Here is a 117,454-nt window from a genome sequence, read left to right as displayed (position 1 = left end):
CCTATGCCATTTGGAGCCAGATCATTCTTTGTCACGGGTGGGCTGTCCTGTGCACGTGGGATGCGCAGCCCCATCCCCTGGCCCCCACCCACTGGATACCAGTAGCACCCCTGCCTCCCCTCAAATGTCCCCTGTAGGGGGGATATTGCCTCTTGTTGAGTACTGCTGATCGAGATGGTGCTCAAAGAAAACACTGAAAAGAATTTTTTTGACATTTATTTATTTTTGAGAGACAGAGGATGAGCGGGGGAGGGGGGGGGAGAGAGAGAGAGAGAGAGAGAGAGAGAGACAGAATATGAAGCAGGCTCCAGGTTCTGAGCTGTCAGCACAGAGCCTGACATGGGGCTCAAACTCATGAACTGCAAGATCATGACCTGAGCTGAAATCATGAGTCGGAGGCTTAACCGGCTGAACCACCAGGCGCCTCTATTTTATTTTGTTTTTAAAAGTAATCTCTATGCCCAATGTGGGGCTTGAACTCATGACCTGGAGATTAAGCATCTCATGCTTTACTGACTGAGCCAGGCAAGTGCCCCTACATACATATTTCAAAAGGAGGCTTGAGCTTATTTCCGCATTTTGAAAATGATGTACAACAACAACAACGATAATAATAATAACAGCAGCTAACATCTATCGAGTGCTTAGAATCTTCTGGAAACTGCTCTAAGCCCTCTGTGTATGTAACCTCATTTAATTCTTGCAATAGAATTGTGTGTTTGGTGGGTGGTGGAGGTTGATATTATTATCCTCATATTACAAATAAGGAAACTGAGGCACACAACAGAAAGGTGTTTTAAAATTCATTTTTCAACGTTTATTTATTTTTGGGACAGAGAGAGACAGAGCATGAACGGGGGAGGGGCAGAGAGAGAGGGAGACACAGAATCGGAAACAGGCTCCAGGTTCTGAGCCATCAGCCCAGAGCCTGACGCGGGGCTCGAACTCCCAGACCGCGAGATCGTGACCTGGCTGAAGTCGGACGCTTAACCGACTGCGCCACCCAGGCGCCCCTAAAATTCATTTTTAAATTAATTTTAATTTTTAGGTAACTTAGCTAATGTAGCTGTTAAGGTGTGCAGGTGGGATTTTAATTCAGGCAGGCTGACCCTGACAGGGAAGGAGTGATGGAAAATACAAGAGAGGGTATGTTCTACGATGGAGAGGACCCCCAGGAGCAAGGAAGACAGGGATCTGTCCAACAGAACTTTCTGGAATGATGGGAATGTCCTGTTATCTGCATTATACAATATGGTAGCCATGTGTGGCTGCTGAGCTCTTGAAATGTGGCTAGTGGAACCGAAGAACTGAAATTTAAAATTTACTTAATTTTACTTAATGAAAAAAAATTTAATGTCTATTTTTGAGAGGGGGGAGGGGCAGAGAGAGAGGGAGACGCAGAATTTGAAAGCAGGCTCCAGGCTCTGAGCAGCACATGAGGAAATGGAGGCCAGGGGAGTCAGAGGCCATAAGGGTGCAGTGGCCAATGCACGAGCTATGGGGGTTTCTCCACCAGCTCAGAGATGTGAACAGGGGAGATTGAGGTGCAGGGTAGCCCAAGGTCGGGTTTTGCCACCAGAAGGGATTTCCAGCACCCAAAAGGACTTTGAAACACCCCCATCTAGGTTCAGAGGGAGAGGAGAGAGGCCCAGAGAGGAAAGACAGAGAGAGAATGAGAGAGAGAGAGAGACAGAGACAGAGAGACAGAAGCACACATAAAGAGAAAGAGAGAAATCTATATCAGAGAGAAGAGGCCCCAGAAAGATGGAGACAGAGAGGGAGGCAGAAGAGAGGGGGTGAGGACCATGCCAGCAGAGGGAGCCCCAGGAGAAACCATGGCACCAGGAGTGGTCTGCAACCAGTCTGCCTGCTTCCCAGGACAGCCTTGTTCTGTCTCTGGAGTGCCCTGTCATGAGTCTCAGCTCCTTCCTCCTTCCCACTGAGCCATCTCCCAGTGCCTGTATCTCCCATGCAACTAAGACCATGTACAATTCCTTACTCCTCTGTCCCACCCAGGGAAAGGTCCTGGGATTCCACTGCAGGAGCAACTCTTCTGGTACCAGTGGAACGTCTGAGGCAGGAGGGAAGGGCCAAACTCCTGGCCAAGTACTCTGAGCCTCTGGAGTGGTAGAGGGGATTCCTCAGATCTTTCCTGCCTTGGTGCTAAATGTGAGCAGGTGGGATTGTGGTAAAAGCCCATTCACTGGCATCATACAGGCTTGGCTTCGGGCCCCATTTCCACCAACTCTTGCCCCAGTGACCCCATGCTGGTCACTTTCAGCTCTTGGCCTCAGTGTCTTTACCTGTATCAGTTGTCAGTGGTTCTAACAGTAATCTATCAAAGAGCATCCGTCATTCTTGAACACAGGCAGTTTATCAGGCTGTGTCTAGGCACATAATGACTAGGGTGATGATGATGATGATGATGATAACAACTCTCATTCCTGCATGAGAGCTAACTCTATGTCAGGCACCTTACTCCACACACCACATATAAAACTGTTTAGTTTCTTACCAAAACCCTGTGAAATAGATCCTAGCATTATCCTCATTGTATACATGACAACACAGAGGCATGGGGGTGACTCTCCCTAAGTCATGTAGTTAATGAGACAGACCTACGGTCAAATCCCAGGCTACCCGGCTCCAGATCTTTCCCACTTAGCTGAACTTCTTGTCTCCTGTGAAAGGCAAAGTATAACAATCTCTGACCATCAATCAATCTTCTGAACATTCCTGCGAAGCAGGCACCCATCTTACAGAAAATCAGAGGGAGCCTCAGAGAGGTGAAATGATATTCCCAAGGACACAGCTAGCAAGAGGCAGCTCTACGTTTTGAAACCAGTTTGCTGTACCCCCAAGTCTGTTATCCTTTGGCCATGCTCAAAAGTCGGTACCCTGAACTTGGTCTGGTAAGGGGTCTTCTGCGGTAATGAGCTTGAGGTAACATTAATGCTGAGTGTGGGGCTAACATTCTGAGCTTCTGAATTCTGTCTCTGTTCAGGATGCACGGATTGCCAAGGGGGTCTGAGTTAATGTCAAATACTGACATCCCCCTGTATTTTTGCAACTTACTCTTAAGTTCTGACTGAATATTTTTATTTGACTCCTGCGTGGAGACTATATAGGAGGACCAAAGATAGGGGCTCAGTAAGCCAAGCTTGCCAACCGAGGTATCAGAATATGGCAAATTTGTGCCCCCCCCCCCCGACTCTAGCCATGGTGCTGAAACGTACCGAATAGGGAAGTCCCGGTCAGCACCATGGACAGCAAAGACAGAACCCACCCACTGGAGGTTGGGTCCTGATGGGTGAAATAGGGAGGGTGCTTATACACAGGTCCAGGGTGCTGGGGACACCCAAAGAAGGAGACAAAATTTTGCAGGAGAGAGGGAAGCTCAACATGTAGATGCGGATCACATTGACCACAGAATGCTGTCGTCTGGGGACATAATTTCTACTCTACACTGGGGCAGGCAGAGACACAGCAATAAAGAAAGTACTCTGGACTTTGGTCGTAATGTTGTATTTTCTGGATACGTGTACAATCTGAGTACACGCACCCATAAAGTGTCAAGGCTGTTCTGCCTGCTTTAAAAACAAACATTAATTACATCATAGCTGTTTCTTCCTGTTGCAAGAAAGTTCATATAGCATAGAATTGACCATTAACCATTTAAAAGTGTACAATTCGGTGGCATTTGGTACATTCACAATCTTGTGCAGCTGTCACCTCTAATTAGTTTCAGGGTGTTTTCATCATCTCAAAAGGAAGCCCTGTTCCCACTGTTATCAGTCAGAGTTTGTCCCAGAAACAGAACCAAATAAGATGGGTGTATATATATAAACAGCTTTATTATAAGGAATTGGCTTATGCCATTATGGAGGCTAGTAAGTCCACAATGTGAAGGGTGGGCTGGCAGGCTGGAGACTCAGGAAGGCTGATGTTCAGGTCCAAAGGCTGTCCGCTGGCAAAATTCCTTCTTGCTCAGAGGAGATCAGTTTTTGTTGTATTAACTGATTGGATGAGACCCACTCACATTATGGAGAGCAACCTGCTTTACTCAAAGTTCATCAAATAAATTTTTTTTAATTTCAAGTTTTTATTTAAATTTTAGTTAGATAACATATATGGTAAAATTGGTTTCAGGAGTGGAATTCAGTGACTCATCACTTCCATACAACACCCAGAGCTCATCAAAAGTACCCTCCTTAATCCCCATCACTCATCCAGCCCATCTCCCACACACCTCCATCTATTAACCCTCACTTTCTTCTCTACTGTTAAGAGTCTCTTATGGTCTGCTTCCCTCTCTCATTGCCCCCCTGCCCCTATGTTCATCTGTTTTGTTTCTTAAATTCCACATATGAGTGAAATCATATGGTATTTGTCTCTCTCTCACTGACATATTTTACTTAGCATAATGCTTTCTAGCTCCACCCATGTTGTTGCAAATGGCAAGATTTCATTCTTTTTGATGGCCGAGTAATATTCCATTGGATATATACAGCACATTTTCTTTATCCATTCATCATTCGATGGAAACTTACCAAATAAATGTTAAAGCATCCAAAAACACCCTCACAGAAACATCCAGAATAATGTTTTACTACACATCGACCATGGGCCCAGCTAAGTTGACACACAAAATTAACTATCACAAAGTCCTTTGTCAACTTGCCACCCATATGCATCTCAAACTATAATTAATCTCCAGCTAAACATGATGATGAGGTCATACTTCCACCCGATATGATGCAACCACCCTTCATACAACTGGAAACACACCAACCCTTTCCTCAGAATAGGATCAAAGTCCTTGGGTGATATTCACTCTTTTCCTTGTATCTCATAACTCATTACTATGGCGTAAAGTTGATAGTACTTAAATAAATACAATGATATAAACTAATACATTTTATGTTAGATGTTAAGAGACAGGAGAGGGAAGAAAACAGAAAACAAAGATACGTATAAAGATATAATATAATATAATAATATAATTTAAAATAAAATTAGGAGGAAATGCTAATGACAATTGCAGGCTTCACTTCTGTAACTGGTCACGTGGTCATAGCTGGTATCTATAACTACCTTTTCCACCACCCATTCCATATTTTCTTTGTCCTGGGTAAACACCTCAACTGGTTGTGGTTCTTTGCCTGGTATGATGATTCAAATCTACCCTGCTGAAGGGACTGGGCTGTTTAGTAGTCCTGTCTGGATTAGATTGTTGTGATTTCTCATTGATCTTATTCACAGGGCAGGTGGTACTAAGAGACACCCTAAGGGATCTGCTGTGTTCCAGACATACTCTTTCTCACCTCTGTCACAACAGAGCAGCAATCCAGTCTCCCGTTGGTAATCAATAATTCCTTTCTGTGCCTGTGGATTCAGAGGCAGGAGGAGCCCAAAGTGGCCTGGAGGCATTCTTCGCTTCCAGGTCAATAGAATCATGGTTGCATCTCCTAGTGGACGCATTTGGAATAAGAGCTCTAGGCCAGCAAAGCGTAAGGTCACAGGAAGGAAAGCATAAGGCAGGAAGGAACAGTTTAGCTAGTGTGTCACTAGGAATAATAGCGTCATTCCCATTTGTAGCCCTCGATTGCTGGAGTCTTGAATCCTGGCTACTGGAGAAACAGAACCATACATTAGACACTGATTCAGAGCATGTACAGCGTCCTGGAAAACAATGTCTCAGCCCTGTGATGTATTGCCATTTAGCTGATGCCGTAGCTGAATCTTCAAAGGCCTTTCCAGCGTTCTATCAAGCCAGGTGCTTCAGGATGGTGGGGAACATGGTAAGACCAGTGAATTCCTTTTTTTCCTCTTTATTGCACAGATTTTTACTATTGCTGGGGTTAATAGTCTTTTTTTTTTTTTTTTTTTTAGTAATTTATTGTCATGTTAGCTAACATACAGTGTACACAATGTAGTCTTGGCTTTGGGAGTAGATTCCCGTGATTCATCACATACATACAACACCCACTGCTCATCCCAACAAGCGCCCTCCTCAATGCCTATCTCCCATTTTCTCCACCCCAAGCCCCCACCCTCATAAACCCTCAGTTTGTTCTCTGTACTTAAGAGTCTCTTATGGTTTCCCTCCCTCTCTGTTTTTATCTTATTTTTCCTTCCCTTCTCCTATGGTCCTCGAGCATGAGGCCATTGCCACACCTCTTTGACTGTGAAGTGAGTTCCTTGGTCAGATGCAAGGATAGCATGATAGCAGTCAAGACATTCTGTAAGTCCACCAATGGTAGTTTCAACAGAAGCATGGTGTGCATGGAAGGTAAATTTGAATCCAGAGTAAGGGTCTACTGAAGTAAGGACAAAATACAGCCCCTTCCATGATGGGAGAGTCTCGGTGCAATCATCCTGCCACCAGGTGGCTGGCTGATCACCCTGAGGAATGATTCCCTATCAGTGTTGGTCTCTGCTGCTGGCAGATTGGGCACTCAGCAATGACCAAAACCAGGTCAGCTTTATTGAGTGTCAGTCCCTGTTCCTGAGCCCATGCACAACCCTCATTCCTGCCACTGTGGCCACTTTGTTCATGCACCCAATGACAGGGGTGGCTGGGGAAAGAGGCTGACTGGTATCCACAGAACGGGGCATCCCATCCACGTGATTATCAAAATTCTCCTCCACTGAGGTCACTCTTTTGTGAGCATTCAGATGGGACACAATTATCTTCATGGTCTTTTTTCTTTGCCCCTACTTCTTTCCTAGGCTTCTTTGTCACCAATTTCCTAATTGTGTTGCTTCCAAGTGCCCGACCATCCAGCCAAACCATTGGCCACAGCCCACGAATTGGTATATAATCCTATTTCTGGTCATTTCCCTTTCCAAGCACAGTGGACAACCACATGCACTGTTCAAAATTCTGTCCACTGGGAGGATTTCCTTCACCATGTCCTTCAGGGGTGTCCCAGGGAGGGGTTACAGTGGTGCAGCATCCACTTTCAGGTGCTGCACGCATATTGTGCAAGACCATCGTTAAACATGTCCAAGCTTTCCCGTCCTCTGTAAGCTGATCATACGGAGCACCCCACGAGCATAAGTGCAGGCTGTGAGACAGATAGTGTAGCAGGAGTGGAGACCGTGTGCATCTGGGCCACTTCTTCATGTAACTTGCTCTGCCTGTGGGGCCGCTGGACCTCTCTCTCTCTTCATCTTTCTCTCAATTGATCCATCACTGCCAATAGCTATGAATAGCCTTCAGTAATCTGAACATCCCACACATGTTTTTCTGAGATCATGTCGAACCCCCATGCAGACACTGTCTCTGTATTTACAGTTGAAATGATAATCACTTCCCAGCAAGGAGGTGACCTTGCTAAGTGTCCCAAGCTTAAAAAAAATTTCTTTTCAATGTTTATTTATTTTTGAAAGAGAGAGAGAGAGACAGAGTGTGACTGGGAGAGGGGCAGAGAGAGAGACATACACAGAATCCAAATTGGGCTCCAGGCTCTCAGCTGTCAACACAGACCCCAATGCGGGGCTCAAACTTGTGAACTGTGAGATCATGACCTGAGCCAAAGTTGGATGCTTAACCAACTGAGCCACCCAAGCACCCCTCTCGTTGTGGTTTGATTTGTATTTCCCGGATGATGAGTGGTGTTGAGCACTTTTTCATATGTTGGTTGGTCATCTGGATGTCTTCTTTGGAGAAGTGTCTATTCATGTCTTTTGCCCATTTCTTCAGTGGACTATTTGTTTTTTGGGTGTTGAGTTTGGTAAGTTCTCTATAGATTTTGGATACTAACCCTTTATCTGATATGTCATTTGCAAATATCTTCTCCCATTCTGTCGGTTGCCTTTCAGTTTTGCTGATTGTTTCCTTCGCTCTGCAGAAGCTTTTTATTTTGACGAGGTCCCAGTAGTTCCTTTTTGCTTTTGTTTCCCTTGCCTCCGGAGACGTGTTGAGTAAGAAGTTGCTGCGGCCAAGGTCAAAGTCCATTTGAGTTTATTTTTGTGTATGGTGTAAGAAAGTGGTCCAGGTTCATTCTTCTGCATGTCGCTGTCCAGTTTTCCCAGCACCACTTGCTGAAGAGACTGTCTTTTTCCATTGGATATTCTTTCCTGCTTTGTCAAAATTAGTTGGCCATATACTTGTGGGTCCATTTCTGGGCTCTCCATTCCATTCCATTGATCTATGTGTCTGTTTTTTGTGCCAGTACCATACTGTCTTTGATGATTACAGCTTTGTAATACATCTTGAAGTCCAGAATTGTGATGCCCCCAGGTTTGGTTTTCTTTTTCAACATTCCTTTGGCCACTCAGAGTCTTTTCTAGTTCCATACAAATTTTAGGATTGTTTGTTCTAGCTCCGTGAAGAATGATGGTGTTATTTTGATAGGGATTGCATTGAATATGTAGATTGCTTGGGATAGTATTGGCATTTTAACAATATTTGTTCTTCTTATCCAGGAGCATGGAATCTTTTTCCATTTTTTTGTGTCTTCTTCAATTTCTTTCATTAGCTTTCTATAGTTTTCAGTGTATAGATTTTTCACTCTTTGGTTGGATTTATTCCTAGGTATTTTATGGTTTTTGGTGCAATTGTAAATGGTATCGATGCCTTGATTTCTCTTTCTGTTGCTTCATTACTGGTGTATAGGAATGCAACCAATTTCTGTGCATTGATTTTATATCCTGCAACATTGCTGAATTCATGGATCCGTTCTAGCAGGGTCTGTGTGTGTGTGTGTGTGTGTGTGTGTGGAATCTTTTGGCTTTTCCATAAAGAGTATCATGTCATCTGCAAAGAGTGAAAGTTTGACTTCCTCCTGCCTGATTTGGATGCCTTTTATTTCTTTCTGTTGTCTGATTGCAGAGGCTAAGACTTCCAATACTATGCTGAATAACAGTGGTGAGAGCGGACATCCCTGTCTTGTTCCTGATCCCAGGGGGAAAGCTCTCAGTTTTTCCCCATTGAGGAGGATATTAGCAGTGGGTCTTTCCTATATGGCTTTTATGATCTTGAGGTATGATCCTTCTTTCTTGAGGGTTTTTTTTTTTTATCAAGAAAGGATGCTGTATTTTGTCAAATGTTTTCTCTGCATCTATTGAGAGGATCATATGGTTCTTGTCCTTTCTTTTATTGATGTGATGAATCACATTGATTGTTTTGCGGATATTGAACCAGTCCTGCATCTGACGTATAAATCCCACTTGGTTGTGGTGAATAATTTTTTAAATGTATTATTGGATCCAGTTGGCTAATATCTTTTTGAGGATTTTTGCATCCATGTTTATCAGGGAAATTGGTCTATAGTTCTCCTTTTTAGTGGGGTCTCTGTCTGGTTTTGGAATCAAGGTAATTCTGGCTTCATAGAAAGACTTTGGAAGTTTCCCTTCCATTTCTATTTTTTTTGAACAGCTTCTAGAGAATAGGTGTTAACTCTTCCTTAAATGTTTGGTAGAATTACCCTGGAAAGCCATCTGGCTCTGGACTCTTGTTTTTGGGGAGATTTTTGATTACTAATTCGATTTCTTTCCTGGTTATGGGTCTGTTCAAATTTTATGTTTCTTCCTGTTTCAGTTTTGGTAGTTTATATGTTTCTAGGAATTTGTCCATTTTTTCCAGATTGCCCATTTTATTGGCGTATAATTGCTCACAATATTCTCTCATTACTGTTTTTATTTATGCTGTGTTGGTTGTGATCTCTCCTCTTTCATTCTTGATTTTATTTATTTGGGTCCTTCCTTTTTTCTTTTTTATCAAACTAGCTAGGGATTTATCAATTTTCTTAATTCTTTCAAAGAACTAGCTTCTGGTTTCATTGATCTGTTCTACTGTTGTTGTTGGTTTTTTTAGTAGCATTGATTTCTGCTCTGATCTTTATTATTTCCTGTCTTCTGCCTGTTTTGGGCTTTATTTTCTGTTCTTTCTCCAGCTGTTTAAGGTGTAACGTTAGGTTGTGTATCTGAGACCTTTCTTCCTTCTTTAGGAAGGCCTGGATTGCTATATATTTCACTCATGACTGCCTTTGCTGCATCTCAGAGGTTTTGGGCTGTAGTGTTATCATTTTCATTGGCTTCTATGTGCTTTTTAATTTCCTCTTTAACTTCTTGGTTATCCCATTCATTCTTTAGTAAGATGGTCATTAGTCTCCAAATATTTGTTATCTTTCCACATTTTTTCTTGTGGTTAATTTTGAGTTTCATAGCGTTGTGGTCTGAAAATATGCATGGTATAATCTCGATCTTTTTGTACTTGTTGAGGGCTTATTTGTATGTGATCAATTTGGAGACTGTTCCATATGCACTGGAGAAGAATGTGTATTCCGTTGCTTTAGGATGAAATGTTCTGAATATATCTGTTAAGTCCATCCAGTCCAGTGTGTCTTTCAAAGCCATTGTTTCCTTGTTGATTTTCTGTTTAAATGATCTGTCCATTTCTGTAAGTGGGATGTTGAAGCCCCCTACCATTATGGTATTATTATCAATGAGTTTCTTTATGTTTGTGATCAATTGATTTATATATTTGGGTGCTGTCACATTTGGAGCATAAATGTTTAAAATTGATAGATCTTCTTGGTGGACAGACCCCTGCATTATAATCAAAAAATATAATTTTTTGTCAAATTGGTTTCCAGTGCTTACCCAACAGGTGCTCTCCTCAATGCCCATCACCCACTTTCCCCTCTCCCTCACCCCGCATCAACCCTCAGTTTGTTCTCAGTATTTTTTTAATGTTTATTTTTGAGAGAGAGAGAGAGAGAGAGAGAGAGAGAGAGAGAGACCATGAGCAGGGGAGGAACAGAGAGAGAGGGAGACACAGAATCTGAAGCAGGCTCCAGGCTCTGAGCTGTTAGCACAGAGCCTTATGCGGGGCTCAAACTCACAGACTGCGAGATCATGACCTGAGCTTAAGTTGGATGCTTAACCGACTGAGCCACCCAGGTGCCTCTGTTCCCAGTATTTAAGAGTCTCTTATGGTTTGCGTCCCTCCCTCTCTGTAACTTTTTTCCCCTACCCCTTCCCCTTCCCCATGGTCTTCTGTTAAGTTTCTCAGGATCCACATATGAGTGAAAACATATGGTATCTGTCTTTCTCTGCCTGACTTATTGCACTTAGCGTCATACCCCCCAGTTCCATCCACGTTGCTGCAAATGGCCAGATTTCATTCTTTCTCATTGCGAAGTAGTATTCCACTGTATATATAAACCACATCTTCTTTATCCATTTGTCAGTTGATGGGCATTTAGGTTCTTTCCATAATTTGGCTGTTGTTGAAAGTGCTGCTATAAACATTGGGGTACAGTGGAGGTTCTTCAAAACAAATTTTTTCTTGGCAACGAGAAAGAATGAAATCTGGCCATTTGCAGCAACGTGGATGGAACTGGGGGGTATTATGCTAAGTGAAATAAGTCAGGCAGAGGAAGGCAGATACCATATGTTTTCACTCATATGTGGATCCTGAGAAACTTAACGGAAGACCATGGTGGAGGGGAAGAGGAAAAAAAAGTTACAGGGAGGGAGGGAGGCATAAGAGACTCTTAAGTACTGAGGACAAACTGAGGGTTGATGGGGAGTGAGGGAGAGGGGAAAGTGGGTGATGGGCACTGAGGAGGGCACCTATTGGGATGAGCACTGGGTGTTGTATGGAAACCAATTTGACAATAAATTATATTTAATACTAAAAAAAGAAAAAAAGGAAAATGTTTGAAATTTTTAAAAAATGAATACAATGAAAGAGAATAAAATGAAATGATGGAAGTAAAAAAATAGAATTTGAAAAATTTACAAAAAAGTAAAAAACATAGTAGAAAAAAATTAAAGAAAAATATTTTTAGTAGAAGTGGAAAATAGAAATAAATTTTTTCTCTTTCTGTATTGAAGAATAAGAAAAGAAAAAAAATTGAATAGATGGACCAGCAAACAGACTGAAGTACGATTGAAATTACATCAGTTTCCCCTAGAAGTTGAACTATGAAGCACTTTGTAGTCCATAAACAAAGCAGGTGGAGAGGCTCGTGTTGTTCCTGAAGAGCGCGGTTGGCAGTTGGGTGGGGCTTCGTGTAACGGCTCGGTTCTCCACTAGATGGTGCTGCTTAGCTTACTGGGGTAGATGTTGCGGCGCACCTAGGCGTGTGTGCACATGCGCGGAGGGGCAAAAATGGCGTCACCCAGGTAGCGGGTCCCTTGTATCGGAACTCTGTTCTCTCGGCCAGCAGTCGCGCATTCATCCTCTGTGTCTGGCTTCCGTCCACTCCCCGCTTCCACACTGTCCGTTAGCAAGCTGTCAGGTTGCCAGGCAGCTCCTCCTTCCTGAATTTTATCTCAGACGCAGCTGTTTCCCGCCGGTCACTTCTGAGGGACTGCAGCTTTGTTCCGCTCAGACCTTCCGCGGGAGGGTCTCACCGAGCAATGGCTGGTGCCAGCCGCCGCCATGAACGTTCTCGAGACCGTGCTGCTGCCGAGGCCCCGAGACCGCAGCCGGGTGCCAGCCCGCCCCAGAAAAAGTTCACGCGGGCGTGTAGCAGCAGCGTTTCAGGGATTCTGGAAAATCACAACTCACATCTGGCGCCAGGCTTCACCCCCCAACGGCCTTGTTCCAGCACCAGCGAATGTGGTTGTTCTCCAGGATCCGCTGGGACCTTTGCCCCTGGGGATTCCTCCCAGAAGGGGAACGGCCTCCCATGTGGCCCGAGGACCTCGCTCTCTGCTCCTGGGGATTCGCCCCTCCCATCAGAGCTCCACCAGGTATGCAGCTGCGGAGCTTTGGACTCTGCGCTCCCCCTGTTTACAGAGTTTAATGGAATTTAAACCCTCTCCTTCTCCTTTCTCCCTTTTTTGTTCAGTCCCTTGCGTACACTTTCTTTTCTCTCCAGCCGCTTTCGGGCGTTGGGGGTGGGGGGATGCTTCCTGTACTCTCCCCCGACTCCGTCCTCTCTCCGCAAGCACAAACAGCTCCCTTCCCTCTGTGACTTTCTCCCCCAGTTCAGCTCTCCACGCCGCCGCGTACCTGTTGAATTCTGTGGTTCAGGCTGTGCAGATTGTTGTGTTAATCCTCAGATCAGTTTTCTAGGTGTGCAGGATGGTTCAGTGTTGATCTGGCTGTATTTCAGGGCTGCACAAAAACCTTCCATGCTGTTCCGCCATCTTGCCGCCCCCCCCCCCCCCCCTTCACAAGAGACACTTCAGGATAGAGAACAGAGTTGATGGAGGGAAGTGGGTGGGGGATGGGCTAGGTGGGTAATGGGTACTGAGGAGGGCACTTGTGATGAGCTTTCTTCTTCCTCTTAACGTCACTTAATTCCTATAATATCAATTCATGCTTGGCATTTAGCTGTAACTTAAATAATTTTCCCTCATCACCTTCAATCTGGAATCCATAAAACAGGTTATCTCTTTACCTTATGTTGTCCTGTTGCTTTAAAACTTTCCACCATGGGACTAATCCTGGTTCCTACATTAGACTTATTTGTGTAATTGTTTTATTAATTGGGCTTTCTCAGTGACACCAGATCTTCCATGAGGGCAGAGAATATATCCACTTTGCTCAACATTATCTCTTCATTTGGTGGCTGTGGGTTGACATGTTTTGCTATTTCTGAAATGAACAGGAGTAAGACTTACTGAATGGTGAATGGGTGAATAAATCAGTAAGAAGACGTGTTGGGCTAGTTATGGTGAGGAATCTTGAGCAATTAGAGAAGCAGTCATGTCACTGGGGGGAGAAACCTCATGGAATTTTCTAGTTTTTGAATTAGTGTTAGTGATTCTAAAAGCAGCGCCTAAGGCAAATATGTTAGTGCAGGTAGTTTCTTTGGCATCAAGGATGATGGGGCACCTGAATGGCTTAGTCAGTTAAACGTACAACTTCAGCTCAGGTCATGATCTCATGGTTTGTGGGTTCAAGCCCCATGTCAGGCCCTGTGCTGATAGCTCAGAGCCTGGAACCTGCTTCAGGTTCTGTGTCTCCCTCTCACACACACTCTCTTTCTCTCTCTCAAAAAAAATAAACAAACATTTAAAAATAATAAAAATAAGTAAATAAGAAAGAAAGAAAGAAAGAAAGAAAGAAAGAAAGAGATGGGGAGAGGGGTTCCTGAATTAGGGATTCTTTCCTAAGGTTGCTACAGTAGGTCATGTGGACCAGACTTTATCAGCATCTCCAAGAGAGAACAGAATACCATCCAGAGTTTTCCTTCCAAATGATGAGACACTTGGGAATATATTTATGGGCTCCCAGCCCCTGTTGCTTTAAGGTTCTCCCCAGCTAGGGATTGGGGTTGACATTGCTTCAGAGGAAGTCTCCACACCAAATGTGAGGATTCATGAGTGTCCTTGGGATGGGGTACCCATGGACATGCTTCTAAAACCTGCAGATCTAATATGAAGTCAGCAGTCAAGCAGAGGGAAATGAAATAGGGCTGCTTTAACATGTAAATTCAGGGGATTTCATGCAGTGTCTGCTCATTGGACTCCTGGACCTTCTGCAAATTTCCTCTTTTTATTCATACATTTGTATCTTATTATTATTATATAAACAGTTCATTCATCACAGAACACTCAGGAATCACAGAAAAGTAGGAAGAAGATATAAAAACCTGATAATCCTACAATTCAAACCAACCTGTGTTAATCCTGGTATTTGTTGCTAGTCTTTTCTCTCCATGGGAGTAATGCAAAATTGAGATGACCCATAAATACACATCCCTCTCTGTTCCCTCACTTCTTTGCTCAGTATGGTGTGTTTCTTCCCAGATGCTTAAATGTCCTTAATTCTGGTTTTAACTGGCTGGAGGTTGTCTCTAACCAGAGCTGTCTTGACCATATCTTCACTGAAAGATGAGTATTGAGGGCATTTCCACTTTTTGGGGTTCATAAACAGTCACCTCAGGCTGCACTGAGCTCACTGGTCAATTGTTCCCTTTACTTTGAATGTCTTCAGAGACCCAGTCATTTCACCAAAGACGTTGGAATTTGCTCCCATAATCCTAGAAAGCTAAACCTTCGATTTCCACAGCCTTCTGAACCCAAAGATAGAATTTATTTCATTTCTGTTTTGAGCTCTGCTTCCTCTTTCCCCTCCAACTTCTGTTTCGGTTCTGAAATGGGAAATTCCCATCATTCTTTAGGGAGAATAGAACTGAACGGTAGCCTGGAACAGACCACAACACCACATCATTTGAGGCTATCCCTGTTGGAACCCACGTTCATCTGGCTAAGAATTTTCTGGAAGGCCAAGGTAAGGAAAGGGTCATACCCAAAGGGCCTCTGGCCTCAGCATGTTATTGGGTTCTATCAGCTCTTAAAGAAACTTTCACAGGGGCACCTGGCTGGCTCAGGTGGAGGAGCATGTGACTCTCAGTCTTGAGGTCATGAGTTTGAGCCCCACGTTGGGTGCAGAGATTACTTAAAAAAAAGAAAGAGAGAGAAAGAAAGCACATATTCCTATCATTTCTTACTATTTTGTACTTTTGGATTCCTATTTTGCAACATCACTGTCCAGATTAGACACATATTTACAATTCTTGCATTTCCATAAATTTTTCATTGCATTCTATGAGCCTGGAAACCAGGCTGGTTGCCAACAAAAACCAAGGGGGTGGGTATTAAAACACTTAGAATGGACTCTAGCCATTTTTTCTTGTTTTTTTTTTTTTTGTTTGTTTGTTTGTTTGTTTTTCTGAAATTTTTTGCATTGCAAGACCTTGCCCTCACATGAATTATGGTGGTTCTACTCTGGTGGGGATATCAAGTGGAAAACAGAGTTGGAAAGGCGGGATGAGCCAGTTCTTTGAAGAATTTGAGGAGCAGGGAGAATTTGAGTGCGTAATTCTTAGGGAATTGGACAGCAAGGATGTGGGTGAGGAGGGCAAGATATTGAGCGAGAGTGCACAGCTAGAAGTGAAGTGACCTGGAAAGCCCTGGAGACCCGATGGTGAAAGTCACCCAGCAGTAAAAAATATCAAATGTGTTAGCTGTTATGAAATTAATTTGTAGGAACCTACAGCTTTCATACACACAAATAAATCCCAACTTTACCCTAAAGACCAATGACAGCAAGATAAGAAAATTCTAAGGAATGTATGTTTTACGCCATGTGCATAACTTGAAGCACACACAAATATATACCTTTCAGATATTTCTGAATGGTACCAAAAATTGACTTGCACAAAGAGAGACGTGCCTTTATCACTGGATGGAATGACTGGGTGTGGTAAGGGTGTGAGTTCTGTGTAAGCGAATTTATAAATGTGACTGAGTCCCCAAAATATACCCAGGAGCTCTCCTCAAACTAAGCAAGTTGATACAAAAGTTCACACAGATAAACGAAAATGGAAGAAGAGCTAGGAAAAAAGCAAAGTGCAGGTGTGGACGTAGGAGTGGGCTGGCTCAACCAAAGTGACCACGTGATTAAAACAAGTTGCTGTCGACACAGTAATAGACAGAAAAAAGCAACGTGATATAAAGTTCAGATGTAGACTCCAGGGCATATGGAAATTTAGTATGTGATAGATACTAACGAGATGGTATATCAACTCACTGGGGCAAAGATGGGATTGGGCAGAAAGGAATGAAATTAGACCCATAGGTCGCACGGTACACAGATTAAACTCCAGATAAAACAGAGATCTAAATGCAAACTAGGGGGCGCCTGGGTGGCGCAGTCGGTTAAGCGTCCAACTTCAGCCAGGTCACGATCTCGCGGTCCGTGAGTTCGAGCCCCGCGTCAGGCTCTGGGCTGATGGCTCAGAGCCTGGAGCCTGTTTCCGATTCTGTGTCTCCCTCTCTCTCTGCCCCTCCCCCGTTCATGCTCTGTCTCTCTCTGTCCCAAAAATAAATAAACGTTGGAAAAAAAAAATAAATGCAAACTAGGCGGCACCTGGGTGTCTCAGTCGATGAAGCATCAGACTCTTGATTTCTGTTCCGGTCATGATTCCAGGGTCGTGTGGGCTGCACGCTGACAGCACAGAGCCTGCTTGGGATTCTCTCTCTCCCTCTCTGCCTCTCCCTTGCTCACATACTTTCTCTCACTCTCTCTCTCTCTCTCTTTCAAAATAAATAACAAACATAAAAAAAAAACCCTAAACATAAAATAGGTGAACAAATGACCCACAAGGCATGTGAAGTAAACATGACTTTCGAGATGTAATTCAGTTATATGCCAATTCTCAATAAAGCTGAGAAAAATAAAAAAGAAATATTAAAAAAATAAAATATAACTCAAAATGCAGATGTAGTGCCAAGAAAATAATGGAAATACAGCTACATAAAAATAAACATATCTTAGGGCACCTGGGTGGCTCAGTCGGTTAAGTGTCTGGCTTCGGCTCAGGTCATGATCTCACGGCTTGTGGGTTCAAGCCCCGCGTCGGGCTGTGTGCTGACAGCTCAGATGCTGGAGCCTGCTTCAGATTCTGTGTCTCCCTCTCTCTCTTCCCCTCCCCTGCTTGTGCTCCGTCTCTGTCTCTCTCAAAAATAAATAAACATTAAAAAAACTTTTTAATTAAAATAAACTTCTTTTCATGACACAAAAAATAAGAAAAAGTCAAAACATAGGTGGAAAATCAAATATCTATAACATATATCAAAGATGCTGCATATATTTATATGTATATGCATACACATGTATATGAACATTATATAGATATAGATGTCAATTATTGAAGAAAAATAGACACATGGCAAACTATGTGAATAGGAAATTAATAAAAAAGATTAAAATGGCACTTACTATGATGAGCACTGGGTAATGTATAGTAGTGTTGAATCACTATATTGTATACCTGAGACTAGTATAACACTGTATGTTAACTATTATGGAATTTTTAAAAATACCAGAATAAAAATAAAAATAACTTAAAAATAATAAATAATAAAAATAAATATTCAGAATATTTCACAACAACAAAAGGAATAATCCAATGCCTGTGCTCTATTCTTTTCCAAATTAATTTTAATATTTTCCATGAAAATGAACACTCTTTTACAGCACAAAAATTAAAAAAAAAAAAGAAAATGGCACTTTAACACAAAAGTCTGTTCAGATTTACTTCTATGAAAAATGCAAATTTAAACTAAGCCGAAATGTTATTTTTTTCTATTTGGCAAAAAATAGAAACTTGCCAACTTGGTTTTACAAATCTGAGAATGAACAGAAATGCTTTCATATTGTTGGTAGGAATGCAAAATTGAACCCAGACCCTCAAAGTTCTATATCTTTGGGAAATACCAATTTCCTTAAAATAAAGGGATTGCTTTTTTGTGGAAAAAGAAATTGGACAGTTCACATTTAGGGGAAATTGTCATTATTTACCAAAACACCATATGCAAATTACGCTTTTGCCCAGGAAATGCCCTCCAAAATATGAGAAGATATATCCCAAGGTTACTAATTGAAGCATTATTTGTACTGGTGAACTAGTGGGAAATCGAGCTAGATAAACTGAAAAGGTAAAAGACAACAGAAAATTATCTTCTTTTTTTTTTTTAGAGTATAGTTGACCCAGAACGTTACATTAGTGTCAGGTGCACAAGAGAGTGATTCAACTCCTCTGTATGATAGGCTGTGTTCATCACAAGTGTAGCTGCCCTCTGTCACCACATGATGCCATCACAACATCATTGACCAGATTCCCTACGTTGTACCTTTTATTCTGTGACTTACTCGTTCCACAGCTGGAAGCCTGTGCCTCCCTCTCCCCTTCACCCCTTTTGCCCACCCCCCACCCCCATTCCCTTCCCCTCTGGCAACCACCAGTTTGTTTTCTGTATTTATAGATCTGATTCTGCTTTTTGTCTGTTTGCTTATTCATTTCTTTTGGGTTGTTTTTTTTTTTTTTTGATTCTGCATATACGTGAAAGCATATGGCATTTGGCTTTCTCTATCTGACTTATCTTACTTTGCACAATACACTCTAGGTCCAACCATGTTGTGGCAAATGGTAAGATTTCATCCTTTTCATGGCTGAGTAGCATCCCATTGTGTGTATCTGTCTATGTACACATCACAGCTTCCTTATCCATGATTGGGTTGCTTCCATATCTTGGCCTTTGTAGATAATGCTGCAGTAAACATAGGGATGAATATGTCTTTTCAAATTAGTGTTTTTATTTTCTTTGGGCAGATACCCAGGAGCGGAATCACTGGATCATATGGTAATTCTATATTAACTTTTTGAGGAACCTCCATACTGTTTTTCACGTGACTGCACGAGTTTGCCTTCCCACCAACAGTGCGTGAGGATTCCTTTTTCTCTGCATCGTCGCCAACGTTTGTTGTTTCTTGTGTTGTTGATTTCAGCCATTCTGACAGGTGTGAGGTGGTATCTCATTGTGGTTTGGATCTGTGTTTCCCTGATGATGAGTGACGTGGAGCATTTTTTCATGTGTCGGTTGGCCATCTGGATGTCGTCTTTGGAAAAGTGTCTACCCATGTCTTCTGCCCATTTTAATCAGATTATTTGTGTTTTTGGTGTTGAATTGTGTAAATTCTTTTTTTTCCCCAATATATGAAATTTATTGTCAAATTGGTTTCCATACAACACCCAGTGCTCATCCCAAAAGGTGCCCTCCTCGATGCCCATCACCCACCCTCCCCTCCCTCCCATCCCCCATCAGCCCTCAGTTTGTTTATATATCTTGGATATTAACCCTTTATCAGATACATTATTTGCAAATATCTTTTCCCATTCAGTAGGTTGCCTTTTTATTTTGTTGATGGTTTCTTTTGCTATGAGAGCTTGTTACTGTGATGTGGTCCCAACGATTTAATTTTCCTCTTGCATGAGGAGACATAGCTAGAAAAATGTTGTTATGGCCAATTTTAGAGAAATGACTGCTTGCGTTCTCTTCTAGGATTTTTATGGTTTCAGGTCTCACAATGGTGTCTTTAATCCATTTTGAGTGTATTTTTGTGCATGGTGTTAAGAAAGTGGTCCAATTTCACCCTTTTGCAAGAAAGTTATCTTTACATAAAGCGGATTTTAGGGTGAACTGTTAAATGAAAAGAACATACTAGTAAAGAGAAGAAAAAATGGTGCTGTAAGAACATCAGATATCAATATGAAGATATGGGGGAATCAGAAAGCCCAGATGCCGCTGCTTATTGTGGAATATTAGGAGTGGCCCCTGGGTGGCTCAGTCCATTAAGTGGCTGACTCTTGATTTTGACTCAGGTCATGATCTCGTGCATGGTTCATGAGTTCAAGCCCCACATCAGGCTCTGTGCTGACAGTGTAGAACCTGCTTGGGTTCCTCTCTCTCCCTCTCTCTCTCTCTCTCACTGCCCCTACCCTGCTTGGGCTCTCTCTCAAAAATAAATAAATACACATTTTTAAAAAGAAAGAAATACCAGGAGCTCCAGCTATGTTTCATAGGCATTTAAAAACAGTGAAATCCACAATATTATTTATATAAAAATGAATACCTCTGGGAGAAGAGAAGGCATTTGCTTCAGCATGATGGTCAGTGGCTGACAGAATCAGCTGGTGGAAATTTCATGGGGGAATATGATATGTACCTAGTCTCAAACTAGCTCCCCACAAATCAGTGACTGATTACAAAGGACTAATGGCAACTTCACTGTGGACAAACTTGGGGGGTGCCGAAGTTAAGCAAGTTCCGAAAGCAAAAATCCCACTAAGAAAAAATGAGGACAATGTCGCTGGAGTGGTACTCCACCCCAAAATGTACAGCCCGAATCTAAATGTGAGGTGCCGTCGGACAAACTTCTTCTTTTGTATGCACCATGGTTTCTTCCTCTGCAGAGCCTACCCCTTCTCATCAGCCCTCAGTCTTCTCCACTCACCACCCCAGCCATGACCAGCAGCTGCGAGGAAAGGTACTCAACGTCTACCACCAAAGTGCAGGGGGAGCCGGTCACCTGGGCAGGAACCACAAACCTTCTGACTGTCCAGCTCCGAACCTGGCTCCGGCCACTCTTCACTTGATGGCACATTTGGACAGCGCCTGCAATGCACAACTGTGTGCTTATGACAGGTAGAAATGGTTACCTGAGAAAGGAGAAGTCCACATCACATTTGGGACCACTATAGGGACTGACAAATGGGGAAATAGCTGTTCTGCTTCCTGTAAAATTTCAGTGTCAAAATGTGGACAGAGGTGGAGGGTAATGATGCCTACTCATGCACCATCTTGCTCAGCGTGGCCTTCCAGGCTCTGTCCCCTGGCCCCTCCACACAGCCCGGGGCCGGCAGGAAAGTCACTGAGGTTGTGAAACTCACTGCTGTACTCTGTGGGGCAGGGAAGTGAGTCATATTTATGATATCACTTTGTACTTTTAGAATAAGCCTTGAGTTCCACTTTATTTATTTATTTTTTAACATTTTTATTTATTTTTAAGAGACCCAGAGAGACAGAGCATGAACAGGGGGAGTGCAGACAGAGAGGGAGACATAGAATCCAAAGCAGGGTCCAGGCTCCGAGCTGTCAGCACAGAGCCTGACGTGGGGCTCGAACCCACAAACCGTGAGATCATGACCTGAGCCGAAGTCAGACGCTTAACTGACTGAGCCACCCAGGCGCCCCCTTGAATTCTACTTTAAAATTCCCCTCAAATTTATCTTCTTGGTGGTGTGTTACCAATTTACTATTCATTCACAAATAGCCTTAAACTAAGCATTGGCGATCAACTAAGCAAATATTATCCAAGCATTAATAATGTGTTTGTTTGCTATATAAACGTTCATGTATTATCTTTCACGTGCTGGAACACAGTGTGAGGTCTGCTGATGATTCAGCACTGAGAAGATGTGGCTTAGAATTCCGTGGCGGGGGTGGGGTGGGGCGCCTGCGTGGCTCAGTCGGTTAAGCATCCGACTTTGGCTCAGGTCACGATCTCACAGTCCACAGTCTGTGGGTTCGAGCCTTGCGTCAGGCTCTGTGCTGACAGCTCGGAGCCTGGACCCTGCTTCGGGTTCTGTGACTCCCTCTCTCTGACTCTCCTCTACTCGTGCTCTGTCTCTCTCTCTCTCTCAAAAATAAATAAAGATTACCAAAAATTTAAAAACCAAGATTTCCATGGGGGCAATTTGTTGCTGAATTCCTTTTGTTTGTCTACAGAGTCATTATAACAAATTCTGAAATGCACCCCCTACCCTGTCAGGGACAATTATTTATGAGGCAGAGAGAGACAATCTATGTGTGAATAGCATAAAACCGGTTTGAAGTGCAAAATTAGTCACTTCCATGAAAGTCCTAGACACCAGGTGATATTATTTTGGATCTGTAGGTGAAGGGGAGCCTAGTGGGGAGGAATTCAGGAGACGGTTAGGCCGAGATAGGAGTGGAGACTCACCAAGAGAGGCAGATTCAGATCTGGTATCTACCCTGAAATGGGAAGTAACAGAGTAAGAATTTCTGCGTAGGAGAAATGGGGAGGAAGAGCTCTTTCCAGGAGAATCTGTTTCTCCAGAGAGGAGGAAGTTAGGACCCGCGCCTCATGCACATTCACGTTTTGGAACGTGTGTTGGAAGTTGAGAGCGGACGGTATTGCCATGCCCTGTGTGCAGGCTTTTCAGTTTCTGAGCATTTTGTCTCCCCTCACTTAAGAACAATGCCATTGCCTTCTCTACTGGTAAAATAGTAACCTCTAGTCTCCTGCGGATTTTTTTTTTTCCTAAAAATGCATTGTTGACCTTACCATTTGGTTATAAATATTCAATTACTTCTGGAGACCCCCAAACTACTGATGTCTGAGTGGGCCAGTGAGAGTAAAGGCATAAAGAGGAGGTGTGATTAGTGGGTCCCTGAACCCACCCTTGTAGTTAGTTTTCTAGTTCTGGAATCTTTAGGCGGCACAGATATCCTCAACAACGGGCAGTGGTTTTCTGACACGTGGAGTAAGAGATTTGGCAAAGGAAAGGCCATGTGGAAGGCTCTGGAAACACGTCTCCCTACCGAAATAGTGGAACGAAGGTAATTCTGCACTCTTTTAAAAAAAATATTTATTTTTGGGGGGGAGAGCACAAGCGGGGGAGGGGCAGAGGATCTGAAGTGGGCTCTGTGCTGACAGGCTGACAGCAGTGAGCCCAACATGGGGCTCGAACTCATGAACTGCGAGATCATGACCTGAGCTGAAATCAGACGCTCAACCACCTGAGCCACCCAGGGACCCCAGTAATTCTGCACTCTTGAAGAGATTGCACAGATTTGCACCGCTATCGAGGACTCAAAAAGATACAGAGGTAGGTGTCTCAGACATCCCCACCCCACTCAACTTGCCTACTTGGTTTTCAGGGAAGGCATAGACGGGCCTTGGAGAAGCAGGCTCTTGTGTGTCAGGTCATTCCAGTTTCCACTTCTACTCCATCTGAAGGCCCATAGAAAAAACCCACCAATCCTCTTGGCACCTGCTGTGCAGCTCCTGATTGGTGGGTTTATTTTCTTGGCTCTTTCTGTAAAAGCCATCAGGTTCAGTATGCGGTTAGCCATCAGGGCCAGTTATACGCTGTCACTGTCCACATTCGGGGCCACGTTATGTCTCCAGCGCTGTGTTATCAAGGCTGTGGGGACTGTGACTGCCCCTCCATTACACAAGATATCACACAGGAACGCACCATGCTGATTGGATCTGTGAAACAGGGAGTAGCAACTCTTCTAGGTGCTTTGTAAGAGTGTGGGAAAGAAATCTCCCCAAATCTCAGGTTCCTGCTGCCTCGGTGAAATCTCTAGGAGCACAGCTGCCTGAGGCATGTTGAGATACCCCACCCAAGGTGAAGACTCATTGCTCTGTCTCATCCTTCTGATAAGGAGACAAAAATTCACTCCCTAGTGGGCCAACTTGGGAACGTGGAGACAACATACAGCTCCCTGGGCTTGCGACCTCCACCCGCTTACTGAGTGTCTTGAGAGGCTGTTGGCTTTGAGTGGTGAGAAACAAGAGAAACACTTGCAGTGGGCCCTGGCCTGAGTTGCATGACTCAAGACATGCAGTGGGGTTTGGAGCACCTGTGGCAGATGAGGTCAACATCCTTCAGCAGAGAACTATATGGATGAAGGAGGGCATAGATATTAGAGATTTTAGAACCACACTATGCCATTTCTGTAGAGAACTAGTCTCCTTTGTGAAAGACCTTCTGGGGTGCTCCTGGACTCCAGTAGACACAGAATGTCTGGACATGAGTCGTCATAAAGGTCCTTATGAGTGAAAGAAGGAGGCAGGGGGTCAGAGCCAAAGAAGTGACCCCAGAGCAGGTGGAGTGATGTGATGTCCTGAAGATGGCAGGGAAGATGTGAATGGATTCACTCCTGGGGCCTCTAGAAGGAACACAGTCTAGGGCACCTGGGTGGCACAGTCGGTTGGGCGTCCGACTTTGGCTCAGGTCATGACTCACAGCTCGTGAGTTCAGGCCCCACGTCGGGTTCTGTGCTGACAGGTCAGAGCCTGGAGCCTGCTTCTGATTCTGTGTCTCCCTCTTTCTCTGCCCCTCCTCTGCTCACTCGCTCGCTCTCTCTCTCAAAAATATACATTAAAAAAATAAGGATCACAGCCTGAGGACCCCCAGATTTTAGCTCAGGTGTGTCCATTTTGGACTTCAACCCTCCCAAACTGTACCATTGTAAATCTTCACAGTTTTACCCACTAGCTTGTAGTGACTGGTTATGGTAACAACACAACAGGAAAATAATACACCAGATACTTCGTTTTAAATTATGTTTCTTTTTTAGTCTGGGGGTTTTGTTTTGGTAGTCTGAGCTCTGCAAACTAGTTTGAATCAGTCCTGTCCAGTGATGTATTTCTGGGCCAGATACATTGCAAATACTTAACAAATACGTGTTGAAGCTTGGGTCACGAGGGGGTAGCAGGCCAGGAAGACAACAGTTTATGGATCAGGTGAGGCCTCGGATGTGGTCAAAATATCTGCAAAGCCTGCTGCCTTCTCCAGCCTCAGCCCTGGGGAAATGACAGCCAGGCTGTTCCCCTTCCTGCCTGGCTGCTGATGTGACAACCCCATGACCAGGCAGACCAGCCTCTGAGTGGCCACACCCTGTGCTTCTGTCTGTCCTCCAAGCACCAAGGTCCCTCCATCTGCACAACAGGGACAGAGGCAGGAGACATCATGACCCCCACCCTCACGACCCTGCTTCTCCTCGGTGAGATCTCAGGAGGGGAGAGGACGCCCTAGTCTGGGAGGAACCTGCGTCACAGCCAGGCCCTGGGCTGTTAGAGACCCCAAGCACAGGAAGCTCGTGGGAAGGAGGGGTTCTGCTCAGGATTTGGGGCAACCCTCTCACAGGAACTCTTTTCCAGGGCTGAGTGTGGGACCCAGGACCCGAGCTCAGGCAGGTGAGTGTGTCCCCAGGTGTTCCATCCCACCTCCTCACTGGGGACAGGGGTCACCCACCAGGCAGCGGGGAATGGAGAACAGCAGTTCTGGGCGGATGGAGAGGGGACATCTGGGGGTTTGGGGCTGAGCTGGGAACTGGGGATGGGGAAGGTCTTGTGACCGAGCCTCTGTTTCCTTCCAGGGACTCTCCCCAAACCCTCCATCTGGGCTGAGCCAGGATCTGTGGTCCCCCGGGGTAGCGCTGTGACCATTTGGTGTCAAGGAATCCTGGAGGCCCACGAGTTCCATCTGAATAAAGACGGATACTCAGTGCCATGGGACAGACAGAAGCCACTGGAGCCTGGGAACAAAGCCAAGTTCTCCATCGGATACATGACAGAGCTCTATGCAGGCCGATATCACTGTTCCTGTCAAAGCCCCACTGGCTCCTCAGAGGGCAGTGACCCCCTCGAGCTGGTGGTGACAGGTGCGAGCCCCCTCAGGGTCCCCACCCCAGGCTCTGCCCTCAGGGAGGGGGTCTGCTCCCAGAGCGTCTCCCTCTCACAGTCCAGCCCTGGGGATACTGTGGGGGGATCTGGGTCCTATTTAACGTGTCCCTTCCTCCTCTCCTAGGTTTCCAGGCCAAACCCACTCTCTCAGCCCTGCCGAACCCCATGGTGACTTCAGGAGGGAAGGTGACCCTCCAGTGCACCTCATGGACAGGATTCCATAGGTTCGTCCTGATGAAGGAAGGAGAACCCAGACCCGCCTGGACCCTGGACTCCCAGCAACCCACCAGTGGACAGTTCCAGGCCCTGTTTCCTGTGGGCCCTGTGACCCCCAGCGCCAGGTGGACGTTCAGATGCCATGGCTATTTCAACAACACTCCCCAGGTGTGGTCACAGCCCAGTGACCCCCTAGAACTTCTGGTCTCAGGTGAGGGAGTCTGATTTTTGTTGCCTCTGTGTTTTGACCACCAGACAGGTTATGGAGGCTCTGCTCCCAGGGGAGCCCCAGATCAGAGGGTGGGGTGAGGGGGACACGGGATCTCACAGGTCAGAGACACAGAATGTGAGAGACACTGAGACTTGGGGGTCAGGACAGGAGAAGAGAGGTTTGGGGAGAATCTGCTCCCCAATCCACGACTGGTTGTCTCCCAGGTATGTCCAGGAAGCCCTCCCTCCTGACCCAGCAGAGCCCTGTCGTGACCCCTGGACAGAGGCTGACCCTCCAGTGTCGCTCTGACATCGGCTATGACAGATTCGCTTTGTACAAGGAGGGGGCACATGACCTTCCCCAGCACCTTAGCCTGCAGCCCCAGGCTGGGCTCTCGGGGGCCGACTTCCCCCTGGGCCCAGTGAACAGCTCCCACGGGGGCCGGTACACGTGCTATGGTGGACACAACCTCTCCTCCGAGTGGTCGGCCCCCAGTGACCCCCTGGACATCCTGGTCACAGGTGAGGGGACACGGGTTCAGTCAGGGCCCCCGACTCTGCACAGGCCCTGCTGGGGGTGTCCCAGGTGGTGGTGGCTGGGGTCAGGGGTGTGGGGTCCCCAGGGAGGGAGAGAGACAGAGAGACAGGGGATGGGGAAGGGGAGAGACTCAGAGGACAGACAGGCAGACTCAGTTCAGAGCAAGGATGGACAGCCCCTCACCTGCCTTCCTCTCTCTAGGACAGCTCTCCTACACACCCTCCCTCTCAGTGCAGCCAGGACCCACGGTGGCCTCAGGAGAGAATGTGACCCTGCTGTGTCAGTCCTGGAGCTCTGTGAACACTTTCCTTCTGTCCAAGGAGGGGGCAGCCGACCCTCCCCTGCGTCTTAGATCAAAGTACCGAGCTGGACATTACCAGGCCAAATTCTCCATGAGTCCTGTGACCTCAGCCCAGGGGGGGACCTACAGGTGCTACGGCTCATATAGCACCTCCCCCCACCTGTTGTCACACCCCAGTGACCCCCTGGAGCTCCAGGTCTCAGGTGAGGGGCCCCAGCCCTGTCCCCTCTGTGTCCCAATGTTGTCTTCAGGGCCCTGTGCCCAAGAGAGCCCTGGGCTGAGACATAATGGAAGGGGCTCAGGGGAAGTGTCACCCGAGGGGTCCGCCCCTCAGAGCACAGGAGGGAAACACGCCCCTCCCTCCCTGCCCCTTTCCTTGTCCCCGTCACCACAATGCTCCAGGTGGAGGAGGAGGGCCCTGGGGGCCGCAGGGCAGAGGGAGAAGACTGTTAAGCAGAGACAGGGTCTTGAAGGGAAACTCCAGCCCCCTCCTCTACTACTGCCTTTCCCCCCAGGATCCTCTGGAGAGTCCGGCCCCCCAGCCACAGATCCCAGCTCAACAGCTGGTGAGTCACAGTGGCTTCTGTCCAGGGCTTTCCTTCCCGTGTTTCAGAGATGCCAGGGCGGCCACCAGGCTCCAGGGGCTCTGAGGCCAGGGGGAGGAGGGCTGGGGTGGTCATGGCAGAGGGAGAGGGTGGGGGCCCAGCTGGGGAAGAGGCAGCCCCCTCTGCCCACCCCCCACCTTCCCCGACACCAGGAGCCTCTGCGGGCAAGTGAAGGTCTCTGTCAGGAGGAGGCGGGTGGGTCCATGGGAGCAGGGGTTGGTTACACCGTCAGTTCAGGCACCTCTGGAGACATTGGCTTGGACACGCCCCTCCCCTGCCTGGGCCTCAGTTTCCCCAGGTGTAAAGGAGAGAGTCGTGGCCCAGATTAGATTTCCCCTCAGTTCTGGCCGTGGCTCCGGCCCCCTCCGGGGGGAGAGGAGGGCTCACGGGGAAGCCTCTCCGGGTTGGGATTCTATGGGGACCTGGCCCTCTGCAGCAGTGGGATGACCCTGGAGGGGGAGGGGCGGGAGGACAATGGCTGGGGGCCTTCAGGTAGTGAGAGGAATCTGGAAGGACCCTCGGCCCCAGACGAAGACGCTGGGACAGACCCACCTGCAGATGAGGAGCCCAGAGCCCCAAGCTGGTGTCGGCCTGGGGGGGCAGCATGAGGAGAGCGCAGGGAACCCACAGCCCGGGTTCCAGTCCCAGCCCTGCCGCCTCCACGCTGGGCCACCTGGGACACGTGATCAGCCTCCCTGTGCCTCACTTTCCTGTCTGTGGAGTGGGGGGACAGGGGTGGGGCGGCAGTCCCCTGCTGCGTGACCCTTGACAGGGTCAGAGGTGAATGCCCAGAGCCCAGCACGTGCCTGGCACACAGCAGGCGCCCAGTTAAATGGCATCACTGGCTCCCTTCACGGTGTGGCTCTGCCCAAGGTCCCAACCGGTACCTGTACGTCCTCATCGGGGCCGCGGGGGCCTTCGTCCTGCTGCTCTGCCTCCTCGTCGTCCTCCTCGTCCGTCGCCAGCGTCAGGGCAAAGGCAGGAAGCCGGGTGAGAAGGGACGGGGGTGACCAGCCCCAGGGGGGGTGCCTCTCCCGCGGGTGGATGGAGAGTGGCTCAGGGCACCAGCCAGAGGGAAACCAGATGCGGGAAAGGCCAGCGTGGAAAGACACTTCTGCAGAGTCTCACGTCGGAGAGGCTAGAAAGAAAACACCTAAGGTCGGCACCCATGTGCCAATTGAAGGTGTTTTCTTCTCTTCCGTCTCGGGAGATGTTGAAATACGGGCAATATGTGTGAAGGGTTCCTTTCCTCTGGGATCACGTGGCGGGGGTCGGAACCTCCCAGCCCAGGGGGGAGGCTGATTCCCAACTTCCTGCAGGGGCCGCAGACCCAGAGCCCCAGGACAGAGGCCTGCAGGACAGGTAACTCGTGCCCGGAGACCCCTGGCCCCCACCCGCCCGCCCGTCTATGCCCCCTAACACCCCATCTCCTCCCCAGCTCCGGGCCAGCTGCCGCCACCCAGGAGGAGACCCTCTGTGAGAGGAGTGGGGCCGCCCCGGGGGCTGGGGGCTGGGAGGGGCTGGGGGCTGGGAGTGAGGACGGCGTTCCTGCACGTGTGGCCTCGGCCCCTCACCCGCCACTGGAGCCCCTGGACCGCGGGGTGGGGTGTGAGCCCAGGGGACCTTGCCAAGAGACACGCCCCCCTTTCTGCCCCAGCAGATGCCGCCGTGCAAGACGCACAGCCCGAGGAGGGGGTGGAGCTGGACCAGCGGGTGAGACCCCTGCGCCCGTGCAGACCCCGAGGGCCCTCCTGGTGCCAAACGTAAACCAACGGACACTCCTGTGTCCTCACGCCACCCGGTCGTGGCGGTGTCCCACGGGTGCCCTCTCCCTCCTTGGGCACCCCGGGGCCTCTTGCCGTGACCTCGCGGGACCTCCCACATGCCCCCCTTGACTGGTCCTCACCCGCCGTCGGACTTCCGGTTGTTGGGGTGCTCGCCCAGGTCTCAAGAGGGTGCGTGAAGAAAGGAATCACCCGCAGGTCTCTAGGCCCCATTCGTTCATTTGCCCGGCAAATGTGCACGGAGAGCCCACCGTTTACCAGGCCCCACCTAGTGCTGCAGGCACGACAGTGAGCAAACCTGACCCACGTTCCGCGAGCTCACCTCGTGGGCGACAGACCCTTTACGAGGAAGTGGGCGGTGTCCTGGAGTGCAAAGTGTGGCTGGGGAAAATAAGGCAGGAGGTGGGGGTAGCAGGCGCAAAGGTCCTTAGGCAGCAACATGCGTTTTCAGGAAGGTGGGGGTGGCGGCCATGTGGTTGGAGCCAAATGAGCAAGAAACAGTGTCAGGAGCAGATTCAGAGCCGTAGGAAGCACCCAGATGCCCCAAGGCTCAGGAAGTCCCTGAGGAGTCCACCAGGAGATTGACCTAAGCTGCCTAAAAGTTCGAAAGCATCACTCTGGCAACAGTGTGGAAAATTCACCGAGGCTGTCGAGTGGAATCAAGGAGACGAATCTCCCCCTCACTGTCTGTCTCCAGCAGGACGCGGAGGATGGAGACCCCCAAGGAACGACGTATGCCCAGGTGAGCCACTCAAGATCAAGACTCAGTCGGGGACCGGCCACTTCTCCTTCCCCCCTGTGGGGGGGATTGCCGGACACAGAAGCAGAGGAAGACAGGCAGATGGACAGTCAGGTGGGTCCTCTCTTCTCCAGGCTCCCAGGCTCGCCCCACCCCAACCACACACCTCCCCTCTCCCTCTGCCCACTGCAGGCTGCCGCATCTGACGCCCCCCCAGATGTGACCTACGCCCAGCTGAACCGCTTGACGCTCAGACGGGAGACGAGTGCACCCCATTCCTCCCAAGCCGGGGAGCCTCCAGCAGAGCCCAGCGTGTATGCTGCTCTGGCCATCCGCTAGCCCAGGAAGGACCCACAGCCCACACTCCAGGGAGGGGACCGCGGGGACCCCAGGAGGCGCAGGAGCTGCCCACAGAGGCCGCCTAATGGCCCCAGCCAGCTTGGACTCCTAACATAGACCAGTAAGAACTCCTGGGACCCTCTGGGAGTGACCGGATTCTGCCATCAAAGATAGCTAGAGCCCCTACATTTTGGAAATAAAGCAACAGACTTCTCAATAATTCGTGAGCAAAATGAGAAACCCAAAATGGAAATGGGAAAATGCTTACGCTGAATGATAAGGCAAACGTTACACATCAGACCTATGGTGCAGGAAAATTAACAACCAGGAATGAATATATTAGAAAAGAAAAAGCCTAAAATTAACAACTCAGGCAACAAGAGATGTTGGTGAGGATGCAGAGAAAGTGTATCTCTTTTGCACTGCTGGTGGGAATGCAAACTGGTGCAGCCACTCTGGAAAACAGTATGGAGGTTCCTTAAAAAAACTAAAAATAGAACTACCCTACAACCCAGCAATTATACTAGTTAGGTATTTAGCCAAGGGACAGAGGTATGCTGTTTCAAAGGGACACATGCACCCCAATGTTTACAGCAGCACTATCAACAATAGCCAAAGTATGGAAAGAGCCCAAACGTCCATCGATGGATGAATGGGTAAAGAAGATGTGGGGTGTGTGTGTGTGTGTGTGTGTGTGTGTGTGTGTGTAAAATGGAGTATTACTCGGAAATCAAAAAAGAATGAAATCTTGCCATTTGCAACTATGTGGATGGAACTGGAGGGTATTATGCTAAGCGACCTAAGTCAGTCAGAGAAAGACAAATATATTATTTCACTGATGTGGAATTTTAAGATACAAAACAGATGAACATAAAGGAAGGGAAGCAAAAATAATAATAAACAGGGAGGGAGACAAACCATAAGAGACTCTTAAATACAGGGAACAAACTGAGGGTTGCTGGAGGGGAGGAGGTGGGGGGCTAAATGGGCAAGGGACATTAAGGAGGACACTTGTTGGGATGAGCACTGGGTGTTATATGTAAGTGATAAATCACTAAATTCTATTCCTGAAATCATTTTTACACTATATGTTAACTAACTTGGATGTAATTTTTTAAGAAGAAGAAGAAAGGAAAAGAAAAAAGCCTAAAAAGTCAATGATCCAAGTTATCATACCAAGAATTTAGAGGAGGAAAGAAGCAAATTATTCCAAATGAAGGTAGAAGGAAGGAAATCATAGTGATAAGAGTAGCTACTAATGAGGACGAACAAAAAATAAAGAAGAATCAATAAAGCCCAAAATGTTCATTTTTTAAAACAATCACATTTATAAATCCTAGTCAAAATGGCCAAGAGTGGGGGGAACCCATTATCATTTTCAGGAGGACATCACATCCTACCGACTTTAAATCAGTAATAGAACATGATGATCGATTGTATGCCAATATATTAGAAAATGTAGATGAAATGAACACAATCCCCAAAAATACAAGTTTCCAGAATGATGAAGGATAAGTAGAAAATATGTATCACCTTATGTATACATTAAATGCATTGACTCTGTGATCAAAAATCACCCCCCAACTGAAGTGTGAGGAAACTGACAGAAATGGAGAGCAGATTAGTGGCTGTCAGGTCTGGGGGTGCAGAAATGGTGAAGTGTTGGCCAAGATTATAGGTATAAGATTAAGAGATATATAGTTAGTTCTAAGATTATACATTCTGGGGATCTAATGTACAGCATGGTGACCATAGCTATACTGTATCATCTTGAATGTGGCAAAGAGAGTAGATCTAAGATGTTCTCATCATATCAAAAAGGCAGCTATGTTATGGGATGGAAGTGTTAGCTAATGCCATAGTGATAATCATCTTGTAATATATACATGTGTCTGTTGAGGAGGCTTCATTGGCAATTTCCTCCAAACACTTACAAAACACACACACACACCAGAATTACACAAGCCTTTCTTGAGAATAATAATAAAAAAGGAAGTAATATTTTATCAGGCTAGGAAAATATTGACACCAAAGCCTGGAAAGGAATTTATAGAATGGGAAAGGCACGGAACGATGTCTCACATAAACTTAGATGTAAATCTCTAAACAAAACATTCACAAATAAGATTCAGCAGTATATAAAAAGGACAATACATCATGACCATACTGGATTTTGCAGGGGAGAGGAAGAACAGAGTAGCTTAAAGTATTAAAAATCAATCAATATAATCCAGTACATTAACAGAATAAGTTAAAAAAAAAAGACCATCTCACAAACTAGTGGTTGCCAGAGGGGAAGAGGGTGGGGATGGGTGAAGCAAATGAAAGAGCTTAAAAGGCATAAACTTCGAGCTATAAAATAAACGAGCCACAGGGATGAAAAATACAGCATAGGGAATATAGTCAATAATATTGTAATAATTTTGTTTCTGATACTAAATAACTACACTTCATATAGTGAGCATTTCATAATGCATGTAATTGTTGAATCACTATACTGTTCACCTGAACCTAATATGTCAATGTAGATGATTGTACTTTAGTTAAAAATTAAAAAATGAAGAAATCTCAACAGGTGCAGACAAAGCTTTTGATAAAATACACCAACAATTCATCATGAAAATACAAACTCATCAGATATAAAAGGTTGTTTCTTAGAACTTACAGAGGCATATTTAGCAATCACCACCTAGCCAATCATTTTTAAAGGTGAGAACTTGAAGTCCTCTCTCTGATTGGAAATGATGCAAGTATGTTTCCTATGACCATTTGTATTCAGCATGGCATTGAATTTATTTAATTGGAGGTACCAACCAATTAAATGAAGCAAAACAAAGTGATAAGCACTGAAATGGATAAGAATAATAATTGTATTGCTTCAAGATTACACAGGTGTGTGCACAGAAGATAAAAATATAAAGATGTATTATCCAAATTAAAAAGTTTCCTTGCCATTTGCAGTGACGTGGATGGAGTTAGAATGCATTATGCTAAGTGAAATAAGGCAATCAGAGAAGACAAATATATGATTTCCCTCATATGTGAAATTTAAGAAAGAAAACATGAACATATAGGAAATAGAGGGGGGAGAGAGAAGAGAGGGAAACAAACCATAAAGACTCTTTAGAGAACAAACAGGGTTGATGGAGAGAGAAGAGAGGGAAACAAACCATAAAGACTCTAGAGAACAAACAGGGTTGATGGAGTTGGGTGGGGGATGGGCTAGATGGGTGATGGGTATTAAGGAGGACACTTGTTGGGATGACCACTGGGTGTTGTATGTAGGTGATGAATCACTAAATTCTACTCCTGAAAATAAGATTGCACTGTATGTTAACTAAATTTTTTTTTTAATTCCAGATTTACTGGATACATGATCAATATTTAGAAATCAGTTGCATTCAGAGTTCCAGTTCTGGATGAAGATAGAGTAGGTGGATGCCCCCCTATTTCTTTATACCGGTGAGACTGATTATTTACTTCTGACCTCCAGAATTATAATAAATCTATGTTATCTTAAGATACCAAGTTTGTGGTCATTTATGACAACAGCAATTAGAAACTAATACAACCACTTAAATTTTCTTTTGATTAATGTTTGCATAGTACATTTTTCATTCTTCTACTTTTTTATGTTTTTATTTATTTTTTGAGAGAGAGAAATAGAGTGTGAGTGGGGGAGGGACAGAGAGAGAGAGAAGGAAACACAGAATCTGAAGCAGGCTCCAGGCTCTGCACTGTCAGCACAGACCACGATGTGGGACTTGAACTCACAAACTGTGAAATCATGACCTGCGCTGAAGTTAGATGCTCAACTAATTGAGCCACCCAGGCACCCCTCTTCTACCTTTTCATGTGGTTACATTACATAAAATTCACCATTTTAACCATCACTAAAGCCTTAATTCAGTGGCATGAAGTATATTTACCATCTTAGATAATCATCACCACTATCCATTTCCAGAACACTGTTATTATACCAAATGGAAACTCCCTACACATTAAATAATTATTCCCATGTCCCTTTGCCACCAGCCCTTGTCAATCTCTGTTCCAATTCCTATGTCTGTGACTTTGTCTACTTAGTACATCTAAGTGGAATCATACAATATGTGACTTTTTGTGTCTGGATTTTTTACTTAGCACAATGTTTTCAAGATTCATCCACATTGTTCATTCTTTTGCTTTTCACCGATTTACACCATTATATTTGAAGTGAATTTCTTATAGACTGCAAATAGAGTTTTGCTTATAGTTGTTTTTCTTTTTTTCATCTTTAATTAATTTTTTTTAAATTTACATCCAAGTTAGTTAGCATATAGTGCAACAATGATTTCAGGAGTAGATTCCTTAATGCCTCTTACTCATTTAGCCCATCCCCCCATCCCACAACCCCTCCAGTAACCCTCTGTTTGTTCTCCATATCTAAGAGTCTCTTATGTTTTGTCCCTCTCCCAGTGTTTATATTGGGAAGCAAAACTAATATAGTTGTTTTTCTTAAGCCCATCTTAAAATCTTTGTCTTTTAAGTGTTGTATTTAGATCATTTACATATAGTGTAATTCCTGATAAGATTGTTATTAGATTTCCCATTTTATTTTTGTTTGTCCCCTCTTTTGTTTGTTCTTCTATTTTTCCTCTTCTGCCTTTAAAAATATTTTATTGACATTTTAACAATATTTATTCTTCTAATTCATGATCATGGAGTGTTTGTCCATTTCTTTGTATTTTCTTCAATTTCCTTCATAAGCTTTCTATAGTTTTCAGCATACAGATCTTTTACATCTTTGTTTAGGTTTATTCCTAGGTATTTTATGGTTCTTAATGCAATTGTGAATGGGATCGGTTTCTTTATTTCTCTTTCCATTGCTTTATTATTGGTGTATAAAAATGCAACTGATTTCTTTACATTAATTTTCTACCCTGCGACTTTGCTGAATTCATGTATCAGTTCTAGCAGACTTTTGGTGGAGTCTATCAGGTTTCCCATGTGCAGTATCATGTCGTCTGCAAAAAGTGAAAGTTTGACTTCATCTTTGCCAATTTTGATGCCTTTGATTTCCTTTTCTTGTCTGTTTGCTGATGCTAGCACTTCCAACAGTATGTTAAGCAACAGCAGTGACAGTGGACATCCCTGTTGTGTTCCTGATCTCAGGGGGAAAGCTCTCAGTTTTTCCCCATTGAGGATGATATTAGCTGTGGGCTTTTCATAAATGGCTTTTATGATGTTCCTTCTATGTTCCTTCTATCTCGACTTTCTCGAGGGTTTTTATTAAGAAAGGATGCTGTATTTTGTCAAATGCTTTTTCTGCATCTATTGACAAAATCGTATGGTTCTTATCCTTTCTTCTATTAATGTGATAGATCACATTGATTGATGTGAGAATATTGAAGCAACCCTGCAGCCCAGAAATGAATCCCGCTTGATCATGGTGAATAATTCCTTTTATATGGTGTTGAATTCGATTTGCTAGTATCTTGTTGAGAATTTTTGCATCCGTATTTATCAGGGATATTGGCCTGTAGTTCTCTTTCTTTGCTGGATCTCTGTCTGGTTTGGGAATCAAAGTAATGCTGGCCTCATAGTATGAGTCTGGAAGCTTTCCTTCCCTTTCTATTTTTTGGAACAGCCTGAGAAGGATAGGTATTATCTCTGCTTTAAATGTCTGGTAGAATTCCCCAGGGAAGCCATCTGGTCCAGGACTTATTTGTTGGGAGATTTTTGATAACTGATTCCATTTCTTCACTGGTTATGCATCTGTTCAAATTTTCTATTTCTTCCCTTTGACTTTTGGAAGTGTGTGGCATTCAATGCAATAGCAATCAAAATTGCACCAGCGTTCTTCTCAAAGCTGGAACAAGCGATCCTAAAATTTGTATGGAATTACAAAAGACCCCGAATAGCTAAAGTATTATTAAATTTAAAAAGTTTTTAATGTCTATTTATTTTTGCAGAGAGAGAGACAGACAGAGCATGAGTGGGGGAGGGGCAGAGAGAGAGGGAGACACAGAATCTGAAACAGGCCCCAGGCTCTGAGCTGTCAGCACAGAGCCTGATGCTCGAACTCACAGACAGCGAGATCATGACCTGAGCCGAAGTCAGACCCTCAACCAACTGAGCCACACAGGTGCCCCACCAAAGTAATATTGAAGAAGAAAACCAAAGTGGGAGGCATCACAATCCCAGACTTTAGCCTCTACTACAAAGCTGTAATCATCAAGACAGTATGGTGTTGGCACAAAAACAGACACATAGACCAATGGAATAGAATAGAGACCCCAGAATTGGACCCACAAATATATGGCCAACTAATCTTTGACAAAGCAGGAAAGAGTATCCAATGGAAAAAAGACAGTCTCTCTAACAAATGGTGCTCGGAGAACTGGACAGCAACATGCAGAAGAATGAAACTAGACCACTTTCTTACACCAGTCACAAAAATAAACTCAAAATGGATGAAAGACCTGAATGTGAAACAGGAAACCATTAAAACCCTAGAGGAGAAAGCAGGAAAAAACCTCTTTGACCTCAGCCGCAGCAATTTCTTACTTGACGCATCTCCAAAGGCAAGGGAATTAAAAGCAAAAATGAACTATTGGGACTTCATCAAGATAAAAAGTTTCTGCACTGCAAAGGAAACAATCAACAAAACTAAAAGGCAACTGACAGAATGGGAAAAGATATTTGCCAATGACATATCGGATAAAGGGCTAGTATCCAAAATCTATAAGGAACTCACCAAACTCCACACCTTAAAAACAAAAAATCCAGTGAAGAAATGGGCAGAAGACATGAATAGACACTTTTCTAAAGAAGACAGAAGACATCCAGATGGCCAACAGACACATGAAAAGAAGCTCAACGTCAGTCCTCATCAGGGAAATACAAATCAAAACCACACTGAGATAACACCTTACGCTGGTCAGAGTGGCTAAAATGAACAAATCAGGAGACTATAGATGTTGGCGAGGATGTGGAGAAACAGGAACCCTCTTCCACAGTTGGTGGGAATGCAAACTGGTGCAGCTGCTCTGGAAAACAGTGTGGAGGTTCCTCAAAAAATTAAAAATAGATCTACCCTATGACCCAGCAATAGCACTGCTAGGAATTTACCCAAGGGATATAGGAGTGCTGATGCATAGGGGCACTTCTACCCCAATGTTTATAGCAGCACTTTCAACAATAGCCAAATTATGGGAAGAGCCCAAATGCCCATCAACTGACAAATGGATAAAGAAGATGTGGTTTATGTATACAATGGAATACTACTTGGCAATGAGAAAGAATGAAATCCGGCCATTTGCGGCAACGTGGATGGAACTGGGGGGTATTATGCTAAGTGAAATAAGTCAGGCAGAGAAAGATAGATAACGTATGTTTTCACTCATATGTGGATCCTGAGAAACTTAACAGAAGACCATGGGGGGAGGGGGAGGGGGGGAATGTTACAGAGAGGGAAGGAGGCAAACCATAAGAGACTCTTAAATACTGAGGACAAAGCGAGACTTGATGGAGGGTGGGGGAGTGGGGAAAATGGGTGATGGGCATTGAGGAGGGCACCTGTTGGGATGAGCACTGGGTGTTGTATGGAAACCAATTTGACAATAAATTATATTTAATATATAAAAAAGAAAGTAGGGGTAGAAGGGTAGAAGGGACATACCTCAAGATCATAAAGGCCATATGCAAAAGACACGCAACTAATATCATCCTCAATGAGGAAAAACTGAGAAATTTCCCACTATGAACTCCACCATGAAATATCAAGACACAGATGTCATGGGTATACTGTGCACACCAGCAGTCTCCTGTTCTGTCTCCATCTCTGCAAAATTCCCAGCCAGTGACCCCTTGGATGGCTGCCCAATATCCTCCTCACTGCTCTTCTTCCAGAACTCACCATATCCACCAGACTCCCTGTTCCCCAAGTACTTCAGTCTGTGCATTGCATCTGACAAAGTGTCCTCAACATTGTTTTCCAATTTTATATTCTGCTCTTCATCTGTGTCTTCTCAATGATGGTAAAAATAGTTTCAGACTGTTCCATCTAGTCTTTTTTTTTAAGTTTAATTCAAGTTAATTAACATACAGTGCCATTTTGGTTTCAGGAGAGGAACCCAGTGATTCATCTCATACATATGACACCCAGTGCGCATCCGAAAAGTGCCCTTCTTAATACCCATCACCCACTCAGCCCATTACCCCACCCACCTCCCCTCCAGCAACCTTCAGTTTGTTCTTGGTTTTTAACAGTCTCATGGTTTGCCTCCCTCTGTTTTTATCTTGTTTTTCTTTCCCTTTTGCCATGTTCATCTGTTGTCTTTTTAAAATTTCACATATGAGTGAAATTATTTGATATCTGTCTTTCTCGGACTGACATAATTCACTTCGCGTAATGCTTTCTAGTTCCATCCACATTGTGGCAAATGGCAAGATTTAATTTTTTTTGTTCCCTGAGTAGTATTCCATTGAGTACATCTTTATCCATTCTTCTGTCAGTGGATATTTGGACTCTTTCCATACTTTGCCTATTGTTGATAGTACTGCTAGAAACATTGGGGTACATGTGCCCCTTTGAATCAGCATTTTTGTATCCTTTGATTAAATACCTATTAATGCAATTGCTGGGTTGTAGGGTAGTTCTATTTTTAATTTTTTGAGGAACCTCTACACTGTTCTCCAGAGTGGCCACACTGGTTTGCATTCCCACCAGCAGTGCACCAGGGTTCCCTTTTCTCCACATCCTCTACAACATTTGATATTTCCTGAGTTGTTAATTTTAGGCATTCAGACAGGTGTGAGATGGTATCTCATTGTGGTTTTGATTTGTATTTTCTTGATGATGAGTGATGTTGAGCATCTTTTCATGTGTCTGTTGGCCATCTGGATGTCTTCTTTGGATAAGTGTCTATTCATGTCTTCTGCCCATTTCTTCACTGGAGTATTTGTTTTTTGGGTGTTGAGTTTGAGAAGTTCTTTACAGATTTTGGATATGAGCCATTTATCCAATATGTCATTTGAGAATTTCTTCTTCCATTCTGTCAGTTGCCTTTTAGTTTTGTTGATTGTTTGCTTTGCTGTGCAGAAGCTTTTTATATTGATGAGGTCCCAATAGTTCATTTTTGCTTTTATTTCCCTTGCCTCTGGAGAAATGTTCAATAAGAAGTGGCTGCATCCTAGGTCAAAGAAGTTGCTGTCTATTTTCTCCTGTAGAATTTTGATGGTTTCCTGTCTCACATTTAGGTCTTTTGTCCATTTTCAATCTATTTTTGTGTATGGGGTAAGAAAGGGTCCAGGTTCATTCTTCTGTACGTCGCTGTCCAGTTGTCCTAATACCATTTGCTGAAGAAACTGTCTTTTTCCATTGGATATTCTTTCCTGCTTTGTCAAAATTCGTTGGCCATATACTTGTGGGTCCATTTCTGAGCTCTCCATTACATTCCATTGATCTATGTGTCTGTTTTTTTGTGCCAGTACCATACTGTCTTGATGATTACAGCTTTGTAATACATCTTGAAGTCCAGAATTGTGATGCCTCCAGGTTTGGTTTTCTTTTTCAACATTCCTTTGACCATTCAGAGTCTTTTCTGTTTCCACACAAATTTTAGAACTCTTTATTCTAGCTCTGTGAAGAATGCTGGTATTATTTTGATAGGGTTGCATTAAATGAGTAGATTGCTTTGGGCAGTATGAACATTTTAACAATATTTGTTCTTCCAATCCATGAACATGGAATAATTTTCTATTTCTTTGTTTCCTCTTCAATTTTTTCATAAGCTTTCTATAGTTAAGCAAACAGATCTTTTTATCTCTTTGCTTAGGTTCATTTCTAGATATCTTAAGGGTTTTGGTGCAAATTCTAAATGGGATCAATTCCTTGATATCTCTTTTTGCTGCTTCATTATTGGTGTAAAGAAATGCAGCTGATTTCTGTAGATTGATTTTATATCCTGCACTTTGCAGATGACATGATAGTCTTCATGGAAAACCTGAAAGTCTCCACCAAAAACATCTAGAGCTGATCTATAGGTTTTTACCTCCAACGTATTCACTAATGCATTTCTAAATTTATGTATCTTCTATAATATAATCTCTGTTTTGGCTTCAAAACTTCAGTTTTCTTCTCTACTCTTTCAGATGTGTAACATGGATAACATAACGAGTTTCCTATATTCTTACTGTTCTATAATCTCAGCTATGATAAATGACTTATAGAGAGTCTGACGTCCATTCATATTGTACACTCACCTCCACACACCTATTTCCAGAGACAGTTGCTCCCAGGGCTGTCTTGAAGCTGTAAGGGGTGGATAGTCATGGAAACCTTGTCCTGTGGCCTCCACTCTCCCAACATAGCATCTGATGAGGGAAATTTGGGCACTGATGGCTCCCATGGGAACCACACATTCACACATGCACTGCACCCATGTGGGGCTCCAACAGAAGGAAGCACTTTACACACAGACAGAGGAAACATGGCTCAGTGCTGACCTTGGGCTGGATCAGTGGGCAGAGACATGTCAGGTCCCACTCCACACATGGTGGAAGGTCATGAAGCTTCCACAGTCACCCAGAAAGCACATGCCCTTCCTGCCTGTGAACACCTGGCTGCCCCTCCTGGCCACACAGAGGCAGAAATCAAATTGGATGACCCCCAGCTGGATCCCAGGGACTGGTGGTCACATGGCTTTGGCCTCTTTTTCTCTTGTGGTCCTGTCAATTCTAGAAATGTTTGTTTCCCCTTTCTTGCAGTTGACGGATGCCAGCTACTTCAGAAACATCATAAATAGCATTTCTCCACGTTAGAAGCAGATGGGTTCTCTAGAGAGGGTGTATCCCTAGTCCAACCTGACTGTGGGGCCCAACACCTGGTCCTCTCCTGTCCCAACCATACCCTTCTTATTCAGGTTGGGAAACTAACAATGATTGATTCTGCCATGTTCCGGGTACCCCTGACCCCACACCCATTGTGAGGAGTGGGGTTCAGGACAAAGTGCTACAGACCAGGTCCCTCTGCTAAGGTCACATGGGCAGCAGATGATGGAGTAATATTTACATTAGAATTAGCTTTGTCCCCCAGATCAGGGCACTCACCCATGCATTGTCGCCTGCATCTTGCATGCAGGGCCCCAGAATGGGAAGGAGGACTCTGCCCCAGACACAAGGGGCACTGAGAGACAGGAGGGACTCATGGGCGTGTTCCCAGGGAGTGGAGGTGGATGATGACACAGGAAAATAGAGAAGTCCATGAAGGCTGTGACAGAAAGAAAGCCCACACTCTAAGGCCAGGAGAGGGTTGTGTTTCCTTCCCTATTTCCCTGTATTTCTCCTCTGTGTGCATTGCCATGGTGACCTTGACCTGAATCATGCAGAAATGCCACAGGTATGTCTGCACTGACATGAGGCCACAGAAGATCTAGAACCCTCGTCACCTACAGCATCTCCGGAGCCTGGGAACCCCATGTGTGGTGGCACCCCCAGGATGTTGTGAGAATGACGGAGAACCCATAGGGGAGTCTCTGGGAGGGAAGGACGTGCCCTGGTCTCCTCACCTAGACAGGGCATCTCATGAAAACTCGGGGTTCACTTACTGCACCTTCATGGACACCAGAGCCACCCCCTGGGGACAGGCTGTTCTCCTTCCTGTGGGGCTGCTGACGTGACAACCCCATGACCAGGCGGACCAGCCCCCAAGTGGCCACACCCTGTGCTTCTGTCTGTCCTGCGGGCACTGAGATCCCTCCATCTGCACAACCAGGGACAGAGGCAGGAGACGCCATGACCCCCACCCTCACAGCCCTGCTTCTCCTCGGTGAGATCTCAGGAGGGGAGGGGATGCCCTAGTCTGGGAGGGACCTGCAGTCTCAGCCAGGCCCTGGGGTTTCAGAGACCCCAGGCACAGGAGGCTCATGGGGAGGAGGGGTTCCGCTCAGGATTTGGGGCCATCCTCTCACAGGAACTCTCTTCCAGGGCTGAGTGTGGGCCCCAGGACCCGAGGGCAGGCAGGTAAGTGTGTCCCTAGGGGTCCCTAGGAGCATGTCCCCTCCTCACTGGAGACAGGGGTCACCCACCAGGCAGCTGCAAATGGAGAACAGCAGTTCTGGGCGGATGGAGAGGGGACGTCTGGGGGATTGGGTCTGAGCTGAGAACTGGGGGTGGGGAAGGTCTTGTGATTTTGCCCTGTTTCCTTCCAGGGACCCTCCCCAAACCCACCATCTGGGCTGAGCCAGGCCTTGTGGTCCCCTGGGGGACACCTGTGACCATCTGCTGTCAGGGGACTCAGGAGTCCCAAGTGTTCCTTCTGGATGAAGAGGGAAGATTAGGGCTTCGGGATGTTCATTTCCCAAAGAAGCCTGGGAACACGGCCAAGTTCTCCATCGCACACATGACAGATAGACATGCAGGACGGTATCACTGTTCCTATCGAAGCCCCGCTGGCTTGTCAGAGCGCAGTGACCCCCTGGAGCTGGTGGTGACAAGTGCGAGCCCCCTCAGGGTCCCCGCCCCAGGCTCTGCCCTCAGGGAGGGGGTCTGCTCCCAGAGCGTCTCCCTCTCACAGTCCAGCCCTGGGGGTGTTGTGGGGGGTGGAATCTGAGCCCCATTTAACACACCCCCTCCTCCTCTCCTAGGATTCCATGGCAAACCCACTCTCTCAGCCCTGCCCAGCCCCGTCGTGACCTCAGGAGGGAAGGTGACCCTCCAGTGCACCTCATGGATGGGATTCCATAGGTTCGTCCTGATGAAGGAAGGAGAATCCAGACCCGCCTGGACCCTGGACTCCCAGCAACCCACCAGTGGACAGTTCCAGGCCCTGTTTCCTGTGGGCCCTGTGACCCCCAGCGCCAGGTGGACGTTCAGATGCCATGGCTATTTCAACAACACTCCCCAGGTGTGGTCACAGCCCAGTGACCCCCTAGAACTTCTGGTCTCAGGTGAGGGAGTCTGATTTTTGTTGCATCCGTGTTTTGACCACCAGACAGGTTATGGAGGCTCTGCTCCCAGGGGAGCCCCAGATCAGAGGGTGAGGTGAGGGGGACACGGGATCTCACAGGTCAGAGACACAGAATGTGAGAGACACTGAGACCTGGGGGTCAGGACAGGAGAAGAGAGGTTTGGGGAGGATCTGCTCCTCAATCCATGACTGGTTGTCTCCCAGGTGTGTCCAGGAAGCCCTCCCTCCTGACCCAGCAGAGCCCTGTCGTGACCCCTGGACAGAGGCTGACCCTCCAGTGTCGCTCTGACGTCGGCTATGACAGATTCGCTCTATACAAGGAGGCGGCACGTGACCTTCCCCAGCACCTTAGCCTGCAGCCCCAGGCTGGGCTCTCGGGGGCCGACTTCCTCCTGGGCCCAGTGAGTGGCTCCCACGGGGGCCGGTACACATGCTATGGTGGACACAACCTCTCCTCCGAGTGGTCGGCCCCCAGTGACCCTCTGGACATCCTGGTCACAGGTGAGGGGACACAGGTTCAGTCAGGGCCCCCGACTCTGCACAGGCCCTGCTGGGGGTGTCCCAGGTGGTGGTGGCTGGGATCAGGGGTGTGGGGTCCCCAGGGAGGGAGAGAGACAGAGAGACAGACGGGAAGGGGAAGGGGAGAGACTCAGAGGACAGATAGGCAGACTCAGTTCAGAGCAAGGATGGACAGCCCCTCACCTGCCTTCCTCTCTCTAGGACAGCTCTCCTACACACCCTCCCTCTCAGTGCAGCCAGGACCCATGGTGGCCTCAGGAGAGAACGTGACCCTGCTGTGTCAGTCCTGGAGCTCTGTGAACACTTTCTTTCTGTCCAAGGAGGGGGCAGCCGACCCTCCCCTGCGTCTTAGATCAAAGTACCGAGCTGGGCATTACCAGGCCAAATTCTCCATGAATCCTGTGACCTCAGCCCAGGGAGGGACCTACAGGTGCTACGGCTCATACAGCAACTTCCCCTACCTGTTGTCACACCCCAGTGACGCCCTGGAGCTCCTGGTCTCAGGTGAGGGAGTCTGATTTTTGTTGCATCCGTGTTTTGACCACCAGACAGGTTATGGAGGCTCTGCTCCCAGGGGAGCCCCAGATCAGAGGGTGGGGGGAGGAGACATGGAGATCTCACAGGTCAGAGAGACAGAATGTGAGAGATACTGAGACCTGGGGGCCAGGATAGGAGAAGAGAGGTTTGGGGAGAATCTGCTCCTCAATCCACGACTGGTTGTCTCCCAAGTGTGTCCAGGAAGCCCTCCCTCCTGACCCAGCAGAGCCCTGTCGTGACCCCTGGACAGAGGCTGACCTTCCAGTGTCGCTCTGATGTCGGCTAGGACAGATTCTCTCTGTACAAGGAGGGGGCACGTGACCTTCCCCAGCACCTTAGCCTGCAGCCCCAGGCTGGGCTCTCGGGGGCCGACTTCCCCCTGGGGACAGTGAGCGGCTCCCACGGGGGCCAGTACACATGCTATGGTGGACACAACCTCTCCTCCGAGTGGTCGGCCCCCAGTGACCCCTGGACATCCTGGTCACGGGTGAGGGGACACGGGTTCAGTCAGGGCCCCCGACTCTGCACAGGCCCTGCTGGGGGTGTCCCAGGTGGTGGTGGCTGGGATCAGGGGTGTGGGGTCCCCAGGGAGGGAGAGAGACAGAGAGACAGGGGATGGGGAAGGGGAGAGACTCAGAGGACAGACAGACAGACTCAGTTCAGAGCAAGGATGGACAGCCCCTCACCTGCCTTCCTCTCTCCAGGACAGCTCCCCTCCACACCCTCCCTCTCAGTGCAGCCAGGACCCATGGTGGCCTCAGGAGAGAATGTGACCCTGCTGTGTCAGTCCTGGAGCTCTGTGGACACTTTCCTTCTGTCCAAAGAGGGGGCACCCGATCCCCCCCTGTGTCTTAGATCAGAGTACTGAGATGGGCATTACCAGGCCAAATTCTCCATGAATCCTGTGACCTCAGCCCAGGGGGGGACCTACAGGTGCTACGGCTCATACAACACCTCCCCCTACCTGTTGTCACACCCTGGAGCTCCAGGTCTCCAGGTGAGGGGAGGGGTCCCCAACCCTGTCCTTGCTGACTCCATCAGCTCAGAGCCCAACCCTCAGGAAAACCTGACAGTGACAAATAAAGGGTTCAGGGGACACCGTAGAGTAGGGTCCAGTCCAGGAGAGGTTGGAAAGAGTAGGGATCTCCACCCAGGCTCCCCCATCCTTCAGTCTCAGCAGAGATGAGAGGTAGGGTGTGGGTGAGGGGTGGGTGAAGGATCCTGAGTAGACAGAGGCCTCCTACTCTCTTCCTGATGCCTCCATATCAGAATCTGAACTGTGGTGTCAGGCCCCATGGACTCTCCCCTAGAGGGAAGTCTCTATACCTGTGGGCTCTGCTCTGCTGCCCCCTATGCTTACCTGGGGGCCTCACTGCCACTGGGTGCACACCTGATACCAGGTTCAAAGCTTTTCAACCTTATTCGTAAAAATGGTGTCAATTCATAGCTTGTTTTAAGAATTGGTTAACTACTTTAATACCACAAAGTAAGTTGTCTGAATAATAGTTAAGTATGCCTAAGGGAGCTATTGGTTTGGGCATATTTTTATGTGCCGTTAACTCACTATGCACTCTCTGACTTCCCATTGCTGTTTTTTTTTTCTAATTAATTTATTTATTGGGGCACCTGGGTGGCTCATTCAGTTGAGTGTCCAAATTCAGCACAGGTCATCATCTCGTGGTTCGTGGGTGTGAGCCCCACATTGGGCTCTGTGCTGATGGCTCAGAGCCTGGAACGTGCTCTGGATTCTGTCTCTCCCCCTCTCTCTGCCCCTCCCCTGCTTGCACTCTGTCTCTCCTTCTCTCTCAAAAATAAATAAACATTAAAAATATGTTTTAATTCAAGTTAGTTAACACACTATGTAGTATTGGCTTCAGTAGCAGAACCCAGTGATGTATCACTTAAAATCATTCTCTATTTTTATCTTATTTTCCTTCCCTTCCCCTATGTTCATCTGTTGTCTGTCTTAAGTTTCACATGTGAGTGAAATTATATGATATTTGTTTTTCTCTGACTGACTTATTTAGCCTTAGCATAATACACTCTAGCTCCATCCACATTGTTGCAAATGGCAAGATTTTATTCTTTTCCATCACAGAGTAGTATTCCGTGTGTGTGTGTGTGTGTGTGTGTGTGTGTGTGTGTGTGTATGTATCCTACACACACACATACACACCACATCTTCTTTATCCATTCATCAGAAAATGGACATTGGGCTTTTTGCATAATTTGGCTATTGTTGATAGTGCTGCTATAAACCTTGGAGTGCATGTGCCCCTTTGAATCAACATTTTTCTATTCTTTGGATAACACCTACAATTACAATTTCTGGGTCTAACATACTTATATTTTTAGCTTTTTGAGGACCCTCCATACTGTTTTCCAGAGTGGGTACAACAGTTTGCATTCCCACCAGCAGTGTAAAGGGTTCCCCCTTCTCCCCATCCTGGCCAAAATCTGTTGTTTCCTGAGGTGTTAACATTAGCAATTCTGACAGGTGTGAGGTGGTTATCATTCTGGTTTTGATTTATATTTCTCTGAAATGAGAGATGTTGAGGATCTTTTCATGTGTCTGTTAGCCATCTGGATGTCTTCTTTGGAAAATTGCCTATTCATGGTTTCTGCCCATTTCTTCACTGGATTATTTGGTTTCGTGGGATTGAGTGTGATGCGTTCTTTATAGATTTTAGATACTATTCTTTATCTGATATATCATTTGAAAATACTTCTCCCAGTCCATTGGTTGCCTTTTAGTTTTGTTGACTGTTTCCTTCATTGTGCAGAAGCTTTTCATCTTGATGAGGTCCTTACAGTTCATTTTTGTTTTCGTTTCCCTTGCCTCCAGACATGTCTAGTAAGAAGTTGCTGTGGCGAAGGTCAAAGAGGCTACTTCCTGTGTTTTCCTCTGGGATTTTGATGGTTTCCTGTCTTATCTTTAGGTCTTTTATTCATTTTGAATTTATTTATCTGTATGGTGTAAGAAAGTGGTCCAGTTTCATTCTTCTGCATGTAGCTGTCCAGTTTTCCCAGCACCATTTGCTGAAAAGACTGTCTCTTTTGCATTGGATACTCTTTCCTATATTGTTGAAGATTATTTGGCCATAAATGTGTCAGTCCATTACTGGGTTCAACTGATCTATGTGTCTGTTTCTGTGCCAGTACCATACTGTCTTGTTGACTATAGCTTTGTAGTATAGCTAGAAGTCCAGAATTGTGATGCCTCCTACTTTGGTTTCTTTTTCAACATTACTTTCAGTATGTGGGGTCTGTAATTTTTGTCTCTCTCTTTTTTTTTTTTTTTTGCTATTTTGATTTTCATATTAAAATGAGGTAATAGCTTTTCATGATTTCCTTGTCTTTGTGTTCACTCGATATTATAATTCCACTGAACTTCTCTGTTCCTTGAAGTTGAAAACCATACATAGGGACTTCCTCAGTTTGACCCTGTGAGATAGTGGGAGCAAAGTTTGTCTTTGACAATGTAAATAAAATGATTAGCTATCCTTACTGGAAACATCACCAGATTTCTAGAGTTTGTCCCAAAACACCAAGATGATGATGGAGCCTCCCATTATGGGCATGCCTCCCTGAATTGTCTCCATTCACCAAGCCTGAGACCAGGTGTTCCTGTCGTCTTCCTGCCCCCAGGCCACAGTCATGACTGAAGTTCTGTTGAGGAACAGACGGACCACACCTCTCTGTCTCTCCCTTTCTCTAGACAGGAAGATCTATATATCCATACAAATACACGTGATTATGTATTCATTTATCTATAATATTTCTGTTAATATAAATATATATGGTTATATATGTATATACAAATGATCTATGAATATATAACACACACACACATATATATATATATACATATATATATACATATATATATATACATATATATATATATACACACACACATACAGATATTCATCTTCATGGCCATGCTCTTCATTCAATAGCTTTTCACAATAGGATCTCCCTGCCTAGACCCACACACAAGCAAGGAATAATGGTGTTTATGTGACCCAGTAAATGAGCATCACCTTTAGGAAATACATACTAATGTGTTTTGTATAGATGTGTGCACCTATGTATGTGTATATCTATCAACCAGTGTGGGCATTTCTAATTATATGAAAAATGAATTAATGGAAGCACATGAGGATGTAAAGTTCCAGGTACAGATTAAAATGCAGTCCCAGAAAGATGGGAGCTGGCTGAGATGGAGGGAAGGAGACCCTGCCCCAGAATATCCGGTCCCTCTGTGCTCCTAACCTTCAGGAGCCCCTGATACCAACCCCTCATCCATGGATGCTGGATCCTTGGCTGTTGAATAAATGGGAACTCTCAGCTGTGGGGACATGAGCACATGGGGTTTTGTATCCCAGACTGAACAGGGGACATATAAGGACACAATTATTTCCGTGTTGGGAGGATATTTTTCTCCCCAACCCTGAGCTCCTAGGGCACAGGTAGCATCTACTCCAGAGTGACTCATAAGCAAAGTCTGAATTCAAAGAAGACATGGAGATGGAAGAAATCCAATGAGTATGCCAAAGGAAACCCCATTACTGCAGAGAAGGGGTTGTTCAGAAACTGTATAGAAACTATGTAATGAGGAAATGAGGGATATAGAACACAGAGTCAGAAGACAGGCTGGACAGTGGTCTCAGGCTCCTGAGCATCTACTTCTATTTTCCCCACAGTAGCAGCTGACACCATCAGCCCACCCCAAAACAAGTCAGACCCCCACATTGGTGAGTAGAAGAAAATCTCAGTTTTGGACTGGCATGGAGGGTAAAGTCCTATCAAGGGGAGGTGGGTGACTTTGGTGGGCATCCAGGATCCGGGGTGATTTGGCTCTCCCCTGACCTCTGTAACCTCTTGGTCCTCATTCCTAGCCTCCAACCCCAAAGATTACACGCTGGAGAATCTCATCCGCATGGGTGTGGCAGGCTTGGTCCTGGTGGTCCTCGGGATTCTGCTATTTCAGCCTCGACACAGCCACAGAAGAACCCCAGATGCAACCAGGAGACAAACACAATGAGAAAATGGAGACAACCCACCATTCTGTGTGGCAGAGCTCCAGGAATGAACCTAATGGTCCAGGGGGTTCTGGAAGAAAATCTGCAGCTTTGCCAGCAGAACTGTCTGCTGAGAAACTGTCTGGGCTGTTGCCTGGCCAGGACTCCTCGTCCATGAACTGTGGTACTTTCCCTCCTGCCATTGATGGATTCCCTTCACTGCCACCCTGTCTTTTTTCATCCCTGTGACAGAAGGGTTCATCTCACACTGGTTTAGGTTCATACCTTCCTACAGTGTCATGTTCTGGTCCACTTTACTGGGATACATTTTCCTTTATTTTCAATTTTCACATTCCCTAATGTGTGCTGTCTACTTCCATTCCTTCAGCACCAAGCAAGATATCTGTTTTAATAAGTGAGTAAGTGGGTGAAAATCAGATCCACTTTGTGACAGAGAAATCCAAAACCAATGCCTTAACTCCCTCTGGACTCATAAAGCTCTTTGCTCCTCATCCATTGATTCCTGGGGTATTTTCCAGAAATACCCGTAGTTGGACTGAGCACAGGGTTGTCTGAAGTGACAGCCTGGTGCTGTGCTGCTACACTGGTTCACGAAATAATTATTTTTTAGAAAGCTGCTTCCCACGGCGTTTGCCCATTTCTTCGGTGTAAACACGCCCTTCATGGCCAACATCAAGATGTCATGTGAATGCACTGTGTGCCCAGCATGGACACAGTCATCTTTCACAGGTGAGTGTGATCCAGATGTGGGACACCTCACTGGTAACCCCAGCATGTACGTATGCTTCCTTCTATTTGTAAGATCCTTGGATTTACCACTTCAGTGTAATGCCACAGTTTCAGTGAATTGTAATCTCCACTCCTAGTACATTCACATGAGAGGCAAGAGAACACAATTGCAAAATCAATTGTTGGAGAAAATACCGTGTACTTAGAATTCCAATACATTACTGGTAGGAGTATAAATTGTTCCATTCAATTTGGGGAGTAGATCAGATTCACCTGGTCAAAGGAAGAGACACAGCTCTGTCCCACAACTCTATGCCCTAGAGGAAACCGTGTGCATATGCATGCTGATATATGCATGAGAATATTGACAAGGGTGTCATTTAGTGTAGATAAAACCATACAAACAAATCAACAGTTTCAAACACCACATTAAATAAATGAAATTAAACACCAAGAAGCCTGTATGTAGGATTATTCCATCACATACTTAATGTCAAGAAGAGACCACCGTTATTATTTAAGCAGGCATGACTAACTTCAGCCCTATAAAGAATGGAAGGAAAAGCTTCCTATGCAATCCATTATGGTGGTAACCATATAAATGCCTGAGCTTCATATAGGTCTGTCCTTAAGAGTCTGCCTGTTCCACCTCACTACCTCCCCCTCTGACCTATCCAAGCACTTTCCTGAGCAGCTGGCTCAGCTGGACCATCACTCCCAGCTCATTTGTGGACTGTCTTTCCCTCAGTCTCAGTAAATTTAGGGCAGGCAGCTGTGTTCAGGGATGCTGGCATATGGGGACAGGGTCTCTGCACTCCATTCCCAGCAGAAACTTCTGGAGGCTTGACCTTGAAAACAGAGGCAGATTCCCTCAGCCTTAGTGTTGTCATGAAAAGTGGAAATGATATTTTGGTGGTGGAGAGTTTCTGACACAAGGAAATCTCTGATAACAGGCTTTTGAAATAATTTATGCTCCACAGACAGTAGTCCTTCCTTTATTGACCTTCCTTGTGGAGAAGAGAAAAAAATTAGGGCCCCTTGAAGAGAGGCTCCCATTCCTTCCTGGGCTTTCCTTGCAGCAGGGTCCCAGATATGCTGGTCCCTTTCTATGGCAGTGATCATGTGACCCTCCACACCTATGGAAAGAGGGATGCTCTGAGCTCCAGAATAACCAGGTTCTCTGAGGTCCCAGAACAAGACAGTAGACCCCAATCAATAACTGTGGGCATTGTAAATGCCGTGAACAAAACAGCTCTGGAAGACTGTAGAGTCCACTTAGGAAGTTTTAGTGACACAGCAGAACAGAAAGACTGAGAATAGTCTTATAAGAAAGGAAGGACAATATCGTCATCAAATTTAGTTGCTTTGATTCAGTGAGCCACAATAGTTGGAAACAAGGATTATCAGAAAATTTTTGGATGATATCTATGTTTCTGAAAAAGGAAGAGTTCAGCAGGCTGATGAACAATATCTAAGTTGTCCACCTACAGAAACAGCAAGATACCAGGTTATTTTTCAGACTTTTTTTGTGATATTTTAAAGATTCAATAAAAGCTGTACTGATGAGAGGAAAAAAAGAAAATAATTTCATTTACAATGACATAAAAATAATAAAATAGTTGGGAATAAATTTAACCGAAAAGGTGAAAGAGCTGTACTCTGGAAACTGTGAGACTTTGATGAAAAAAAAAATGAAGATGAAAACACATGGAAAGATATCCCATGTTCATGGACTGGAAGAATATTATTGTTCAGATACCTATATATCACCCATATTACCCAGATGTCCATGTTAGCCAGATGTCTATAATAATGAGAATGGATAAGTACACGTTGATATATTTATGCAAGAAATCTTATATTGCAATCCAATGAAATAGAGCTAAAAAATCATTATGTGTATATCATAGCAATATAAACTGAAGTACAAAAAAGATATATGCGAAGCTGGTAATTTAAAAAATTTGAAAGAATTATGTATTTGGGTGCATATATGTATGTATGTGTGTGAAAATATATATGTTTACATTTATTACAATTACATATTTTACAAAGAGAGATAAGTGCCTTAAAACCATATTCACAATTACGTATTTTACAAGGAGAGGTAAGTGTCTTAAAACTGTATTTCCAACAAATATCAAGATATGAAGTTAAAGGAGGAGATGGGATAAGGGAAAATATGTAGATGGATTAGGTTATGTGGTCATTGCAACCTTCTTGTTTTAAGTTGGAGAGTGTTGCTGTTTTGGGTTTTTGATCATAAAATGTTTTAGGGTGAGTTTTTTGACATTCTTAATTGGCTATTAGAAAGTGAATTTCCTATAGCATCATGTTAATGGATATTTATATATTTATATAAAATTTACAGAGAGATACAGATAGATGAATCTCTGAGTTTGGATTTCTGGGTCATAAGATGAATTTCAGATAAAACCATAAGATCCAGAATTTACATGCATTATTCTTTGCTAATAAAGTGAAACTCTATGACTCTAAATAACTGCAGGGGTGCCTGGGTGGCTCAGTCGGTTAAGCGTCCAACTTCGGCTCAGGTCATGATCTCACGGTCCATGAGTCAAGCCCCGCGTCAGGCTCTGGGCTGATGGCTCAGAGCCTGGAGCCTGTTTCGGATTCTGTGTCTCCCTCTCTCTCTGACCCTCCCCTGTTCATGCTCTGTCTCTCTCTGTCTCAAAAACAAATAAATGTTAAAAAAATTTTATAAATAAATAAATAACTGCTTATTCCTTCTACAGGGAAATTAAATAATTTTTGACAAGTATTAGCTCAATACTAAAAATATCAGCTTAGAACATCATTTTGATTTATACAGTGTAATTCTTTTTTTAATTTTTTTTATTTTAATGTTTATTTATTTTTGAGACAGAGTGAGAGACAGAGTGCAAGCAGGGGAGGGACAGACAGAGGGAGACACAGAATCTGAAGCAGGTTCCAGGCTCTGAGCTGTCAGCACAGAGCCCAACGCGGAGCTAGAACTCACGAACAGTGAGATCATGACCTGAGCCAAAGTCGGACACTTAACCGACTGAGCCACCCATGGGCCCTAATTCTTTTTATGATAGTATCTACTACAAATGTTGCACATTACATATGAAGGTTTTGCAGCTTAGACTTTTTTAAACAAACTATCATTTCGTCATTCTGAGTATGAGGGATTGTGTCTGTGTTTCAAGTCTGACCACAGTAAATGATGTGGCACAACAGCTCTGAACAATTTCCAGGAAGCCTGGCTTTACCCTAAGCTGAACCACCCCACCCCATCCCACACACCCCCCCCCCCCCCGCCCTGCACCACCCATAGGCAAAGCAAAAAGAGCCTGTATGCATCACCTTTCCTTATTGCAGTCAACTTATAAACATGAGCTGGGCCCCATTTCATGGCATCCTGTGTACTTCTCAACTTTGCTGGGTCACCGCTCAGCAGAAGCAGCGCCATACCACCCATAGTCATCAGCCTGGCATGTCTTGGTGAGTTCTGGAAGGGGAGGAAGGGAGGGGATGCTATGGTGGAAATATTGGCCTGGAAGGCTGGGCATCCCCACAGCAGACTGCTCCCTTGGAGGCAAGGTGGACCTTGAGGGTAAGGCTCAGGCCAGGCAGGGGAAAGAGTGGGAGGCCAAGTCTTCTATGGAGATGGACCACCTATCATGAGTCTTTCTTTCCAGAGTTCTTCATCCAAAGGATCTGGGCACAAGTGGGTGAGTCTTTCCCTCCAAAACTTGGGTTGCCATGCACTCAGGATAAGAGTATCCCTATAACAGGAGGGCAGATGGCACAGGAGGCTGGGTGATGGGTTGACTGCAGGAGGCCTTATGGGAGAATCTCTTGTGAAATAGAAAGTGAGGGCCCAGGGAAACCTTAGTCTTTGTTCTGGTCCAGAGACCCTTCCTAGACTCTCTTCTCCTTGGCTGAGCCATGCTCTAAAGCCATCTGGAAGACACTGCTGCTCAGAGCTGAGATGTCTGGGAGAAGCCATCTGTAGAGCAGGGGATGCAAAAGGTGCCAGGAACAACAGAATGTCTGAGGACAAGACAGCCACTAAAGCTCCTCAGCACGCCCATGAGAGTAGGAGCCCCATGCTGCTGCTGACATTGTTCCATGGCAGAGGTACAAAATCCACATGCCAGAACCCCTGGAATTCCAGCATGTTCTGACATGGCTCTGTTGTGTAACATGCCTCATGTGTTCGTTGATGTGGCATTCACATAGGTCATTGCTCTCCTCTTCAGTGTCTACTTTGTCTTCTTTTATGTAACAAACTTCACACTATCAACACCTACTAAGAGCCCACTATTCAGTGCTCACTCAGAATTCTCAGTCAACAGGTTACTTGTAAGAGATGCCGTGTCTCTGTGGTGTGGGGTCTTTGTGTGGCATGGGCACCCTTGGATTGGAAAGGAGCCTTAGAGACATGGAAGGAGGGGGAGCCTCTGAGCTTAGGGAGAGGAGACCAATGCTGTGCTTCCTTCTCCCCCAGGTGGTCCTCCTGTGCTGTGCTCCTCCCTGTCTGCCTGGCCAAGCCCAGTGGTTCCTCAAGGACAATGTGTGACTCTTCAGTGTCACTCTCATTGCAGGTTTGGCATGTTCAGACTGTACAAGGTCACTGGTGCCCTCATTCCTGAACTCCACAGCATAATGTTGCAGGAGAGCTTCCTCGCTGGCCCTGTAACCCCAGCACATGCAGGAACTTACAGATGTCGTGGATCCTACCTTGGCTCCTCCTCTGTGTGGTCACCACCCAGTGACCCCCTGTTGATTGTGGTCACAGGTCAGAGAGTGCTTCTCTAGAGGAACTATTTCCTGACCTGATCTTCCTAATCTCAGAGTTTCCTGGTGGGAGTGTCAGTCAGGTCCAATTATAACAATAGGGGCTGCTCCAAGGGCATTTAATGTATGTGGGCAGAATAATGGCCCCCAATGATGTCTACACCATAATACTCCAAATCTATGAATAGTGCAAGGCCAATTAAGGTTGAATATGGAATGAAGGTCATTAAGCAGATGACCTGGAGATGGAGAGATTATCCTGGATTATCCAGGCGGACTTACTGTAATTATAAGGGTAGAAGGAAGCAGGAGAATGAGCTTCAGAGTCATGCAGCATAAAAAAGACTCCACCAGCCATTGCTAGCTCTGACGTTGGAGGAAGGGGTCATAAGACAAGGAATACAGGCAGCTCCTAGGAGCTGGAAAAGACACAGGAGCAGATTCTCCCCTTGAGCCTTCAGAAGGAAACAGTCCTGTCCACGCTGTCCTTGATCCCAGCCCATAAGACCCATGTTGGACTTCTGACATCCAGAACTATAAGACAACAGATTGGTGCTCTTTTGAGCCATTACGTTTGTAGCAATTTATTACAGCAACAACAGGTAACCAATAAAGATACCTAGGTGAGGAACAAATTAGGAAGCCAAACAGGGAAAGTGAAGCTACTCCCAGCGATAGGTAAGGGCAGGATGTTGATGCCACCACTAGACTGCAGTGACATAATGGGGGGAGTGTTCCCAAAGCCAGACTCAGGGGTGCCCTGTGGAAGCTGGAGCCTTGGAGAAGTCACAGACATGGCAGAAGATGTGCCCATCCCCACTAGGCACAGGCTTGGTAGGCACTGGGAGTTACTGTGGTACCTGCTTTACTGCTTAATTCCTGTCTCCTACCAGGGATTCCAACTTGTCAAACAGAGCAGGAACTGGTCTGATAAAAGAGCCTGGAAATGCGGCCTGCAGTGTCATTCTCCCACCCCCACCATACAAAGCAGAAAAGGGGTCTGTGGGAAACAGGGGCAACAGTTAATGTGTCAAGGATGAGAACAGTGGTAATGGAATCTGGTGCTGTTTCTTCTGATGGAGAAACAGAGCAAAGGAGGGGCAGAGACAGAGGGGGACATGCGGACAGAAAAAGACACAGAGACACAAGGAAGGAGGCGAAAGACAGACACAGGGGCATCCTCACTCATTTAGGGTCCCAGGGAATGGGGTGAGGCAGGGTCGCTCTTTGTAAACTTACAATGTCCATGTTCTTAGGAGTCTACAGAAAACCTTCCCTCTCAGCTCAGCCAGGTCCCCTGGTGAAATCAGAAGGGAACATGACCTTGCATTGTCGCTCAGAGATCCAGTTTGGAAGCTTCGTTCTTCACAGTGAGGAGCTATCCAAGGCCCCTTGGCACCTTCCTGGGCAGCCCCATCGTGAGGGTTCCCATGCTAACTTCATCATGGGTCCTGTGACAGCTGCCCATGCAGGGACCTACAGGTGCTTCGGTTTTCTGAATCACTCCTTCTATGAGTGGTCTACCCCCAGCGACCTCCTGGACATCATGATCACAGGTGAGAATGTCCTGCTCCCATCCTCTTTGGGATACAGACAGGGTGTTCTAAGACTTGGAAGCCCCGGGTGGTGATGAGGGACACGCACATGGGTTTTTATGCAGAGAGATAGCTTTGGCAAGAGCTACACCAAGAGAGACAATGACAGAAGGGTGACAGTACAAACCATTAGTTATAACATAAAGGACAGATAAGGGGCAGAAATAGGGAGTCAGTAGTGGAGACAAAGAGTGAAGGAAGGGACACAGATGGGTACGTTCACATCAGAGACAGGTGCCCTTCCACTCTGACTTTGTTCAGAAACCTGGGACAGTTTAGAACGTGGTTTCCAGTTAATCTCCACACCCTCTTCTCTACCAGGAGAACCTAAAGACACACCACGTATATGACCAAGTTTTGAGGCCAGGTTGGCCTTTCTCAGGCTGATTCCCCATGGGCCCTGGGTCCTCTCCTCATGTGGCACCCACAGGTATGGTATTCCCTCCTACATGACTTCATCCCATGTAGTTGAACCACAATGTGACCCTGGATACTATGGTCCCAGGTGGAGGAGACAGTCACTAGCTCCTATATGTGGTATGTTTTATGGGTTCCCAAAGCTGTTTCTTGGCCCAATGTTCAAGGTTGCTCGAGATGCTACAGGATTACTGAGGTCAAAGCCCACAGAAAGATGCAATCAGAGAGAAAGCAGAGTCAATGTACATCAATGGCCATATAAAGTCTTTCATGTAAAGAGACACAGAAATGCAATGTGTACATGTGCACACACACACACACAGACAGAATGGAGGGGAGACAGAGAGAGACAGATTGATAGACAGACACTGGTTCAGTGACACATAAAACAGAAGAAAGAAAAAGGGATAGAGAAGTAGACATAAAGATGGAGGGGACAGATAAAAGCCCTAAAAGACAGAGACCTGAGCGGGAGCACAAAGATAGAGAAAGACAATAATGTGGGGTAGATAACAGAGATCCCAAAAGAGAACTAGGGATATAGAAGCAGAGAAAGTCACCAAGACGGTGGTAATAGAGACAGGTAGATAGATGATAGATAGATAGATAGATAGATAGATAGATAGATAGATGATAGAAAGATAGATAGATAGATAGATAGATAGATAGATGATAGATAATAGATAATAAACAGATGGTAGATAGAAGATAGATAGATAGATAGATAGATAGATAGATAGATAATGCAGAAAGAGACAAGATGAAATAAGAGACTCATGAAAGGAAAAGACAGATCAAACCGACAGATCCCACAGAGGCAGAGAGAGTAAACCAACACAAAAAGGGGAAAGATGGAGGAAGGCAAAAACAGGAAATAGAGAGATGGACACGAGGGGACAAAGTGGACATTAGGCTCTGGGAACAGGGAAAGAGAATTCACAGTCCAGGTGTGAAGTACACTGTGAGCAAGGAAAAGCCTCTCTAACTGAACTGCCTCTGTTTCCTCCACGTCTACATAAGAAGCTTTCTCTCTGGGCCCAGCTGGGTGCTGTGCTGAGTTCAGGAGAGAACATGACACCCTGTCCTGCTGCTCAGAGAGCAACTTTGACGTGTACCATCTACCCAGGGACGGGCAGCTCCGTGGGCACCAGCTGGCTGAGGGGCAGAGGCACGATGGTGCATCCTGGGCCCACTTCCTTCTGGGCCCCGCAAAACCAGCCCTGGGTGGGACCTACATATGCCATGGCTCTTTCGACTCCTCTCCCTGTGAATGGTCAGGCCCAAGTGACCCACTGTACCTTTCTGTCACAGGTGAGGAATCACACAACCTGCTCTGTGCCCAGTGATTCAGGATATATCTGAAGGCTATATGTGAAGGGTGTCCTACTGATAATGGGAGGATGCTTAGGAGTTCTGGAGAGAGAGAAACATAGATAAAGAAACAGGGAAGGAGAGACTGAGGACTCACCTCCAGCCTCCTCCTGTGCATCTTGCACAGAGACCCACACTGGGGGGGTCTGTGTACAGAGGAAGATGGAAAGGGGTCAAGGTGGGCCCAGGAGGGGGAGAAAAGGGGCTCAGTTTGGGGATATCATAGCTTGCATTGGCTCCTCACCACTACTCATTTCCCAGGAGCCCCTCCTGACCTCCCACCCACAGAGAGATCTCCAAGGTGGTACAGGTGCCTTTGGGGAAAGATCAAGAAACCTCCTCTTAAGTAGAGGCCCCTTTCATCCCCAACCTCTCCTGTTTTCTCTCTTCATCTTGAAGTCTCATGGATTCAGTCCCCAGGGATTATAGGGAGGGGTCCCAGGAGCTCCCAGGAACTCAGCATTAGATGACAATGAGCTTCAGTGGGTAGAATATGGGCAACTCCACATCCCCACCTCTCTCCTGACTTGTCTTCTAGGAAACCTGTCAAGTAGTTGCCTTCCATACAGAGAACGAAACTCCAAAACAGGTAAGTGAAGGATCTCTTTTATCCTTGTTTGTAGACAAAGAGAAGCCTTGGGTTTGAGTGTTGGCTCAGCCACCTTCCAGCTCTGTGATCTTGGGCTCATTACCATGCCTTTCTGATCCCCAGACTCTACAATGGCAGAAGGGGTTGGGGTCAGCATGAGGCCAGTGAGGACTCTTACACTCAATTTTCTGCAGCAGAGACCTCCTCCAAAAGAAGAGAGTGAAAATAAACCTGATCCGCTTGCCAGGAATAATGCCATACCTGCTCTTTCCCCATTCCTAAGTAGAGATGAGAATCTGTTGCGACTGGCACAACAAACACCGAGATCAGGGTCCTGAGGGTAGAGGAATGTAAGAAAAAAAGAGAGAAGAGAAAGTTTGGGAACAGGAGGGTCCCCTAGGCTGATGGCCCAAGTGATGGCTTTATTGTTGCTATACATAATCTTTTATAATATAAGACTCTTATGGATCAGGTCATTCTAAGAATAATCAGGTTTCACATAATCGCTGCCAACCAAAACATTTAGTTCTGTGTTTCTTGTGAATTTTCTAGACGGGTCACAACAAGACCTTGTTGATAAGATTGCTAGCAAAACACAATTCCCATGTTTGTTTCTATCTGACTCGGGGTAGAAAAAAAGGAGGTAGCATTACTGCCAACACCTGCAGACCACAGGCTTCAGGAATTAACTTTCTCAGCCTTGACAAGGCTTTCGTATGCCCTTGAAAGTGGGGGAATGGGAGGGGGAACCACCGGGTTGGCTGAGTCAACAGGGAACCGTTGCTCAACCCGGTCTCAGCCTGGCACTGGGGCCCGGCCCCCCACAAGAATCATGGGATCTTGGAGGAGAGAAAGGAAGAGAACAGCTGGTGGGGGTAGGTAGTGCTTAGAGAAGTTCCATTTGCCAAGAAATGAGCTCCTGTCAGGATGCAACACGGATATGCTTAGTAGAGTGAGGGAGAACCCAGAACCCAGTCTCTCACCCATACATGTGATTCCTTCATTTATTTGTTCATGCACTGTTCCAGTGCACATGTATGTCCATGTGCTGGATATGCCATAGATAGTCATTTCCTATTGGTGCTATAACAAATTTCCACAAGCTCAGTACATTAAAACAACACAATTTTTTTTTTTAGAAAGAGAGAGAGAGGGAGAGAGAGAGAGTGAGTGAGCACAAACAGGGGAGGGGCAGAGAGAGGGACACAGAGGGACCAAAGCGGGCTCTGCACTGAAAGCAGAGAGACCAATGTGGGGCTTGAACTCACAAACCGTGAGATCATGACCTGAGCCCAAATCAAGAGTTGGACGCTTAACCAACTGAGCCACCCAGGCGCCCCAAAACAACACAGTTGATAAAATGATCTCATAGTTCTATAGTTCATAGTTCTGAAATGGATCTCATGAGGCTGAAACCAAGATGGCAGCAGGCTGTGTGCCTTCTGGAGGCTCTGGGGGACAATCCATTTCCTTGCCTTTCCAGCTTTTAGAGCCTGCCCATGTTCCTCTGCTCATGGTCCCTTTCCTCCATCTTCAAAGCCAACAATGATTGGTCAAGTCTAACTCACATTGAACCACTTAGACCGCCCCCCCTTCCTTCATCACAGCTCCTTCTCTATTAAGGACTCTTGTGATTACATTGGGGCCATCCAGATAATCTGGGATAACCTCTCAATTTTAAAGCCAGTGGATTAGCAACCTTAATTACATCTGCAACCATAGTTCCTCCTTGTCATATAACATGACATAATTGCAAGTTATGGGAATTAGCACATGGAACTTTTGAGGGATACATTCTTCTGCCTACTACCAATAGTAAACAGGATACCTTGGGAATGCATCTTGGGAAGCTGGTATTGCAGCTTAAGTGGAAGGGCAGAAAATGAGAGCATGAATGGATGAATGATCAGTTGTGAGGAAACTATACATGAAAATTTAAATAAAGTGATAGATAGTGCTTTGTGGATGGTTTAGAGTGAGTGGCAGAGACTCTCTCAATTTTGGGCAATATTAGGTCATGACCTTAATGACAAGAAGTGTTTAATCTTCTTTGAAGATTGTTGGAAAGATATCCCAGAGCTATCACCCAAGAAGACACTAGGTGAGAATAATCTTATGCTCAAGGAAGAGTCTAAATTCTGCAGGGGAGGTGGAGAGAATGACAAGATCAATGGAAGGAGACAGAGAGGAACCAGATTGTATAAAGGAGCTGAGTAAGAACAAGGAATGTGTGCTACATGTTCAGTCCCATTGCAAATCGTCTAAGCATCTACTGGGAATCCATATATGATTAATAGTGACTTATATGAAAATGGGTTGTAAGGCGTATAACTGGGAGCCGAGAGACCACAGAAAATGCAATTGCCACCCTCCTGGTGAAATGTGGTGCCAAGTTAGACACCAAATGAATGAAGTAGATAAATACAAAATACAAGACATGTTCTTGAGGTAGAACCATTTGGAGGAGGTTCTGTTGGATCTGGTTTTTCCTAGTTGCTTGCTCTTGGACTCATTCATTCCTTTGTGCAATTAATTTTCACTGCAACTAAACCTATACTTGTCAGGAGAGAGGAATCATGCGGGGGGAAGTGTGTACAAATGAGGATGCTTAGTGTAACAGTATAGTATACCAGAAAGACAAAGGCACTTGGCTTCAAATAGTCATTTTTCCACTTCTGTATGATAAGCTCATTTATCTTCTATTTTATCCACAATAAAATGAGGTTAAACCTCCCCGTTTTAGGTTCTCTGTGTGGATGAGGTCAGGACAAAAACGTGAAAGCATTTCACATGCTTCTGCAACAGAGAAAGTGCTGTATACATGATGTAAATTGCCCCACTCCATTCCGCTCACCTCAAACCTCTACCTCACCCCTGCGTCCAGTCATCTGTGAACATATGATAGATCCCTTGGAGGTGAATACCAATACCCTTTTGAGTCAGTTCAAATCTTAGAGACAGGAACAAGCACTATTTAATTAAGAGTGCTTAATTAAGGGGCGCCTGGGTGGCGCAGTCGGTTAAGCGTCCGACTTCAGCCAGGTCACGATCTCGCGGTCCGTGAGTTCGAGCCCCGCGTCAGGATCTGGGCTGATGGCTCAGAGCCTGGAGCCTGTTTCCAGTTCTGTGTCTCCCTCTCTCTCTGCCCCTCCCCCGTTCATGCTCTGTCTCTCTCTGTCCCAAAAATGAATGAACGTTGAAAAAAAAAATTTAAAAAAAAAGAGTGCTTAATTAAGAGTCAACTTTCCTCTTAATTCCCAAAAGGACTGGTTTTGTTGGGACAGTGAATGGACAACAACAAAATATGTTCAGGAATAGCTGGTAGAGAGGATCAGACGAGCAGTAACCTAATATATGACTCATGAGACCACGCAAACACATCGCACTGTGCAGCCCTTGCTCACCCATTTTGTTATCATTTCCTGCCTGTACAACATAAAATACTCTACTTTGACTTTGGTTTCAACTTTTTCTTTTGTTAAAGAATTTAGTCTTTCTTTTGTTAAAGAACGTTGTTCGATTCAGGGTTGAGGTAGAGATACTGTAGGTATTTATCCAACAATCAATAAATGGGAGGCAATCAATAAAGGAGAGCTACTGTGATTTTCTCCTTAGATTCACATCTTCCTGCAGGTAACCCCAGACACTTGCATGTTCTGGCTGGGCCCTTTAGTGGCCATCGTCTTCCTCACCATCCTTCTTTTTTTCCTCACTCATCGCTGGTGCCATGCCACAAAGAGTGAGTCTTGGGAAGAAGAGGCCAGTTTCCATCTAAGCAGAGCAGGGAGCTAGGATGAGAGTGCTCAGGTGTGAGTTCTCTGTTTGCAGGCTGATGTCTGGTTCAAGGCGGGAGCCACAGAGGTCAGGTTTTCTAGAGAGAACACCAGTGCCCTCCATCCTTATTAATGGAATGGAAATAGGGAGATATTAATGGGATGGGTCTGTGAACCTTTCAAGAGGTAGAATTTCTTTTTCTTTTTAATGTTTATTGATCTTTGAGAGAGAGAGAGAGAGAGAGAGAGAGAGAGAGAGAGCATGAGCGGGGGAGGGGCAGAGACAGAGGGAGACATAGAATCTGAAGCAGGCTCCAGGCTCTGAGCTGTCAGCACAGAGCCCGATGTTGGGTTCAAAGTCACGAAATGTGAGACCATGACCTGAGCTGAAGTTGGACGCTCAACTGACTAAGCCACCCAGGCGCCCCTAGAGAGGTAGAATTTCTGACTCTACTCTTTGGTAGTAATTCCAGGCAATATTGCACCTCTCTGGTTCCATCCATGTTGCTGCAAATGGCATGATTTCATTCTTTCTCATTGCCAGGTAGTATTCCATTGTGTATGCTGAGTGAAATAAGTCAGTCAGAGAAGGACAGATATCATATGTTTTCACTCATATGTGGATCTTGAGAAACTTAACAGAAGTCCATGGGGGAAGGGAAGGGGAAAAAATAGTTACAAACAGAGAGAGAGGGAAGCAAACCACAAGAGACTCTTAAATACAGAGAACAAACTGAGGGTGGATGGGGGAGTGGAGGAGAGGAGAAAATGGGTGATGGGCATTGAGGACGGCACTTGTTGGGTTGAACACTGGGTATTTTTTGTAAGCCAATTTGACAATAAATTATATTAAAAAAATACTGCACCTCTGTGCATGGGTATCTGTATCTATTAAATGAGGACCCAGAAATGCCCTTCCACGTGTTTTTGATGACTTCTATTCCCTACAGATGCTGCTATAATGAACAGAGAGCCTGAGGTGGACAGAATGGTGAGTAGGGAGGTAGGTCCTCCTCAGCTCACCCTCTTCAGTGCAGTCTCACTTCCTCCTACTGCCCACAAATGTGTGCACACCGTCCTTCCCATTTCCCATTATGCAGGATCCTCCAGCAGAAGATGCACAGGAGGTGACATACACAGAGTCAGGTCATTGCATTTTCACACAGCAAAAAACCACCCCCACTTCCCAGGGGCCCAAGGAACACTCGAGTGATGCCAGTGTATACATGGAATTTGTAAGGCCAATCAAGGCTTGAATCCTATGCCTGAGCACACCCAGAAAGACCCTGAGGAGGCTTTAGACCCATGGACACCATAGCTCTTTCTGAAACCTCGCTTGACAACTCCGTCCTAACAACAAATTATGTCTTCAGATTCATCTCACCCTAAGATGAGATAAAAACCTCAGGACCCCCTAGAAAACATTCGTAGGATTGTTGTCCTTGTTATTCTCATCTCTACCATCTATTCCCTAAGTTCTCTGCCCTGCTCTGTGCTATGGTTGTGCTATGGTAAAGGGTAGGAGCTGATCCCTATTGATTTTGACTTTGGCTTCCTTGCTGTCTGGCTCCATTGGACCCTGTCAATAGAGACCTCCCTGTAATTATGCTGAGTCAATTTCTTACTTAGTGCTATCTTTAACTGCTACCATTTATATAACTCCACCTTAAAGTGAATTATCTACATACTGCCAAAATCAAGAATTATGATATTAAGAATTCTCCAAGACCATTTGCCTGTGACAGGACCAAATATCTTACCCATGAATTAAGACACGATGTATAGTGTGAAGTAATGTGTCCCCAGACTAAGACTGTAAATAATTTTGTTCTTCATTGTTTACAGGGTAAACAACTATATTGCTCTCACAGGGTAAAATGTGAAACACACTAGGGGGTCAGAGATGTGTTGTTGTTTTTTTTTAATGTTGATGGTCTTTTCTCATTACAGAAAAGACATTCATTCTTTGTATAAAAGTTGGAAAATAGACACAGAAAAAAGAAAAATCACCAATAAATTTATCATCAGATAATCATTTTAAACACTTGTTGCTTTAATTTTGGCTTAAAGTACTCGTGTGTGTGGTTCGACAGAATTTTACGCATTTGCACCTTTGCAACCACCACCTGTGCCAAAATGTAGAATATTCTTAACACCCCAGAAAACTTTCTTGGCCCTTTTTGTGGGTAAGTTCTGACTTCCGTTACTATGCTACTATAAACAAATAAACAAAGCTACCATCTATCTACTATTAATCATCTTTCTTCCTAGCTATTACTGAATTTCACCTACATGGAACCATATACTATGTATTTTTGTGACTGGCACCTTTCGTTCAACATTATATGTTTGGTATTTCATCACATCTTTACATGTGAAAAATTATTTTCCATCCTGTGTAAGAATCCATTGTGTGACTATGTCACAATTTTGTATCTAGTTGTGGTGAGTGTCCCAAACTCTGATGCCTTAATTTCTCGCACTCTTATGTCCTTCCAGAACCATCCAGATAGATCTACCCAATCTTACTGGAATCTGGGAAGCCATGCTGGGGCAGGCCCAGGCATCCTCAAGTGAGAGATACTGGAAGCTCTGGTGACCAGAAAGCACCTGGCTGGTGTCCCCAGCATGGAGTCTGGCTCTCGCCCATCACCTTTGCAGCTAACTCCTTCAGGGCACATTAGGGAGTCCCCACGCACCCCATGTCTCAATTTAGTATAGATGATTGTCCCCAAGGCTCAATCAAGGAAATCCAGTAGCAGGATGTGGATCTATCAGGATAATTCTGGAAAAAACAAAACAGTACAAGAAATTAGGACATCAGAGTTTGGGAGACTCAGCAATATTTTGGATGCAGAACTAGCATCAAAGTTAACCTTGTTAGAGAACAACAGTGAAAATGACAGATTTCTGTGCAGCAATGACAGGAATTCACATTTTTGAGCACCTCTTCAACAAAATCTGTTTCACATATATTTCTTCAATGAATCTTTCTGTAAAATTTATCAGGGCTCCTTGTTATCTGCACTTTCCTAAGTAGGGAAATTCAAAGAGATTAAGTACCTTGTCAAAGGTCACACAACATGGCATGTTTGTTGACCATGATGGGGCCCCAAAAAGAAGACCCCTGAACCCAACCACTGTCTGGTGAAACCACCTCCTGTAAACATATATCATACCTTGGATTTAGGGGATTGGTCCAGGTATGGGCTTTAAGACACACTTGGGTTTTGGAACCAGGGGAGACCTTGGGCTTGGCTCAAAAATATTTCCAGGAAGTCAGATATTTTTGTTCAGCACATGTTGCGGGGAAACCAAAGCTATTATTGAGAAAGGAAGTTGTTCAGCTTTCTCTATCATCAACAGTTTGTAGAGGGACCTGAACAAGGATGAGAGGACCTAACAGACAGACAGCACCTGTGCATGGGTCAGTTCTGTGGGGCTCCTGGTTTCTGCACAACAGAGGTGTACAATAGCCAAGGAAGGAAAGTAAGTGTATTAGGTCCTACTGAGATCTACAAGGGGAGGCATGGGGGAGTTACCTGGAACTCCCCAGAGACTGGGGCATGGACCCATAGCAATCACATGGACAACTGAGGTTTTCCACAACCTCAGTTTGAACACAAGGTTTCAGCTTGGATGCTAGGGTTAAGGCAAGAATTTGGAAAAGAGTTTAAGTCTCCATGTGACTTCTCTTACAGTGTTATGAATGAATATGAGAAGGCGAATCCTTCTCCCAGACCACAATGTCCTCTTTCTCAGTAGAGAAGTAAGAAGCTCCTTCCAGGGCACCTGGGAGGCAAAAAAAAAAAAAAAAAGGTGTTTAGGGATAAGTTTGATTCTGAGAACAAGTTGGCTGTTGAGATCCCAGGGAAGAGAAGATTAAAGAAAGGTTTTGGGGATTTGTGCCTAGAAAGATGTTCTAGAGGCCTTCCCACTGGAATGATCTAGGTTCTGTGACCCTAAGTGGGGTCTACATTCTGTAGAACCTGAATTCCTCAAGGAAAGGATGCTGTGGAATGCATGAAGTTCAGTAATGTCCCAAAGCAAGTTCTGGTTCCTCAGCCCATACATGCCAGCAGACAACACAGGACACTGGTTCTCAGCTGGGGCAACGTGGCTGTGTCCACACATGGACCGTTATAATAGTGTCTGGAGACATTTTTAGTTGTCACGACTGTGGAGGGGGTTCTACTGGCATCTAGTGGACAGAAGCCAGGGATGCTTGTCAACATCCTGCAATGCCCAGGATGGTGCTCCTGGGCACCCCCCCCCCCCACAGCAGAGAATCACTATCTAACCCTGTCAATAATGTTAAAGTTGAAAAAAAAAAAAACAAAACCTTGTCTAGGATGCAATGCTGGTCACCATTTCCAAAAACTAGCTGAAAAATGTGCCATGAACCCCTGGAAAATGTGTTATACCCTGAGATAAACTCATTTTTTACAGCAACAAAGCCATGTTTTATTAGACAGTGACTCTGTGTGTGTGTGTGTGTGTGTGTGTGTGTGTGTATACTAACATTTCCATGTACCCTCTGATATACAATATCAAATATTTCACATATCAGAATATACTAAGAAAAGTAGGTTTTGCCATTTCTCAAAACATATCCCTCATCTCTTTTCAGTTCTGCATTTCCCTCAAGAGTAAGTTCTATTGCGGAAGGCACCTGTTGGGATGAACGCTGCGTGTTGTATGGAAACCAATTTGACAATAAATTTCATATTAAAAAATAAAATAATTTTTTAAAAAAGAGTAAGTTCTGACTTCTGTCGCTATGTTACTACAGACAAATAAGCAAATTCACCATCTGTCTATCACTGGAATATAACGTGTTTGTCATGTTCATTTTGTCCCAGGATGAAGTGACCAAGTAACCCTAGCATCTCCCCTGAAGGGTCCAAACCATGCTTCAGAGATGGATATTTTTTGGAGGTTTAGCATTTAGATTTTGCTTTGTGCTTTCTTAGGTGCAGTGTCTTTGGCAAAGTCATTTCTCTTAAAGACTCATTTTCACTATTTTTAAAATCTGTCAGTGGTGTCTTCCAAAAGATGGGAGAGGCCCAGGACACTTGGTGTATTGAAAGGCAAGAGTGATGTATTACAGTTAAAATGAAGTGTACATGGTAGAGAATTTGATTTGGAATATTTGGCTTCCCATCCTTGAAGAATTAGTGATGCCAGGAGTCTACAGCTAACTACAGCTAGTCTACATCTAACTATCTATATACCCCACAATCTGTATCTAGATATATAGATAGATGGAGATATGGATATACAGATAAGTATAGGCATAGGAGTTTCTTTCTTTACAGATGATGAATAGCTCCTGAAAAGATTCCCCTACATGCTGGCATTGAGAAAATCCCAGTGCAAGAGGATACTCTCTTGCTAGTCAAGCCCAAGTGGATAAACTCAGTCCCTGAATTCCAGAGAAGGTACATGGGTCCATAACAGGCAAGGCCACATGGCTGTTGACTAATGGTCCAATGGAGAAGAACCTCTGTCTCTATGGCACCATCTTACGTTCTGCCCCAGAGCCTTCCACTTGGTTGTGGGATCTGGTTTGAATAAGGATTTGAGCCCATTAGACATTGGTCAAGGAAAACACTCACTTCTCATGGGAAACTTAAACAGGACGTTTGGTCTCCTTCAGACCCCACCCAAGAGCTATCCAGAGCTAAGTTCTTTAGGAAGGAACCATTACTTGTGAGGCAATAGATGTAGAAATTCTCTGACAAGGAACTCTTACCTCATACTTCCTGCTGATTTATCTTACTGTTTTATGAGGATCTGTCATTCTGCTAATGTGCCCCAACAAGAGACTAACTGGGCTGAGGTTCTGACAGAATCATGGCCCCCAGAGACACCATCCATCTCTGTCTCGGTGAGTCCTGTAATACAAGTGGGTCAGGGGGGGAAGATGTCCCAAAACTGTCCATGTCCTCTTACTATGAGGACTCAGTGACTTTAGTGGCTGCCAAGGAGATTCTGGCCTCCTTAGTAGAGAGTTGGGCCTTGTTCAGATGTCTGTAACTGCGTCTGCTCAAGTCCAAGTGGCTTGTGGGGCCTGTTCAACCCACATCATGCTGTCTAGAGATCCATGGCGGGTCCAGAGTTCCTATAGATGAGAGCCTTGTGGCCTGGAATCTAGGAGGTAAAACTAAAAGATGAACCTGAAAACTATCCTTTCTGTGGGGGGAAAAATTGACACCCTGCATGTCATTAGTCAGCATGAATTGGAACAAGGAATACTGTTGAAACTGGAAAACTGATCTTTTGTGAATCTCTCTCTTCCAGTGCTCTGTCTGAGCCAGAAGCTTTGGGCACAGGAAGGTAAGTGTTCCCCTAAATCTTTCCCAGACACCTTCTACTTTGGAACAGAAGGGTTGAAAAGACAGTCAAAAGCCCAAATGAATTCCAATCTTATTCCCCATTTAAGCCATCCCTGCTGTGCCCCCCTCTCCAGACCCCTCAAAAGCATCATACTCAGCCCTGGGTTTAGTGATTGCTTCCATGAGGCTGTCTACTCCATATCTAAGACATGTATTTCACTGAATGTTCACAACTGCAAGGGTGAGGAAGTTGGGAGCCATCAGTGATTGCCCAATATCTGTTCCTATGTCAGACCTACTTGTTTTCACAACCTGATTCTCTCCACTCTCTCCACTTTGCTTCACTCAGCAAGATGTTGCCTTAGTCCTTCCCTCCTGTGCAGTCTGTGTACTAGTATGAAGTAGCTCTCAATTACAACTGGATATTCAGTCACCTCTGTTACTGCCTTGGATGGAATCCCATGTCTATCCATGTCTTTTCTCTTCCAGTTCCTTCTAAAGACTGTAGTCTGAATTACTTGTGTGTTTAAAACACAAGTATGTTTACCACCTTCATAGAACCCATCAGGGGTCTAACTTCAGATAAACCTACTGACATGGCCATGGCCGTGGCTCCCTAGCTGTGCTGGGCTGCTTCTGCTCCCCCAAGCCCATTTTCCATTCTCCCACTGAGTCTCTGCTCCTCAGTCACTCTGACCTTGTTTTCATGTGTCCCATACTTATTTGTACTTTATTATCCAGGACCTTCTCCTGTTGTTCCTGTGATCCACAATGCTCCTAACCTGTCTGTCCACATCGCCTAGGCTACTCATCTTCTTGTATCAGCTGAACCCTCACATCTGTTATCAGATTTCCAAGATCTGTGTCTCTGTACTGCAGACTGTATGTCATGACCTGTGATTATATACTTGCCTATTTTTTTAATGTTTATTTTTGAGAGAGAAACAGAGCACAATGGGAGAGGAGCAGAGAGACAGGGAGACACAGAATCCGAAGCCTCCAGGCTCTGGGCTGTCAGCACAGAGCCTGACGCAGGGCTTGAACTCACAGACTGCGAGATCGTGACCTGAGCTGAAGTCAGACGCTCAACCAACTGAACCACCCAGGTGCCCCTACACGTGTCTATTTTTAAAAGTAGTACCTGACACTTCCCATATTATCATTCCCCTAAAGGTCTTAGCCAGGTTGTTTAGGTCAGGGTTTCTCAACCTCAGTCCTATTGACAGTTGGGAGCAGGTGTTGTTTGGAGGGAAGTCCTGTGCATTGTAAGATCCCTGGCCTTTACCCAGAAGATGCCAACAGTGCCTTCTGCCCCCACGTGACAACCAAAAATGTCCCTAGGCATTACCGAATTGTCCCCTGGGAGGCAAAATTGCCTCCTGTTGAGAACCACTGGTTTAGGTCATTATATTAAATAAGCATTGTATCTGCATTAATGGAGATATCCATGATCTCTTCATCTGTTTTGGAAGAACAAAAGCATGGAGGTATTGGTGAGTGAATACTATTAAATAAAAGGAAGTCCTGCAATTTTTGGGAAATACAGTCAACACCTTCCACAGCCACCTGTAGCAAGTTGGCCTTCCTTCACAGCAATCCTCATGAGAATGGCAAATTCCCTTTCTACCCCCCCACCCCCACCCCTCCTCACAGAGCTGCAGTTGAGCACACCACTATCAGGTCTAAAAGAGATGATACATCTTGATAAAGGAACCGGCAGGGTTGGAGTTGTTCATGAGGGTTGCCATGGCAACGGAACACCAAACAGACTTTGTGGCAGACTAGTGGTTGCTAAGGGCTGTGGGAAGGTAGAGTGGGGAGTGACCTCTTGGTGTATACAGGGTCTCCTTTGGGGTGATAAAAATGCAAGAAGATAGAGGTGATGATTGGACAACACTGTGAATGCACCAAATGCCACCGAATCATACACTTTAAAAATGGTTAATTGTATGTTATGTGAACTTCACCTCAAAAAGAAAATGAATACGTGAAAAGGAAGGGGTTCAGCTCCTCCAAAGGCTAAACATAGAATTATCATGTGATCTAGCAATTCCACTCCTACATATACAACCAAAGGAATTGAAAACAGGAACTTGAACAGAGATTTGTACACCAATGGTCACAGCAGCATTATTCACAATAGCAAAAGATAGAAACAATCCAAATATTCATTGGCATGAGTGGATAATCAAAATGTGGTCTACACATACAAGGGAATGTGACTTAGCCGTCAAAAAGAAGGGTATTCTGACACGTGGTACACATGCATGAACCTCGAAGATATTATGCTAAGTGCAATACACCAGACATGGAAAAACAAATACTGTATTTGATACGGGGTACCTTAAATGGGCAAATTCATAGACAGGAAGTAGATCAGATGTGGAAAGAGGAATGGGGAGTTATTGCCTAATAGTTACAGAGTTTCTGTTTGGAGTCATGAAAAAATTCTGAAAATAGAGGTAATGGTTGTGCAATATGATGAATGTAATTAATTCCATTGAACTGTACACTTAAAAAATGGTCGAGGGGCACCTGGGTGGCCCCAAGCATTGAGCAGCTGACTCGATTTCAGCTCAGGTCATGATCCCAGGGTCATGGGATTGAGCCCCGGGTTGGGCTCCATGATGAGCGTGAAGCCTCCTTGGGATTCTCTTTCTCTCTCCTTCTGCCCCTCTGCCCCACTCGTGCTCTCACTTTCTCTAAAATAAAAAAAAATAATTATTGAAATGGTGAATTTTATGTTATATATATTTTACTACAATTGAAATATACCAAAAAAAAAAAAAAAAAAAGAAAGAAAGAAAAGATTTTAAAAAGGAAGGAATCCTGGGTCTTTCAGACCTTAACTTATTTGCATTTCCCCCACAGAGAAGAAAAGCACTATAGTTTCTCCATGGCCGGCACCTAACTCTGGGCTCTATTTTCTTCCAGGGTATTTCCCCATTCCTATTATATCTGCCACACCTGGTTCTGTGATTCCCTGGAATGAGTCTGTGAAGATCCTGTGTTGGGGGACTCCTGAGTCTTACTTGTACCAACTGGAAATCCTGAGAAACCTCACATTTGAGGTGGTAGAGAAGAAATTGGGATTTCAGGAGAAGGCTGAATTCCTCATTAGCCACATGAATACCAACACTGCAGGGCGTTATCAGTGCCAATATAGGAAAGAGTACAAATTATCAGAGCACAGCAAAACCCTGGAGCTGGTGGTGACAGGTGAGGACACATCCAGCGTCTCCAGCCCTTGGGTGTTGTTTCTTTCTTATTCTTTCAAAGGCTTTACTTTTAGAACAGTTTGGGTTTACAGAAAAGTTGAGAAGATAAGACAAAGGCATTCCCATAGACCTGTCACCCACTCTCCCCTGCTGTTGACATCTTCCATTAGTACGGACTTTTCTTCCTATTAATGAACCAATATGGATAACTTAGCATGCACTGAAGTCCGCAGTTTATTTAGATTTCCTTAGCTTTTATCCAGAGTCCATCTGTCCCAGGATCCTATCCCACGCTGCATAGAGTTATCATGTCTGCTTAGGTTCCCCTTGGATGTGGAAGTTTTAAGGAGTGCCGGTCAGGTATTTTGTAGAATGTCCCAATATTGGAAGTTGTCTGGAAGTTGCTGGGGTCATTGGATCACTGTGAGGGAGACCACAGAAGCACAGTGACATTTTCATCACATCACACTGAGGGTACATACCATGCAAATGAATATGGCTGTTGATGCTGAGATTGAGCACCTGGCTGAGGTGGCATAGGCAGGTTTCTCTCCCAACCCTTTACATATGGAAGGAAATCACTATATGCAGCCTGTACCTGAGGCGGGTGAGGTAGTTATGCTCCCTATGCTCCCTGCATGAATCCAGCCCTTGGTTTTAAGCCCTCTCTCTCTTCAAGGTGGCTTGACCCTGTGCTTCTAGAAGCATCTTTTTTCTAGAAGAGTCCACCCTGAATTTCTACCTGCTGACATTCTTTTTACATAATGTTGACTCTCTCTGTCCCTGACATAGCTCCTCAAACTCTTTGGATACTATCCGCCCTTTTCCTTAACATGTGGCTTGTGATATTGTGATTTATAGTAAGAACTATATACATGGTCTTCATTCCTGTTCCTGGCACAGAGCTCCTAAATCCCTTGGAATTTCCTGAGTTATATGAATGACAAAGATGTTTTGCTATTCCTAACAACCCCCTTTTGACCACTCCTGAGGTTATGTCAAAGAGATAACTTTTGGACTACCTCCAAGGAAAGGAGAGGGGCTGGAGATTGAATCAATCACCAATGGCCAAAGGTTCAATCAATCATGCCTATGTAATGAAGCCTCCATAAGAACCCAAAAGGAGAGAATCCAGGTTGGTAAGCACAAGGAGGTACTGGTAGAGCAGGGCACAAGGATATGGCACCTGGGCCTTATTTATCTCTACCATTTGGCTGTCCCTGATTTCATCCTTTAGAATAAACCAGTGATCTAGTGGGTAAACTGATTTCCTGAGTCCTATAAGCCATTCTAGCAAATTAAGCGAACCCAAGGAAGGAGTTCTGGGAACTTCTGATTGATAGCCATTCCATCAGAAGCACAGGTGACAGCAAGGGCTTATGATTGGCATCTGAAGTGGGGGTAGTCTCATAGGACTGAGCTCTTAACCTATGGGATCTGACGTTATCTCTAGGGAGATAATGTCAGAATTAAGTTGAATTATGGGATGCCCAGCGGGTGTCTCAGAATTTCTTGGTGGTGTGGGGGAAAGCCCCACAGGTTGTAATTGGGAACAGAATCATGTGGGTCTTGTGGCTTTAGACACAAATCTCTATCTCTTGAAAATGGTATCTCACCCAAGTCTCACAGGCTGCTTGTTTGCTCAGCCCCATCTGCAATAATTTGGGACAGAGTATATGTCCTGGGGTAGGAAAATGGGAAGTTCCCAGCTCCCATTCCTTTGAATCAAGGAATATCAGCATCTTGCCTTCCCTTAGGATGGACCCAACATGAGTGTTGAGGATAAAGGGAAAAGGATGAAAAATCTTGCTAATAGCTCACTCTCTTTTCTTTAAGGCTTGTACAACAAACCGTCCCTCTCAGCAGTGCAGGGCATGGTGGTGATGCTGGGAGAGAATATTTCCCTGCAGTGCAGCTCAACAGACATCCCATTTGATAGATTTTCACTGACCAAAGAAGGAGGAGCCACCCTGTCACAGCACCAAAGTGGGGTACACCAAGGCAACTTTATTCTAGGCCCTGTGAACCACAACTTCTCAGGGAACTACAGGTGCTATGGTTGGTACAGTGGCAGCCCTTATGTGTGGTCAGCCCCCAGTGATGCCCTGGGGCTTGTGGTCACAGGTAGGTGCACCCCAGTCCAGCCCTGAATCCTCCTCTTGGGGCCTTGGCATTAGGCAGGAATATGGAAGGTACACTGAGAAAAAACAGTGGGGGTAGTAGAGGGCCATTAAGCAGAGGACTGTGAAGACAAAAAAGACTTTCATCCACACCCCATTCAACATTCACATCCTCTCCGAGAGTTCTGTAGACAGTGCCCTTTTAAAACGTGGTCTGGGGGCACTTGGGTGGCTCAGTCAGTTGAGCGTCTGACTTCGGCTCAGGTCATGATCTCACAGTTCATGAGTTTGAGCTCCGAGTCTGGCTCTGTGCTGACATCTCAGAGCCTGGAGCCTGCTAAGGATTCTGTGTCTCCCTCTCTCTCTTTCTGCCCCTCTCCCGCTCATGCCCCCCCCCCCTCTCTCTCTCAAAAATAAAAAAACATTAAAGAACAATTTAAAAAAAAAAAAACATGTGGTCTGTTGAGAATGGAGAGTCCAACGTTTAGAATCATGTTAAGGGGTGTGGTTGAGACATAGATCCCAGACACCACCTTAGACTGACCCACTTCTCTTTTTTCATATGCTTATCTGCATCTGGGAACCCTTAAACTGACCTTCAGTACTAGACTCCACTCTGAGTGATTGGCTAGAAACTCTAGCATAAGCCCAATTTTTATACTGTTTGCATCACTCAGCTCAGCGAGAGAAGACAAGTTCGAGCAAAAGAAAGTAACTGCTGACCGCTGAGTGGGGCAACCGCATTCATCTCCTGTGGCCACTTTGTCCGATCACTCCACAAGCTGAGCAGATACAGTAGTCATGGCTCTGTAAGATCATACAGGCTAGAGTGCTCTTTTCATTTAACAGTGCATGGATAGTTGGGCATCGATGGGGGAGGAGCGAATCTATTAGTCTTTTTCTTTAGAGCAGTCACCTTGTCTTGTTTTAAAAATCATCTGTCCCAGTGTCGGGATGATACTATCTTGTATTATCTTCTAATCTGAAAATCCAAATCCGTTTGAAATTAATTTCTGTATTTATTAATGTCTATTTATTTTTGAGAGAGGGAGAGGGAGAGCACGAGAGGGGGAGGGGCAGAGAGAGAAGGGGACAGAGGATTTGAAGCAGACCCTGCTCTGACAGCGGGGCTTGAACTCACGAACCATGAAATCATGACCTGAGCTAAAGTCGGACTTAACCTACTGAGCCACCCAGGTGCCCCTAATTTCTGTATTTTAACCAGAGAGAGTTACTACAATTTATGAGCATTGTAATCTCACAGTACTTTATTAATTGCTGGCACATAGGCCTATGAAGCCCATATAACAAATGAAGAAAATTTTTTTAAAGTTTCAGAGAACAGCAATGTCTAGTGAACAGTCACACAAGAGTGGAGATAAATTTTACCAAAGATTATCTGAAGACTTTCTCCTAGCTACTTCCCAGATACCAACCATACCATATCCTTTGTCACGCATGGAAGAGGAACACAAATTGTTATGTGGGGTGAGGAAAGTGTAGAGAAAATGTACTATTCTGAATATATGAATGTGTTGCAAGGCTGTGGGTTTTTAAATTTAATTTATTTATTTAAATTCAAGGTAGTTAACATACATTGTAGTCTTGGCTTCAGGAGTAGAACCCAATGATTCATCACTTACATATGATACCCAATACTCATCCCAACAAGCGTTCTCCTTAATGTCTATCACCCATTTGGCTCACCACCCCGCCCCACAACCTCCTCTCCAGCAACACTCAGGTTGTTCTCTGTATCTAAGAGTCTCTTATAGTTTGCCTCCTCTCTGTTTTTATCTTATTTTTCCTTTCCTTCCTATATGTTCATCTTTTGTGTTTCTTAAATTCCATATATGAATGAAATCATATGATATTTGTCTTTCTCTGATGGACTCATTTCGCTTAGCATAATACACTTTGGTTGGATCTATGTTGTTGCAAATGGCAAGATTTCATTCTTTTTTATCACTGAGTAATATTCTATTGTATATATATACCACATCTTTGTATCCATTCACCAGTCAATGGGCATTTGGGCTCTTTCCATACTTTGGCTATTATTGATTGTGCTTCTATAAACATTGGGGTGCGTGTAGGGGATATAGCTCAGGAGCAGAACATTTGACTGCAAGGCTTTGACTAGACTTTGAGGGAAATTAGTACATGAAGAGGGATTCAAGAGCCAACACAACATCCCCATAATCACCTCCTTTCCTGTTCACAAGATGCCCCTTGGATCCAGGCTCACAGACTAAGTATGGCACTCGTGAATGCATGAGCTTATTGAGGGTGGGGGGTTAGTGGAAGTACAAATAGGGAAATGAGCTCCTTTTCAGGGCTCTGTGTTGGGATGAAACGGAACATGACCAATGATTGCCCATCTCCTTTGAATTATGTCCACAGATATAATGAACCAAGATTACACAATGGAGAATTTGATCCGAATGGGCGTGGCAGGACTGGTCCTTGTGGCTCTCTTGGCCATAGTCATTGGAAATTGGCACAGCCATAAGGTTCCAAACAAGGAAGACTGGCCAGATTTTCCTGAACTGAGCCGGAGTCAACACAAATGTCAGACTGGACCTTTGGACAAAGCCTTAAGAGACACCAGGTAGCCACCTGTCATTGAAAGAGAAATGAGTCAGCACTTGTGGAGCCCTACAGAACTACTGGGAGAACATAAGGGAGAAAGAGGCACTGACAGTTTTGGATCCATTTTCAAACCAATCCAATCATATTTTCTTATATGTATCTAATACAGTTGTACACCACTTTTCTAGATTTGGTGATAAAATCTTCGGTACAGTCTTGTCTGTGATAAAAATTATTCAAAGTATTCCTAGTTCTCAATCCTGACTTTTTTTCCAGCCTCTACAGAAGGTCTGGCTCAAGACTTTAATCTGTCTTGAATTTATCAGCCAAACCAGGTACCCTTACATCCTCCTAGGTAAGACCTTAACATTCAGAATGCCATTAATTATTAATACCACCAATTAATTATTAATACTGTCCATTCAACATACCATATTTCTCATGACATGAGTGCTTCTAGTTTTCCCTACGATGACATTTGCGTATTAACATATGCTTTCCCTGTTGTTAAAAAGACTTTCCTGTTCTTATGAAACTAACATTTCAAGATGTCTCATGCCTCCAATGCAAAGTTGATAGACTTGTGAAAACAGCCCCAACAAGCATCTCCTCTGGGTTATCTCAGTCCTTTGAGCTGCTTAGTCTATCGAATCATCTCTTTGTAGTATCTATCGTGAGGTATGCAAAACATAAAATACTGGAAATATTTATTGAGATTATGAACAAATAAGTTGATGAAGGACATGTTAGATATTGGGCTAGATAAAACCATGAGGAAGTGCCGCAGTTTCAGAGGAAGGCTAATCAGAGACTTTACATCAGAGCCAGGATTTGGACCTGAGAGATGCAATGAGATTTGATTCCACAGAGAGATAGGATCAACCTCACACACTTGGTTGTGTCCACACCAGGGCCTTGCGTGGAAAAGCATACTGTAAACCTGGGAATAAAAAGACCCTCCCCTCCTAGAAAAAGACTACGTTGTCTGGTAGCCATGATGACAAAAAGCCGCCGGAACCAGTTTTTCACCCATCAGCAATGACCACTCCCCTCCATGAAAAACGCCCTGGTGATTCAACCAATCAGCTCCTTGCTTCTAAATGTCAGCCAATCAGAAACGGATTTACTTCAGTAACTGCACCTGTGAGTGACAGCCAACCCTTCAGAAGGGAAACAAAAATAATATAAAAACGGGGGGGGGGGGGGGGGAGGGGGACAAAACATAAGAGACTCTTAAATACAGAGAACAAAGAGTTACTGGAGGGATTGTCGGAGCAGGGATGGGCTAAATAAGTAAGGGGCATTAGGGAATCTACTCCTGAAATCATTGTTTCACTACATGCTAACTAATTTGGATGTAAATTTTAAAAAATAAAAAATAAAATAAAATAAAGTCCCCCTTCAATAAACATCTTTTACAGATGATGCCAATCCACAAGAGGCCCTGAGAATCCATATTTCCCAAAAACCCTGTAGGCTCTGCTCAGAGACTCAGAAGCATCATGTCTAGCCAGCATAACTCCCTTAACAGAGTAAAAATAAATTCTGCTTTGCCTTTTTTATTCCAGGCACTGAATGGTGGGTGCATTTACCTTTGATACTTCATATATTGGGCTGATTTAGGTTAAATGGAAGGCGTGGCTTGGGGAAAAGAGTGTGAGGACTTATATTCCATGACCTTCACCTCTATGTTGGGCTTTTTGTTAGTCATTTCATTTACAAAAGCTTACTACAGCCCTGTGAATTTTATTTTAATCAATCCATGTGTCACGTGAACAAACAGAGGCTTAGAAATGATATGATTTGAAGGGCGCCTGGCCGGCTCAGCAGTGGAGTGTGCAACACTTGATCTCAGGGTTGTGAGTTTGAGCCCCATATTGGGTGTAGAGATTACTTAAAAATGAAACGTACTGCACACTACTGAACTGTATACTTAGACTTGGTGAAGATGGTGAATTTCATGTTATGTATTTTTTTTTGCTACAATAAAAAAGTAGTTAAAATGGTAAAATTTGGTTATGTATATTTTACCACAATTTGCAAAAAGTTGACCCATAAATGACCAGCAATAAAATATTGCAAACTTCGTGAAGAAACAAAGAACCCTCAACATATAAGGGGAGAACTAGCACGCCAAAACACTTGAGATATAGAACTGTCATTATGCATGTGTAAATTATTAAAATAGTAAGTAGAGAGGAAACCCATCAGGAAACTGAGGCTAGACCCATTCTCTAAAGTCCAGATCCCACCCCAACTAGGGCCATGCCATGGAGATGTTAGCCTGATCCTCTCTGGTGCCAGCAGGTTGACTTCAATCCCAGGGAGTTCCCACCAACTTTGAAAATAATTTCAAAGGAACATGTTGTCAGGCAACCAGCCTCTTGAAGAGAATCTAGAAATCTCTGAAGCAAGGGGTAGCAGAACTTTCACAATTCCAAGAGAACTACTTCTCTACCCCTGGTCACTTTGTCCCCAAAGGATGACCACCTCTTTCCTGACGCAGGGACCCATTCATCAGGAGCCTTACCTTCATGCTATGGATGGACTTTAGGCTGACAATGATGAGCAAATTAAGATGTATCATGGAAGAGAGGTGAGACAAGATGCCCTCTTGGCCTAGAGACATCTTTGTCATCTACAGATGAGCCTGCCTCATTGTCTCCTGTGGGCTAGCAACCACTGCCCTCCCTCTCCCATGCTTTGGTATCTAAACGTTTCCACAAGCCAAGAGTGACTTAAAAACAAAAAACCCATAGCACATAGCCAGGTTTCTCATATGCATAGGCTGTGTCCTCTCTCTAGAAATGTGGTCAATGTAAACATTCCGGTAGGTGGCCCTTGGTCCCCACCCACGGCTTCTTCTGCACTCATTCTTCCTGTAAGTCTATCGAGGCTAAGTTCCCTAAATGATGCAACACAGGAAGTCAGCTGGAAGAAGCCCCCAACTGTGTCCTTGGCGAATCCTCTATGGGAAGACAAGACAGTGGCAATCCAGTACATGACCTTTTCACAGGGAGAGGAGAGCTACCGATTGTAGGTCAGAATCTGCCCAAGAATGGATGTGCGAGCTATCATCTCAATCAACAGTGATCATCTCGCTTGATCTTTTCTTTACCCAAGAGAAAGATGTCATAGGCACACAAGGACAGTGCCTTTCCTCCAAACGTTATAAGGATATTTTGGTGGAGACCATCTAGACAGGGGAGCATGGGTGAACGTCGGCTGGCTAGAGAAGAGGGGTCCTGGAATTTGGAGCTGAGGACTGGAGGCCACAGAAAAGAATGGAATAGAAATCCTGTCATTGGCAACCACAGGAATGAACCCAGAGGACACCATGCTAAGTGAGATAAGTCAGACACACAAGGGCAAACACTACTGACACCACTTATATGAGGGCGAAACTGTCCTACATTTTGACTTAGGTGTCGGTTACATGACGGTATACGTTTATCACAACTCATACAGAACTGAACAGGAAAAGAGTGGATTTTGCTATATATAAATAAGAAAGTGAATGGAATATGTTCAACCACAAAATCAAGAAATAAGAACAAAAGATACCAGATTGAGAGAGATCTCCTCATAGAACGTAAGGCACGACATAAATTGGCATAACATTTCATTTTCGAACATCGTTTAGACCTTTGGAGGGAAAAATATGAACACATTTTGAATTTCAAAACATGTTAAAATGTTAAATATTTTAATATTTAATTTCTGCTTTATAACAGACTAAAGGAATATACTTATGTAAAAAACAGGACATTTTCATTTAAAAAACAGCATTTTGTTGAAACATCGTAATGAAACTTTGGAGAAGATAGTGTTATCATTCCATTCTGATGACACCAATGAACTTTCCCAAGCACATGCACAACAAACAGAGGGGAGCCAAGGCTAAGCACATATTTAAAAAAACTTTCTTTTAATGTTGATTTATTTTTGAGAGACAGACAGACAGACAGACAGAGCATGAGCGGGGGCAGAGCAGAGAGAGAGAGGGAGACACAGAATCTGAAGTAGGCTCCAGGCTCTGAGCTGTCAGCACAGAGCCCGACGTAGGGCTAGAACCCACGGACTGTGACATCATGACCTGAGCCAAAGTTGGACACTCAACCGACTGAGCCACCCAGGTGCCCCTAAACACATATTTTTTAAATGATTCTAAGGTTTCTTCTCTGTACATCGTCTTCTGCCTTCCCTGGGTGTAATGTCCACATTTCAGATTTTAGAAGTGGGCCCTGAAACGAATGAGTTTCAGGTGGGGCACACAACTGTCAGAGGATCTGGTTAGACCACAGATATGATCAGACGTGTCTTTATACCTCATGGTCAGAGGTAGAGGGAAAACCGTGAACCTTCTCTTGTTTAAAAAAAAAAAAAGGTCAGGTGAAAGCCCCATGGCAATTAGTGCTAGGCTTTACCCACCACATCCTGTGGCATCTTCCTGGCCTGCTGGCCTGCTGGCCTCCATCTCCACATTCGCCTGGAAGAATCTAGGCTATGACCTCCACATTCACTGCCTTGCTCTGCCTTGGTGAGTTCTCTCCTGAGAGGGAGACACAATCCTGGGGTCTGGACATGGGTGGGGTGGCATGGCTCACTGTTCCTGTCTTCCAGGGCTGTATCTGAGCCAGACCATCGGCGCCCAGACACGTGAGTCCCTCCGTCAGAGCCCCAGGGTCTCTTTTCTGGGCTCAGGCTAAGTATCCACCTACAAGCAACCGGAGGAGGGGACAGGGGCTCTGGTTTGCTAGGAAGGCTTGAGGCCAGCAACCGGGTGGAAATGTGGGTGGGAAGGGGCTTTATATAGAACTCCTGCCTCTGATTCCCTTACAGAGATTCTCTCAAAACCCATCATCTGGGCCAAGCCCGATTTCATGATTCCGAAGGGAAGGCCAGCAAAGATCTTATGCCGGGGGATTCCTGAGGCCACTGAGTACCAGCTGTATTTCGAGGGACGCCTCTCTGCCTGGCAGAGCCCAAGACAGCCTGGAATAAGGAACATAGTCTCATTCCCCATCTCAGCCATGACCCTGCTCACTGCAGGGCAATACAGGTGCATTTACCGAAGCGGGGAGCTCTGGTCAAATCCTAGTGACCCTCTGGACCTGGTGGTAACAGGTAAATGTCCCATCCTCTATCTGTGGTCATCCCCCAAGCCTGAATCCTGGGGAGGGTCATCATTTATTAATCTCCTTTAGTGTCATCCAAACCTCACTCCTTGGTTATCTGTGGTCTAGGAGCGGATTTGTCATAGGTCAGGCTCTCCAGGTGAGATGTTCTGAGATGGATGTATGCATGTATCTGGGGAGTATCCTCAAAAGTGACCCCTGTGATGAAAAGTGAGGGAAACAGGCTGGACAGGAGGCGAAGGTGGGCCCTGGGGTGGTTTCACCCGACATCTCAGCCAAACCAATGTGGAACTCCGGACCCGGGATGGCCCTTCCTAGCAGTCTCGAACTGAGGCTAGGGGCTCTGTACCCACCAGGGTCAACCAGGGAGTGGATGAGAACCCCTCCTATGGGGGTTCCATGCAAACATCTGCTTTTGTGGCACTTGATTTCTAGCGGGAGAAGACAGACCATGAGTCAAGTTTAGGGTAAATCTATCAATTATAAGCACATGAGGAGGAAATAACGGTATGGAAAAAGACCAGATAGAACGGAGTTGGGAGGGAAGGCTGTCTCAGTTAAGGAAGCTGAGGGATGCCATTCTCCCACTTAAGCAGGTATCAGAATCCCTTGGAGGGTTCGTGATAACACAGACGGCTTTAGTGCACCCATGTGCACCAAAGCCCTATTCACAGTGGCCAAAAGGTAGCAACAACCCCAGTGTCTATTGACCAAGGAACAGATAAACAAATTGTGGTCTATACACACAACGGAATATTGTTTGGCCTTAAAAAGGAAGGAAATTCTGACACCTGCTACAATATGGATGAACCTTGAGGATATTACGCTCGGTGAGATAAGACAGTCACACACGGACAAATACTGTCTGGTTCCACTTCCGTATAGGACCCAGGATGGTCAAATACATAGAGACAGAAAGCAGAATGGTGGCTGTCAGGGGCTGGGGGACGGGGATGGGGAGATGGTATTTAATAACGGGGACAGAGTTTCAGATTTGCAAGATGAAAAGATTTCTGAAGACCGATGGTGAGGATGCCTACACAAAGCAATGTGAATGTGCTTAGTGCCACTGAACTGTACCCTTAAAAATGGTTAAGATGTGGGGAGGGGCGCCTAGGTGGCTCAATCGGTTAAGTGTCCGACTTCGACTCAGGTCATGATCTCATGGTTCGTGGGTTCTAAGCCCTGCACGGAGCTCTGTGCTGACAGCTCAGAGCCTGGAGCCTGTTTCGGATTCTGTGTCTCTCTTGCTCTCTGTCCCTCCTCTGCTTGCACTCTGCCACTTTGTCTCTCAAAAATAAATAAGTATCAAAAAAAATTTTTTTTAATGGTTAAGGTGGTAAATGCTATGTTATGTGTATTTTATAACAACTGAAAACAATAATAGTTTTTAAAAACAAAGATGGCTGCCCTACCCCTGAGTTTCTGATGCAGCGGGTCTGGGGTGGAGCCTGGTAATCTGCATTTCCAAAAAAAAAAAAAGCTTCCAGGCGATGCTGATGTCACTGGACCCGAGGATCTCTAACTCAGAACCACTGATGTGGGGCAATTCCCAGAGAGAGATTCATATTAATGCTCCTGAAAGTTGGAGGAGGGAGTGTCTCAGTCTTGAAGGGAGACATCGGGGAGGGTGTGTCCATGACCAAAACAGAAGAGAGAGAGATTGCGGCGAGTGACGTCCCAGTCTTAAGGCGAAGGGGGGATGGGAGATATGGGAAGCAGGATAATGACTTTTAACCTACCTGTCTCCTTCTCCCACAGAAATGTATGACACACCCACCCTCTCTGTTCATCCCAGGCCTGAGGTGAGCTCAGGAGACAATGTGACCTTCTATTGCCGTCTAGAGACTGCAACAAACATGTTCTTTCTGCTCAAGGAGGGAAGATCCAGCCGCCCACAGCCCAGATACGGGAACACCCAGGTGGGGTTCCCCGTGGGCCCTGTGAGCACAGCCCACAGAGGGACATACAGATGCTTTGGCTCTTATAACAACCACGCCTGGTCTTTCCCCAGTGAGCCTGTGAAGCTCCTGGTCACAGGTGAGGAAGCTCTCAAATTTCCCCCATGTGCTCTTTGGAACCCCGAGTGAACCCCAACCAGAGACGAGGAAGGCAGCTAAGGGACAGGTGGGAAGATTGAGTGTCCTCCCACCAATGCCTTCATCCACATGCATTTTCCAGAGGCTCTGTCGATTGTTCCTGAGGAAGAAGGCCAGAGGGATGGGGGGAGGGTACGAGACCAGGTGGGAAGGCCAGAGGAAACCCCAAACCCTTACTTGCTTTCTTCATTTCCGTTACCAGAAGATGCTGGGGACACCAGCCTTGCACCCACAGAACACACCTCTTTTTCTGGTAAGTAACAAGTACTTGTAAACTTGGAGGAGGGGGGCGCCTGAGTGGCTCAGTCAGTTGAGCGTCTGACTTCGGCTCAGGTCATGATCTCACGGTCCGTGAGTTGGAGCCCCGAGTCGGGCTCTGTGCTGACAGCTCGGAGTCTGGAGCCTGCTTCAGATTCTGTGTCTCCCTCTCTCTGCCCCTTTCCCATTCCTGCTCTGTCTCTCTCTGTCTCTCAAAAAATGAATGAACGTTAAAAAAAAATGTAAACTTGGAGGAGGGATCAAAGCCTCCCAGTGACAGCACAAACATGGCATTCACCCAAAATATCCATTGACTGCATAGCACTTGCCGTGACCTGCAGCACCAGCGGTCGAGCAGACGAGCGTCCTTGCTTTCATCCCAGCGGGAGACAGACCATAAGTCAAAGTCAGATAAAGAAGCCAATCACATAGCACATGAGGAGCAAACAGTGGTGTGGACGACAGACAAAGAACAAATGGGGTTATAGTGACTTGGGGGGCGGGGGTGGGTAGATGGCAATATTGAATAGAGTTGTCTGAATCAGCCTCACAGAGCAAATATCTGAGAGAGCTGAGGGCATTGATCTTGTGGCTATGCAGAGAAAGAACATTCCGGAGAGAGGGATCAGCCACTGTGTTTGCCCCAAGACAGTGAGATGGCCAGTGGGATGAGGAACGAGAAGCCATGTTGATCGACTTAATGAGGGAACTGAGGCTCAGACATAAGACATGCCTCGCTCAAAGTCCTGGGGCTGAATTCCCCCCTCAGGGTTCACCTGCCCCTTGGCTCTTCCTCTCTACCTGCCAGATGAATCCACAAGGACCAGAAGCATGAGGTGGGGACCTAGAAAGGCTGCAGAGGGCCATGGGGTCCTTCTGAGGGCAGGAGAGGCTGGGACTGAAGGGGTCAGTACCATCTCTCTCTTGCCCCCCTTCTTCACTCTCCTTGTCATCCGCAGACTCTTGGGACCCCCATCTGCTAACCACGAACACAGCAGTCCAGCAAGGTAGGCAAGCAGAGGGGGGCTGCAGGCTGTGAAAGAGTGTGCTCTGGAAAGGACATGAGGGACAGAGATGAGGTGAGGCGGTGTTTGACAGTGTCCACTCTGTTTTTCTGCCCCCAGACCCTGCCCTCTGGAATCACACTGCCCAGAATCTCCTTCGGATGGGTCTGGCTTTCCTGGTCCTGGTGGTTATTGGGTACCTCCTGACTGAAGGCTGGCTTTGCAGGAAGAGAATACAACAGGAACTTCAAGGAACAGGGCTTCAAGTCAGGAACACAGGAGAAGGTTCAGAACACAGTGACTGCTGGGCAAATGACCAAGGGATGGGCTGGCCACAGGTAGAGCTGAAAGCTGACCTTGACCTTGGGCTGTGTGAGCTCTGTGTTGTGCCCGGGGAGGGGGGTTCACCGCAAGACAGCTGCGTTGGGTTCGGAGAAACTTCCTGGGGGAGGCGGGAGGCAGATGTTAAATTTCTCCCGCAGACAGACTGCACTGTCTCTTCTGGGCTCTAAGCATTTTTGTGCCTGCCTAATGCAAAGCAAAGTTTTAACCTCGCTGGCCTTCCCCAAAAATATCTCCTTCATTAACAGCATGGCCACGGAGTATTTCTTTCCTACTTTGGCCTTTATCCATATTTCTTCTTTCCTTTGCCGCAACATGTCATTGAAGACATTTAACAACCAGTACAGAATAAGCATTTATGAGCTGGACCAGGAGCCAGAGAGGCAACTGCTGGCCGACAGAGATGTGGGCTGTGAACAAATGGTCCAGCCATCTGAGTGTGTATCCTGGCTGGGTGTCAGCCTTGCCCCAACTCCTCTGCCCCTATGCCACCACAAGGTTCTGTCTTCTTCACTTCTTTATCCATACTTTGCCTTGTTCCTCAGGACTCCTCCAGAAAAGTCCCCCAAACCCTCCAGTTTGACTTAAGATATCTCTCCCATGCCCCAAAGCACCTATTTTTATCTAGAACAGCACTGAGACTGTCACAGTGCATACGTATCCATTTTCCTGTCTCTACACTCAACTTGCATGAATTAAGTCCGTGTCAGGTATGACGGCTGTGCTCACAGCTCCCGCACAAAGACAGTTCTCAGGAAATATGCGTCAGATCAATGGATATATAAATGAGGCTATGGCACAAGCTCAGAACTTGAGATTCCTGATTACGGTCCTTGAAATGTTGTCCAGACCCTTTGTTCCTTGAGAATTTCTACTTGACCAACCCATTAATATAAACATTTTATGGGTCCCTGTCCCCCTCAAGATTCTGACACCTCACATGGGTCAAATCCATTCTCTAAATCTTGAGTTTTCTGTTATATATCAGAGAACTTTACTTCCAACCTCAAAAGGGTAACATGCATATTTAATGAGATAAAGAATATCAAGAAATCCATCATGGGCTCTGAAACATGTAAGTTAACTCAACATGTGGTAACCCTTATCATTCCCAACTACAGGAGTTGAAAATAGCACCAACTGCTATTTCACTACCAGTGGACAAATATTGAATGTTCTTTATTTTTGTTGTTGTTCCTCATCTGCTGGGTGTGAAGGTCCAAGAATTTCTGTTGATGCTGAATCATAGACTTCATCCCAAGACGTGATGGATTTGAGTGGAGTATGTTTGTGATAGTCCAAATATTTCATATTCTGATGGCAGGAAACCTACAATTTCAAGGGGGGGTGTCATGTGTCAGGTGGAAGAATTTTGGGTCTCCAGATATAAATGCAGGGGCTTGAGAGCCTCCTTAGAGGAATGGAGGGCTCTCTTCCACACAAGGCTGTTCTCCCCACTGCTCCAAGGCAAAATCTTCCAAAACTGGTGAACAGCACAAAGCCAAATGGCTAAGTAGAGCATTACTCTTTTTGAAATGTTAAACCTGGTTTGTGCTCCAGACAGAAAAACAAAGCACAAGGAGGAAGGGACAGAGGGAAAGGGGATGTAGTACTGGTGAATTGTGTGTTATGAGGTTTATTGGAAACACTCAAAAACATTTCCATTTATTTCTCAATGGTTAGAGCCTAATAGCTTGCATCCACTTGGGTGCAAGGGAGGTTGGGAAAGATAACCTTTATTCCAGGTGTCTCTATGACAAGATAAATGCTGGTATTTCTGTGGAGTGAGGAGGCATGTGACAGAGCTGTGACAGGCACCTACAGTCTCTGTTACAAGACCCTACTGTGTGCCGGGCACCGATGAAGGGACCACACATCAAAGCAAACATCCTTGTGAGAAGAGAATTGATTGTCCACAGGTGCTAGATTTTTTTTTTTAATTTTTTTTTCAACGTTTATTTATTTTTGGGACAGAGAGAGACAGAGCATGAATGGGGGAGGGGCAGAGAGAGAGGGAGACACAGAATCGGAAACAGGCTCCAGGCTCTGAGCCATCAGCCCAGAGCCTGACGCGGGGCTTGAACTCACGGACCGCGAGATCGTGACCTGGCTGAAGTCGGACGCTTGACCGACTGCACCACCCAGGCGCCCCCACAGGTGCTAGATCTTAAAGAAAGTGAGTCAGTGCAGTGAAAGGGGATATGAAGAAATACGGGATGCCAATGGCGCCTCTTTCTGTGCAGAATTCCAAGACCTAGAGGGGTCCCTGGGTGGCTCAGATGGTTAAGCATCTGACTTCAGCTCAGGTCATGATCTCACGGTTCATGGATTCAAGCCTCGTATCAGGCTCCATGCTGGCAGTGTAGAGCCTGCTTGGGATTCTCTCTCTCTCTCTCTCTCTCTCTCTCTCTCTCTCTCTCCCTTTGTTTCTGGCCCTCAGCCAGTCGCACTTTCAATCAATCCATCAATCAATAAGTAAATAAATTCAATGACATAGAGACATTGAACAAGGTGTATAGATGAGGAAAGGATTATGCAGGAGAAAACAAAACCACGGAGAAACAGACAACAGAAAAGTTGAGAATATCACCTCTTTCTGGGCTTGACAACCAGGAAGATGACTAAAACAAATCCTGGTAACCCAGAGGGAGGCCCAGCGATGGGTGATGGGTACTGGTCCTAAGATGGTTAATATTTGGCACTTTTGGTATTTCTTGGGATGGCCTAGGTTATTCTGGGCCCTTTAGGTTCCAATATTAACTTTAGGATGCCAGCTTTCACAAAAGACCAGCCCGGGGTTGTGCGTGAGATTGTACTAAAGCTACAGATCAATTTAGGGAGAATTATCATCTCTTCAGTCTTCCAATCCGTGCAAGCCCGAACCCTAAATGTGTTCTATTTTGCCCTGTACTTACAGGTTCCCTGATTTCTCTAAATAATATCGTGTAGTCCTCTAGGTACAGAATGTGTGCACGTCTTCTGTTAGATATCCACCAGATTATGTGCTTGGCTATATCACCCCCAGATCCCCTAGTTACATGACTTTTATTTTGTAAGTGGTATAATTCTTTAAATAATCTTGCCAACATTGCTGCTGGTACTATAATATTTCATGAAAACACAGGTGCTTCTTCCTTTTTCTTGTCTTTCATATGTATCATATTTTGCTATAGAATGTTTTAGTGTTGCTATCTTTAGTATCTGGAAGAAAACATATTTAAAGGATGATATTGGGGCGCCTGGGTGGCGCAGTCGGTTAAGCGTCCGACTTCAGCCAGGTCACGATCTCGCGGTCCGTGAGTTCGAGCCCCGCGTCGGGCTCTGGGCTGATGGCTCAGAGCCTGGAGCCTGTTTCCGATTCTGTGTCTCCCTCTCTCTCTGCCCCTCCCCCGTTCATGCTCTGTCTCTCTCTGTCCCAAAAATAAATAAACGTTGAAAAAAAAATTATAAAGGATGATATGATGAGTAAATGTGTTAAAAGCTTAAATAAATAAATAACTAAATAGCAATAGCACTGTTAGGAATTTACCCAAGGGATACAGGAGTGCTGATGCGTAGGGGCACTTGTACCCCAATGTTTATAGCGGCACTCTCAACAATAGCCAAATTATGGAAAGAGCCTAAATGTCCATTAACTGACGAATGGATAAAGAAGATGTGGCTTGTATATACAATGGAATACTACTTGGCAATGAGAAAGAATGAAATCTGGCCATTTGCAGCAACGTGGATGGAACTGGAGAGTGTTATGCTAAGTGAAATAAGTCAGGGGGAGAAAGACACATACCGTATGTTTTCACTCATACGTGGATCCTGAGAAACTTAACAGAAGACCATGGGGGAGGGGAAGGAGGGAAGAAACAGTTACAGAGAGGGAAGGAGGCAAACCATAAGAGACTCTTAAAAACTGAGAACAAACTGAGGGCTGATGGGGGGTGGGGGAGAGGGAAAAGTGGGTGATGGGCATTGAGGAGGTCACCTGTTGGCATGAGCACTGGGTGTTGTATGGAAACCTATATGACAATAAATTATATTTTAAAAGATGGGGAACGATGAAAAAAATAAATTAATAAAACCTGTGTTCCTAAGCCAAGCTATGTCCGCCCTGTTTCCACCTTCCATTTGCCAAGAGGAAAAACAGTATCTCCTTGTTAGCGATGTCATCAGGACGTGGTGCCACCCTAGGGATACGTCAGTCCCCCCGGGGCCCAACTATTCCAACCCTGAGTTAGGAATGAGAGCTCAAGCTTCAGAACACAGACGGTTACGTGGGGAAGCGCCCACCCCCTCTACTCTTACTGGCCCGTGGCTCTAAAGACCAGCGCTCCGCTTAGCCTCTCGCACGCACTCAGGTGTCAACCCTCTGAGATCTGGTTTCTCCAGCCCCACACTTCCGCTGAAGCTGTTGTTGTGAAGAAAAAACCAAAAACGCTCTTGGGCCTTCTGGAACTTGCGGTGGATGCCTCTCAGCTCACCTTTGCTCCTCTGCCAGTCGTATGACCACTTCCTCCTTGAAACAGTCACTTCACTGACCTCTTCTGCTCATTATTCTGACCGTCCGACACCATCGTGTTTACAGGATCTCCACCCCCAGGGCTTGTGGGTTCCACGGCAGACCCGCCTTTCTCTGGACACAAGTATGGGTGGATCTCACTTAATGCCACGGTTTCAGTTTGTCTAAGACAGATGCCTAAATCGAATCCGTCTCTCTGAACCCCATTTTTTTTTGGCACGGGATGGGGGGGAACTTTGGGTTATTTTATCGGCATCTTCTAACCAACCTGGACTCATCATTTTCCTACCACCAAAGTTGTTCTAATTTGGAAAAATCCCAGCTCTGTTCACAGTCGCTTTTCTTTCTTTTTTTTTTAAATTTTTATTTATTTTGATAAAGAGAGCATGAGCGGGGGAGCAGCAGAGAGAGAGGGAGACACAGAATCCGAAGCAGGCTGGAGGCTCTGAGCTGTCAGCACAGAGCCCGAGGCGGGGCTCAAACCCGCGGACCGCGAGCTCATGACCTGAGCTGAAGTCAGACGCTCAACCGACTGAGCCACCCAGGTGCCCCAGTTCACAGTCGCTTTTCTATACCTATGCTTGTGCCCTGCTCACTCCCGAAAGAAGTGCTACACAAATCAGCAGGTAATGATACATTTATGATTCATGAGTTTATTGGTGGAGATATATAGACTTTTATTATTTCTCCTAACAACTGTCCTTTCTGACAGTCAGTTTGCCTTTTGGAATTCTGATCAGGTAAACAGCTCTTACACATAAATATTTTTAAAAGATTGCCTTACAGATTTTAAGAGTGTTCCATGCCCATATTATATATGTTATATGTATAATTTCTTTAGTTGTATTCAAGTCACGGTGTTTTTCTGATATATGTTATACTGCAACTTGCACCTTGATTTATGAGTCATAGTCGGTAAATGCCTTTTTGTGTTTTGTTTTTTGGGTTTTTTGCTAAATGCTTTTGACCTCTATATTCCTATAATCCATTTAAAAGCCCTTGGAAACTCCAACACACAATGTCCTCAATATTTCTGTCAAGCACCTTTATGTTTAGATTAGCTATTTCCCTACATATGCACATACCATACCTGCATCTAAATCATATGTTCACACGGTGGTAGTTGTTTAAGGTAACAATGTAACTGTTATATAAATTGCTACCTAACATTGTGGATAGTGTGAAACACCAGGACGGTCACCTGCCTGCAAGTCAGACACCCACCAGGACATCTCAGCTTGCACATGCACGTCTGAGACCCCCAAATGCAGCATGTTAGGGGCACCTCTCAACCTCTGCACCCCTCTAATCCGGGGCCAGATGATCCTGTACTGTGGCGGGATTCCCTAAATCTCAGCTGCCATAATAAAATGCCACAGATTGGGTGGCTTAAGAACAGAAACTTATTTCCTTGTAGTCCGGAGACTGGGAAGTCCAAGACTGAGGTGCTGGCCAACATAAGGGCCTCTTCCTGCTGGGGAGATGGCCTTTTCTTGGTGTGGGCACAGGGAGACAGAGATCTCTCCCTTCCCGTTCTGATAAGACCGGCACTCCTGTCAGATTAGAAGCCCATCATTATGGTCTCATTTCACCTTCATGATCTCCTAAAAACCCTAGCCCCAAATGCAGTCCCATGGGGATTAGGGCTTCAACTTATACCTCTGGGGGAGAGGGGGCACAGTTCAGTCCATAGCAGTGACTGTCCTGAGCATTATGTTTAGCTGGATCCATGGCCTCTATCCACTAGATGCCAGGGGCAGCCCCCTACCCGCGACTCTGGATAATGCCAATGTCCCCTTGGGGACAAAACTATCCCTAGTTAAGAAACTCAGGCCCAGAAGGATATGAACAGGGTGGTGGGAGGACCTGGGGGGGGGGGAGCTGCATGAGCTCTGGCCAGGGGACAGCTGGTAACCCCCCCCCCCACCTCCAGGCAGAGGGAACAGTGGATGCGGAATGAAGGAAGCATGCTTGGGAAAATAGTGGGCGCCCAGCGTGGCTGCAGGAAGTGAGCTCGGGGAAGGGGGTGATGAAGTCAGCAGGGCCAGATAGAGGACTTTTAAACTTCCTTCTTTGTAAATATCTCAATCTATGCATCGTTTCCAGCTTTGATTTATCTCTTCTCATTGACATGAGACCTATGGCTAGACCTCTACAATACAGAGATGTCTGACTCAGCCGAGTCTGGAGAATTGCCTTGGAGTGCAACCCTGCATCTGTTCCAGATTGAATGGTCCAAGGTGGTTCTTACTTTCTGGCAGAGAATCATCTAAGCCAGTGTTTCTCAACCTCAACACTACTGATATTTGGGGCCAGATCATTCTTTGTTATGGGGTAGGGAGTACTGACCCTGTGCACGACAGAATGTTTAACAGCATCTTAGCCTCTACTCGCCAGACACCAGTAGAACCCTCTTCCCCAAGGGTGACAGCCAGAAAGTGTCTCTGGACATTGATGGGGTGGGAGAAGAATCACCCCAAGGTGAGAACCACGGGGGCTAGAGAGAGATCCGGGAGGTTAGCCTGGGCGTCAGAGCAGGACTTTGGCAAGCTCTGAGAGAGTCTGAGTGAGAACCCCAGTGGGCAAAGATGTAGGAAGGGATATTGGGCAGTGGATGTGATGGAGAGAGCCCAGCCCAGCTCTGTCCCAGTGAGTTCCACTCACCCATCACCATAGCTGTCTGCTCCTGGGGTCCTGAGCTATGTACAGGGGCCTCTGCCTCTTCAGGAAGAAGGGCATTTCCCTAGTCTGTCTGCATCCATCCTGAAGGGGTGCATTGTACCTGTGCTCTGCATACTGCGGGTTTCTCCCTACCCAAGTGTGAGGGCTACAACTTTCGTTTAGGTTGCAGTGTTCCACCTCTGGCTCCTCCCTGGGTCTGTGATGGAATGCTCCAACTCTGGCTCCCCCTTGGGTCTATGATGGAATGATCTACTTCTGGCTCACCCCCTTGGCCCATGGTGGAATGTTCCACCTCTGGCTCCCTCCTGGGTCTGTGATGGAATGTTCCACTTTTGGTTTCCCCCCTTCATCTATGATGGGATGATCCACTTCTGGCTCGCCTTATTCGAACGAACGGTCTACTTCTGGCTCCCCGCCCTGGTCTGTCGTGGAACATTCCACTTCTGGCTTCCCCCCTTGTCCGTTGTGGAACATTCCACTACTGGCTTTCCCCCCCCCCGCCCCCCCCCCCCCGTCTGTTGTGGAATGTTCCACTTCTGGCTCCCCCCCTGTATGTCGTAGAACATTCCATTTCTGGCTTTCCCCCCCTTGTCCTAAGATAGACTGTTCCACTTCTGGCTCTCCCTCCCCATTCTGTTTATGGTGGAAGGTTCCATTTCTGCCTCCTTCCTCTGTCCATGATGGAACGTTCCACTTCTAGCTCCCCACTTAACCTATGGTGGAATGTTCCACTTCTGGCCCCCCCTTGGTCTATGATGGAATGTTCCACCTCTAGCTGCCCCCTAGGTCTGTGATGGAATGTTCCACTTTTAGCCACTTTTAGCTCCTCCCCTTGGCCCAAGATGAAATAGTCCACTTCTGGCTCCCCCCCCTTAGCTAGTGATGGAATGTTCCACTTTGGTTCCTCCCCCCCATCTATGATGGATTGTTCCACTTCTGTCTCCCCCTGCCCAGGTCTATGATGGGTTGTTCCACTTTTGGGTCCACCCTGGTCTGTCATAGAACATTCTACTTCTGGTTATCCCCCTTGTCTGTTGTGTAACATTCCACTTCTGGCTCCACCAGCACCCCCTCCCCATCTATCATGGAATGTTCCACTGGCTGTCCTAAGATAGACTGTTCCACTTCTGGCTCTCCCTCCCCACCCTGTCTATGGTGGAATGTTCCATTTCTAGCTCCCCCATGGGTATGTGATGGAATATTCCACTTCTGGCTACCCCCCCAGGTCTGTGATGGAATGTTCCACTTCTGACAACCCCTCCCCAGGTCTGTGATGGAATGTCCCACTTTTAGCTCCTCCCCTTGGCCCATAATGGAATGTTCCACTGGCTCTTCCCTTGTCCAAAGATAGACTGTTCCACTTCTGAATGTCTCTCCCCACCCTGTCTATGGTGGAATGTTCCATTTCTGGCTCCCCCCTGGGTCTGTGATGGAATGTGCCACTTCTGGCTCCCCCTTGGGTCTATGATGGAATGTGCCACCTCTGGCTCCCCCCTGGGTCTGTAATGGAATGTTCCACCTCTGGCTCCCCCCTGGGTCTATGACATGGTGGAATGTTCCACCTCTGGCTCCCTCCTGGGTTTATGATGGAATATTCCACTTCGGGTTCTCCCCTACCCCTTGTGTCTATGATGGATTGTTCCACTTCTGGATTTCTCCCCCCTTAGCTCATGATGGAATGTTCCACTTCTGGCTACCCTCCCCCCCCAGTCTGTGATGGATTGTCCCACTTTTAGCTCCTCCCCTTGGCCCATTATGGAATGTTCCACTTCTGGCTCCCCCCCCTTAGCTCATGAAGGAATGTTCCACTTCTTGCTCCCCTGGGTCTATGATGGAATGTTCCAGCTCTAGCTGCCCGTAGGTGTATGGTTGAATGTTCCACCTCTTGCTGTCCCCTGGGTCTGTGATGGAATGTTCCACCTCTTGCTGTCCCCTGGCTGGGTCAGTGATGGAATGTTCCACTTCTGCCCCCCCCCACCTTGATGCATGATGGAATGTTCCACCTCTGCCCCCCTCCCAGGGTCTATCATGGATTGACCCAGACACCTGGCATTCTCAGACAACCTGTTTGCAATCATGAAATTGGGATGAGCTGAAAGAGAAGGTCTAGCAAGTGTCTGGGAAGGAGGATCAAACCCTGAATCTTCCTGAGGATTCAGCTTTCCGTGCCAAATTCTGCACTGAGTCTTTTTATAGGAGAAGTGAGCTTCTAACCCACATCTGTCTTTCCCAGCCACTCCGTGCTACGCAAGAAGAGGGTCAACAAAGCGTGCGGTTGGGGACGGGACTGACCCTCCGACGCCGGGATCCTCCGCTGGGACTCAGCGCTGGAAGAGAAGCCCAGGTGAGATCACCCCACACCTGCAGGGTGTCTGTCCTTTCCCGGGCACAGGATGGTCCTGCACTTTCTGTCTAGATTCCCCAGGCTCTGCAGGCTTGGAGGGTAGGAGGTGCAAGGCTCAGCCCAGAGGCCCGCTGGCGCCTGCAGAGCTGAGCTAGTGAGGGGCTGAGGCTGGGGGCGGGGGTCTGCTGGAGGCACAGGTGTGGGCAGTGCCCCCCCCCGCCCCCAACACACACATCTGCTGTCTGGAAGATAGAGAAGGAAGAGTAGAGTCCTCCTCCTTGGTGTTTTTACCCAGCGTGGTGCAGTGCCCTGAGGACCTCAGATCAGCCAGGAGGCCTGGCGGGCTGTCCGCTGCTGCGGGGGTTTCAACCTCAGAAAGATGGAGTGAGTTTTTCTATCGTTATTATCGAAGAATCATTGACGACGTTTGATTAGCTTCAGGTGTGCAACACTGGGCTTCAATTCTATGCGCTTCGATGCCCACTGCGAGTGTAGCTACCATCTGTCAATTTCTGTTACTGCAATATTGTTGATCATATTCCCTCTGCTGAACTTTTCATCCCTGTGACTTATTTTGTGACTCTAAGTTTGTACCTCTTAAACCCCTTCACCTATGCTGATCATCCCCCCTCCCCCACCTCTCCTCTGGCAACCACCCGTTTATTCTCTGTGTTTGTGGGTGTTTCTGGTTTTTTGTTTTTTTTTGGTTTTGTTTTATGGGGCTCTCGTGTGTGTCGTAGGATGGTTAGCAGAACTCTAACTGCTGCTAAATTGTACACTTTTGGGTTTTTTTGTTTTTTAATGTTTATTTTTGAGAGAGAGCACAAGCAGAGGAGAGAGAGAGAAGGAGAAGGAGACACAGAATCCAAAGCAGACTCCAGGCTCTGAGCTGCACGGAGCCCGATGTGGGGCTCGATCCCATGAACTCTGAGACCATGACCTGAGCCGAAGTTGGACGCATAAGCTGAGCCACCCAGGTGCCCCTAAATTGCACACTTTTAAGCGATGACAGTGGTAAATTTGATATGTGTATTTTATCACCAAAAGTCTACAGACATTGCGAAGTATCCCCTGGTTGAGGACACTTAGTCTGTAGTAATGAATGCAGAGCCTGTAGAAGGTCTCAATTTTAGCACAACTGAAATTTTGAGCCGGCTCATTCTTTGTTGCAGGGGTTGTCCCGTGCCTTGTAAATGTCCAGCAGCATCCCTGGGCTCTGCCCACTAGATGCCAGGAGCACCCTCTAGTTGTGACAATAAAAATATCTGCAAACGTTGCCCAATGACCCATGGGTGGCAAAGTCACTCCTGAGAACCACTAAAATTTTAAGCTGTTTGACCCCCAAATCCTTAAGACTTTTAAATTTCTGCACAAAGGAAGCTAAACTTTACGATGTAGCGAACATTGGTTTCAAGTCTGTCTGCTTCTTAGATGCTATGTCATAGTGGACCGTTGAATCCACGTTTATTTACAAATAGGTAAGATAATAGGACCTTTTGGGGGGGCGTTTGGAGGGCTGCAGCAACGTTTCAGCAAAAATGTAGTTTAAATACCCAATATCCAACACAGGGTCTGAGCCAGACGTGTTCAGTCGGGACCAGCCGCCACAATGTTTGTATCTTTTTTTTTTTTTTTTTTTTTAAAGGCCCCGTATCCAAGTGGAAACTTGGATTCTGACTCAGCACTGCCTTCAATAACTTGATCACTTCTGAGCCCAACGCAAATCCTCCACGGCCTCTTTCCCTGAAATCCTTGTCTGTCCACACCCCAGTAAACACAGTTATGCAGAAGCCTTGTAAACTGGTATCTGCTGGGTGGAACACCCAATACTACAGCAACCTTGAGCACGGAGCAGATTTATCTTAATGAAATGGTCATGCCAAATAGTTAAAACAACAAAAACAAAAAAACCCAGGTCCTTCCTGGTACCACTGAGTTGCTAAATTAAGCCACACTGTTTCCACCCTTGATATAGTAAGAAGAATCCTGTGTTAATTTGTGGACTTTAACTTCTGGCTGACTAGTTCTCTTTCAACGAACTGCTCTGATGCTTAACCCACAACACAGCCCAGAGAAAAATGCACAAGAGAGATTAAAAGATGAAACGAGGAGACGATCTAGAACTTGGAAGGGGGACAATACACAAAGAGATCAAGGGGCTGAGCTGAGGGTTTTTTCCCCCCAAAGTCTGAATCCCTACAGATCCCTACAAATAAATCCCTACAAATAAAAAGTAGGAAATGAAATCCCTATCAAAAACATCAGTGTGCATGGGGTGCCTGGGAGACTCCATCGGTGAAGCGTCTGACTTCAGCTGGCGTCACGATCTCACAGCTTGCGGGTGCAAACCCTGCGTCGGACTCTGTGCTGTCATCACGGAGCCTGCTTGGTATTCTCTCTCTCTCTCCCTCTCTTTCTTCCCCTTCCTGCTTGTGCTTTGTCTCAAGAATAAATAAATATTTTTTAAAGTTTAAAAAAAAAATCAGTGTGCAGACAGGAGATCATCTCGACAACAGCCAGGATGAGAGGAATAATCACCTACAAAGTAGCGGCAATTAGCAGAAATCCCAACACCCACAATAAAGGACAAAGCATTGAATGGTACCTCCAAAATGCTGAGGGACAACACCTGTCAGCTTTCAATTATATGGCAGGCAATCATTCTTCAAGAATGAGGCTTTAGAAAGACTTTTTTATCTCCCCTAAAAATTTGGGATTTTTTAATAGATCCATCATGTGAAAATGTCAGGGAAGAAAACTTCACCAAAATGTTATCCTAAACCCAAAGGAAGCAGTTCTGTGTTATTTAAGCTCTCCACTTAAGTCACCAACTGTAGGTCACTGTTTTTGTAACATCCCCATATCAGTGTTGTCATTCCTCAGAGATACGTGATTGGACTACTTTAAGTTTGGTAGAAAAATCAAATGAGGATATAGATCACCCACTTTTGTCAGTGCCTGGGGATTAGTGCTAAATGGTGATTCTGCATTTTTTTTTCAAGAAAGTTCGAAAGTGGCCTTTGCACCCTCTCTGTGAGTTATCAGCAATAGGGATGTGGTAACAGGGAAAGCTGTGGTTTCTAATGCAACGAACGGATTACACACAGACACACACAATCACTGAAAGGTTAAAAACAACAATGCGGTCAGATTTGTACTTCATAAGCATTAGTATAGATTAGAACAGGGGTTGGCAAACTATGGCCCATAGGCCAAATCTGGCCCCTTGCCTATTTTTATAAATAAAGTTTTATTGGAACACAGCCATGCCCATTTATTTATGAATTGTCTATGGCTGTTTTCACAACAATAGCAAAGTGGAATCGTTGTGAGAGTGACCTAACATTTTCGCTATCTGGCTTTTTACAGAAAAAGTTCTGGCTTACGATATCCTAAAACTGACTAAGGAGGGTACACACCTCACCGATCATGTAGACCCATCAGGCACCTATTAAATTTGGCCAAGAGAGGTGCCTGGGTGGCTCAGTTCGTTAAGCATCTGACTCTAATAAAAATATTCTTCCAATTAAAAAAAAAAAAGTGTCTCACTCTTGGTTTCAGGTCAGGTCATGATCTCACGGTTCATGAGTTCGAGCCCTGCATCAGTCTGTGTGCTGGCACAGAGCCTGCTTGGGATTCTCTCTCTCCCTCCCTCCCTCTCTCTCTCTCTGCCCCTCCCCTGCTCGTGCTCTCTCTCTCTCTCTCTCTCTCTCTCAAGATAAACATTAAAAAATTTTTAATTTGGCCAAGAAATACCCAAGCGAGGGCAGAAAAATGAAAGAAACCAACATAACCATCGGTGAACTAAGTAATATTTCTTCCTAGACAAAGTATACCAAGTATAAAGTTAAGTCTAAGTTAGGTCTTGGGCGTATAAGCACAACCACAACCTCAAAGTTCTTTGTCTTTTGTTATGCTTGTGTCCTTGTGAGATAGACATTGTGACATAAAGTCGGTATGTGACTTGTGCAGAATTTACTGTGAAACCAGAGAGGGAAATCCAGCACTAAATTGTACCTATTTGACCCAGTGATTAACATTTGACCCTCTGGTCTTCATTCATGGTGGGTCTTAGAGCTCTCACATCACCCCCTTTTTTTTTTTTTTATTAAATTTTTTTTCAACGTTTATTTATTTTTGGAACAGAGAGAGACAGAGCATGAACGGGGGAGGGGCAGAGAGAGAGAGGGAGACACAGAATCGGAAACAGGCTCCAGGCTCTGAGCCATCAGCCCAGAGCCCGACGCGGGGCTCGAACTCACAGACCGCGAGATCGTGACCTGGCTGAAGTCGGACGCTTAACCGACTGCACCACCCAGGCGCCCCATCACATCACCCCCTTTAAGACACGTAGTCATTAAGAAGGATCTCAGGGTATTAAAGACAAAGTCACACATGGAGATCTGGTGGTTCTGGCATCACTTCTTTCGATTGTCAGATTTGGACTGCTGTCTTTTACATCCTTCAGTAGCTTCTGGACTTCCATGCTAGATTCATCCATCTCCAACCTGAGTATCTTTAAGGGGCCGTTATTCTGTTTTAAAGCCTCAAAGAGCATCATTATTCCGCTCTGCCCCAAGGTATTCCAGCTCAGGTCCAGAGTTTCCAGCCTCTGGGCGCTGACTACCACCAGTGCAAGACCCTGACAACAGGAGGGGGTGATGGAGCAGTCACAGAGCCTGTGGGGAAGAAGCACAGAGACCCAGTCAGTACTCACTTAGAACCTACCGTGTTGCACTCGTTTTGCTGGCTGGGGACCTAGTAGTGAAGGTAGGAAAGAAAAAAATTATTTTCTTCATGGAGCTTATTTTAGTGACATCAGACTTCCCTCAGAACGTGGAAGACAGTGGATGGTGGTAGGGAAGCCATGTTAGCAGGATTAGGGTCAACTGGCCAGAGAAGCATTCGGTAGCTTTACGGTGGTTGGTGAATCCCTCATTGGGAAGATGATAGGAGAAAAAAAGCAAAAGGAGGAGAGGGGGCCCTCATGGTAAGTGGGGGACCTAAGCCACTGATACAATTTCACTGTAGCTGAAATGCCAAGCTGGGGGAGGGTCTTGTAGACTCCTGGAAAAACCTTCAGATTTGACCTGCAGTGGCACAGGGAAGGAGCTTTTGGGTCTTTTGAAACAGCTGCCCGTGGTCTGGCTTGAAGCTTGACAGGTACTTCAGGGAGATGGGTTGAGAACAAACTTCAGGAAATCAAGGACCATCTCAGGGATCACGCCACACTTCACGGGAGAGTTGGTGGCCTCAATGCGAACGTTAAGCAGTGGAGGCGTCAGTGGTCATCTGCTAGGTGTCTGGAAGGAGGGGTCTCAAAATGAACGTGAGGTGCGAAAGGAAAGCAGATGAAGAAGAGGACAGAAGCCTTCTAGTTGGTGAAGAGATGGACTGTTTTCTCCTAGACTTTCCAGTGAATCAGTTATACTCAGTAAGGCATGGTATGTGAACATCGCCTCCGTTCCTCGCCTCCTTGTTCTAGAGCTCTTCCTAGACTAAAAGATGCGTTTGCCAGTGGGAAACAGAGGGTGGGACCCTTTGTGGTTGATACGGTTCATGCTAGCTTATAAAGAGCCCAGGGGGCTGACTCAAGCCAGACTGCCCCCTCAGCCGCGTACCCTTGAGCTCTGTACCCTCTGCACGTCTGTGCCCCACATTGCTAACCATCCTTCTGCTGCCCCAGCTGCTGTAACAGGCACTGCAGATACAAGAAATAAATTGCATCCCCCTCGGAAATAAAACTCACAATGGATAAATGGATTAACACATTGTGGTTGATCCCTACAATGGGATATTGTTCCGCCATATAAAGGAATGAAGGATTTATACCTGCTCCAGTGTAGATCAATCTTGAAAATATACTCACTGAAAGAAGCCCAACACGAAAAGCTGCTTACTGTATGTAGGACTCTGTTTATACGGAATATACCGAATTGTATATGGATAGCAAGATAGGTATAGAATGTAGACAGAAAATAGATGTGTGGTCACCAGGGGCCAAGAGGTCTGGAGTCCCCATTTGGGGTGATAAAACAGATAATAAGTATAGCAAAAGCCACCAAGTTACACACTTTTAAATGGCGGATTTTATATTGTGTGAATTTTCAATTTAACAAATTATAGGGGCAGCTGGGTGGCTCAGTCAGTTAAGCATCCAATTCTTGATTTTGGCTCAGGTCACGATCTTACAGTTCATGAGTTCAAGCCCCATGTCAGGCTCTGAGCTAACAGCGCAAAGCCTGCTTGGGATTCTCTCTCTGCCCCTTCCCTGCTCACACATATGCACAAACTCCATGCCTGACAAAAATACACATTTTTTTTAAATTTTTTTTCAAAGTTTTTTATTTATTTTTGGGACAGAGAGAGACAGAGCATGAATGGGGGAGGGACAGAGAGAGGGAGACACAGAATCAGAAACAGGCTCCAGGCTCCGAGCCATCAGCCCAGAGCCTGACGCGGGGCTCGAACTCACAGACCGCGAGACCGTGACCTGGCTGAAGTCGGACGCTTAACCGACTGCGCCACCCAGGCGCCCCCAAAAATACACATTTTTAAAACACTTATAGACCCAGTGATTGGGTAGGAAAATGCCACAATTTATAGAGAACAGAGTGTAGCATGGTAGGATGATCAGGAGATCTGGAATGATCGAAACTAGTTTGTTGCCCCCTATGATAGCCAAGCTAAGAAGTGAAATGTTAGCAGATATCTCTGCAAATTGAAGGGTCTGAGTGCTCGACCCAGAACAAAGGAAACCAAAGAGTAAGAACAAAGACTTTGCACAGTGGGAAGGAGCTGGGTGTGTTCTGGGAACTGAAAAGTCAGTTGAAGATGCGCCCCAAGCTGGGGAGAAAAGCCTGAGGTGAAGGTAGACAGAAAGAGCCTTGGTCACAGGGAACACTCTGAGATTCTGTAATAAATACGGATTCACGCGCCTGCTGCGTGAAACTTTATCGCGAGGTTGATGAGCCCACAAAGTAACTCCATAAATGCGTTAGGTGTGAAATCGTGAGGAGGAATCCTATAGAATCATGCATCCCATAAAGGGGAAATTGGAACATCGGACGTCACTGCCAATGAGTATCAGATGGCATCTGAACCCCATTTTGAGGTCAGAGCCCCTGTTCAATACCTCGGCTAGGTTGCCAGGTCCTCGTTCCATGATCAAAAAAAAAGGTCAACCCTAACCTGTGGACACTGGATTTGCTTGTTCAGCGTCTTCCCCAACGTCTAATTCAAGGGAGCTCAAACTTCGTGGAAACTGGAATCGTCTGGAATACCTCTGAAGACTTGGATGCCAGGTTCCACTTCCCCTAAATTTCATCAGTTTTGGGAGGCAGCCTGACCATCAGGAATTTTAAGAGTTCTCCAGTACAGCCAAGATGTTAAACAGAATCACCCTGTGTTCTAGTGTACTTTCTCATCTCCGCAAGGGCAGGGAAGCTGTTACATGACCCCGATTCTCTTTCCAATAGTGTTCTAGTTGCAAAGTACTTTGCATCAGTGAGATGCAATTGACCAAGACGTGGGAGGGAGAAGGTGGTGTGGAGCCTACCGTCCCGTCGATGGAGTCACCGCCTTTCCTGGGGGCAGTATCCATCCATGGTCCCCTGGTCACTGAGTTGAGGCAGGCCCACTGGATGCTGCTCACACAGAAGCTGTGTGCCCCTGAAGCCCACTCTACTGGGGGCTGTCCACACCTCTAGCCTATTCCTCCAGGCCCTCTGAATGACTGTCAATACAGGTAAACCGGGTGCTTAGGATTTCTGCAGGGATTTGCCTCCTAAATTGGAGGAGAGAGACTATTGCAGTCTGCATTCTCAAACACCTCAGGAAGATTACACATCTCCACAGCACCTTAAAAAACGAGCCAAAGTACCTACCCGAGACATCTTAGGTTACAATTTGGCTTCTTCAAGGCCTCACAGAGATACCATGATCCAGTAGCTATGGGGCTGAACCCCAGATCCAAGTTTGTTAAGCTGGAGTCTTCCTGGAGCAGCTTTGAGAGGTGTCTACAGTCACGTCTGGTTATGTTGCAACGTGATAACCTGCAAAGACCGTTGGATTCTTCTGACTTACGCCCTGCAGAGTGGTTGTTCCTTCCAGCAGCACACACCTTCCACTGTGAGCTACAGACTTTCAGGCAGACCTGTACGTGAAAACGTGCACGTGAAATCATTACATCACGCCCACCCTGCCTGAGTGTTAGAGGGTTCAACTGACCTTTGTCTGCCACCTTTTATTATGAAGACATAGACATACGCTTAAGATACAGATGTTCCTAGAACAGCAGCATGTCCTATAGGTCAAGAGCTTAGACTCTAGGGTCAGACAGACCCAAGACTGAATCTGAGGTCCCATTTATTTTCTGCGTGGTTAGGCCACCAGGGTTCTACTCTTGCTGTAGAGAGACAGAGAGATTTTATTTCATGGCTTGTGTTTAAATCATCCCAACAGGACTGTGGTGTACCAAAAGCTCAAGTTTCCCGATAGCTAGTGACTGGGTTTATCATTTAAACTCTGTAGACTTTCCTACAAGCTTAGGCTTCTACAAAGCCCTCTGACTAGGAGGCCAGACCACACAGAAGGATGGCCACATGGTACATTTAGACAGGTGGGTCTGTAATCAACCGTCCCAGCCCTGTGCCCCAACCATGGCATAATTGCAACCGTGGCCACAGACCCTGAAGTTCAGGGATGATAACTAGACCAAAAGACACCATGCTTTGTAGTATGTGAAATCCTAAAGTCATTGGTGAACCCAAGAAGTTTAGGCAAGGGAACTCAAACAAAATATAAGATTGAGTTTTGTAGGCTAAGTGGAGGCTTGGTCCAACATCAACTCTACATATTTAAGGCAATGATCTTTGCCATTTCAGTTTCTAGAGGGGGCTTTTTACCTACCACATAGATGTGACCACAGGCAAGCTAAGTGGCTAAGTGTTGGTTTTCCAATTAGTAAATATGAAATAAAGGTAACTATCTCATGGGTTGTAAGAATTTTTTAAAAATCTTTGTAAAATTTAGTAAAGTCCCTCGCACACAGTGAGTGCTTAACGAGCACTGGACATTTTTTATTTAAAATTTGACATTTATTTATTTTTGAGAGACAGCACAAGCAGGAGAGGGGCAGAGAAAGAGACACACACACACACACACACACACACACACACACACAGAATCCAAAGCAGGCTCCGGGCTCTGAGCTGTCAGCACAGAGCCCGACACGGGGCTCAAACTCACGAACCACAAGATCATGACCTGAGCCAAAGTAGGATGCTTAACTGACTGCACAACCCAGGCGCCCCTGGACATTTTTTGTTGAGATGCCTAAGCCAACTCTAAAGACATGATGTCTGGGCACCTGGGTGGCTCAGTTGAGTGTCCGACTTCAGCTCAGGTCATGATCTCCCAGTCCGTGAGTTCGAGCCTCGCGTCGGGCTCTGTGCCTGGAGCCTGCTTCGGATTCTGTGTCTCCCTGTCTCTCTGCCCCTCCCCTGCTCGTGCTCTCTCTGTCTCTCAAAAATAAAGATTAAAAAAAATTTTTTTAAGTTAAAAAAAATAAAGACATGATGTCACTACATAGACAGCTTTGTAGAATTTCCTGTTCTTCCTATGTCCCACCTAAACAGTATTCATTAGATCTTTTCATTTTCTTTATATGCCACTATAAGCCGAAAACTTGTTTTCTCTTTTTAGTCTTAAATGACTGGAGCACATCTGGATTAAAGGAGAGCCTAGATTAATCCAGCTAGAAGCCATAAGGCTAATGGGCAGACAGAAGTGCCCCCAGGAGAATAAGCAGCTCAGGGAAATCAAAGCCAAGGAAAAAAAATCTGAACAGAAATAAGCCTCTAACTCTGCCCAGTCTGTTGAATGTTACCCTAACTATGCTTCTAATGGGAACAGGTATTCCATGCTGGGATTATTCCCATATAACAAGGGTCAGCAAATTACAGCCCATGGGTCAAATCCAGCCCACCACCTGTTTCTGGTGAATAAGGTTTTGGTGTAACACAACCACACTTCATTTCCTTACATGTTCAACTCAGCAATGGCACAGTTGAATACTTGCAAGAGAGACCCTATGGCCCATAAAGTCTAAAATCTTTACCATCTAGCCATTTGCAGGAAAGAAAGGAAGTATTGAACCCTACCACATAACTCAACCCCTTCACAGTTGTAGGAACAAGTAGGTCATGTGGACTTTAAAAATATACACAAAAGGGGCGCCTGGGTGGCGCAGTCTGTTAAGCGTCCGACTTCAGCCAGGTCACGATCTCGCGGTCCGGGAGTTCGAGCCCCGTGTCAGGCTCTGGGCTGATGGCTCAGAGCCTGGAGCCTGTTTCCGATTCTGTGTCTCCCTCTCTCTCTGCCCCTCCCCCGTTCATGCTCTGTCTCTCTCTGTCCCAAAAATAAATAAACGTTGAAAAAAAAATTAAAAAAAAAACATACACAAAACATCAGACCCGAGAACCAACTGTCTATCCCAAATTTCCGACATAGGAAGAGGTCAGAAGGTAAGCCCTGCTCTGAAAGGCATGTGAATATTCCTGTTTCTACCTGTCCTTTCCCTAATGTGTACCAGGGTCTCGCCAATTTCATTCACGTAGAATCATCAAGTGCTCTCCTATCTGTCCTACCTGAATGCAGGTGCGCACACACACAGACTTAAACCAGGTTCTGTAGTTGACAGGGTGACTCAGACCCCCACGTAAAAGTTTCACCGCACCATCCCCAAGGTTGTCGTTGGCCAAGCACAGGTGCGTCAGCGCCTGGTTGACGATCGAAGCAGAAGAGAGCTCCTCGCAACAGGCTTCTGTAAGATGAGTTTTCTAACCTGCAAAAGCACCGCACAAGTAGCAAGACCGTGAGAACATTTCCAAAGCGCAGCCTTCTTGGCTGACATCCCTTCTTGTTAATTCAGCACCCCCTATAACATGTGCTCATGATCAAAGCCCGAAGGACCAGGAATGGGAGAAGGGCAAGAAAGATGCTTGAATTATCCACCTGGGACCAAAACTGGGAGCTAGGGGGTCTATGTCAGGGGGAAGTCCCATATGGGTCGCCCAGCAAATCCAGGTGTTACCAGTGCTGTTCCCTATGTGGCCCCAGACCTAGTGTGGAGATGCTCCATGGGAACAGGCAGCACTTACGACAGCCTCTGCAGGAAGCACTTGGGGTGTCTCAGAGTCTTGCACAGCAACCTGGCACTCTCATCCAGGAGCTCATTTGCTGTGAGGTTCAGGCATGTGAGGGACTGGTTGACTTCAAGGGCTGAGAAGAAATAAGCCCACTGCTGAGTGGTGTCAGAACAGGATCCCAGCCTGAGATAAATGGGGGAAAGCCATTCTTCTGGGAGGACAGAGAGGCCACATCAGCTTACTATGCTTCCCTCAAGACTATTTTGGATTTCCATTTCATTCTTCTCCAATATGTGCCCAACCCTGACCTGAATTAGTACTGAGAATTGATCTCCTTTGCTTCTTCAAATGTCCCCATTGCCATTTGATCAACATCCAACCTCATGTAAGAGAAAAAAATCTGTAATACAATTAGGCATGAAGTTTCACTAACGTGGCCTGTTACTGCTCAAACTCTGCCTTTTTTTTTAAATATGAAATTTATTGTCAAATTGGTTTCCATACAACACCCAGTGCTCATCCCAAAAGGTGAAACTGCCTTAAAAAAAAAAAAAATTAACGTTTATTATTGAGAGACAGAGCATGAGCGGGGGAGGGGCAGAGAGAGATGAGACACAGAATCGGAAGCAGGCTCCACGCTCCAAGCTGTCAGCACAGGGCCCGAGGCGGGGCTCCAACTCACAAACCGCAAGATCATGACCTGAGCCAAGGTCAGACGCTTAACCAACTGAGCCACCCAGGCGCCCCATAGGGAGTTCTTAAAATTAGTACCTGTCTGGCCTCAGAGATTAGCCTATAATGAAGAGGTTATAAATTGCTTAAGTCATTGGAATACAGACAGGGTGGAATGTGAAGGGTCTCAAATCCTGTGAGCCTAACTGGGAGATTCTGATTCAGACATTTGCCGAGGTTTAGTGTACCCACTTAGAAACATCACTTATCAAAACTTTAGAGTAACATTTTTTTTCTAATTAAATGAGGAACAACATCAAAAATCATCCATAGGGAAAGAGCTACCCTTTGTGTCTGCCCCCTGTGCAAAGCAGGTCATATTCCTGCTTCAGTTTTATGGATGAGGAAACAGCTCAGAATCCTAGAGGTAAAAAATGGTATTTGGAAGTGAGCTCAAATCCAAAAACAAAACAAAACAAACCTGTGCTGATAGCCTGTACCTCAGGCTGCCACCCAACTAAACCAAAGGAAGGAAAAATGGTTCCCTAGGTGGGTGATGATCATCAGAGTGCTCATGGTGGGGGGGGGCGGTCTCTGAGGAATTGCTCAAATCAGTGAAATACCAGCGGCCAGGATACTTGATGCTTCTGTGGTATTGCTGAGTGGTCAGTTAGGGTTGATGGTTGCTCTGAATCCTACCATGTAGACAACCTGGAGTCTAAGATACCATGTCCCTGAGCCAGAGGACAGTGCAGAATTCTGGGCGTTTCTTTGCCCTCGGGGCTCGTTATTCAATGCACAAGACGAGCTGGCTGGAGAAAAAAGAATGTGGATGGGGTTTCTGCCTCTGTTCGAGACTACGTCCCCTGTTTAACGTGGCATCCGATCTGAGTAGGTCTGTCTCCTTTCCCGTTCACCCAGAGGCACGGGGTAGCTAGCACACGGCATCAGATGACTGCTGAGAAAAGCAAAGACCGGGAGATCTACCTCAGATACTGCAGGTTACATCTGGAGTGTTTCAGTGGCTCACACAACAGCAGCAGCAGCAGCTTGTCACTGTGGCCACCACCTTCCAGGACCAGGTAGGTCAGAGTCTTCTTACCAATGACAGCTAGACACAAGCTCCGATAAGCATCGGCAGGGGAGACCTTTTTGATCCTAGGGAAAAACAAAAAGGGGTTCCGTCCTGAGTGCTGTGGACACAGAGAGGTGAGCAGTCTCAGGGTCAAGGTGGACGGGGGAAGATGGTCAGGAAGGCGGACGAGGAGAGCGAGTCAATCGAGTGATGGCTGGAAAGAAGAAAAGCAAGGACGGCTGAAGGGGTCACTCACCGTTGTCTTAGTTCATGCTGATGAAATGCGCTCTCCTTGTGTTTTTGTGTCCTGCCATGTGTCTCCTTCAGCTCACAGCCTTCTTCCCCTCACCCTCAATGTCTACTGACCTTCCCTAGCCAGAATAAAGGATTTCTGACTGCCACTCCCGGTAGCTGTTTCCATTTCCACAAAGCTGTTTCCACTAAGGCTACAGCACGTAATGGTTTATGAGTTAGAAAACAAATTAGACTCCCTGAGGGTATGGGCCATGAAGAGTCACCCGATGCTTGCCACATCGGCTAAAGTTAACAAGTCGGGAGACAGCAGACATTGGCAAGGATGCCGAGAAAGGGGAACCCTCGTGCACTGCTGGTGGGAAGGCAAACCGATGCAGCCACTCTAGAGAACAGTATGGAGGTTCCTCAAGAAGTTAAAAATAGAACCACCCTACCACCCAGCAATTGAACTATTAGGTACTTATCCAAAGGATACAAACATGCTGATTCCAAGGGGCACCTGCACCCCCGTGTTTATAGCAGCGCTATCAACAATAGCCAAATCATGGATTGTGGAATGTTAAATAGGATTACAAGAAATCTTAAATGGAGTAGAACATGAATTTCCTCTAATCCAACTGTGGACATCAAGAAACAATTCAGCACTAAAAAAAAAATAAGATTTTTTGTTTCTGGCATCTGGACTCTATGCCACCTTCTTCAGAGTAAGAATTAATCAACCTGGTGTTATATACATCATGAAATCTAGCTCCTAAGTTATCCTGTGTGCACAGCAGGAAATAACTGGGGGAAATTTTTCTTTCAGGACCTCTTTCTGAGGCATGATTAATGAATCCTAATTTGACATGGACTCAACACCCGCCACGACTGCCTCTTCTACCCTGTAATTGCAGATCTTCATTTACACTTATATTTTTAGAGGTTCTTCTCCCGTTTTTGTACCTCCCAACCTGGCACTCCATCCCCCTCTTGTAAAACACTCCCTAAACCCACAACTGGTCTAATAACGCATGACCCTTCATGTTTAGATAACGAACATTCCCATCGGTTTATCCGAAAGAGGCTTCAAAATGAAATTTTCAGCACCGAGTGCCAGAGTAAGGCGGATGCCGGCTCTTCAGGACCTCTGCTTACATTGTCCAAAACTCTCAGTGGAACAGGTTATGGGTGCCATCTAATTCTGGTTTTCTCATGTAAAGCCTTATAAAACCAGACCCATGTAAACTTTCAAGGCCACACAGAAGAAACTAACATCTTTCCAGGCACCAACCTATGTCAGATCACTTTGAACACACAAGTCCCGTGGCATTCCGAGAAAAGCAAGCTACCGATCTCCTGACATCGGCAGGTACGGTCAACTGATGTTTGCCAGAGCTATTCCTTCCAAGTATATAGCACAACATTTCGGGTGGCTTAAGTAAACTTTCTAAGGCATGTTGGTTTGGAGAAGGGGATGGTAGGGAGTTTCAGCAGCGTAGCGGTCTGTAATTTTGAACACAACTTCTAAAGTTTATCACTCGCACATGTATTGGTTTTAAAGGATACCCTAACAGTCACCTGCCCAGGCGGCCCCATCATGATTTACTTGTGCCCCAACCTACCTCACTACCTGGACTCCTTTCTCAATCCCATCCCACATACCAGTTATAAATTCACCATTGCCCTATCAACGCTTCCTTATTCACATTATTTAAAACTGTTTCTCCCGGGGCGCCTGGGTGGCTCAGTCGGTTAAGTGTCCGACTTCAGCCAGGTCATGATCTCGCGGTCCGCGAGTTCGAGCCCCGCGTCAGGCTCTGGGCTGATGGCTCAGAGCCTGGAACCTGTTTCCGATTCTGTGTCTCCCTCTCTCTCTGCCCCTCCCCCGTTCATGCTCTGTCTCTCTCAGTCTCAAAAATAAATAAACATTAAAAAAAAAATTAAAAAAAAAAACTGTTTCTCCCAAGAGGGAGGGAGCCAAACCATAAGAGACTCTTAAAAACTGAGAACAAACTGAGGGTTGATGGGGGGTGGGAGGGAGGGGAGGGGAGGGGAGGTGACAGGTATTGAGGAGGGCACCTGTTGGGATGAGCACTGAGTGTTGTATGGAAACCAATTTGACAATAAATTTCATATTAAAAAAAAAAAACAACTGTTTCCCCCAATTTCCACCCGGGTCTCCTTCTGACATGCATGTACCTATATTTCCTATAGGAGAGTTTCAACTATGCCCATAGCAGATGTATGGAAACCTCCAAACACTTGGCCAAGTTTCATGAAAATAACTCAAGGTAACATACAATTCTTTCACTAGGAGCCATGTCAATATGTTGTATTCTGGGAACCTGGTTAGTCAGAGCCTGGTCAGGCATCCAGACTGCTGCCACATTAAAAATGCCTGGGGGGGGGCGCCTGGGTGGCGCAGTCGGTTAAGCGTCCAACTTCAGCCAGGTCACGATCTCGCGGTCCGTGAGTTCGAGCCCCGCGTTAGGCTCTGGGCTGACGGTTCAGAGCCTGGAGCCTGTTTCCGATTCTGTGTCTCCCTCTCTCTCTGCCCCTCCCCCGTTCATGCTCTGTCTCTCTCTGTCCCAAAAAAAATAAATAAACGTTGAAAAAAAAATTTAAAAAAAATGCCTGGGGATTAGTTTCTACTCACACCACTTTCTGGAGATGACAGGTGACACGGGTTATTCGCTCACAAAGAATCCTCACGGAGGAGGAACTCAAGAAGCTTTGGCTCACATCCAAGAAGCACAGGCTCTTGTTTGAACTGAACACCAAGCAGAGATCCGCCCAGAGCTGGAGAGAGAGATGGTCATACTGTGACCTAGAAGGAAGGGACGGACAAGAGCGTCTGTTGAAAACCACGTATGGCAGCACTTTCAACGATAGCCAAATTATGGAAAGAGCCCACATTGTCCGTCAACCGACAAATGGATACAGAAGATGTGGTTTATATATACAATGGAATACTACCTGGCAATGAGAAAGAATGAAATCTGGCCATTTGCAGCAACGTGGATGGAACTGGAAGGTATTATGCTAAGTGAAATAAGTCAGAAAAATACAGACAGCATATGTTTTCACTCACATGTGGATCTTGAGAAACGTAAGACCAGGGGGGAAGGGAAGGGGAAAATAGTTACAAACAGAGAGGGAGGGGGACAAACCGTAAGAGACTTAAATACAGAGAACAAACTGAGGGTTGATGGGAGTGGGGGAGGGGGGAAAGTGGGTGATGGGCATTGAGGCAGGCACCTGTTGGGATGAGCACTGGGTGTTGTATGGAAGCCGATCTGACAATAAATTATATTTAAAAGGAAAAACAAAGAAAAGCATTTATGGGAAGAGTAGGAACTGGCAGGCTGTACCACAAAGGAAACCACCGACAAAATGAAAAGGCAGCCTATGGAATGGGAGGAAATATTGGCAGATCATATCATCTGATAAGGGGTTAATATCCAAAACATGTAAAGAACACCTACAAGTCAAAAAAAAAAAAAAAAGACTTAAAAATGAGTAGAGGAGGGGCGCCTGGGTGGCTCAGTCGGTTGAGCGTCCGACTTCGGCTCAGGTCATGATCTCGCGCTCTGTGAGTTCGAGCCCCGCGTCGGGCTCTGTGTTGACAGCTCAGGGCCTGGAGCCTGTTTCAGATTCTGTGTCTCCCTCTCTGACCCTCCCCTGTTCATGCTCTGTCTCTCCCTATCTCAAAAATAAATAAAACGTTAAAAAAATTTAAAAAAATGAGTAGAGGATCTGAAAAGACATTTTTCCAAAGAAGACATTCAGACGCCCAACAGGCACATGAAATGATGCTCAACATCACTCATCATCATGGAAACGCACCTCGCATCTGTCAGATGGCTGGACTCAAAAGACAAGAAAAAAAAAGTGTTGGCGAGGATATGGAGAAAAGGGAATCCTCTCGCCCTGTTGGTGGGAACGTAAATTGGCACAGCTACCATGGAAAATGTCTGGAGGTTCCTCCAAACCTTAAAAATAGAACTACACTATGATCCAGGAATCCTATTTCTGGCTATTTTTCCGGAGAGAATGAAATCACTATCTAGAAAAGATATCTGCCCTCCCATGTTCATGACACCATCATTTACAATACTCAAAATAGGGAAGCAACCTAAGTGTCCGCTGATGGATGAATGGATAAAGAAAATGTGTGTGTATGCGACAGAATATTATGCAGCCACAAAAAAAAAAAAAGGAAATTTTGCCATTTGTGACTACATGGATGGATCTCGGGAGCATTACGCTAAGTGAAGTAAGCCTGGGAAGGCAGAAAGACAAATACTGAATGGTCTCACTTATACATGGAACCTAAAAGAAACAAACATGAACTCATAGAACAGATTGGTGGTTGCCAGAGGCAGGATGTGGATAAAATGGGTCAAAGTGGTCAAAAAGTACAAACTTCCAGACAGAAGCCCTGAGGGTGTGATGTATGGTATGGTGGCTCTAGCTTGAGAAAAAGAGAATTGTTGGGGCGCCTGGGTGGCTCAGTTGGGTGAGCGTCCGACTTGGGCTCAGGTCATGATCTCCCAGTTCCTGGGTTGAGACCCATGTGGGGATCTGCGTTGGCAGCTCAGAGCCTGGAGCCTGCTTCGGATTGTGTGTGTGTCTCTCTCTCTGCCCCCCTCCCCACTCACACAGTCTCTCGCGGTCTCAAAAACAACCATTAAAAATTTTAATTAAAAAAATTTTTAAAAACAATTGTTAAGGAAAATACGTGAAATATCCAGATGGTCTAGGGATACCCTGAACCTGGTCCCATTAACACTAAGGTTCCATTCCTAACCTGAACATCACGACCTGCACCTTGAGTGGCAAGCTGGCAGGAGAAATTGTGGCCAGAAGCCCGTTCTGACCCTCAGCCACAGGGAGCGGAAGTCGGCCCCGTTCCGGGTGCCGCAGGGTGGGAGGCTGAGGGCGGGGGCAATTGACAAAGTGAACCGTGAGGCTCCTTACCCGGCAGCCTGGGCCTCGGACCCCGACGCGGTGTCGTCGTCCAGGAACACGCCCTTTTCCACCCGCAGACGCAGTTTCTGCAGCCGTTCGCAATGCTTGAGGCAGAAGGACGCGTGCGCGAGGTCCGTGGGGTCTTTCAAGTGCAGGGACACTTCCGTGACCTGGGCCACGGCTTCCTTCACCAGCGGTTCGTCCTGCGATTCGTAGAGACGGCACAAGGTCTCCCTCGTGTCCGTCACCGAGGAGAAGGGGCCGTTCTCGGGGGACCTCACGGTGCACGCCAGCAGCTCGTGCTTGAGCTCCGTGGACACCGGGCAGCCGAAGGCGGCCCCCAGCTCCCTGACCCGGTCTTCGTTGGCGAGGCCGAACAAGAAGCGCCCCACGTGGGCCAGGTGGGGGTTCCGGCGCCCTTCCTCCTTGGAGAGCAGCGTCCGCACCCCGCGAGCGCCACAGCCGGGGCCGCCCTCGCCGCCGCCCAGGACGTAGAGCGCGGCCGCCAGGAGGTGCTGCAGGCTCAGGTGCAGGAAGCGGTAGCAGCCCGCGCACTCGCCGCTCTCCAGCAGGAGGCTCCGGTCCACGAAGGGGCGCAGGTCGGCCTCGCGCACGCCCAGTCTGCGCAGGTCCCGGGGCTCAAACAGCGAGGTCTGCGCCCACACGCCCTCGGCCGCCAGGAGGCACAGGACGCGCAGCGGGGCCCGGGGGCGCGGGCGCGGGCAGCTGCCCGGCGCGGGCGCGAACCGGCTGCACAGGAAGCGCAGCAGCAGCGACGCGGCGGTGCGGCACGTGCGGCCCGGGTCGTCGCCCTCGTCCGCGGGCAGCCGCAGGCAGGCGCCCAGCATCCAGCACACGGCGGGCGCCGAGCCCAGGCGGAGCAGCGCCGCGTTGCTTCTCATCAGCTGCCAAGCGCGCCGCGCCTGAGCCTCGCCTCCCAGCTGTCGCCGCAGATACGCCCTGCGCTCCGGCTCCGAGAGCCCCTCGACCTCCACCAGGAGCGGCTGCTCCACCACCAGCCGCAGCTCCCCCAGGGCCTCGGGCCGCGTGGTCACCAGGAGCGTGGCCGCCGGGAGCAGCTTCCTCTTGAGCAGGCCCCCCAGGAGCACGGGCGCCGGCCGCCGCGCGCCCCAGTCGCTGCCCAGGTCGCGCGCCAGCGCCGCGGCGGGCACGCGCAGCTCCTCGAAAGCGTCGATGACCAGCAGGAGCGTCCGCGCCCGCGCGAGCAGCTGCGGAAGGGCCCGGCGCGGGCCCGGGGCGCTGTCGGCCAGCAGCTCCGCCAAGGTGCACGGCCCCCTGCGGCTGAGCGCCTTGCAGCTGAGGTAGAGGGCGGCGGGGCGGGCGCGGGCCTGGCCGGCCTGCGTCCAGTCCAGCATGCACTTCTTGGCCAGCGTGGTCTTCCCGACGCCCGCGGCACCGTGGAGCACCACCGTCTGTGGCATTAGCTCTGTGGACGTCCTGGCGTTCAAGAGGGATAGGAACCCTTGGCTTCTCTGGGTCACATGGTCGTGAACGTCGTCATCATCTCCTGGCCAAGGAGTGTCCTTCTGGATGGAGGATTTCTCCATCGCGTTCCTGTCTTGCTCCTCTGCACCCGTAAGGCTACGCGAGGAGACAACGTTGGGGTGGCAGGGATTCAACTCAACTTGAAAACACACTTTGTAAAGGACCAGAAATGAGGACTATCAAGAATAGGCGCGTTACCTTCCGCTACCAGACAGTATTGACCCTCTGGCTCCTGTAACCTGCCAGTCCCCCCCATCCCTTTTTTTATGTTTATTTTTTTTTGAATGTTTATTTACTTTTGAGAGAGAGAGTGCACACAAGTGAGCAGGAAAGGGGCAGAGAGCAAGGGAGACACAGAATCGGAAGCAGCCTCCAGGCTCGGAGCTGTCAGCACAGAGCCTGATGTGGGGTTCTAACACATGAACCGTGAGATCATGACCTGAGCGGAAGTCGAATGCTTAACTGAGCCACTTCGGTGCCCCTAGAAGAATTTTTTAAATGTTTTTGTTTATTTTTGAGAGAGAGAGACAGAGCATGAGCAGGGGAGAGGCAGAGAGAGAGGGAGACACAGAATCCGAAGCAGGCTCCATGCTCTGAGCTGTCAGCACAAAGCCCGACATGGGGCTTGAACCCATGAACCGTGAGATCATGACCTGAGCTGAGCTGAAGTCAGATGCTTAACCAACTGGGCCACCCAAGTGCCCCATCCCAGGGCCCAATTTAAGGTGTCATTCACTTGATTCACCCTTGTGCTGACCCTGGCAAAGACTTACTACCAACTAGAGCAGATGATAGGAAACTGGTAGAAGGTAAACAAAGGACCCAGGAGACAGAACCACGAGCTCACTGGTGACTCACAAGGTCAACGTCTTCCAGTGCAAAGCAGTAGGGACAAACCAGTCTTCCATAAATGGTGCTGCATCAATTAGATAGCCACATAAAAAGTAAACTCGGATCCCTACATCACAGCACACAACTAATTTGAGATCAATTATAATCTCAGTTTGTGAGCAGCAAGTCCATAAAGCTCATAAGAAGAAAAATAAAAACTGTCCCCACTGGGGAGAAGATATTTGCAAATGACATCTCAGATCAAGGGTTAGTATCCAAAATCTGTAGAGAACTTCTCAAACTCAACACCCAAAAAACAAATAATCCAGTGAAGAAATGGGCAAAAGACACGAATAGATACTTTTCCAAAGAAGACATCCAGATGGCCAACAGGCACATGAAAAGATGTTCAACGTCACTCCTCATCAGGGAAACACAAATCAAAACCACACTGAGGTATCACCTCATGCCGGTCAGAGTGGCTAAAATGAACAAATCAGGAAACTATAGATGCTGGAGAGGATGTGGAGAAATGGGAACCCTCTTGCACTGTTGGTGGGAATGCAAACTGGTGCCGCCGCTCTGGAGAACAGTGTGGAGGTTCCTCAAAAAATTAAAAATACATCTACCCTATGATCCAGAAATAGCACTGCTAGGAATTTACCCAAGGAATATAGGAGTGCTGATGCATAGGGGCACTTGTACCCCAGTGTTTATAGCAGCACTCTCAACTGTAGCCAAATTATGGAAAGAGCCTAAATGTCCATCAACTGATGAATGGATAAAGAAATTGTGGTTTATATACACAATGGAGTACTACGTGGCAATGAGAAAGAATGAAATCTTGCCATTTGCAACAACATGGATGGAACTGGAGGATATAATGCTAAGTGAAGTCATACAGAGAAAGACAGATACCATATGTTTTCACTCATATGTGGATCCTGAGAAACTTAACAGAAGACCATGGGGAAGGGGAAAAAAGTTACAGAGAGGGAGGGAGGTAAACCATAAGAGACTCTTAAAATCTGAAAATAAACTGAGGGTTAATGGGGGGTGGGAAAGAAGGGAAAGTGGGTGATGGGCATTGAGGAGATAACCTGTTGGGATGAGCACTAGGTGTTGTATGGAAACCAATTTGACAATAAATTTCATATTAAAAAAAAGACATCCAGATGGCTAACAGACATGAAAAAATGCTCAACATCATTCATCATCAGGGAAATAGAAATCAAAACCACAATGAGATCCCACCTCACACCTCTCAGAATGGCTAACATTAACAACTCAGGCAGCAACAGATGTTGGCGAGGATGCAGAGAAAGAGGAGCCCTTTTTCACCACTGGTGGGAATGCAAACTGGTGTAGCCACTCTGGAAAACAGTATGGAGGTTCCTCAAAAAATTAAAAATAGAACTACTCTACGACCCAGCAATTGCACTACTAGGTATTTATCCAAGGGATACAGATGTGCTGTTTCGAAGGGACACCTGCACCCCAATGTTCATAGCAGTACTATCAACAATAGCCAAAGTATGGAAAGAGCCCAAATGTCCAT

General features: G+C 46.1%; 6 protein-coding genes and 1 long non-coding RNA gene across 31 annotated transcripts; 5 read left to right on the top strand and 2 right to left on the bottom strand.

The window, feature by feature from the left end:
- The first annotated feature begins 12,075 nt into the window (after positions 1–12,075).
- LOC101094804 (leukocyte immunoglobulin-like receptor subfamily B member 3) lies at positions 12,076–34,014 on the top strand. 22 transcript variants are annotated; one of them, XM_045045986.1, is made up of 19 exons: positions 12,076–12,714; positions 15,096–15,205; positions 19,092–19,122; positions 20,733–20,964; positions 22,779–22,902; positions 23,000–23,171; positions 25,238–25,273; positions 25,456–25,740; positions 25,887–26,189; positions 26,414–26,710; positions 26,928–27,230; positions 27,543–27,593; positions 28,506–28,622; positions 28,952–28,994; positions 29,071–29,108; positions 29,290–29,345; positions 30,114–30,269; positions 30,348–30,615; positions 33,855–34,014. In XM_045045986.1, the coding sequence occupies exons 8-18, from the start codon at positions 25,647–25,649 to the stop codon at positions 30,492–30,494; spliced, it is 1,605 nt and encodes a 534-aa protein (XP_044901921.1). In that variant the 5' UTR covers positions 12,076–12,714; positions 15,096–15,205; positions 19,092–19,122; positions 20,733–20,964; positions 22,779–22,902; positions 23,000–23,171; positions 25,238–25,273; positions 25,456–25,646; the 3' UTR covers positions 30,495–30,615; positions 33,855–34,014. The 22 variants fall into 22 exon arrangements, with proteins under 22 accessions (XP_044901921.1, XP_044901918.1, XP_044901920.1 ...); XM_045045983.1 differs by lacking the exon at positions 19,092–19,122; XM_045045985.1 differs by lacking the exon at positions 19,092–19,122 and having other exon boundaries at positions 22,764–22,902.
- A 6,219-nt stretch (positions 34,015–40,233) lies between these two features.
- Positions 40,234–50,171, top strand: LOC101094553 (leukocyte immunoglobulin-like receptor subfamily A member 6). 4 transcript variants are annotated; one of them, XM_045046033.1, is made up of 9 exons: positions 40,236–41,326; positions 41,867–42,306; positions 42,465–42,500; positions 42,689–42,973; positions 43,124–43,426; positions 43,651–43,947; positions 44,167–44,469; positions 49,209–49,259; positions 49,404–50,171. In XM_045046033.1, exons 2-9 carry the CDS (start codon positions 42,165–42,167, stop codon positions 49,547–49,549), a joined length of 1,563 nt encoding a protein of 520 aa, XP_044901968.1. In that variant the 5' UTR covers positions 40,236–41,326; positions 41,867–42,164; the 3' UTR covers positions 49,550–50,171. The 4 variants fall into 4 exon arrangements, with proteins under 4 accessions (XP_044901971.1, XP_044901969.1, XP_044901968.1 ...); XM_045046034.1 differs by having other exon boundaries at positions 40,235–42,306; positions 49,212–49,259; XM_045046036.1 differs by lacking the exon at positions 44,167–44,469 and having other exon boundaries at positions 40,234–42,306.
- KIR3DL3 (killer cell immunoglobulin like receptor, three Ig domains and long cytoplasmic tail 3) lies at positions 50,151–64,065 on the top strand. The gene is given in 12 exon segments (XM_045046915.1): positions 50,151–50,276; positions 53,643–53,765; positions 53,963–53,995; positions 54,775–55,065; positions 56,321–56,620; positions 58,086–58,150; positions 58,153–58,387; positions 58,986–59,036; positions 62,670–62,698; positions 62,700–62,775; positions 63,760–63,812; positions 63,910–64,065. Coding segments are annotated over 11 exon segments (1,380 nt in total). The 5' UTR covers positions 50,151–50,276; positions 53,643–53,674.
- A 663-nt stretch (positions 64,066–64,728) lies between these two features.
- On the bottom strand, positions 64,729–70,894 carry LOC123382256. The gene is made up of 3 exons (XR_006590354.1): positions 70,799–70,894; positions 66,509–66,601; positions 64,729–65,594 (listed from the first exon to the last, which is right to left on the bottom strand). It is a non-coding gene; the product is annotated as an uncharacterized LOC123382256 (long non-coding RNA).
- FCAR (Fc alpha receptor) lies at positions 67,077–78,267 on the top strand. Its single transcript, XM_023246048.2, has 6 exons — positions 67,077–68,699; positions 69,113–69,148; positions 72,082–72,366; positions 74,202–74,489; positions 76,889–77,096; positions 77,989–78,267. Exons 1-6 carry the CDS (start codon positions 68,666–68,668, stop codon positions 78,044–78,046), a joined length of 909 nt encoding a protein of 302 aa, XP_023101816.1. The 5' UTR covers positions 67,077–68,665; the 3' UTR covers positions 78,047–78,267.
- A 2,886-nt stretch (positions 78,268–81,153) lies between these two features.
- On the top strand, positions 81,154–86,015 carry LOC101094307 (natural cytotoxicity triggering receptor 1). Its single transcript, XM_023246047.2, is given in 8 exon segments — positions 81,154–81,617; positions 81,701–81,736; positions 81,920–82,204; positions 83,977–84,255; positions 84,517–84,567; positions 85,532–85,579; positions 85,697–85,813; positions 85,816–86,015. Coding segments are annotated over 8 exon segments (912 nt in total). The 5' UTR covers positions 81,154–81,583; the 3' UTR covers positions 85,878–86,015.
- Positions 86,016–99,678: 13,663 nt separating this feature from the next.
- On the bottom strand, positions 99,679–115,127 carry LOC101094063 (NACHT, LRR and PYD domains-containing protein 7). Its single transcript, XM_045046914.1, has 5 exons — positions 113,569–115,127; positions 111,245–111,415; positions 108,267–108,437; positions 103,344–103,511; positions 99,679–100,136 (listed from the first exon to the last, which is right to left on the bottom strand). The coding sequence occupies exons 1-5, from the start codon at positions 115,125–115,127 to the stop codon at positions 99,827–99,829; spliced, it is 2,379 nt and encodes a 792-aa protein (XP_044902849.1). The 3' UTR covers positions 99,679–99,826.
- Positions 115,128–117,454: the final 2,327 nt, after the last annotated feature.

This window comes from Felis catus, chromosome E2 (genome assembly GCF_018350175.1).
Source record: "Felis catus isolate Fca126 chromosome E2, F.catus_Fca126_mat1.0, whole genome shotgun sequence".
Lineage (NCBI taxonomy): Eukaryota > Metazoa > Chordata > Mammalia > Carnivora > Felidae > Felis > Felis catus.
The sequence above is the reverse complement of the archived record's forward strand: the minus strand, read 5'-3'. Positions and strand labels throughout refer to the sequence as shown.

Coding starts and splice junctions, on each gene's coding strand:
- LOC101094804 (XM_045045970.1), top strand. CDS start 25,047: ATGACCCCCACCCTCACGACCCTGCTTCTCCTCG. Junction 25,081..25,237: donor CACGACCCTGCTTCTCCTCG/GTGAGATCTCAG, acceptor ACTCTTTTCCAG/GGCTGAGTGTGGGACCCAGG. Junction 29,109..29,289: donor CACCCAGGAGGAGACCCTCT/GTGAGAGGAGTG, acceptor TTTCTGCCCCAG/CAGATGCCGCCGTGCAAGAC.
- LOC101094553 (XM_045046033.1), top strand. CDS start 42,165: ATGACCAGGCGGACCAGCCCCCAAGTGGCCACACCCTGTGCTTCTGTC. Junction 42,307..42,464: donor CACAGCCCTGCTTCTCCTCG/GTGAGATCTCAG, acceptor ACTCTCTTCCAG/GGCTGAGTGTGGGCCCCAGG. Junction 43,427..43,650: donor CCTAGAACTTCTGGTCTCAG/GTGAGGGAGTCT, acceptor GTTGTCTCCCAG/GTGTGTCCAGGAAGCCCTCC.
- FCAR (XM_023246048.2), top strand. CDS start 68,666: ATGGCCCCCAGAGACACCATCCATCTCTGTCTCG. Junction 69,149..72,081: donor GAAGCTTTGGGCACAGGAAG/GTAAGTGTTCCC, acceptor ATTTTCTTCCAG/GGTATTTCCCCATTCCTATT. Junction 72,367..74,201: donor CCTGGAGCTGGTGGTGACAG/GTGAGGACACAT, acceptor CTTTTCTTTAAG/GCTTGTACAACAAACCGTCC.
- LOC101094063 (XM_045046914.1), bottom strand. CDS start 115,127: ATGGAGAAATCCTCCATCCAGAAGGACACTCCTTGGCCAGGAGATGAT. Junction 108,438..111,244: donor TGTCATCTCCAGAAAGTGGT/GTGAGTAGAAAC, acceptor GTTTTTCCCTAG/GATCAAAAAGGTCTCCCCTG. Junction 100,137..103,343: donor TGTAACCTAAGATGTCTCGG/GTAGGTACTTTG, acceptor TCTTCCCCACAG/GCTCTGTGACTGCTCCATCA.